Genomic DNA, 128,940 nt, shown 5'->3' with positions numbered 1-128,940 from the left:
CTCTTAGTTCAGTACAAGCTAGTTCTGTTTTGGGTGGAAGCAAATAGTCTGAACCACACATTGCCTGAGTAATAAAATTCTGCAATCAGAAATATGGATGTATTAATTGACAATAAGGCAGCCAATATGTACTAAGAGCGGTGATCAGCTGCCTCAAAATTGTCCATGCCTGAATGCAGCCCAATGATCAGCATCACTAGACAAACTATTGGCTGGCCAATAGTTATAGTACAATTCATACTATTGATTGGATTTACTGTTATTTAATTAGAATGCAGCATAAGAAACAAGACCCTAGCTTACCAGCTGGCAAATGGCTATAGTCCAATCCATACTTTCCATTGGAGTTTGTTATTTAATTAGAATGCAGCATAAGTAGTAAGATCATATACTGCACATGCTACCAGCTAGCCAATAGCTATAGTGCAATCTATACTTTCCATTGGATTCTCTTATTTAATTAGAATGCAGCATAAAAAGACCCTATAGTGGACACACTACCAGCTGGCCAATAGCTATAGTCAAATCCATACTTTTCATTGGATTCTCTGTTATTTAATTAGAATGCAGCATAAGTAAAACCCTACAGTGGACATGCTAGACGTGCTACCGGCTAGTCAATAGCTATAGTACAATCCATACTTTCCATTGGGTTCTCTGTTATTTAAATAGAATGCAGCATAAGTAGTAAGACCCTATAGTCGACGTGCTAGATGTGCTACCGACTGGCCAATAGCTATAGTCCAATCCATACTATCCATTGGATTCTCTGTTATTTAATTAGAATGCAGCATAAGTAAAACCCTATAGTGGACATGCTACCGGCTAGCCAATAGCTTAAGTCTAATCTATACTTTCCACTGGATTCTCTATTTAATTAGAATGCAGCATAAGAAAACCCTATAGCGGATGAAGTCCAGCCTGAAGCCTCTGTGGGAAGTGCTTAAAAGACACAAAATGCTAATTGGTGCTTTAGCCTACCAGTGTCCACTCACTGAGTTATCAGTTCTGGATTACATGGACCACATGAGGGCAACCTATGTCCCAGCATGTCCTACCATCAAGTTTATTCTTGCTCCACGTAATAGTTTGACTGCCATCATAGGAATGCAATAAGGCCTTTAATAAATACATCATTAACATAATTATGTCATATATGGAACCAATTGCACTACACTGATATTTGGCATATATGGAACCAATCGCACTACACTGATATTTGGCATATATGGAACCAATTGCACTACAGTGAACACATATTTGGCATATATGGAACTAATTGCACTACACTGAACACACATTTGGCATATATGGAACTAATTGCACTACACTTAAATATATTTGTTAGCCATTTGCTGGTGTATGTCCACTGAGTAAATCTGTAATGCTGTAATGGGGAAACGATCATAAGTACAATAATTGAACATTTATCAAACATCTTTGGTAAGAACTTTTAATGGTTGGATCTTCCAGCAACTCGTGAGGCTTAACTTACCTAATCATACACTCTGGGGGTTATTTACTAAAGGAACATCCACATTGCACTACAAGTGCACTTGGAAGTGCAGTCGCTGTAGATCCAAGGGGGACATGCAAGGAAAAACAGCATTTTAGCTTGCACATGATTGGATAATAAAATCAGAAGCAGAGCTTCCCCCTCATTTCAGATCTACCCCTCAGATTTACAACAACTACACTTCCTAGTGCACTTTCAGTACAATTTCAAGTGCAAAGTGGATTTGCCATTCGTAAATAACCCCCTATGTCATTTTAGATGAGCACTGCAAGCAACCAAGTGATTTAAGTAGTATATTAATATTAAACCCACTGGTGTTCGTCGGCACAGAGAATCTCAAACATTTATAGATACCTCAGTATAATCTATTGAGATGTTTGGGAGAAGAATCAAAGCCCAGAGTTTGGACTTACAGCCCCAGCAAGCACATAGCAATAGGGAAGATGTTAAAAGTTGCTGAATTTTCCTTTCTATATCAGGTATTTTGCTATTACCACTCACTATGCCTGAAAGATTTTCCAAATCATGTCCTATTACAGCCATAAACATATACTGTATATTAGGGAGGTTTTAGGTAGAAGTCAATGTAGCTGTCAGCACGGGCGTAGGAACCGGGGGGGACGGGGGGGACGCATCCCCCCCAGGAAATAATGCGGGGGGGACATGTATGGTAAAATCCCCCCCAGATGTGACTGCGCTCACTATACTGTGTGCCCGCTGGCGCCGACTCACTGGCTGCCGCGTGCGCTCCTGGCTGGCTCCCTTTCCTCCGGTGCATCTCCTCGCCCCCCCCCCATGGAGGATGATTTGGTTCATTCCATTTCCACCGCCGTGCGCCGCGTGACGTCACGCCGGCGGCCGGAGGTGAGAGAGGGAGGAGGGAGGAGGGAGCGAGAGTGACTGTCGGCGCCAGTCAGAGTACAAGCTGTGACTCACGGTCACGAGGAGCCTGCTGCTGCGCCTGGGCCTGGCCTGCCGTACTAATTCTGATTACAGTAAAAACTGTCTGCAAGAAGACAGAACCTTCATTAAAAGTAAGAAAGTATTGGGGAGGGAGGGAGGGGGGGGGGTGTTGGACTGAGCTGAGGACCTCAATGTTTTTTTTTTTTCTTAAGTCAGAGAAGGCAAGCTCAAAATAACAAACATTTTTTTAAACTGCTATATTTAAAAAATTATGGTCACCTTAGCCTGAGGTGACCATAATTTTTTAAATAAAAAATAGCAGTTTAAAAAAATGTTTGTTATTTTGAGCTTGCCTTCTCTGACTAAAGAAAAAAAAAAAACATTAATTGCAGCCTCACTGTGCCACCAAACGCAGTCACTGTGCCATCACATGCAGCCACTGTGCCATCACATGCACGGGCGTAGGAACCGGGGGGGACGGGGGGGACGCATCCCCCCCAGGAAATAATGCGGGGGGGACATGTATGGTAAAATCCCCCCCAGATGTGACTGCGCTCACTATACTGTGTGCCCGCTGGCGCCGACTCACTGGCTGCCGCGTGCGCTCCTGGCTGGCTCCCTTTCCTCCGGTGCATCTCCTCGCCCCCCCCCCCATGGAGGATGATTTGGTTCATTCCATTTCCACCGCCGTGCGCCGCGTGACGTCACGCCGGCGGCCGGAGGTGAGAGAGGGAGGAGGGAGGAGGGAGCGAGAGTGACTGTCGGCGCCAGTCAGAGTACAAGCTGTGACTCACGGTCACGAGGAGCCTGCTGCTGCGCCTGGGCCTGGCCTGCCGTACTAATTCTGATTACAGTAAAAACTGTCTGCAAGAAGACAGAACCTTCATTAAAAGTAAGAAAGTATTGGGGAGGGAGGGAGGGGGGGGGGTGTTGGACTGAGCTGAGGACCTCAATGTTTTTTTTTTTTCTTAAGTCAGAGAAGGCAAGCTCAAAATAACAAACATTTTTTTAAACTGCTATATTTAAAAAATTATGGTCACCTTAGCCTGAGGTGACCATAATTTTTTAAATAAAAAATAGCAGTTTAAAAAAATGTTTGTTATTTTGAGCTTGCCTTCTCTGACTAAAGAAAAAAAAAAAACATTAATTGCAGCCTCACTGTGCCACCAAACGCAGTCACTGTGCCATCACATGCAGCCACTGTGCCATCACATGCAGCCACTGTGCCCATCAAACGTAGCCACTGTGCCCATCAATTGTCGCCACTGTGCTCATCACACGCAGCCACTGTGCCATCACACGCAGCCACTGTGCCATCACATGCAGCCACTGTGCCTGTCAATTGTCGCCACTGTGCTCATCACACGCAGCCACTGTGCCATCACATGCAGCCACTGTGCCCATCAAACGTAGCCACTGTGCCCATCAATTGTCGCCACTGTGCTCATCACACGCAGCCACTGTGCCCATCAAACGTAGCCACTGTGCCCATCAAACGTAGCCACTGTGCCCATCACACGCAGCCACTGTGCCATCACATGCAGCCACTGTGCCCATCAAATGTAGCCACTGTGCCCATCAATTGTCGCCACTGTGCTCATCACACGCAGCCACTGTGCCATTACATGCAGCCACTGTGCCCATCAAACGTAGCCACTGTGCCCATCAATTGTCGCCAATGTGCTCATCACACACAGCCACTGTGCCCATCAATTGTCGCCACTGTGCCCATCAATTGTCGCCACTGTGCTCATCACACGCAGCCACTGTGCCCATCAAACGTAGCCACTGTGCCCATCAATTGTCGCCACTGTGCCCATCAATTGTCGCCACTGTGCCCATCAAACGCAGCCACTGTGCCCATCAATTGTCACCACTGTGCTCATCACACGCAGCCACTGTGCCCATCAAATGTAGCCACTGTGCCCATCAATTGTCGCCACTGTGCTCATCACACGCAGCCACTGTGCCATCACATGCAGCCACTGTGCCCATCAAACGTAGCCACTGTGCCCATCAATTGTCGCCACTGTGCCCATCACATGCAGCCACTGTGCCACCATTTTTACTGATGCCATGTGGGTTAATTTTTTAAATAAAAAATAGCAGTTTAAAAAAATGTTTGTTATTTTGAGCTTGCCTTCTCTAAAGAAAAAAAAAACATTAATTGCAGCCTCACTGTGCCACCAAACGCAGTCACTGTGCCATCACATGCAGCCACTGTGCCCATCAAAAGCAGCCACTGTGCCCATCAATTGTCGCCACTGTGCCCAAACGCATCCACTGTGCCAATCACACACAGCCACTGTGCCCATCAAACGCAGCCACTGTGCCCATCAATTGTCGCCACTGTGCCACTGTGCCACCATTTTTACTTATGCCATGTGGGTTGATTTTTAGTAATGCCATGTGGGTTAATTTTTACTGATGCCATGTGGGTTGATTTTTAGTAATGCCACGTGGGTTAATTTTTACTGATGCCATGTGGGTTGATTTTTACTGATGCCATGTGGGTTGGTTTTTACTTATGCCATGTGGGTTGATTTTTAGTAATGCCATGTGGGTTGATTTTTGCTAATGCCATGTGGGTTAATTTTTACTGATGCCATGTGGGTTAATTTTTACTAATGCCATGTGGGTTGATTTTTAGTAATGCCATGTGGGTTAATTTTTACTGATGCCATGTGGGTTGGTTTTTACTGATGCCATGTGGGTTAATTTTTACTGATGCCATGTGGGTTAATTTTTACTGATGCCATGTGGGTTGATTTTTACTGATGCCATGTGGGTTGATTTTTACTAATGCCATGTGGGTTGATTTTTACTAATGCTATACCGGTTGATTTTTACTGATGCCATGTGTTTTACTAATGCTATGATGGTTTATTTTTTTATTGCTGCATATTGCTCTTCGCATTACCCTCTCTGGATTGCTTAAGGGCTCTTTCACGCGTCCATTCCGTTCGTCCGTTTTTTGGACGTCCGTTAACGGACCGCAATGCTTCCCTATGGGCTAGCGTCCGTTAGCGGATGAGCATCCGCTAACGTCCGTTAGCATCCGTCTGCGTTCAGTTCCGTTTTTTTGGACGGAAGAAAACCCTATTTTTCTTCCGTCTAATAAACGGAACGGACGAAAAACGGACGTTAACGGATGATCCGTTTATCATCCGTTCCGCTAACATCCGTTTTTCTATGTAAAAAGCCACAAAAAAAACAAAAAAAAATGGATGGAAAAACTGATGCAAAAACTGATGAAAAACTGACGAAAAACTGATGGAAAAACGGATCAACTGATGAAAAAAAAACTGATCTGAAAAACTGAACAGACGTGTGAGGCTGGGTTCACACTACGGTTTTCCCGTCCGTCAGCCGCATACGATTTATATGAAAAACCGTATGCGGCTGAAACGGACGGGAACGTATGGAACCGCACATATGTACGTTTTCCATTGACATTAATGTTAAAGGAAAACGTATGCGGTTGCCATACTGTTTTAAAAACGACCGCAAAACCGTGGTTGAACACGGTTTTGCGTACGTTTAAAAAACGTTTTGCCAGCAAATCGTACGCACCCGGATGCATCTGAGTGCATACGATTTGCAATGCATTCTCTATCTATACGTTTTCCCGTCCGGGCCCGTACGTTTTCAATACTGAAATCGTATGCGGCTGACGGACGGGAAAACCGTAGTGTGAACCCAGCCTGAAAGAGCCCTTAATAGTTTGATCTATTGGCTTGAGATACGAATATACCTGGCGAGTAAAAATGCTGTCCCCCCCAGATTTGTAAGGGTTCCTACACCCATGATCACATGCAGCCACTGTGCCCATCAAACGTAGCCACTGTGCCCATCAATTGTCGCCACTGTGCTCATCACACGCAGCCACTGTGCCATCACACGCAGCCACTGTGCCATCACATGCAGCCACTGTGCCTGTCAATTGTCGCCACTGTGCTCATCACACGCAGCCACTGTGCCATCACATGCAGCCACTGTGCCCATCAAACGTAGCCACTGTGCCCATCAATTGTCGCCACTGTGCTCATCACACGCAGCCACTGTGCCCATCAAACGTAGCCACTGTGCCCATCAAACGTAGCCACTGTGCCCATCACACGCAGCCACTGTGCCATCACATGCAGCCACTGTGCCCATCAAATGTAGCCACTGTGCCCATCAATTGTCGCCACTGTGCTCATCACACGCAGCCACTGTGCCATTACATGCAGCCACTGTGCCCATCAAACGTAGCCACTGTGCCCATCAATTGTCGCCAATGTGCTCATCACACACAGCCACTGTGCCCATCAATTGTCGCCACTGTGCCCATCAATTGTCGCCACTGTGCTCATCACACGCAGCCACTGTGCCCATCAAACGTAGCCACTGTGCCCATCAATTGTCGCCACTGTGCCCATCAATTGTCGCCACTGTGCCCATCAAACGCAGCCACTGTGCCCATCAATTGTCACCACTGTGCTCATCACACGCAGCCACTGTGCCCATCAAATGTAGCCACTGTGCCCATCAATTGTCGCCACTGTGCTCATCACACGCAGCCACTGTGCCATCACATGCAGCCACTGTGCCCATCAAACGTAGCCACTGTGCCCATCAATTGTCGCCACTGTGCCCATCACATGCAGCCACTGTGCCACCATTTTTACTGATGCCATGTGGGTTAATTTTTTAAATAAAAAATAGCAGTTTAAAAAAATGTTTGTTATTTTGAGCTTGCCTTCTCTAAAGAAAAAAAAAACATTAATTGCAGCCTCACTGTGCCACCAAACGCAGTCACTGTGCCATCACATGCAGCCACTGTGCCCATCAAAAGCAGCCACTGTGCCCATCAATTGTCGCCACTGTGCCCAAACGCATCCACTGTGCCAATCACACACAGCCACTGTGCCCATCAAACGCAGCCACTGTGCCCATCAATTGTCGCCACTGTGCCACTGTGCCACCATTTTTACTTATGCCATGTGGGTTGATTTTTAGTAATGCCATGTGGGTTAATTTTTACTGATGCCATGTGGGTTGATTTTTAGTAATGCCACGTGGGTTAATTTTTACTGATGCCATGTGGGTTGATTTTTACTGATGCCATGTGGGTTGGTTTTTACTTATGCCATGTGGGTTGATTTTTAGTAATGCCATGTGGGTTGATTTTTGCTAATGCCATGTGGGTTAATTTTTACTGATGCCATGTGGGTTAATTTTTACTAATGCCATGTGGGTTGATTTTTAGTAATGCCATGTGGGTTAATTTTTACTGATGCCATGTGGGTTGGTTTTTACTGATGCCATGTGGGTTAATTTTTACTGATGCCATGTGGGTTAATTTTTACTGATGCCATGTGGGTTGATTTTTACTGATGCCATGTGGGTTGATTTTTACTAATGCCATGTGGGTTGATTTTTACTAATGCTATACCGGTTGATTTTTACTGATGCCATGTGTTTTACTAATGCTATGATGGTTTATTTTTTTATTGCTGCATATTGCTCTTCGCATTACCCTCTCTGGATTGCTTAAGGGCTCTTTCACGCGTCCATTCCGTTCGTCCGTTTTTTGGACGTCCGTTAACGGACCGCAATGCTTCCCTATGGGCTAGCGTCCGTTAGCGGATGAGCATCCGCTAACGTCCGTTAGCATCCGTCTGCGTTCAGTTCCGTTTTTTTGGACGGAAGAAAACCCTATTTTTCTTCCGTCTAATAAACGGAACGGACGAAAAACGGACGTTAACGGATGATCCGTTTATCATCCGTTCCGCTAACATCCGTTTTTCTATGTAAAAAGCCACAAAAAAAACAAAAAAAAATGGATGGAAAAACTGATGCAAAAACTGATGAAAAACTGACGAAAAACTGATGGAAAAACGGATCAACTGATGAAAAAAAAACTGATCTGAAAAACTGAACAGACGTGTGAGGCTGGGTTCACACTACGGTTTTCCCGTCCGTCAGCCGCATACGATTTATATGAAAAACCGTATGCGGCTGAAACGGACGGGAACGTATGGAACCGCACATATGTACGTTTTCCATTGACATTAATGTTAAAGGAAAACGTATGCGGTTGCCATACTGTTTTAAAAACGACCGCAAAACCGTGGTTGAACACGGTTTTGCGTACGTTTAAAAAACGTTTTGCCAGCAAATCGTACGCACCCGGATGCATCTGAGTGCATACGATTTGCAATGCATTCTCTATCTATACGTTTTCCCGTCCGGGCCCGTACGTTTTCAATACTGAAATCGTATGCGGCTGACGGACGGGAAAACCGTAGTGTGAACCCAGCCTGAAAGAGCCCTTAATAGTTTGATCTATTGGCTTGAGATACGAATATACCTGGCGAGTAAAAATGCTGTCCCCCCCAGATTTGTAAGGGTTCCTACACCCATGGCTGTCAGTAAATTTTTGAACGCCATCACTGCGCACAGAAATTTGGAAAGAATACACAAATCGCCATCTAGATAATGAATAGGATGCTACTAAAAAATACAGCTATTTTCCAGTCTGTTTTTCATTTTATGACCGTCACTCAGTGTCAAATTTAGAAACTAGGTCCTTTACGTTTAAAATGAGATTTCATGATGCAAGTATTCTTGCGATCCCAAGGGCCTACCAAATTACAGCCAGTACTTGGAATGTTATGAATGTGTAAGAGTTATGTGATTACCAATAAAATAGATAAAATGCTAATAAGAAACAAGTGATCACTGTGTATTCATCACACATTGAATAATGTGCTAAGTTACAGAATCCTATCTAGAATTTTGGAACACTGGAGCTCCATCAGATTAAAATTTCAATTATATTAAAGCGGGGGTTCACCCTAAAAACAATTTTCTAACATTACATTGAGCTCAGTGCCGACAATGACAGTATGCCAATTTTTTTTTTTTTTGCTGTACATACCTCAAAGCTATTTTCTTAGCCGGCTTCCGGGTAGTGAATCCCGTGGGAGTGGGCATTCCTATGCAGCAGTTAGTGATTGACGTGATGACAAAAACTACCCACCCCATCGCATAAGGAGTGTCACGAGTTGCCGAAAGAAGCCAAACGTCGGTGCGCAGGCGCCGTATAGCGCTGACTTGACGTTCGGCTACTCGTGACGCTCCTTATGCGACGGGGTGGGTAGTTTTTGTCATCAAGTCAATCACCTGCTGGATAGGAACGCCCACTCCCGCGGGATTTACTACCCGGAAGCCGGCTAAGAAAATAGCTATACGAGGTATGTACAGCAAAAAAAATAAATAAAAAAAATCGGCATACTGCCAATGTTGAGACATTGGGGGTTATTTACGAAAGGCAAATCTACTTTGCACTACAAGCACACTGAAAGTGCATTAGGAAGTGTAGTCACTGTAGATCTGAGGGGGAGATCTGAAATGAGGGGAATCTCTGCTGATTTTATCATCCAATCACGTGCAAGCTAAAATGCTGTTTTTTATTTTCCTTGCATGTCCCCCCCTCGGATCTACAGCGACTGCTCTTCCAAGTGCACTTGTAATGCAAAGTGGATTTGCCTTTAGTAAATAACTCCCATTGTGTTGGTTAACTGGTGGCACTGTGCTAGGTTTTTAGGATCATTTCCAATATGGAAAATGTCTGCATGGAATAGGCACTATCTTCAAGTGTGTGTGTGTGTGTGTGTGTATGTTTTCTCCAGTTTAATTACAAAATCCAAAATATACAGGCAGAATAATTTCCACTTCTACCCAAATAACTCTACTGTGTGGGTATGCAGAAGGCAGGCTTGTCACTTGTGTAAGGGCACATATAAGCTTCTCTAGGGCTGGGACTACTATGATTGGTACTTCGCAAAGCTCTGCAGAAATTGTATGGTACTGTAAAAGAATAAAATAAAAATGTCATAACTTCTGTCTGTCCATGAATGCAGCCTGGCCATCCTTTACAAGTCAAGAAACACTTTCAGTATGTACCATCAACATCCACGCCTTTCACTTGTCATTTACTAATCTGCACACACATATTGCTGTACATTTATATACAAAGATATGCACCTATAGTGATAGGTGTGCAAGAAACCCTGTATTAGTAATGGTTAGGTACCGAGGGGATGGAAATTTGTGACTGATGAAAGGAAGGTCCCAAGAGGCTCTAAGTCCATACCATGGCCACCCTGTGACAGAGGACAGGCTGGGACAAGCCACAGGCTAGGCTTCTGTAAAGGACGAGCCTTACACCTAACAATTTTAACTTAACAAAAAGTGCCATAGCAACGTATTCAGGCCCTCATCTTCCAACTGCAGTTGGAGAATGAAAACAAGAATCACATTTGTTGCTGCAGACACCTCCACTTTCCCTTTGTTAAAACCGCCATGCATGAGGCAATCCATCTTCCCTCTTTACAAGGCAATGTGGCTGATTTGTCTTAACATCAGATACAAATATCAATGCTGTAAAAGAAAAATTTATAATGATCAGGTGTCTGGATACTTCTTTTTTATAAGAGTATGGATTCAAATGACACCATAAATCTCTTCATATTTGGATTCAATTTCACCAGCCATTGCCAGAAGTAAGAAAGCTACATGCATGTTTGGCTATGGACACCATTATAAAAACTAACTGTAAATATATAAATTACTTGTCGTGGAACTTATTATATTAGAATGCAAATCCTGCTACCCTCTGATTGCACCAACTTGCTGGCACAAAGAGTTGGTGTGACCAACCATCCAAGATGGCAAACTAAGCCATGACCAGAGGTCCAAGTGCGATTACATTTTATATACTTCCAGTCTGGGTAATTGACTAACAATAGGTAAGTGGTCTCCAAACTGTGGCCCAGGGGCCAGATGTGACCCTTTGCTTGCCATTATAAGGCGCTTAGGACACATTTCCTCTCACCGACACCGATAAGGCACCATTCTTCCACTGACACCATCAATAGGGCACTATTCCTTCCACTGACACCATTAATGGGGTACTAGTCTACCCACTGACACCAACGATGGGGCACAATTCCTCGCACTGACATCAATGAGGCACTATTCCTTCCACTGACACCGATGGGGCACCATTCTTCACACTGACACCATCAATTAGGCACTATTCCTTCCACTGGCACCAACGATGGGGCACTATTCCTCTCGCTGACACCATAGATGGGGTACCATTTCTCCCACGGACACCAGCAATGGGGCACTATTCCTTCCACTGGCACCAACAATGGGGCACTATTCCACTCACTGACATCATAGATGGGGCACTATTTCTCCCATTGACATTATCGACTGGGCACAATTCCTCCTGCTAAATCCAATGATGGGTCATGGATAACTCCCACCGATGCTGGCACATTTTCTACTCCCACTGGCCACAGTCTGCCCCCCTCAAGCCTGAAAGACAGTAAACTGTCCCTTTATTTAAAAAAAGTTTGGAGACCCCTGCAGTAGGTCATTAACTACTATAATCCTAACTGATGGCTTTATATCAACATAAAGTTCACCTTCATTTTGCATTCTAGGAAGTCAAACTCAGCTGACCATTCTTGGGGTGACCTTTTAAGAAAAGAGGATCAAAACTCAGTGATATATAACCCTATATAAGTTGCAGCACAGTTTAAGGTAACAGTACTTTCAATTAGAAGTTTTACCTACATCAGTTTACCCCTGCTCCCTTAATGTGTTGGCATCATTCTAGCCCATTTATCAACGCAGGCAAAATGCTTCAACAAGGTTCACCCCAAAGATGCACTGCGTTCTAGTGTGCTGAAAAACAGTCCCACATGCTTCAATTTGGGTGTGTGACCTGCAACTGCGAATCAAATCAATTTAAAAGGAAAAGGAACTTTTCCTAAATAAATTTAGTACCATACTGTATATATAAAAAAAGTAGCTAATGCAAATGTTTGGTGTGAACAGTCCCTACAAATTGCTGTAATTACATTGGCAATAAAATTTAAAAAGAAACAAAATAAGGTGAAATTGTTGCAAAGTTTTATCTTTCTAAGTTAACTATAGAAATATAACCTTATACTTATGGTTTGTGGGCTAAAAAGATAAAAATGATGGTGGTGGGCATCTGATGAAGGAGAACGGCACCCCAAAACTCTGCTTCATCGTTTTGTACATCTCACATTTTAAAAGAATCTAAAAGGATTTACACTGCTAAATTGCAATTAAGGCTTGTTGTATGTCATTTGTAATCACAATAGGTCTCTGGAGTGGTTGGGCGATCAGCTTTTATCAGATGTGTTTGATTGGGACTTGCCTTCTCCACTTTGGTCTATACAGACAAGTGATGATACTGTGCAAATCGGGTTAATCTGGGAAAAGTGACATTGTAATACAGATAATGTAAGGTGTGTGTATTGGAAGGGGAACATTCCTGATAATCTAGCTGTGGTTGCATTGCTCAGGCATTCTATTTACAGATAAGACTTATGTTAGTTAAATCCAGAGATATGTATTGTATAAATGTCCCCATGTATTTAGCAGGAGAAAATTGTTCACAATCACTCGGAATTAGACACAGGAGCTCTCATCCCAGCTTGAACTCATAGCTGCCAGAGGGAGATAATGGAGCCGCGGTAGCAGGCCCTAACCCACCGCGGAGGAGGAAGTAGTAGAGGATGCTGGGGATTCTGTATTGGAGCTGTTCCAGAACAACCAGCGTCTCTTGGGCTGTCTCTTCTGGTGCAGAGCTGTCTCCTTCTCACGTTCTCTCTCAGCTCTCTGAAAGTGGTCTTCCTCCTTAAGGTACCAAACGGGGGGCCATCGCTGAGTCTCTAGAATCTGCTGATTCTCTGAACATAAAATAAATAAATAAATGAAGTATACATACAATACACCATCAAATAATTCTCTGTAGCAACCTCTTATACCACCACCCCCTCCCTTTAGAATGTAAGCTCTACGAGCAGGGCCCTCCTGCACCTTTTGTATTGAACTGTTCTGTAATTGTGTTGTCCCCCTATACATTGTAAAGCAATGCGCAAATCTGTTGGCGCTATATAAATCGTTAATATACAGGGCCGTCTTTAATATGGATTGGACCCTGGGCAAACATTTTCTTGGCCCCCCCCCCCCCCCCCCCCCCCGCTCATGCAATTTAGCTCTTCACCCAAACATCTCAAAAAACAAACACACACATAGAATTATCAAAAAAAAAAAGGAAGTTGACAGGCTGCGCCCCCCTGAATATTGCGCCCAGGGAAGCCGTACTGGCTGCCCCCCCCCCCACGCTATGCCACTGCATGCAGCATTTTAAAATTTCAGTGGCCTTGAAATTTACCCAGCTTTTGCACCATGCGACTTACCTGCAGTTCCTGCACTGGCAAGCTTGCTGCGTTTTTAGGTATGTGGGCCATGCATTTAAAAACAGTGCGTTTGCATGACAGTCAACGCAAATGCACTGTGTTTTTAAATGCATGGCCCACATACCTAAAAATGCAGCAAGCTTGCCAGTGAAGGAACTGCAGGTAAGTCGCATGGTGCAAAAGCAGGATGGATTTCAAGGCCACTGAAATTTTTAAATGCTGCATGCACCTTTTTTTCTGTGGGAAACGCAGGCATAGCAGCCCATTCAAATGAATAGGATGCTGTGCCTTTGTGGCCCCCAACCTGCATACATGTGAATCAGGCCTAAAGTATGCCCATCAAGCAGTGTCTGGTCTGGTGGTGGCCCAGGCCATGCAAATAAATCCTTCTGGACACAGCCACAGCCTGGACAGGATTTACTAACTGTCTGGATTAACTACCTATATGGGGAGCAGGAGCCTAGGGAGGAGAAAGACCTACCTTGTCCGGTCCTGGCCATCTCAGCTCGCTCTGATCAGTGGCTGCCTGAGCTGCCTCACTCACAGGAGCACTCTGCTTCGGCTCCCCTGCGCAGTCCGACTCCTACCTCCCCGAGGCCTCCTGCCGTGTAGCGCACACACCATTCACGGCAAGGGGTGGGGTCAGAGCGTCAGTGGAGCTCAAGGCCCTGCCCACTCCTCGCTCCTTGCTAGAGAAAATATTCAGCAGCAGAGACTGCACAGTGCGCCAATGCCAGACCCGGCCGGGTGTCTGCTTCTGTGCGCAGAAAGTGCAGTCAGGCGACGGGCAGACTGCGGCTTAAGGGACAGCTCTGCTTAAATTGGGCCCCTAAAGATTGACAGGGCCCTGGGCAGCTGCCCCTTTTTGCCTTGCGGTAAAGACGGCTATGATAATATATGTATACTTTATGCATTATACATTTCCTTTCTACTGTATCTCTCCACTTGTCCATTTTTGCCATGTCGCAGTGTGAGAGAAGAAGCCTGTGTTCTGAGGTGAACAGGGCAGGAGACAGGAGAGGGGAAAGTCTCTGGATCTGATGCACCCGGCCTCAACTAGTTCTACTGACAAGATGTACAAATAAACCACAAACAAAAAACAAAACCTACAGCACAACCAGCACTGACTGTACACAAGACTCCCATAGACAGGTAGCTACCCAAGAACATGGGGAAACTAAAATCTACCCATCTTTGAACCAGCTGAATGCATGAAGTGAACCTCCAAGGAAATCACAATCTCAAACTGGACACATTTCATGCCATGGATGGCCCCATCAGCAGCACTAAACTTCAACTGAAAAACTGAAGAAGCCAGATGAAAATTTGTCACCAAACATCAAATGCATTCAATCAGCTCTGCTCAACGAATGTATGGCTAGCCTTAGGTTCTTTCCACACGAGCGGACCAATCAGGTCTGCCTGTCAGTTTTTCAGGTAGACCAATCAGACCCTCCATTCTCCTCTAAGGCCCCGTACACACGGTCGGACAAAACCGATGAGAATGGTCCGACGGACCGTTTATCAGTTCACCTCTGAAGTGGCCGTACGGCCTGATATGTGTACACACCGTCAGTCCAAAATCCGATCAGGTCAGAACGCGGTGACGTCAAACACACGACGTGCTGAATAAAATGAAGTTCAATGCTTCCAAGCATGCGTCGACTTGATTCTGAGCATGCGCGGGTTTTGAACCGATGCTTTTCTGTACTAACCATCGGTTTGGTCCGATTAGGCAGCGGTCCATCGGTTCGGTTTAGAAGCATGTTTTAAAATTTTGGACCGAAGAAAAACAGACCGATGGCCTATACACACGGTCGGTTTGGTCTGATGAAAATGAACATCGGTTCATTCTCATCGGACCAAACCGACCGTGTGTACGGGGCCTAAGGAGAAGCGGGTGTAAACGGACATGTGTCGGTTTACACCCGCCAACATCCAATCCACTAAAGACAGATAGGGATCCGTTCCCCATCTATCCATTGGATCAGAACAGATGGCAGTCGGGTGTAAACGGCAGGCAGTGTGTTTACATCCATGTGCCCTTAGAGTAGGCTGTGTCTGCTCTACAGAAGTGGACACGGGCCAGCCATCCAATCCCCCCCTGCTGAACAGGTGGACTCCTGGCAGAGTCTGCCCCGTGAGAAAGGGGCCTTACAGAGATTTTGAAAAGTGAATGAATTAAGGAAATTCTGTTTTATTGAACATTAAAGAGCAAAACAAAAGGAGATTAAGTTTACAGGCAATATATATCGGTAAGATGTTTACCAGGTTAGATGTTCCAAATGACTCACCTGGGGAGACGAGTTTAATTTCTCGGGGGAATTTTCTGCAAACACGGTTGTAGTTTGTAGAGATGTGATGTAAACACCAGGCTGCCAACTGCTGAGCCCCATGGAACTAAAAGATGGTAAAAGAGTAAGGAGGTGGTCAGTGTACATTATTCTGGTGGAGATCTGAGTAGAAGAAGCCATGGGTCTGGGTCAGCTGTATAGTCACACTATGAGAAGCTGGCCTAGAACATGCAGTCATTTACCTGAGCAGCCTCCAGTAACATAAGAGCGTCTCCATCTATGTCCTTGTGATTCAGAGAGGCATCCATCATCATCGACACTGTGTGTTTCTCTGTTACAGAACGATACATAAGATCAGGCCAGAAAATTTAAATACTGACAACGATAAATTGTCTGTTAAAGTATGGCGCCTGTATCTACCCAGAATACAGTGCGTGTTCAAGGTCATGCACTCATTCCTGCACAGCTGTCAAATTTTGATAGTTGGCTGTGTCCATGCAGCCACTGCGTCTGCAACCACTTCCATGGGTTGCCTGCACGCAGCTGGGGGCGGCTGCAGACACCAAAATACATTCATCATGCATGCAGTACAGTTGCCAGCACCTTTTTGAACAAGGCTTAAAGCAGAGCTATAGGCAAAACTTTTTTTTCATTTTGGGTAGAGCAAGGATGGGTTATAACCCGTTAGATTTTCCTTCGCCATCTGTGTCTCATTATGGAGATTTCCCTTCACTTCCTGTTCCATAGCTGAACAGGAAGCGAGAGGCAATCTCTGCAAATTAAGGGAATTCTTTGGGGACCCCCAGGTCACAAGAACTAGTGTCCCCATTGAAAAATTTCCTTACTATTACTTTTCAGGGGACAACCCAGAATTTGGAATTTTCTTACTTTCACTTTTAATGATAACGTTAAACAGGACAAATAGAGAGGGTGAATCTCCTTAATGGGGGAACAGACAGCAATTAAGAACTGACAAGTATTCGCATCCCTCTTCACTCTATCCAAAACTAAAAACTAAAGTTTTACCTTTAGTTATACTTTATCTCAAAGCATTTTTGTTATAGCGTAAAGAAGGGTTAAAACACCTGCCAGGTTCGTAGGCAGGTGCAGTTAGCTAGTCTATCACTAGGTGGCTCTGTGGCAGAACAGTTTCTGGTCACAGCAGACAGTGTCATCAGTTGCCGGGCCCCTTTTCAGTTGAGCCCCTCTTCAGTGTTATGGGTGAGTCAGTGTCCAGTTATAAACAAGGTTGTGAGGAGCCTTAGCAACACTTGGGGCATGGAAGCTAAACACCCCACACCTATGTGGATGTAAACAGTGCGTGTAAGTCCTGAAAAGGGCAGGAGGCCAGGGAGGAGCAGACCTGCACCCAAGAAGAGCTAGCTGAAGACTTTGTCCCTTATGGAGATAGGGCTAGGGCAGATTGCAATGGGCCCTTTAGGCAAGGCCAAGAGTTCCCTGAGTGAGCTTACTTCCCTTGAGGGTCCTTGGAGAAGTTACCCTATGGATGAGGCAACTACAGAGAGCACAGAGATGGCTGCTAAAAGTGCTGCATATTCTTTCATATGACTGTCTACTAAATGTGATTGACTGCGTATTGTCAAGTGACTCCAGAATGTATGTCGAAATTATGTGACTCCAAAATTCCATCAATAAAGTGCAGCAAACTACTTTATTTTTGGACATTCCTTCCTTTGGGGATGTCAAGGTCAGCATCCAGGAATGTCATGTGGAGACCTCTGGCATGGAGTGGGGCACAAGATGGCGGAGGGTTCGGCCTCAGCAGGAGTGGACCGTGTTCTAGCAGGACAGGAGCAGGGGTAGGGACAATTTAAGCCAATCACAAAGGCAGTCTTACAGGTTTTTGTTGCTATACCCACTGTATGTCCTGGAGACACAACAGGAAGAAGAAACCTCCACAAATTAAGTAGAAATCTTCTCTTAGTTGTCACCAGTATGTCCCATCAAAAGACTTCTGCTCACTTCCTGTTCTGGTAACTACTGTATAATTTTTGATACTATGACTTTGGTAATAACAACAGAGGGTGATTCTCCCCAGTGTGCACATAGACAGCAAAAGAAACCTGAGCATTTTTCTGGGTGGAAAATTGTCAGCCAGTGGCTTCATCCAATCAGGTGCAGCCACTGTTTAGATATTCTGACAGCTGGTGGCAATGGCTGTCGGAAGACAATAACCAGACTTGTATCCGCATTGTAAATGTTGGTCATAGACGATTTGTTTTTTGTTTTTGTGCGGCCAGCGGTCTGAGTGAAAAAAACTGATTCCTCCATCCACCTTTTTTTTGTGTGTCCCTGCCAGGGCATTGTATACTGATAGAGGGACCCGCTGAGTGAGGACAGCCACACAATTGAAATTCGTCCAATCCCTGCTGAAATGGACGAATTTTAATCAGAGTATAGCCAGATTTAGCATGGAAGGAGGAATCTGTTAGATTTTTTTAGCCTGCTGGCCAATGTAAAAAAGACTATTTGGGTATAGTCGGCATTGCTGTTGGCCGTTTGCCTTTTACCAAGTCTAAAGATTAATATTTCACACAACCGGTAATGCTGATAAGAAACATATCGTACATTACCACCTCTGTTGAAGGACCTAAAAACAATCATGTGGTTACCGTGTGACCTATGATTCAGAGTTACTGGATGAAAAACAGAAGTCTCGGATTTTAGATCGATTTTGTAAGCAGGTTTTAACTCGCTGCCTCCTGCAGCCTGGCAGAGAGCCCAGAGATTTATTTAAATACATTTATGCCCCTCCCAAGAAGCTTGAAATTACTCATACAGAAGTGTTTACTTTTAATGAACTGAATTAATTACATTTAGAATTGGAAAAAATTAAATTTGGTGCCTTAGCAGCCCATTTAGATGAATCGGCTGCCTTAATGCAACACATATAAACATGCAACATAATGAGCATTAAACACATTGCAATGGACTGCCTAGACTTGAACAGGTCCTTAACGTTACTCATCATAAAGCACAATATTTACCGGTCAGAGCTACTAAATGTGGCAGGCAAAGCCTGTTTCCCAGTATGACGAGGTCCAGTGGGTCAAGATCAGATCCTGCGGTGAACTGCCCAGTGTAGAGATACTCGAGCACTGCACGCATACTGGCCTTAGAGGTATAGGGGAGCACCACCTGCAGATGCACAACAGCCTTGATTAATAAAACAAGAAGCAGTCTACCCAGACCAAAATAGCCATATACACTATATTACCAAGAGTATTGGGACGCCTGCCTTTCCATTAATTTTAATAGCATCCCAGTCTTAATCCGTAGGGTCCAAATAATTTAATGGAGGGGGGATTAGACGCTCACTTCACAGTGGGCATTTGGCGCCTAATTAAGCTCAAAAATCAATCAATCAATGGTGTGGGGTTGTTTTTCAGGGGTTGGGATTGGCGATTGTAAAGTCGAATTTTTAAATAAACATGTTATACCTACCTGCCCTGTGCAGTGGTTTTGCACAGGGCAGCCCGGATTCTCCACTTCTCTGGCCCCTCTTCTGTGCTCCTGGTCCCTCCCTCCTGTCGAGTGCCCCCACAGCAAGCAGCTTGCTATGGGGGCTTGCGAGCAGAGTCACAGCTCCCTGTGTCTATTTAGAGCTCCTGATTGGCTGACCGATTGAAAGCAGTGGGAGCCAATGGTGCTCAGGAGGAGAGTCCTGGATGGCCAAGGCACTAGTGGACATCGCTGGACAGAGATGGGGCTCAGGTAAGTATTGGTGGGTGGGGGGGGGGGGATTGGGGCGGCTGCTACACAGAAGTTTTTTTTTATCTTAATGCCTAGAATCTGACTTTACATCCACTTTAAGGCGTCAGCATACCAAGACATTTTGGACAATTTCATGTTCCTAACTTTGTGAAAACTGTTTGGGGGTGGTCCCCTTCCTGTTCCAACATGACTGCGCACCAGTGCACAAAGCAAGGTCCATAAAGACATGGATTCGTGAGTTTGGGGTGGCGAACTTGGGAAAATATAGACACAAAAAGCGTCTATACGGTAATGCGCTGCCAAAATAATCTTAAACTAAGCAGCCAACACAACAAAAAATAGATCACTTTTTGTCACAAATAGAACATGGAAAAAACAAAAGTGTGGCGCTGATGAAAGTATAGAACAAAGTCCATATGATAGGACAGTTGCAAATAGCAGATAAGAACAAAGTCCATATGATAGGACAGTTGCAAATAGCAGATAAGCCAAAGTCCACAGTAGAACCAGATCTCTGAAGCAGATGAGGGACAACAAAGTATAAGTTCCTTAAACCATGAAGATGGGTAAAGATGTCTGCTTACCAGAAGTTGAGACTTGAATAGGTGTACACCTATCAAGTCATACAGGCTTGTAGGTTACTGAGAACCTGATGTCGTCTGCTGGGGGAAAGGGATGTGGGATCCAATGGTAATTCCTCCTTGATGTTTGTTGATTAGCCGGTAACCATATAGAAGTCTCAGACACGAGAATCGTTGATTGACCAAAGGGAAATTAAAACACACATAGCGTGATACTGTATATGGTTGAAATTTATTTTAAAGGGAATATAAAATTTACACTCACGTGTGACCGGAGGTAATAAAAGCGCTTGTACAATAAAAGGCAGAAAAGGTCAGTGTCTTCTCCCGACGCGTTTCGTTCAATAGAACATCGTCTTGGGGCACTGACCTTCTGCCAACATAAGCCAAATATATAACTGTAGATGTCCCCTACCTTAATTCCATGATCCGTATGGGGACAGGTCGCGCCGCATCTAAATGAGTCTCCACTTCCGGGTTGGAACAAGATGGAGTCACTAGCGTGCGCTTCAAGCCTCGATCTGAAAACGAGGCTTGAAGGGGAATGGGACGCACACTGGGCGGAAAAGCACGCACAAAGACAAGGAGCGGAACGTAATTGCGCTAAACACCAACGTAAGTGACGTGACGTGACTGGCGTTCAGAATATGAAGCGCAATGAAGAAAATATGCGTTTCACCGACAAAGGACGAAAGCTCACGTGGTGTAAAGCCTCCAATAGAGGCACACGGTGAACATGATACAAAACCGCAACGCAAAAAAAATGGGGACATCTAGCGTTTATATAAGGAATGGCACCAAATAACCAGTTGTAAGTCAGTTAGATGTAATAATGGTCACATATGCATGTGAATATTAAAAGCAAAAAACAATAAGAAAATTCATCTAAAAATTCATAAACACATAAAATATCAATCTATCAATGTATAAGAATTAAAGATGAAGTAAAAATAAAATTAAAAATAAGAAGTCTAGAAATGTAAAAAGAGATTTTTTACATGATCATATATGACAACAGTACCATAATAAAAAACAAAGAATGGGGATAATCATGATTTGTTAATAAAATAATTAATATCCCATTCAACATTCAATCCATATGGCATATACGTTTGTAATTCGTATATCCAAAATGTTTCAATCCTCGATACCCCTCTAGTCTTGGCTCCACCTCTCCAGGGGGCCACAAACTTGTCTATAATCAAAAATTGGGTACCAGCAGGATCGCGATTATGTTCTTGTCTGAAATGTCGTGGTACCGTATGTTTTGTACTGCCCCCTAAAATCTTAGCAACATGTTCACCTACGCGAACTGAGAATGCTCTGATAGTACGACCCACATATTGCTTGCCACACGGACAAGTAATCAAGTAGACAATATGTGTGGTGGCACAAGTGCAAAAAGATTTAATCGGGTAAATTTTGCCCGTAATGCGTGACTGAAATTCAACAGATTTCGAACGCCCACAAATGTTATACAAACAAACGTTGCATTTTTTGCACGGATAGTACCCTTTCATATCATGAAAGAACGTTGGTTGGGTGGGTGGGTCAACAACATTAGGAGCAATTTTGTTCCTCAAAGTAGGGGCTCCTCTAAAAATCACCTTCGCCCTATCTGGTAATAACAGACCTAAAGTTTTAACCTGTTTAAGCACATCCCAATGTCTATCAAAGATTTTTTTGATGTCATTGTGTTGAGTTGAGTAGGACGTGAGCATCGAAAATCTGAATGATGTATCGGGCTCACGAGGGACTCTATCATTCAACAAAGAGTTACGGTCAATAAGTGCAACACGATGCAATTCTGCATCGACTGACATAGAGTCATAACCTTTATCTAGAAATCTTTCTTTAAGCATGGAAGCCTGAGCGAGATAAGTTTCGCTGTCAGTACAATTCCTCCGTAATCGGAGGAACTGGCTCTTGGGTACCGATTTAAGCCACGATTTGTGGTGGCAGCTGTCCACCGGAATGAAACTGTTCCTGTCCGTGGGTTTGAAGAAAGTACGGAATTTAAACTGCCTGGACTCAATGGCTATCTCCAGATCTAAAAAGTTAACCTTAGTCGAACTGGAATCAAAAGTGAACTTGATGCCACGATTGTTTAAATTCAGAGAACTAAAAAATTCTCCCAAGGCTTCAGCAGTACCATCCCATAGGAGGAGGACGTCATCTATATATCTGGCCCATAACACCAAGGACGGGTGTCTGTCAGAATAGATGACGTCCTCCTCCCATTTGGCCATGAACAAATTCGCCAGACTGGGGGCAAACTTGGCCCCCATGGCGACACCACGTTTTTGAACAAAATACTTCTGATTGAACCAGAAATAATTTCTAGTTGTGGCAAACTCCAGAAGTTCCAAAATATAGGACTTCTGGTCACTGGTAATTGAAGGATCGAGGCCTAAAAAATAGGAGACAGCCTCCATTCCCAATTGCTGGGGGATACAGGTATAAAGGGACTCCACATCTGCTGTGGCAAGCAGGTAATCACCCTTAAGTTCTATGTCACCAAGCATTTTAATGGTAGAGGTGGTGTCCTTCAGATAGGAGGGGGTACGCTTTACCAGGGGTTGCAAATAACAGTCAATATAGCGGCCAATTCTGGAAGTAATAGAATCAATCCCGCTAATTATTGGTCTTCCGGGAGGCTTATAGGGGTCCTTATGGATTTTAGGCAGGTAATATATTGTTGGAATTCTCGGGGCAACCGGTATCAAAAAAGATCTCTCTTTCTGGTTTAGAATGTGAGAATCAAAACCCTTAGTAACCAGAACTTCCAATTGTTTCTTATAAACATTAGTAGGGTTATTGGGAAGTACTTGATAGGTTGCTGCATCTCCAAGAATACGGTCCATTTCTGCAATATAATTATCCTTATCCAAGATGACTATCCCCCCGCCTTTATCAGCAGGGCGGACTAGAATGTCCTTCTGGTCGCAAAGGGAACGGAGTCCTTCCCTTGGTAAAGGATGATTATAAAAATTTTTTTTAAAGGTAGAGACTTCAAATCTTTAAGGATTAATTCTTTGAAAATATTAACCGAAGAAGAGGAAGGGACTGGAGGATTAAACAAAGAGGGATTGGAAAGTCCTGAATGTACAGTCCCTGAAGTGGCAGCCCTCTCAGTCGAGGGTGTGTTGGATATAAAATGACGCTGAATATTAATCTTGCGTATAAATTTGTTTACATCTATGAATGTATCAAATTTGTTTAGTGGACATGGGGGGGCAAATTTAAGGCCTTTATCTAATACAACAAGCTCGTCCTCAGTGAGTACATGTTTACTTAGATTAAATAGTCCTTGACCAATCAAACTTTTCTTTTTTTTTTTTTTTCTTTCCTTTGGTGTTTCCGGCCTCCCCTGTTACCTCTCTTACGTCTGATGGCCTTTTCAGGCCCTGGGTACCCCTGTGAAAATCCTGATTGTTAGAAGATGTAGGGCCATAATGGCCATAGCTATGCTGAGGTCGCTGATAATCTAATGGGCCATCACGGATATCACGAAGGGGTAAATACCTATTGTCCGTAAGGGTGGGGGGATAATTGTAATATTGGGGGCCTGAACCATACGGAGTCCTATAATCATTAGGTCTCCCTGGAGAGTCATCGTAGTCATGATAGTCCTGTCTATGATGATAGGACCCTGTATCACGATGGTTACTTATAGACCGACCCCTCCTACCACCTCTACTGTGATTGCTACGACCCCTGTTAGGGGGTGTCGCAACTTCAGAGCGTCTACCTTTCAGAATTTGTCTGAATGGCGGCGGAGGTTTAGGAGCTACTTGATGTGATGTAGTGGGTGGTAGATCATTGGCATGATTATCAACTACATCGACTTCAATGGGTGAACCTAGAGCCGTGGAACTAGACAAAATTGACTGCCATTTGAAGACAGTACCAGATTTGTAGTCTCCAGCATCCCTGGTATATTTTTTATGTTTTTTGTTTCTTTGGTCTCTATCCTCCTTTTCAAGGTGAGCCTGAAGGTTGGAAGAAAGGGAATTATATTCTGATGAGTCTTTCAGAGATAAGAGTTTATCCTTAACCTCTTTAATTTCCTTATCCAGTAAGAGTAGCCTGTCCTGCTTCCTGGAGACTAGAAAAGTCAAAAAATTAGTACCTGCTACATTGAAATAGCGGAACCAGGAGTCTAAGTCTGGATCCCCTTGCTGGGGTTGTATTTCCCACCGAAGACTCCTGGGCACCATATTCTCAAGTATGTACTGTTTCAAGAATAGAATATCCCATTGTAGATGTACCTCGGAAACCATAATATTTTTCAATCTGAGGAATAAACCCCCTATTTCAGTATCATTAGTAATAGTAGAGAACACCCCTTCTGTATTAACTTTACGTTGGGCTCTATATTCAAAGATGTCCATAATTGAACAGAGATTGAACGGGTGAGAAAAGAGGCTGCTGCAATAACCGAGATCTAAAATGCAACAAGGGAAAATATAGACACAAAAAGCGTCTATACGGTAATGCGCTGCCAAAATAATCTTAAACTAAGCAGCCAACACAACAAAAAATAGATCACTTTTTGTCACAAATAGAACATGGAAAAAACAAAAGTGTGGCGCTGATGAAAGTATAGAACAAAGTCCATATGATAGGACAGTTGCAAATAGCAGATAAGAACAAAGTCCATATGATAGGACAGTTGCAAATAGCAGATAAGCCAAAGTCCACAGTAGAACCAGATCTCTGAAGCAGATGAGGGACAACAAAGTATAAGTTCCTTAAACCATGAAGATGGGTAAAGATGTCTGCTTACCAGAAGTTGAGACTTGAATAGGTGTACACCTATCAAGTCATACAGGCTTGTAGGTTACTGAGAACCTGATGTCGTCTGCTGGGGGAAAGGGATGTGGGATCCAATGGTAATTCCTCCTTGATGTTTGTTGATTAGCCGGTAACCATATAGAAGTCTCAGACACGAGAATCGTTGATTGACCAAAGGGAAATTAAAACACACATAGCGTGATACTGTATATGGTTGAAATTTATTTTAAAGGGAATATAAAATTTACACTCACGTGTGACCGGAGGTAATAAAAGCGCTTGTACAATTACCTCCGTTCACACGTGAGTGTAAATTTTATATTCCCTTTAAAATAAATTTCAACCATATACAGTATCACGCTATGTGTGTTTTAATTTCCTTTTGGTCAATCAACGATTCTCGTGTCTGAGACTTCTATATGGTTACCGGCTAATCAACAAACATCAAGGAGGAATTACCATTGGATCCCACATCCCTTTCCCCCAGCAGACGACATCAGGTTCTCAGTAACCTACAAGCCTGTATGACTTGATAGGTGTACACCTATTCAAGTCTCAACTTCTGGTAAGCAGACATCTTTACCCATCTTCATGGTTTAAGGAACTTATACTTTGTTGTCCCTCATCTGCTTCAGAGATCTGGTTCTACTGTGGACTTTGGCTTATCTGCTATTTGCAACTGTCCTATCATATGGACTTTGTTCTTATCTGCTATTTGCAACTGTCCTATCATATGGACTTTGTTCTATACTTTCATCAGCGCCACACTTTTGTTTTTTCCATGTTCTATTTGTGACAAAAAGTGATCTATTTTTTGTTGTGTTGGCTGCTTAGTTTAAGATTATTTTGGCAGCGCATTACCGTATAGACGCTTTTTGTGTCTATATTTTCCCTTGTTGCATTTTAGATCTCGGTTATTGCAGCAGCCTCTTTTCTCACCCGTTCAATCTCTGTTCAATTATGGACATCTTTGAATATAGAGCCCAACGTAAAGTTAATACAGAAGGGGTGTTCTCTACTATTACTAATGATACTGAAATAGGGGGTTTATTCCTCAGATTGAAAAATATTATGGTTTCCGAGGTACATCTACAATGGGATATTCTATTCTTGAAACAGTACATACTTGAGAATATGGTGCCCAGGAGTCTTCGGTGGGAAATACAACCCCAGCAAGGGGATCCAGACTTAGACTCCTGGTTCCGCTATTTCAATGTAGCAGGTACTAATTTTTTGACTTTTCTAGTCTCCAGGAAGCAGGACAGGCTACTCTTACTGGATAAGGAAATTAAAGAGGTTAAGGATAAACTCTTATCTCTGAAAGACTCATCAGAATATAATTCCCTTTCTTCCAACCTTCAGGCTCACCTTGAAAAGGAGGATAGAGACCAAAGAAACAAAAAACATAAAAAATATACCAGGGATGCTGGAGACTACAAATCTGGTACTGTCTTCAAATGGCAGTCAATTTTGTCTAGTTCCACGGCTCTAGGTTCACCCATTGAAGTCGATGTAGTTGATAATCATGCCAATGATCTACCACCCACTACATCACATCAAGTAGCTCCTAAACCTCCGCCGCCATTCAGACAAATTCTGAAAGGTAGACGCTCTGAAGTTGCGACACCCCCTAACAGGGGTCGTAGCAATCACAGTAGAGGTGGTAGGAGGGGTCGGTCTATAAGTAACCATCGTGATACAGGGTCCTATCATCATAGACAGGACTATCATGACTACGATGACTCTCCAGGGAGACCTAATGATTATAGGACTCCGTATGGTTCAGGCCCCCAATATTACAATTATCCCCCCACCCTTACGGACAATAGGTATTTACCCCTTCGTGATATCCGTGATGGCCCATTAGATTATCAGCGACCTCAGCATAGCTATGGCCATTATGGCCCTACATCTTCTAACAATCAGGATTTTCACAGGGGTACCCAGGGCCTGAAAAGGCCATCAGACGTAAGAGAGGTAACAGGGGAGGCCGGAAACACCAAAGGAAAGAAAAAAAAAAAAAAAAGAAAAGTTTGATTGGTCAAGGACTATTTAATCTAAGTAAACATGTACTCACTGAGGACGAGCTTGTTGTATTAGATAAAGGCCTTAAATTTGCCCCCCCATGTCCACTAAACAAATTTGATACATTCATAGATGTAAACAAATTTATACGCAAGATTAATATTCAGCGTCATTTTATATCCAACACACCCTCGACTGAGAGGGCTGCCACTTCAGGGACTGTACATTCAGGACTTTCCAATCCCTCTTTGTTTAATCCTCCAGTCCCTTCCTCTTCTTCGGTTAATATTTTCAAAGAATTAATCCTTAAAGATTTGAAGTCTCTACCTTTAAATTTTTTTTTTATAATCATCCTTTACCAAGGGAAGGACTCCGTTCCCTTTGCGACCAGAAGGACATTATAGTCCGCCCTGCTGATAAAGGCGGGGGGATAGTCATCTTGGATAAGGATAATTATATTGCAGAAATGGACCGTATTCTTGGAGATGCAGCAACCTATCAAGTACTTCCCAATAACCCTACTAATGTTTATAAGAAACAATTGGAAGTTCTGGTTACTAAGGGTTTTGATTCTCACATTCTAAACCAGAGAGAGAGATCTTTTTTGATACCGGTTGCCCCGAGAATTCCAACAATATATTACCTGCCTAAAATCCATAAGGACCCCTATAAGCCTCCCGGAAGACCAATAATTAGCGGGATTGATTCTATTACTTCCAGAATTGGCCGCTATATTGACTGTTATTTGCAACCCCTGGTAAAGCGTACCCCCTCCTATCTGAAGGACACCACCTCTACTAGGGTTGTCCAGATACCGATACTAGTATCGGTATCGGGACCGATACCGAGTATTTGCGGGAGTACTCGTACTCGCGCAAATGCTCCCGATACCTAAATAGAATACTTTTTTTGTATTTATCAACATGTTCTATGAAAATTCTTTGAGTTTTTTACTACTGCGTGACAAGCAAATAAAACATTTTTATTCATTTTTACTCATTTTTATTCTTTTATAATGTCTTGAGTTAGAGTTCTTCATAATTCTAAAGAAAATATCCTTGGTCTGTATTGTGGTTTGAAAACTGTCACATGACATTTAAAAAAAGTATCGGTATTCGGTATCGGCGACTACATGAAAAAAAGTATCGGTACTTGTACTCGATCCTAAAAAAGTGGTATCGGGACAACCCTAACCTCTACCATTAAAATGCTTGGTGACATAGAACTTAAGGGTGATTACCTGCTTGCCACAGCAGATGTGGAGTCCCTTTATACCTGTATCCCCCAGCAATTGGGAATGGAGGCTGTCTCCTATTTTTTAGGCCTCGATCCTTCAATTACCAGAAGTCCTATATTTTGGAACTTCTGGAGTTTGCCACAACTAGAAATTATTTCTGGTTCAATCAGAAGTATTTTGTTCAAAAACGTGGTGTCGCCATGGGGGCCAAGTTTGCCCCCAGTCTGGCGAATTTGTTCATGGCCAAATGGGAGGAGGACGTCATCTATTCTGACAGACACCCGTCCTTGGTGTTATGGGCCAGATATATAGATGACGTCCTCCTCCTATGGGATGGTACTGCTGAAGCCTTGGGAGAATTTTTTAGTTCTCTGAATTTAAACAATCGTGGCATCAAGTTCACTTTTGATTCCAGTTCGACTAAGGTTAACTTTTTAGATCTGGAGATAGCCATTGAGTCCAGGCAGTTTAAATTCCGTACTTTCTTCAAACCCACGGACAGGAACAGTTTCATTCCGGTGGACAGCTGCCACCACAAATCGTGGCTTAAATCGGTACCCAAGAGCCAGTTCCTCCGATTACGGAGGAATTGTACTGACAGCGAAACTTATCTCGCTCAGGCTTCCATGCTTAAAGAAAGATTTCTAGATAAAGGTTATGACTCTATGTCAGTCGATGCAGAATTGCATCGTGTTGCACTTATTGACCGTAACTCTTTGTTGAATGATAGAGTCCCTCGTGAGCCCGATACATCATTCAGATTTTCGATGCTCACGTCCTACTCAACTCAACACAATGACATCAAAAAAATCTTTGATAGACATTGGGATGTGCTTAAACAGGTTAAAACTTTAGGTCTGTTATTACCAGATAGGGCGAAGGTGATTTTTAGAGGAGCCCCTACTTTGAGGAACAAAATTGCTCCTAATGTTGTTGACCCACCCACCCAACTAACGTTCTTTCATGATATGAAAGGGTACTATCCGTGCAAAAAATGCAACGTTTGTTTGTATAACATTTGTAGGCGTTCGAAATCTGTTGAATTTCAGTCATGCATTACGGGCAAAATTTACCCGATTAAATCTTTTTGCACTTGTGCCACCACACATATTGTCTACTTGATTACTTGTCCGTGTGGCAAGCAATATGTGGGTCGTACTATCAGAGCATTCTCAGTTCGCGTAGGTGAACATGTTGCTAAGATTTTAGGGGGCAGTACAAAACATACGGTACCACGACATTTCAGACAAGAACATAATCGCGATCCTGCTGGTACCCAATTTTTGATTATAGACAAGTTTGTGGCCCCCTGGAGAGGTGGAGCCAAGACTAGAGGGGTATCGAGGATTGAAACATTTTGGATATACGAATTACAAACGTATATGCCATATGGATTGAATGTTGAATGGGATATTAATTCTTTTATTAACAAATCATGATTATCCCCATTCTTTGTTTTTTATTATGGTACTGTTGTCATATATGATCATGTAAAAAATCTCTTTTTACATTTCTAGACTTCTTATTTTTAATTTTATTTTTACTTCATCTTTAATTCTTATACATTGATAGATTGATATTTTATGTGTTTATGAATTTTTAGATGAATTTTCTTATTGTTTTTTGCTTTTAATATTCACATGCATATGTGACCATTATTACATCTAACTGACTTACAACTGGTTATTTGGTGCCATTCCTTATATAAACGCTAGATGTCCCCATTTTTTTTGCGTTGCGGTTTTGTATCATGTTCACCGTGTGCCTCTATTGGAGGCTTTACACCACGTGAGCTTTCGTCCTTTGTCGGTGAAACGCATATTTTCTTCATTGCGCTTCATATTCTGAACGCCAGTCACGTCACGTCACTTACGTTGGTGTTTAGCGCAATTACGTTCCGCTCCTTGTCTTTGTGCGTGCTTTTCCGCCCAGTGTGCGTCCCATTCCCCTTCAAGCCTCGTTTTCAGATCGAGGCTTGAAGCGCACGCTAGTGACTCCATCTTGTTCCAACCCGGAAGTGGAGACTCATTTAGATGCGGCGCGACCTGTCCCCATACGGATCATGGAATTAAGGTAGGGGACATCTACAGTTATATATTTGGCTTATGTTGGCAGAAGGTCAGTGCCCCAAGACGATGTTCTATTGAACGAAACGCGTCGGGAGAAGACACTGACCTTTTCTGCCTTTTATTGTACAAGGGCTTTTATTACCTCCGGTCACGCGTGAGTGTAAATTTTATATTCCCTTTAAAATAAATTTCAACCATATACAGTATCACGCTATGTGTGTTTTAATTTCCCTTTGGTCAATCAACGATTCTCGTGTCTGAGACTTCTATATGGTTACCGGCTAATCAACAAACATCAAGGAGGAATTACCATTGGATCCCACATCCCTTTCCCCCAGCAGACGACATCAGGTTCTCAGTAACCTACAAGCCTGTATGACTTGATAGGTGTACACCTATTCAAGTCTCAACTTCTGGTAAGCAGACATCTTTACCCATCTTCATGGTTTAAGGAACTTATACTTTGTTGTCCCTCATCTGCTTCAGAGATCTGGTTCTACTGTGGACTTTGGCTTATCTGCTATTTGCAACTGTCCTATCATATGGACTTTGTTCTTATCTGCTATTTGCAACTGTCCTATCATATGGACTTTGTTCTATACTTTCATCAGCGCCACACTTTTGTTTTTTCTGGGGTGGCGAACTTGACTGGCCTGCACAGAGTCCTGATAGAACACCTTTGAGATGAATTAAAGTGAGACTGGAAGCCAGGCCTTTTCATCCATCAGTGCCTGACCTCACAAATGCGCTTCTGGAAGAATGGTCAAACATTCCCATAGATACACTCCTAAACCTTGTGGACAGCCTTCCAAGAAGAGTTGAAGCTTTTATAGCTGCAAAGGGTGGACCAACTCAATATTGAACCCTACGGACTAAGACTGGGATGTCAAAGTTAATGTGCGTGTAAAGGCAGGTGTCCATTACCTTTTGGTAATATAGTGTATATTGTTATTTTTTTTTTACAGTATATCATGTATACAATCACACTGTAGATACAGTAAAGGCCCATTTACAGTAGGCCTATACTAAAATGCTGCCTTAAAGATATGAAAACCTTAACAGCGAACTTTAGGTTATTGTTTTGTTATAACATGCAAAAAATGACTGTTCTTGCCAGATAACTTATGAGTAAATAACTTTTTGTGCCCACTGCCTGTACTAAATTCTTATCACCATTCTCCCCAACTTTTTGGGATGGGAACAAGGGACACCAATTAAAAAAAACAAGTATGTAGGCATAGGCCACGCCCCCTTTAAGGTGAATTATACAAAAAAATGATTTGTTAAACCCACAAGGCTTTCCCATCAATGGCGCTACCTGTAAAGAGTTTGCATGTTCTCCCTGTGCCAACATTTCCAAAGACATGCTGGTAGGCATAGTAAGGTAAGTTGTGCCTCTCGAAATTGGCCCTAGTATGTGTATGTATGAATGTGAGTTAGGGACCTTAAATTATACGCTCCTTGAGGGCAGGGACTGATGTGAATGTACGATAAATATGTAAAGTTCTGTGTAAATTATTAGTGCTATATTAATACCTGTAATAGGCAGGGTGACAATCATCAGTCTCCTTCACAAACTGTAGTAACCCTGCCCTCCCTCATTCCTTTCTCCAGCTCTGACACACCCTTTACCAGACATAAATCAAACATCTTCCAAATAAAAACATCTTCCTCTTGGCATGAATATAATCCACAGCTTTACAGACGCTCACCTCAGCCGTGCCGCTCTCCAAAAAGGGGCCTCCAAACATGGCTGCCATCCAATCACAGCCGGAGATCAGCAGAGGCTTGTGGGCCTTTATACTTCCGTCATCCAACACGAAAGTGACATCTGATGAATGGAAGAAAGGATCAGTAGACAGAAAAGAAGAAAGAAAAAATACCTTCCAAAGTAAGGAGAAAATATTACACAAAACTAAAAAAAAAAAAAAGTCTATTTTTATTAGCCTTAAAGGGGTTGTAAACCTTCGTGTTTTTTTGCATTCTATGCGTTAAGGTAAAAAAACACCTTGCAGTGTCCGGCCCCCCAGACCTCCCACCCCGTGGGCACGATCCCGCGTCACCCTCTCCACGGCTTCTCGGCTCTTCATTGTGTAGCACTACCCCTGCAGGAGCTGCTGGTTATATTTTGGGTGGCACGTTACCTCTCTGTTCTCGCTGTCCAGGGTGAATAGGAGAGTCTGAAGAATTTCAATGTCCACACAATGCACTTTTTCTTGGATTTATTTGGGAGAGCTTTAGAAGAAAAGGATGAGGGGTGGAAGGGTAGGTAGGTTCACGTGCATAATCAAAGTAAGGAAACACTCCTGTTTCCAGCATACAGCTCTCGTCGCCACTCAAGCCAAAGTGGGTATTGCTCACCCGGATAGGTCCCTCTCACTGGCCTAGCAGCCGGGATGGCGCACAAAGTACAGTCTCTGCCACAGACCTTCCTTTCTTGATGAGACACTTTGGTCCGGAATCCCCTGCCACAGGATTCAGTACCCGGATCTCTTTAGCTTTGTTTCTTTAGAACTTTATGTAGCGCCCCTGTACTTTGCAGTACTGGCGCTAGTCAAATTTAAGTATAGATTAGAGTATAGTAAGGCTCTGATCTTGATTGTTAGGTGGCAAATTGCGGTCTCTGTCTCAGCTTGGCTGTACTGTGAGCCCATTCTGCTGTGCTGGGGTGTTCTTCCAACCCCGGTACTGCAGTTGGCAGCAGTGGAGTTGAGGTTTGGTTGCTCTTTCCAGCAGCCAATGACAAGGGTTTGTCCTCGCTGTGCATGCTGGGGAGGGGTATTTATGGGACAGACGCCATTGGTTCTGGGTCTTCTTCGTCCAGTGTGGCACCCACCTTTAGGGTGGCCACATCACGTTATGGCATACCTGGCCGGGGCGTGCGTGCTACACGGTGTTCCTGGTTCCGGGACCATGTTGGCCCGGAGCATCTGAACCAGCGATGGGGATCCAGTGAGCGGCTGGGTTCCCCCTTTTTGAAGATCCCAAGCTGTGTGCTGTTCGGTGGGGGTCTGAGGAGCGCCATTGAGAGGCTGGCGGTCCAATAGGGCTTGGACAAAACCACCGGGGATCAAAGGTAGCCAGACACTGGCCCTTTGTTTGAAACGTTTGGAGACCCCTGTTCTAAGCTAATAAAAGTAACCCTTTGACCTGGGGCTGGATGTGGCCCGTTACTTGCCTTTATCCAGCTTTGGAGCACTATTCCATCCACTGACACCAACTGGGCATAATTCCTGTCAAAATACACTATTTGTGGGGCACTGTTCCTTCCACCAACACCAATGAAGGAGCAAAATTCCTCTCACCAACACAGAGGGGCCACAATTCCTTCTACCGACACCAATAAGGGGGCACAATTCCTTCCAAAGGCGGGGCATTGTTTTGGCTCCTACTGATGCTAGGACATCTACTCCCACTGGCCACAGTCGCCTCCCCTAAAGTCTGAAGAACAGTAAACTCGCCCTTTATTCAGAATGCTTGGAGTCCCCTGCTCTCCGCAGATGCAAGATATTTATAGCTATCCATGAGCATGTGAGTAGCCAATGTATTAGCAAAGAACATGCTTACTGTGGCTTTAAAAAAAAAAAAAAATCACACAAGAAACTCCTGATTGTTTTTCAGAAGTAACATATAGATTGATAGCATAAGCAATCTCGCATGTATGTGTATAATGTATACTTTACGCATCAGCATTTTTGGTAGATGCATATTAACCGGTTGCCGACCGCTGCACGATATACGTCAGCAGAATGACACGGCTGCGCAAAGCAACGTACCTGTACGTCGCCTTTAAATAGCGGCATAGTGGTCGCGTGACCATGGGTCCCGTGGACTCCATGTTCGCCGGGTGCCCGTGATCATGTCACGGAGCGGCAGAAGGCATTTTTTGTTCTGCCTAGCAACATGCCAGATCTACTGCTCCCTGTCATCAGAAGCAGTGATCTCTGTCATGCTGTAGTGAGCCCATCCCCCCACAGTTAGAATCACTCCCTAGGACACACTTAACCTATTGATCTCCCCTAAGTGTTTAACCCCTTCCCTGCCAGTGTCATTTACACAGCAATCAGTGCATTTTTTGTCGCTGTATAAATGACAATGGTCCCAAAATAGCGTAAAAGTATCCGATGTGTCCGCCATAATGTGGCAGTCATGATAAAAATCGCAGATCGCCGCTATTACTGATAAAAAAAAATGCCATAAAACTACCCCCTATTTTTGTAGACGCTATAACTTGTGCGCAAACCAATCAATATACACTTATTGCGATTTTTTTACCAAAAATATGTGCAAGAATACGTATCGGCTTAAACTGAGAAATATGTTATTTTTATATATATATATATATATATATATATATATATATATATATATATATATATATATATATATATATATATATATATATATATATATATATATATTTTTTTTTTTGGGGGGGATATTACTTATAGCAAAATGTAAAAAATGATTGCTTCAAAATTTTAGCTTTTTGTTTATAGCGCAAAAATAAAAACCGCAGAGGTTATCAAATACCACTAAGAGAAAGCTCTATTTGTGGGGGGGGGGGGAAGAACATCAATTTTGTTTGGGTACAGCGTTGCACGACCGCGCAATTGTCAGTTAAAGCGACGCAGTGCCGAATCGCAAAAAGTGCTCTGGTCAGGAAGGGGGTAAAGTTTTCAGGGGCTGAAGGGGTTAATTACTAAAAGTTGTGGACACATTATCTTGCATATATCTGCCTGCAATTGTCAGTTATGAATTTCCCCTGTGGCAGGAACACAAATGCAAATTAGAATTTTAGAGATTTAGGTAAAAGTGTCATGCCTTTGGCCTACAAGGAAATACAGTAATATCTTCTGGACTTGTAATTCAAATATCGTCCACTAGATGTCACTCTTAAGGACTGTTGACGGGCAGTGTTCTATGGTAATGTACATTTCCTGTCGTGTTATTGAAAACGGTCTTCACTTCCTATCACCACTCTTTCATCTTTTTGACTGGACAGTGGGCAGTCCACATGGAGTCAGCTAAGCCTGCACCACATGTTTCCTATGTCCCGATCTCCTAAGGCAGCATTGCTGGTATGATAAAGACTGTATCTATATATGCCTAGTAGACATTTGTTTGTGTTCATAATTCTTATATGTTTATTTTAGGGCTGTGCAAATTAACTTCCACCATTCACCCGGGCTCTCCCGTCCCACCAGCTGGTCGAAGACCCAAAAAAAGCCGATGCTTTGCTCGGGTCTCGGATGTAGTAACATGGATGCAATATCATGACATGACTTCCCAGATTACTGCCATCTTAAAGGTAGCAGTTTTAAAAAATAAAGTATTCAAAAATGCAGATCTTGATGTTTTGAATACTTTGAAGTGCAGAGGAGAGGCTTGGAGTCTTATAGACGCCCGATCTCTCCAAAAAGAGTTCTGTCACTATTACTGTCACAAGGGATGTTTACATTCCTCGTGATAGCAATAACAGTGATGTACAAAATATTGTCAAAAAAATATCGTCAGGAGAGGTGGCCGAAATATCGGTATTGTGTCGGCACCAAAAAAACAAATCTGTCGATCCCTAGAAAGGAGCCAGTGCTACAAAGGAAGCATTGCTCATGTGGCTTCCTGCTCCCTCTATGGCTGCCTTCTTCCTCTGCCGGCACTGGCTCCATGCACTCTGTTGCTTTGGAAAGGCTGTTGATCGCAATCAGGGCTTGCCAACCTGCCATCCCAAAGCATAGGCATGTGCTTCCCTGGTTTGAGGTTGCAGGCCACATCAAAGGGCCTCCAGGACCACACGATGGACAATCTGGTCTACAGCTTGCTTGTGCCATGGATTTGTACACTACTTTGAGCCAACACAGTGGGAAGGAGGGTAGAGTACACATCCCCTCTTGATTCCAGCTTCCCCCAGGGAAAAAGTGTGATTAAATACATTTTTTAAGCCTGTCCATCTGATCTTTATCTCTAAAGATTGTTGTCCAAAATTGTCTTGCGTTGCCCACAAAAGCACAAATCTGCCTGCGATCCTGCAAAAGACATTGGTACTGGGCAACTGCCATTTTATATCAATGCTAACTGTACAAATGTCTATCCCCAACCCACACAGTGCAGCCATAAGGAATATCAAGCTATTCTATGTTCATCAACTCACCAGAGAAGATCCCCTTTGCTAGACACTCCTTGATGCGATTGCTCCTCCTGACATGGAACGCCCTGGTGATTTCTTGGTTCATGAATGCCTCTCTATTCAGAATGTTAGCCACCATCATTCGCAGGTCAAACACCTCCAGCAGTTCTGCAATATGGGCAACTTCCATAAGCTCTGGTTCCCGTTCATCCAGTCGCCCAGTGTATAAATATTTAAGCACTGCTCTGAATGGTCCAGACCTTACTGAGCTGTCCATCTTTACAATAGTCACTTTTCTGGCCCTGTACCCAGGCGGCTCTTCTGGAACTCCACTCCGTATGCTTTCAAAGGCCCTGCTCCATCCTGATAAGTCTCTGTCCCCTTCCCTGCCCAATGTACCATCACTGGCTGAGGTTCTTATTCCACCTCCCTCAGTTTCTCCTGAAGCCTCACAAGCGTCAAAGCTAGAGGCACGTAGAAGGGGGTCCCTGGCTTGGGCAGGTGGGTCTCCATCTTCCATGAGGAAAAGGTCACAGAATTTGGAGGAAGCAGTGGAGAGGTAGATGCGGTGGGCATAGATACGAATCCTTTCTTGGACCACCAGCACCACATCGGCACAAGAAGCCTCCTCCAGAAGGTGCCCAGGATGATCCTCACTTTGTGCTGGGGGATCTGGAACAATAATAACGGGTGGAGGAGGCCGTGGAGGAAGAAAAGGAGCCTGTGGTAGAGGTTTACGGACACTTCGTAAATGTGACTTCCAAAATTGTAAATGGCGGCGGGAGATGAGTGCTGATCGGATGGCATTATCAAAAACCTCCTTGATGCCACACTGGGCAACCACACTAGTTTCATAGTATGGAATGCCCAGCTCTTTTGCTACTTCCCGACCTTTCTCAGGTGGAAGAATCTCCTGAGCGCGGATTGGCCTGTTACAAAGAAAAAACAAATATCAGAAACAGTTGAGCAATAGATTAGTTTAAATAATCAAGAGGCCACACCTTTTCCAGATCAATGTTTAAGAAGCACAGACACCATTGGATTGGCATGAAAGCTAGGCAACTAGTGTATTCAGGAGTATATTCACACCGTAATAGAATAATTTTTTTTGTTAGGGACGTTAGTTTTGGTGAACTTGGTGACTACCAGGGATTTCCCTCAATTTGTAGGGATTTCTTGTTGTGGCTATGAGACAAGAAGTGAAGGAAAATCCCCCAATGGAACAAATATGGCCAAAAAACTTTTGCTTTCAGTTCTACTGAACTGCATTAGAGAAGTAACACAAGAATAGGGATAACATAGCAAGATAATTTTTGACAAGTAAAGTACATTTTTAAGCAAGCCTCCCACTTTACATGGTCTTGCACAGTTGTACATGCTGCTCTCCTGTACTGAAATTGCTTCCTCTGGATACTGGCACTGAGGTAGAAAGCTTGCCCTATTAAAATAATACCAATACTAAATAAATTGCAGACAAAGGGACATAAACACACCTGGCTAAAGGGCGGCGGGCACGATTCACAGCTTCCAAATCGGCGTAGCGCAGGTCCAACTGACATCCAACCAAAATAACAGGGGCACGGGGACAGAAGTGCTTTATTTCTGGGTACCACATAGATTGAACATGCTGGAGGGAATTGGGGTTGGCAATTGAGAAACAGAGAACGACCACATCAGACCTAAGACAAGGGAGATAAATGGAAGTGTATGAGCAGGGGACATTGGCATACAAAAGTAATCCTATTTAAACTGGTATTTCATGTTTGCGTGACCAGTGGTGGGTTGAATCACCTGGCAGCTTTATGTACCCCTTGGAGACTCCTGTAGTTAGATTATCTTAAGTTACCTTGCATTCCACCAATATCCATAAGACCATATTGAAGGTGTTTCTGGATCTACCCAATTATTTGTTTGCCATTTCTAAGAATTCATAAGGGAAGCCAAATGCCATCCTTTGGCCTAGATTCAGCAACATGGTAAAGCTGGAATATCTTATCACTGCACTCAAGAGATTTATTCACTCACCAGCAAACAATCAGTTTTGGTTGAAGATTTTTTATTAAAGTGGTTGTATACCCTCTCACACAACATTGTTTTAAAACTTAGCCCATAACACGGGCAGCTGATCGCTGCCTGTGAAAGTGTACTCACTCCTGTAATTAGCTGTAAAATCATCTTTTTATTTATGACGACGTCACCGCGCTTGCGCACTATTCACACCATTCGCATCTAAAATTTTCAGGGTTTCCGGGACTGATTGTAAGCGAACTTCCCCTCTGTCCGGCACAGAGGAGAAGTCTCGCGTTGATATACTCCTCTTCCTGATACTCTCCCGCTTTTTCATTCATTGCCGTGTATCATTGGTTGCCGAGGTAACGGCTATCAACATCGAGGCTTGGTCACGACGCTACGGCGCATGTTCGAGATTTCGACGAGGGACTCGTAAGGGCGGAAGTGATGTCAGCTATTGATTCAAGAAACAGGAGAAAGAATGGCGCTTTCAGTACCCGGAAAAAGAGGAAACAAAAACGGGTGAAAAAAGGTATTTGCGGGACTCGTTTTGGAAAATGATCTATTTAGTATGCATTGCGATACACATGTGTAACATAACATTTCAAAAACCAAAAAATCGGCCGGGGTTTACTTCCTCTTTAAATAGGAACATTCAAAGAAAAAAAATGAAGGGATAAGATGGGGAAAAGGAACTATCGTATTTATCAGCGTATAACACGCAGAGGCATATAACACGCAGAGGCATATAACATGCAGAGGCGTATAACACGCAGAGGCGTATAACACGCAGAGGCGTATAACACGCACCCTAACTGTAAGAGGGAAGTTTCAGGGAAAAAAACTTTCCACAGCCCCCTGCGAACACCACACAGGCACAGTTTACCCTCTATTTTCAGGGTAAAAAAGTGAGTGTTATATGCAAATAAATACAGTAATTTAGCGCAACAGTTAAATCGGTAGTAAACCTAGCTTGGTAATTTTTACCTACAGGTAAGCCTATAAATAAGGCTTACCTGTAGCTAAAATGAATATCCCCCAAATGTGCATCTTTAGGCGATATTAACCCTGGATGCAGCCGGTGACATCGCCCTGAAGGTCTGGCATACATTTGTGACGAAACCGAGGACGTTATGACTACGGCCAATCAAGTGCTAACCCAGAAGAAATACGGAGAAACAGTACAGCACTGAAGGGCTTTGTTTCAAGGTGAGTATTTCATAATGTGCTAGTATGCAATGCATATTGGCACATTATACCATTGCTTTGCAGGTGGTTTTTTTTTCCCTTTTACAAGCCACAAGACCGCGGTTAAAATATCAGCTGTAGACATCAATGAGGCTCCTTTTGCTGCCAGGCAGATCTGCAGAATCCGCATAATGCACCTAAATTGCCCCTTTGTTGCTAGTTATATATTAATGAGCGGCTTTTAATGTTTTCGCCATGAAAGAATTAATAATAAAGGAAAGAACCAAATGGTACACACATAACACATTTGTAATAAATGAATGTCTGTTGATTTGCAAAAAAAAATCCAAAGCTTGACTTGTCTGCAAAGGGAGGCAGTGAATGCCTGCCATTCCAGCGGGTGGAGAATCTGAATTTTGCTACGAGCAAGCAGTATAGTCTCCTGAAAAGTCCCATCTAGGAGGGTCAATTGTCTGGTCAAGGTTTCCAAGCTGGGGTGTTTGATTTCTCTCACCTGCTTCTGGAAGAAGTTTCCTTAACATAGGGCAGGGAGAGTCAAATGGCCTGCATGAATATGTATCATGCACAAGCCAATCCTTGGAAGGAGGCATTCAGAAGGTAGCTGGGGAGGTATCCTGTAAACCTAAATCCTTCCATTTACATTCTTTAGCATTAAATTCTAAAAAGACATCCCCTAGACAGAGCCAGTGTCGGTGTGCACGGTGCGACTGGTAGCCTCTCTAATACTGCGTGGGACCTGGGCATATTTTTAGTGGCTCCTCCAAGGGTGAGCACTACACAAGCATGAATGTGACAGTCCTACCTTCCATAAGCAAACCGCCGGTCTTTATGATGGTCTCCAAATGTGTCCCAAAGCCTGAGGGACACACTGACATCATCAACCACATCCCGGGAACGTTCCAATACCTAAACAAGAAAACATAAAACATAATAAAAAAAGGATAACCTTTTAGGAAAATTGGCACTTCTACCCAAATTTCTATAGCTGAACATGGTCATGTACACAGCGTATGCTCACCTCCTGGCACACACGATATTGATCTATGGCCCACACAGTTGGCACATGTGTAGCAAGGAGTTGATATTGAGTAAGAGTGGCATTGCATGCTCTTGCACAGATGAGGCGTGTCTTTCCAACAGCGTTGTCTCCAACTACTACACACTTTATCGTCTCAACATTGGGACGCTCATAATCCATATCCGTGTCCAACAGCTGGGATCTAAGGAAGAGTAAAAAGAAAGGAAATACATTGAGCAAAGGGCATGACTTTTTCTTCCAGAGAATGAAGCAGGCACCCACCCTCCCCAGTCAACTCCCCGCCCCCAACTCCACATCGTCCCACCCTAATCCCGCCATTCCTTGGGAAAGAGAAGTAAAGTGATGCCAAATAATGGATGTGGTCAGGGCTTATCTTCTCCCCCCTGTTCACAGCTCACCCTCTCCCCACATCCACAGCTTACCCTCCCCCACACATCCACAGCTAACCCCCCCCCCCCCGACCCCGTTTACAGCTCACCCTCTCCCCTGTCCACAACTCATACCCCCTGTTCACAGCTCACCCTCTCCCCACATTCACAGCTCACCCTCTCCCCCCGTCCACAGCTCATCCTCCCCGCCACCCCATTTACAGCTCACCTCATTCCCCATCCTCCAGGTGGGGCCAGAAGCTGCCTCGGGAATCCCCCATTAAAAAAATGCAGACAGTTGTGGAGTTTGGACCTGGGAAACGCATCAACAGATGTGTTGCAGGTGCCCTGGGTGCCGGCGTTCACACACAGAAGCGGGTGGAGGAAGTGAGCCATATAGAATACTTCCTCTTCTGCATTCTGCGTTAAATGACAGGCTGGAGAAGGCCAAGGATAAACCACATGAGAAAGTAGCAACTGTTATAACAAGGTTGCCAACCTCCCGCGGCATTTGTAACTTGCAAAATTTACTGATGGAGCACATTTTTTACTGACAACCTGAAAAGGATCAGAAGTGTTTCTTTAAATGAGAAAGACTGGAAACTAAAAAAACAAAACACATACTTCCCTATATGGCTAGGGCATCAGTGCGATGCGGCAGTCTGTGAACTGAGCAATCACGGGACTACTGATCACTCAGTTTTCAGGTCTGCTCTGAGCACAAAGCGGTGACTGTCAGTCACTGCTTTGTGCTCTGCTCCTCCAGTGCTCACTGCAGTGCCGGACTGCGGCTGGCTCAGGTTTTTAGTGGCACATTGAGAGGCTGAGCCAACTGATGATCATGTATATGGGTGGATCGCAACAATTTTGGGAAACATCCAGAGACGGCCCGGTGAGGTCAGCCAGAAAATAAGTGCACTCCTGTGACCCACCAGAGTAGAATGGTCAAAAAAAGTATAGAATGTATTTTATCTACTATATGTTTTGTATGCTTGTCCCAGCAGGGTGTGCCAGACAGACATGATTTTGTGTCACTCAGTGGGCATCGGGAACCTGCTGAGGTATGCTGGGAAAGTAATAAGTATCCAAGGCAGTCCCTGTTCTTTCTCTTCTCTCCTAAGTGCATGCACTTTAAAGCCTCGTACACACGATCAGTCCATCCGATGAGAACGGTCTGAAGGACCACTGTCATCGGTTAACCGATGAAGCTGACTGATGGTCCGTCGCGCCTACACACCATTGATTAATTAACAGATCGTGTCAGAACGCGGACACGTAAACCACGTACGACGGCACTATAAAGGGGAAGTTCAAATCCAATGGCGCCACCCTTGGGGCTGCTTTAGCCGATTTTGTGTTAGTAAAAGACGATTTGCGCTTTTCTGTCTGTTACAGCATGATGAATGTGCCATCTCCAAAACTAACGCTAGTTTTACACGAACGAGCGCCCCCGTCCCCTCATTTAGTCTGAGCATGCGTGGATTTTTAACCGATGGTCGTGCGTATTATTGATCGGTTTTGACCTATCGGTTAGGCGTCCATCGGTTAAATTTTAAAGCAAGTTCCTATTTTTTTAACCAAAGTTTAAATAACCTATGGGGCCCACACACGATCGGTTTTGACCGATGAAAACGGTCCTTCAGACCGTTGTCCTCTGGCTATCCTATCATGTGTACAAGGCCTAAGTATGTCAGGTAGGGTGAGGAATAATTAAGTGGGAAGTTATACACAGGAACCTTTCCATGCAGTCCTGCCTTGGGAGTGAAAATTGGGATACAGCTTGAACCTCAACTGACAAGAAGCCAGAGCTTTTCAAGATCTTAGCCAGTGATCTAAAAGGTAACAATGAGAAACTTTAGAGAAAGACCTAAAGAAACTGAGACCTAGAGTATGAAATTCAGTTCACCTCAGATGAAGGTTTCTGGGACTTTACTGTAAATAATTGGCCTTAGAAAATTTGCAATGCTAGTCACAGAAGGACTGAAAAACATTTATGGTTAAATGTTGAACGTGCAGCCACCCTTACATATGTTTTTACGTATCTGTTGAATGAAAATGGCATCAAATACTTTACCATTTTATGGTGAAAATCCCTATTCGGGGTCTCTCACTTAAAGCGGGGGTTCACCCGTACACAACACATTTTCCCCTTAGATTGATGCTCGTTTTGTCTAGGGGAATCGGCTAGTTGTTTTAAAATATGAGCTGTACTTACCGTTTACGAGATGCATCTTCTCCGCCACTTGCGGGTATGGGCTGCGGGACTGGGCGTTCCTATTTTGATTGACAGTCTTCCGAGAGGCTTCCGACGGTCGCATCCATCGCGTCACGATTTTCCGAAAGAAGCCGTACGTCGGTGCGCAGGCGCAGTATAGAGCCGCACCGACTTTCATCTTCTTTTGGCTACTAGTGACGCGATGGATGCGACCGTCGGAAAGCCTCTCGGAAGACTGTCAATCAAGAAGGAACGCCCGCTCCCGAAGACCCGGAAGCGACGGAGAAGATGCATCTCGAAAACGGTAAGTACAGCTCATATTTTAAAACAACTAGCCGATTCCCCTAGACAAAACGAGCATCCATCTAAGGGGAAAAATTGTTTTATGGGTGAACTCCCGCTTTAAGAGATTTTGTCATTTAACCTCCCTGGCGGTATGATTATTTCAGATTTTAGGTGCTGAAAGCGGTACCATTATTTTGCATGGAAATTTGGCGTTTTGTATTGTAGGCCTGTAATTCTTAGAAATAACTCACTTAAATCTGTCCAAACAAGAGTCTAGTAGACATCCCGGGTATGATAAAGTTTGAAAAACAAAATCATAAATAATATAATAAATAACTAATACTTATAACAAATAATAATGTAATTATAATAAAAAGTATTCAATAATGTAATCAAATCAAAATCACTGAAATGTGCTCAGTTGCAGAATTGTCGCTGTCATTACTTTTATTTTTTTATGACGAATTTCCCCACAAATCACTATCGCTCAATTCTGCAAGTGATTCTAATTTATTATCGCTGTTTTCTAGCAGTTTTAAAATCACTTTTGATATAAAGGGACACTTTTGGTTGCTATGGACAATATACAGTTTGCAGGCAGAAAGAACAGTTTTTATTTTATAAAAGTACATGTAGGGCACTAGGGACAAAGGTGGTGTGTATTTTTTACATACAGTACTGTAATCTGTAAGATTACAGTATACTGTGTTTATTTACTTTTTTGAATTTGGCGCCGTTCTCCGCCCCCGTCACAGGGAACGTAGATCCGCGGCACACGGGAACACTGTGAATCGAGCGAGGATGCCGCTCGCTCACACAGCAGGGGGGCATTACAGGATCCAGGGACAAGGTAAGTAACTTGTGCCTGTGGATGCTGCGAGGCAGCCCCGAGTCTGGCTCGGGGATACCGCTTTTGGTATTGAAATCTTACCCCGAGCCAGACTCGGGAATACCGCCAAGGGGGTTAACATCTTTTTGGAACAGGGAGTAGAGCTAAAACCTTATTGGCTGCTAGTCGCACCTCTTATGCCCAACATTTCTCCTGTTCTACCATGACCACATTGCGATTTTTGGTGCATGTCTATCCTCAGAACTATACTTTTTCTGCAGCGCCATGCCTGAAAATTATACACTACATTAGTCAGTCAAAGGAGTGTTACCAGGGAGGAGGCTGCAGCTCCGATTTGTAGAACAGCACAATTTGGATGATAACCAATTAACTTGTCATTTGGAGGGAGTACCCAAAGGAAACCCAGGCAAGCACAGGGAGAACATGCAACCTCCATACAGCTAGTATCCTGCGTGGGATTCAAACCAACAACCCCAGTGCTGCGAGGCACAAGTGCTAACCACTATGCTGCCGCATTCCTTCCCTTTAGTTTTACTAAATGCCACTGAGGATGTTATCAAGATGCCCTTCTTGTTATAAAGCTTGAATAGACTGGATACTTGCAGATAAACCTTACTGGCTAATGTGCTATTCTATGTACAGTTACTCTTCAAGTTTACATTCAGCCTTATTTATCATAGTGTCTGAAGGACAATTTCACCTGACAGGACAACAAACTTGGTCAGACCTTACTGTGTAGGTCCAGTTGGACTGCACCATTTGCTGTGATCTCCAGAAGATTTATGTCCTCCATGCTCAAGTTGCCCACTGACATGAAAGTCTATCTCATATCTATTGTATAAGGCAGACACCTACCACCTGCAGCCAAATTAACATAGGTCTGCTATAAACAGCAGAGGGAGGCCCGCTTCCACCCTCTCTTTATGGGCACCTTTAGGCTACCCTGGACAGACAATCAAACAGATTCAGGGTAATAGTTACAGCTCTCATAATATAGATATTAAAAAATATGGCCAAAAGGAAAATGATAATCCGAACTATTGAGATCTGGTGTTTCCAGTAAGGGGTATTGTTTTTGCTACTAACCTTGTGGCAAGAGATTTCTGTGCACAAAACCAGCTCCAGACTAATTGGGGGGGGGGGGGGGGGCGGTGGGAGACTCTGACCTGCACAAAGTCCTAATCTCAACCCTACTGAACACCTTTTGTATTAGTTGGAACATCAGCCAAAAGCTTATCTAACATCAGTACCTGATCTCACAAATGCTCCTTTAGCTGAATGGGCACAAATCTCCACAGACACACTCCAACATTTTCGCTCATCCAAGTCTTTATGGACCTTGCTTTGTGCACTGGTCCAAATCATTTGATGGAGGGCGGATTATGGTGTGGGGCTGTTTTTCAGAGGTTGGGCTTGACCTTTTAGTTCCAGTGAAGGGAACTCTTAAGACGTCGGCATACCAAGACATTTTGGACAAATTTCATGCTCCCAACTTTGTGGGAACAGTTTGGGGATAGCCCCTTCCTGTTCCAACATGACTGCACACCAGTGCACAAAGCAAGGTCCATAAAGACATGGATTAGCAAGTTTGGGGTGGAGGAACTTGACTGTCCTGCACAGAGTCCCAACTTTAACCCAATAGAACACCTTTGGGATGAATTAGAGCAGAGAATGCAAGCCAGGTCTTCTCATCCATCAGTGCCTGACCTCACAAATGTGCTTCTCGAAGACTGGTCATAAATTCCCATAGACACGCTCCTAAACCTTGTGGACAGCTTTCCGAGAAGAGTTGAAGCCGTTATAGCTGCAAAGTAAGGGCCAAATCAATATTGAACCCAACTAAGGACTGGGATGCCATTAAAGTTCATGTCAAGGCTGGAGTCCCAATACTTTTGACAACAGTGTGTAGCACCTACTCCAATTTTCCGGGAGCCTGATGGTGACTCCCAGGGGTAGGGATGGCCGACATACATTCTCAGGGTGCAGGTTTGTAGGCATGGTAGGTGATGAATAAGAAAGAAATTGGGTTCCAGTCACTTTTATGCTTTAAACAATAGAGACGTTTATTTCTCAGAACAGGAAACATGTGGGAGAGTGGATCGGGCACAGGACACCCTTAATGATCAGCAACAGGCAGATTGGCAGACTCCTTAGACAAAAATAAGCGAGATAAGGCAGACAGCAGTACAGGATAAAAAAGCCTTTAAGCTGAACCAGCTGATTCCCTTGAATAAGTTCTCTCTTGAAGTCCTCCCAACCACTTCATGTCCTCCAGATAAATGAAGAGTCACTTAAAGCTCCATCCCTCTAGAATCGTTTCCAGATCTTCACCAGGCTTTTCTCCGCAAAAAAACTTGAACACCCGGATAGGCCTCGGACAGGCCTAGCAACCGGCAGCCACCTGGATAGGCCTCAGGCCTAGCAGACCGGAACTGTACACACATCCACCCAGGCCTCAGCCCTGGGCAGGAACACTGACCCTGATAACCTGACTTCCTTTCATTAAATAGCTTTTCCCAGCATTCATAGCAGAAAATATGATTGGCTGAAAAAAAATTATGTTTATCCATACGTGAAATGTACTGTAGCTCATCATACTAATATACTAATATCAAAGGCAAGAGTGCCACCTACTGACAAAAGGGAAAAACCACAACTGAATGGAATTAAACAGAAATCATGTAATCACTACAAAATAGCCAGGTTGGCTACCACCCAGCACAACAAAATTTACCTATAGCCCTATTCTAGGGACAAGGGTTCTACAATGCATAAATAAATAAAAATATATATATACACACACACACACACACACACACACATATATACACACATATATACACACACACACAGTTTATACATTCATAAAAAGAACTAGAGCCAAGTTTTAAACAATCAACCCCCCAGTATATAAAGCCAGAGATTTGAAGAAACCCATAAATCCCAACTTCAGGAAACCTGAAGATTCTCCCTTACATTGGGGCTACACCCTCCCTGTAAGGGTTAATTGCTCCTTTAGTCTATTGGGCACAGTAAAGGCATTTTTACTTACCCCATCTTCTGCTCCCCTGGCTTAGGTGATAGATTGTGCGTCGGTGTCCTCACATCCCATGTAGGGCTATGGTTCCTGCATCAGTCCCAATGATGTGAAAGGACCTTATACTTCTGCAGCATAGGAAAGAAGAGGCTGCAAGGACCAGTCTAGCAGTCCAGAGGAGTCTGCAGGAGTGGCTCTCCCTTTTAAAATACTAATCACAAGGTTGTTATGCTGATCCAAAGGCTTTAATAGCTCTGACCTTCCTCTTACTTCACTGGCTGCCTCCTTGTTCCAGGTAAATTTCAGAAGTCAAAGGCAATCTCTACTTCTCTACAATGCCAGTACAGATTTACTTTAAGGAAACAACGGTTCTTATTTAATGCACATTATTGCTTTACTTTAAGTGGGACAAATAAAAAGCCTGCCGCATCTATAACGCGACGATCGGTGCTACAACCCAATTACTGGAAATCAGGACATAACACACTTTGAAGTGCCGTATCTCTAGGGCAAGAAGCCATGTTAAAAATTAATCTTTGATTATTCCTTAACTGCAGTCAGACATCTGTGGAAATCAGGCCGCAGTCATAAGACCCGAGATCAAAGTTCAGTTCTGCACAAAAGGGGCAATTCAGGAAAATGGAATGCAATACAGTAAAGATATAAGATACGGTTATAAATACACAAATACAGGTACACCGCTAATACCCCACAAATGGAAATCAGCCCCAATTCTGCAACCATCAACCGCAGCCACACACAGCTTATACTACACCCAATCCAGGCCTTGTCCCATACATCGCCGCCATGTCGTCATCACTGGTGCATCTTCTCGGTAGGTTTCAAATCGAAAAGGCCGAGGCTATGTGTATAGGTGCCTAGCTATAAATATATATTCTAATACTATGCTGTGCGTGCCTTTTATCTCCATCTATACCCTGAAATGTGTGTATGCCCTCATCTGCGTGGGTTAGTCATGTCCCATGGGTATATGTGTCTTTCTGTAAAGATCCTAGCATGTGCACGAATTTGTGATTTTTTTTTCCTCGCCGACTGGTGCTAAAATTAGCCTCTCCAGTGACGTGTTTAATAGACTGATTTATGGTAATGTATGATTGCATGTGCATCTGCCTGTGCGGTGTGAGCGAGCATGGCTGTGCTGGGTCCCTATGTCACATCGTCAGTGTTCCTCTGTCACAGATGCTGTGCCTGTGTGTGTTGCCTGGATAGAGATCAGTGTGTTCTTCTCAGTGTTGGTGCCTGTGTACCACAGCATGGAGCTGCCTGTGTCATCCTGAGCGTGGATCCCTAGCAGTGATGGTTGCCGGTTGCGATTCCTGGTTTCCAGCACAGAGGTGTGTGTGTGTGTGTGTTTCTAATGACAGGGAGGAATTAATTTTAGCTGGAAGCGAGTCTTCAGCACCGCCTGCAGGTCCTATTGCACAAGTACAAGCGCTGGAGATTGCAGATGCAGCAGCTGCTGAATACGGGCCGATGACGAGGGAGATCACACTGCATTCACCCAAGCCTGAAGCCGAATGTCATTCGAATATTTGGTTGCATGATCATTTGTGTTTGTTTTTACATTCACAGCTTGATTCCTTAAATGTCTTCCAATCTTAAGAGCTCCTTTATACTATTTGCAATGACTTGCATTTTTCTGCTCAATTAAATGCAGGTCACTGCTAGGACACTGACACAATTGAACGTCCCATTCATATGGCAATGCTGGTGTAATGTGCAGTGCACATAAAACGCACGTTACTGGTTGACGACACTTACAATAGACGCACTTACAATAGAGTTGACAAAAAAAAAAAACAAGCTGAAATGTGCATCACGACTGCTGAGAAGCTTATGCCTCGTACACATGATCGTTTTTTTCCGTCGGAATAAACTCAGATGGAATTCTGCTCAAGCTGTCTTGCATACACACGGACACACCAAATTCCGACCGTCAAAAACACAGTGACGTACAACACTACGACGAGACAAGAAAAATGAAGTTCAATGCTTCCGAATTGTTTGAGCATGCGTGTTTTTTTCTCAGTCGGAATTCCATACAAACAGAATTTCCGTCGGAAAAAAAGGGAACATGTTCTCTTTCTAAGTCAGTCGGGATTTCCGACGAAAAAGTTTGATGGGGCATACACACAGTCGGAATATCCGATGAAAAAATTCCGTCTGACTTTTTTCATCGGAAATTCCAACGGTGTTTACGCGGCATAAGGCTTGTCTTAACACCCCCTTATTTAAATCACAACAAAGCCTTGCCCCCCCCCCCCCCCCCCAAGAAGACATATAGACCACTTTAAGTTGAAGGTAGGGCATCTCTGCAGACTGGGATGTAGGGGGGCCTCTGATGTGAGGGGGTTAATAATGATTTCTTTCAGTTTCTGGTTTCCCTTTTTACCCCAGAGTCTGCAGAGTTCCCCCTTAAAGCAGTGTGCCAGACAATAAGCATTTCTAGACAGGGGTCAGGTCAGCCATGGCAGCCGTGTAACAGCACAGAGCCCTTTACTTTATATTACCAGCCCCTTTCTCCAGTATGTGTGAGCATTTCCCCACCTCCATGGGACTACAAATTCCAGCATAGTAGGCTGTGCGCTTATCTCGCTGCTGCTCCCCAGTGCCCCCACACACAGTGTGACTGGAAATTAATGCGTGCTGCACATACACAGGCACTGCCAACTTCTGTGCCCCCACTCCCCCCTTACCAGAGACCAGGGCCGCTGTTGGATATCATGGGGCCCCCTACAGCCTACCTGATGGGGCAAATGGTTGGGGACAGTAAAAAGACATGCATGACGTTTTTACTACCCTCCCAAACACAAGTGTGAGGGCACATTCACACAGGGTACAGGCATCCATGTCTCATGCAGAGACACTTACTGGCACAATGTTGTGTGCATCCTCAAAAAATGCGGCTGCCTGCTTACTCCGCGACCAGTGACTGCACTCACAGGAGTAAGAATATAGAAATAGTCCCACTTGCAGCGCTGCCATTGTCCATTAGCAAAGGTGCTGAAAAGGAGATCCAGCCTATGCTCGGGAGCCCGAAGGGAAGAAAAGACCATCAGACCCTGGTAAGTGCCTTGCTGCCCAGCCACTCACCAGCGCCCCCTTCATATGGCAGCCATGGCACTTGCCATATGATGCCCTAGATACGCCACTGGAGCTTTATGCCGTGTCTATGTACTGCCAACATGTATCTGATTCTTCCTCTAAATTTAATAAAGATGGGATTAAAAATAAAGGTCCCCAAGCGGGCAGCACTATGTTAATTGAACTAGTTGCCTTCTGCATTGTGTATACAGCAAAACCTTGGTTTGAGTAACTTGGTTTGAGAGCATTTTGCCAGACAAGCAACATTTTTAAATACATTTTGACTTGATATACAAGCGATATCTTGATATACAAGTTGCGTCATGTCACAGCTGAGTATAAAATAGAAGAGAGGCACCTCTAAGTGTAGCAATATGGTTACATTTAATGAAGGTACAACATTTAGCAAAATATTGGTACACGTAGAGGCGCCTCTTTTCTTTTATACTCTTGTAGCTCCTGCTGCATTCTTCTTCTAATCCCATTGTGGAGGCTTCCATTTGTAAATGGACATATTATGGTTACACAACCTATCACATTGCTATAATCTTTTTATATGGACTATAAATTGAAAGACCTATAAATCAATGGTTGTGGAACGAATCATTTGAGTTTCCATTATTTCTTATGGGGAAATTTGCTTTGATATACAAGTGCTTTGGATTACAAGCATATTTCTGGAACAAATTATGCTCGCAATCCAAGGTTTTACTGTATTCATTTTGATATCAAAGTGAATTTTTTTTATCAGTGAAAATATATCTTGGCATCTTTAAATGTGTTTTTACAAACTCAAGTATATAAAACCACGTATTCAGTTGCTGCTGTTTCACACCAGTTCATTATTGTAGACAGCTAAACAATAAATCATTTAGCTACAGCTCATTACTTAACATGTGCAGACAGGGTCAAGAAGTTTAGTTGTTGGCAACCGCGGGAGAAGTGCCAACTCTACGGGTTCATCTAAACCTCCTGATTAGACTGGAAAAGATACATGAACTGAAGTGAAATTGACTGAGAAATGATTGTTGGTACCACACTTGGTGGCTACTGTACCACAGAAACTGCTGACAACTTGGATTTTCCCACAATATGGAGGGTACTACTTCTTTGGTTAAAGTGATTCTGTTTCAATGGTTTTTATTCGTTTTTCAAGTAAAGAATATATACGCCAACAAAGAGAGCGGCGAACAATCCTCGCATGCTCTGCACATATTAAGTCGTAAAAAACAAAAGGGGAAAAACAAAACAAAAAAAAAAAAAAAAAGGGGGGGGGAAACAAGCAGATAAAAAAAGGGGGGGGGATACATACATTTTTAAAAAATAAACATAACATAACAAAAGTAAGAGGGGAAATGATACTGGTTAACATAGGAGCAGGCATCCAAGCATAGCGACAATACCACAATGCAACAAATGATTGCTATACTAAATCTAAAACCATTATGGACCCAACTTGTGGGATGGACCCTGAATTGCGGCCCCTCTACATAACATATCTAATACTGAAGGCCAATCTGTGACCGATAGAGATATTGAAGTCCCTCGGAGCCTAAACTCTCCAGCAGGCAACACATTTTACAGATAGTTAAGATAGCCGAGTCACTTTGTAGGATTCAGGTTCGAGCAATCTCACAACGAGAGGATCTGGGCAGCTCAAAATCATAACAAGTAAGATACTTTCAGCATATATTAAACCTAAATGTCCCCGATAGGGGAGCCCTTAGTCCCCAACACTACAGAAAAGGTCTAGTTTAACCCAAAAAAAAGGGGGGGTGGGTTGGGGGGGGGGGAATTCAGAGAATACACTAGGGCGAGGCACTAGAAATAGAAGAAAGAAGAAACAGGAGAAGAGAGAAGGGTGTGTCCATCCAGGAATCTTTGATCAATCAACTGAAAAGGCATCTCTATGTCACAGGGGCCTGTAAGTGAGCCAGGGAGACCACGTTTTTTCAAAAAGGGGTTGTTTGTCATTTAAAACGCTCACTATTTTCTCATTTAACATGATGGTTAAAGTGATTCTAAAGGTTTGATGCATGTTATACGTACCTGCTCTGTGCAATGGTCCCCCCCCCCCCCACTGGCGTTCCTGGCTACTCCTCCCTTCCAAGGTGCTTGCTATGGGGGCACTTATGCAGACTCGTTCCCAAGCCGTGTATGTTTCACACAAAACCCTGCTCAGCTCGGCCCCCCCCCCTTGTAGGGGAGCCCTCCACAACAGTATACACAAAAGCAAAACTGTTAGATTTTAAATGTATTAATATTTTTATGTGATAAATGTTTCTGAATCATTGATTAAACATGGTAGTTTGAGGACAGACAAGGTCAGTTACAGGACACTACATCTGTTGTAGACTACATCTATTCTTGAAGTCCTACGTCAAGACAGTGGGTGGAGATGTTACTTAAATATACAGTGGGTGTTATGTTTATCACTAACCTTTACCAGCTGCCAATATATAAGCATTGACTGTCTTGCTGTCCTGTCTTTGGAAGAATAAACATCATATTATGAAGAAAACCTGAGTCTGTATATTGGGAACGAAGAACGCCTGGGATGAAGGAGACTTTTGACATATCGCATGACGTGTTAAAAATGTCCTCTCCCTCTCGCCCCATTCTACAAAAACCCAAGGCAGAACATGGATATGGGCTCTACCCTTCCATCATTTATGTACATATCTCAAAAGTTAATTCTAAGGAAGGAGAAATTATACAAAAAATGGACACACAGTAATGCAAGGCTTTCTCCCTGGTGTGAAGAGTCAGGACGCTCTCTACGTTGCAGATAAAGGAGCTGTGTGTTAGTGGGCGTCCTGACTCTCCTGTAGTCCAAGGGAGGGGGTGAGCACGACACTCCACACCAGGGAGAAAGTCTTGCATTACTGTGTGGAGTTACAGACAGAACAGGAAGTGAGGATTTCTCAGAAGAAATAAGGACATTTAAAATCAAAATCTAAGGATGAGGTAAGTGAAGGAGGACTGCACTAGGGTAAAGGAAGCCATTTAGGAAAAAAAATGGTACCTTTACAACCCCTTGAAGTGTGTTCTAGGGAGTGATTCTGTGTGGGGGCTGAGCTTACTGTGACATGACACTGATCGCTGCTCCCAGTTACAGGGAGCAGACCTGTATCTGGAGCAGACAGGCATCTCCCTGTTCTACAGCTCCATGACACGATCGCGGGACACCGGCGGACATAGAGTCTGCGGGTCCTGCGGGACACAAGGTAGCAAATTTAAAGGGATGTACCTGTACTCCCATTTGCCTGTCCGTACCATTCTGCCAACATAAAAGTGCGTGCGATGGTCGGCAAGTGGTTGAACAGTCATATAACACATGTACCTTGATAAATGTATATTACGATGTTTGATGCAAGTCCACGCTCTTGCTGTCCAGCAATCATGACAACGGTCAATTCAGCAGTTTCCCCATGACTAAGCTCTGGGGGGGAGGAGTGAAACGCTTCGGGGACTTGGCCTGGTCGGAGTCCAGGCTGAAGTTGCCACTCCGTTCATTGCAGCAGGACACCATAGATGTCCGACTTCCAGGGGTAACCCTTCCTTTCTTGAGCAGTTCAGCTGTCCAACAGAAGCCAATATGACCAGCTTCTGGCGAATGGACATGCTGGAAAAACGAGAATCTGATCAGTGCTTGCAGCCAATGACAGAGCAATGATCAGTGTGTTCTGGCAGGGGGGGGGGGGGGGCGCTCCCCTATAAGAATCAAATAGCTCAGTGGAGGTGATCACCGCACCAACATTGCTTTTGTTAGTATAGCAATCCAAGTTTTTTTTTTTTTCGTTCAGCCTGTCGTGCAGTTTTGGTATCCCAGAATGATGCCGAACTGAGGCCTGATGCCTGGATAGTAAAGGCAGCATCCCTCCAGCATAAAGGACTTATTTTGGTTTCAGGGTCACATTCAGTCACGTAATATTATTTACTATAGGACTATGTGGGCTTCTTCACCCAGCTACATTAGAATGACATGACAGATCATTGTCTCAATAATTGTCATGGGTGACCTGGAAATGTCACAAGTTTTTATAGCAGGGGTAGGTTTACACTCTGCTTGCAGAGGGCCTTTGGCGATATAAGTTCTGTCCCTTCATCTATCCAACAGGGTAAAGTTATGCATTATAACAATGTATTTTAGCTCATGGGTCGGGTGCCAAATCACATCAGTTGATTCACATACAGTAAACCAGGCCTCAGAAAGATGTGCTGCCATTCCCAAGCTGTGTGGGTATATGCAGGGGTCAAGTCCTGGGGAAAAAATTTTTTTTCCGATCCACTGTACCTTAGTAATCCTTTATGTTACTGGCTGCTTCCTGTATATGGATTCATCGAGTTATCGCGGGATTTAGAAAGAACTTTAAGCAAGCTTTTTCTAAATCCCACGATAACTCGTGGCAGACCTCCGCAATGTCTCCTGGGAACAATGACAAAAGCTCCCAGGAGACATTGCGGCATCGAGAAAGTGACGGAATACCCGCACACTACCCGATTATTCCATATACAGGAAGCTGGCAGTAACAAAGCAGGGCTCGACAAATCCCGGTCGCCATGGCGCCATCTGGTGGTGAGCCGTTGGTATTACAAGTTATTACCACCAGATGTGTGAGCTGGCGCCATCTGGTGGTGGCCGTTGGTATTACAAGTTAAGCATTACAAGTTAAACAGCAATTCGAATGTAATTTTTCACTGCCATCTTCTTCCCTCCAATTAGAACCCCCAAACATTATATATATTTTTTATTCCAACACCCTAGAGAATAAAATGGCGATCGTTGCAATACTTTCTGTCACGCCGTATTTGCGCAGCGGTCTTACAAGCGCACTTTTTTGGGAAGAAATTACACTTTTTTTAATTAAAAAATAAGACAACAGTAAAGTTATCCCCATTTTTTTTAATATTATGAAAGATAATGTTACGCCGAGTAAATTGATACCCAACATGTCACGCTTCAAAATTGCGACAAACTTTTACCCTTTAAAATCTCCATAGGCGACGTTTAAAAAATTCTACAGGTTGCATGTTTTGAGTTACAGAGAAGGTCTAGGGCTAAAATTATTGCTCTCGCTCTACCAATCGTGGTGATACCTCACATGTGTGGTTTGAACACCGTTTACATATGCGGGCGCTGCTCACGTATGTGTTCGCTTCTGCGCGCAAGCTCGTCGGGACGGGGCGCGTTTTCTGGCTCCTAGCTTTTTTAGCTGGCTCCTAGATTCCAAGCAAATGTGTCAACCCCTGACAAAGGATTACTAAGGTTCACCTACCTCTGACAGTGACTTGAGCTGGGCATCGCCGCTTAGTGAAGGATTGGCTCGGGCGGCTCGGCTGCTCTAGTCCTTCAAAGGGAACAGAGTTCCTGCTGTGAAAAAAGTGCAGGAACTCTGTTCCCACGCTTTCCCGCAGGACTTATGCCCTGGGTATATGGCAGATCCCTTAACTCCTTGTATATGTTTTTCAAACTGATCACCTAAAACTTTGTAAAAGTAAACTCAAATGACCTGACTACAGTACTAAGTATATGTGTAGCGGTAATGCTTCAGGCAATACGCTCTGAAAGAATTCTTTACCAAACTTTGTTATGCATTACTAATTCCAGGGCCATTCTCCCATTACTGGAGCCTGTGGGCACACAACCTTTGGGAACCCCCCACCCCACTGCCAAGATCACCTGCATCTTTCAAATTTTTCCTACTGAGCCAAAGTCAATATTAAGGCCCCTTATGATGCACAACACTGTCCCTGTTATTAAACTGCTGTCACTAATACACACTGGGACTCGGCCATTTGACATGGGGTGGAGCCAAATCTTGACTTGCTGAGAAGTCGAGGAACTGTTTACAGTACAGTGAGGAACCTAAAGAGTCGCACAAGAAACTGGAATCCATGGTGCCTGTACTACAGCACTGCTGTGCACACATTTCCCATAACACCTTTAGGCCCAGCCTGTGTCCCTATAAATGGATATTTATGCCCAGGAAGTGGGATGGTCTTCCAGATCATATGACTACTGTTATTGTTTGTCACAGTGGTCACATGATTGGGTGCCCGTCCAGCCAGTTCCTGATCATGACTAGAGAGCCGTCTAGAAGAGTTTGATCACTGTGCTGGAAAACCTTGGCAGTCCATGGATGCATATGTGCAGTATGTGGGCTTGAAATCCTAGCCTCTTTGCCACCACACTTATGCATTACGAGGATGGCAAGAGGTTACAAAATGAAAAGGTGCCTGCAGCTCTTTTGGTAAAAGTTTATTGTGGGAAATGGACAAAGGCCAAATAATGTAGGAAAACTACCAGCTATAAATAGGAAGCAGTGGCAACAGGAAAGCGAGGGCAGACGGAATTGCAGGGATCTATGAGACGTGACTGCGTTGCGCATATGAGGTAGCCTCAGGCTGCATATTGTAGAAACAATAGACCTCATTTAAATGAGTTTATGCGTGGGTGAGTCTTGAACAGGTCATTTGGAATGCTGCCTGATGATACAATCCCTTCCAGACTTTATTTTCATCACTGAATACAAGGCTTCCTCTGATTGGCCAAAGTAGAGATGTCATCTGCCCACCTCTCTAACTCAGCCAATTAGAGGAAGCCTTGTATATATGTATTGATTGTGTAGCGCCTGACTTTCATAGCCGGTGTATTGTCACAGTTTGCTGCCTATCCTAGAAGGCCAACTGCGCATGCGGGATGCGTTCCAATTGATTCACGACAGTGCACACCAGTGAAACCTCGGTCGGCATCCAGGCTCTTTCCTCAACATCCCCGTGGATTGGAGGATGTTAAAAAAAGAGCCAGGAGGCTGAGCGAGCAGTCCGAGCGAAGCGAGGACGTGAGGCCGACTGGCCACTTTCCTCTAAATCCACGTCGCCCTGAATGCCGGGTTCGCTGGTGTGTACTGTCGAAAATCCATTGGAACGCACCGTTTGGAACGCATCGCGCATGCGCAGTTGGCCGCCACGTCACTTCCGCAGCATTCTACGATAGGCAGCAAACTGACACTACACCGGTACTGCTGTAAATTTAGAGGGGGTCAGAGAGTTAGTTGCCTCTGACCACGTTTATTTGGCTAAATGTAAGGCCTCTGTTCCAGCTCTGGCTGTACTGTGTGCCCATGCTTGCTGTCTGGGGACTTTCAAGCACCCCCAGATGGTAGGTGGCAGCAGTGGAGTCAGGGTCGTGTGGATACTTCTCGGCAGCCAATCAGGAGGGTTGATCGCCTCACTGTGCATGCGGGGGGGGGGTATTTAGGGGGCAGACGCCATTGGTTTGGCATGTGCACACCATGGCAGTTGCAGATCAAACAGAAGCAACTATCTTGGCTGTAAAAGGGTACAAGGGTTTAATTCTGCTTTTAAGTGGAAGTAAACCCTCCTATCGTTTTCAGACAAGGAAGCTGCCATCTTGGCCTCTGTTTAATCTTCAACTGTCATGGCGCTGTACATGTGATCAGTTATGACGCCAGCCATTGGATGGGGTTGACAGTTTGGTTGAGAGCACAACCAATGTGACAGTTATATTCCCAGGATGGCAGTTTTTGGAAACTTATATCGGTGAGAGGTATGGGACTTTAAATGAGGCACCGTCATGTCAGATACGGACAAGAACTAAAAATTGAAGTTACAGTACAGTTGAACCTCGGATTCCGAGCACAATCTGTTCCAGGAGAATGCTCGTAATCCAAAGTACTCGCATATCAAAGCAAGTTTTCCCATTGAAGTCAATAGAAATGAAAATAATTAGTTCCGCATTGACTTCAAAGGGATGCAATATCGAATGCGGCCAGAGGTAGGGGGGGCGCCAGAGAGCGGCAAAAAAGTTTCCTGCGCCCCCGTACTTCAGGCCAAATGAGGTACTGCAGGCCTATTTTTGGCTCTGCTCGGCTTCTGTGCCCCCTGTACCTCAGGCCAAATTAGGTGCTGCAGGCCTATTTTGCTTGAATTTTGCTTGTCTTGAGAGTCAACACTGGAGTCAGAATTTTTTTTAAAAAGTTGCTCGCAAATAAAAAACGCTCTCAAACCAAGTTACTCTTATACCGGGGTTCCACTGTACATACCGTATTTATCGCTGTATACCACACACTTTTTTGCCCTTAAAATCAGGGCAAAATCGTGGGTGCGCGATATACGCCGATACACGCGCTGTGTTTGAACCACTCCGCTGACATATACCGAGCGCAGTACACTCGGGTATAGTCGGGCAGGCTCGGCTCCACTCGCGGTCACGTCCTGTGCATCCTTTACGCAAGAGGAGCCTGCCCGAGTATATGTCGGCGGAGTGGTTCAAACACGCGCGGGGATTGGCTGAAAAACACAGCGGGGAGGACACCACGATGGCCGCCGGACCGGACAAGGCCGCCGATGGACGCCGGGCAAGACACCGACAACGGGGCATCCAAACTAAGTATTTATTTTTTTTCCAGGAATTTTCCTTCTAGGTTGGGGGTGCGCGCAATACGCCGGGGCGTGTTATATGAAGATAAATACGGTAATTTATTTTAACTTCAACCTTATGTTGTTCTTGTCCGTATCTGACATTTAAAGTCCCATAAATTCCTATTCTTTCTCCTCTTCTATAAATTTAGGAATGGAGGTCACCATGTGTTTTATTGTGTGCGCCGGGTCACATCCAATTCATTGTTTGTTAAATCTATGTGTTTACTTTACGGCTTTAAGGTTGGCACCATATCGGCTTCTACAAATTTGGGAGTGCCTAAAAATATAAGGCTAGGGCAGGTGCAGAACAGGGTGAGATGGTGTATTACTTGATTTTTTTTATTTTTATACAAACGCTTTTATTGGAAAAATAGCAAGAACAAAAAGTGTCCAATAACAAATACACTGACATAGGTATTACTTGATTTTAAACAGTATAGGTACTTATTTTTAAGGGTTTACATAGCTTTACCTGCAAAAGGAGTCGGCCTGAAGTAGTATAGCAGGACTTCATTTTATGACCAAAAAAAGTCCTGGCTTCTCCGTCTTGACCAGTACCCCCAATAGCAAGCCGCTTGCTATTGGAGCACTTGTGCGTGCTTGCTCTCTAGCTCTGCTTAATGTATCTATAAAACAGAGCTGTGATTTGGCCAGTCCCCGCTCTCTCCTCATTGGCTCACTGACTGATTGACAGCAGTGGGAGCCAATGGCTCCCACTGTTGTCTCAGCCAATAAGGAGAGGGAATCCCCAGACAGCCAAGACTCCTTACACATCGCTGGATTGAGCAGGAGCTCAGGTGAGTATTAGAGAAGGCGGTGGGGGGGACAGCACATAGGTTTCTTACCATGCATAGAATCCATGAAGGTAAGAAACCTTCAGCCTCATGCTTACCTGAGTTTAATCTCAATCTAACGCTGTGCCCCAGAGCAACAGCTCTCCCTGTTCTCTCGCTTCTCATATGCTCAGAGCAGAGTTTCGGGGTGCAGAGTTTGACAAGTGGCAACGCCTATCAAACTCCCCCACTGAGTTCAATGGGGCTGCCCTGCAACTGCCTGCAGTGCACATGATTGTGGCATTGTATTGCAGGGCGGAAGTTATCTGGCCTAATCACTGCCAATCAAATGCTCTCTCCAAAAGGATCCCAATGCAGATAGCTCCTCAGAGGGAACCAAAAATGTGAAAGAGCCCTCATTCATTCAGCATTCAGACTGTGTCCCATCTCAAAGGGATAACTACAACCAAGAGCAGGGTGCCCAACCTTTTGAAGAGCGAGGGCCACTTAAGCGACTTGGTAACCGGTCGCGGGCCACAATGAACAGAGCGGGTGGATGGGATGTCCGTGTCCGCTCTGTATATGCCCACTATACTCTTTATTTTGGATTGGAGGTAGGACATGAGTCGATTTATGTCTGCCACTCCTTGGTGATGCATGAAGGGTCGAATTGGGTCAGACTGACTGTGTGAAAGGGGCCCAAGGCTGCTTTCACACTGATGCGCTGCGGTTTTTCCCACACTGCAGGTGCAACGCAGTGTACCCTTGGCTTTCCTACACTTTACAATGTACTTCTATTATATTGTGCAGGTTTGGTACACTTTCAGAAAGCTCACCAAACTCGCAGGTAATAACAGAAGTCTATGGCTCAGTGCAGGTGACCCGCAGGTGCGCTGCTCTGCACCTGCGAATTCGTTTGAAAGGACCCAGTAACCAATGCAGAAGCGATATGCACATATATACACTGATTTTAGTAATAAAATTACCTTTAATAACAGTATTCTATTCTATTCTGATCTATCCCAGAACAGGAGGTCGTGGGCCACATCAGAGGGCTCGGGCCACTGGTTGGGCACCCCTGACCAAGAGCAAAGATTGAAGCTAGAATTCCAAAAGACTTGTTTTAGGTGGACTTATCCTTTAGACAAAGTATAAAGTACTGCAACTCACAGCAGCCAATCTGAAATCTTATTAGCTGGGGTACGTCAAAAGTATTAAAAGCCAATTTTTCATTGGCTGCCATGGGTTGAACATCCCAGCTCTTATCACAACGATGTTATATAACGTCTTGTTTTTGCTGTGTGGGTGATCCAGAACAAGCTCTGATTACAGGTAGAAATTAGATCAGTGGCACATCTTGTAAAAGCTTTTTAATCCAGTTACAGATTGGGTAGTACATATCACTTTTCATCTAAACTGACAATCGTGCCAAAAGCTCCTCTACGTAATATGAATCTGAACTATAAAAAGAACCTGGGTTAGATTGGCTGGGAAAATGGAGCACCACAGCTTTACATTAAGTAGAAATGTGGTGCTACACACTGGCCGAGCTACAAATACAGCACTGTATGGGCAAATGTGCGCAGTGACCCACTACCGTCACATCCCAGCTTCTGACAAAACTTTCTGACTTGTATGTGCATACATCGCTACTCTTTGCACTTCGTTAATAACTAAGAAACTTGGTAATGATGACACCACGAAACATAAAAGTAACCTTTGTAGGTCCTTGTCCCCCTATTCATGCATACGCACGTTACTGCTCATTGTTCCACTTTGAGCATAGTGAACTCCATTCATTTTAACCGCTTGCCGACTGCCTCACACACTTATTCGTCGGCAGAATGGCACGGGCAAAGCAACGTATATATACGTTGATTTGAATCTACCGCCTAGCAAGCGGGCGCCCGTCGCGGTCTCAGTGACTGTGCCCGCTGGACCCGCGGACTCTATGTCCGCTGGTGTTCTGCGATCGTATCACGGAACGGCAGAACAGGGTGATGTCTTTGTACACAAGGCATCTCCCTGTTCTGCCTAGTGACAACACTGATCTGCTCCCTCCCATCGGGAGCAGCGATCAGTGATGTGTCACAGTAAGCCACGCCCCCAGTTAGAATCATTCCCTAGGACACACTTAACCCCTTCCCCACCCCATACTGGTTAACCCCTTCCCTGCCAGTCCCATTTATACAGTAATTAGTGCATTTTTAAAGCACCGATCGTGGTCGCGTAGAGGCTGTTTGGACACACACATTGAGGGTGCAGCACACCAGCGCGCACGGACCCCTTGTAGCAATACATGCGGAGCACAGCGGGGCAAGCACACCTCTTAGGGCGCCACTTAAATGCTGGTCAGCGGCTTTTAACGGTTGACACTGTCAAAGACACTCAGTGCTGGTCAGAGGCACTTTATATTGTGTTATATTTTTTTACCTTTTTTAAATAAATACATATTTTAATATACTACACCATGATGAGCCCCTTGTTTTTGAGGAATTGATGACACCTTGTAAAAGAGAAAAGGAGGCAACACCCACTGACCGACAAAGAAAAGACACCACTTTGGAGCCTAATAATATCTGGGATCTGGTGAGTGTTGATTTTAACCATTGGTGATGGTGGCACATCTTTGTCGGGTGGAAGAGATAGCGGCACTTTCCTGTACACAGCATTACCAACATTGAACCTTGTGTTTGCTGGAACCTATTGTATAAGAGCAAGATTGCCTGTCATTTGGACTATTTTTAAGTGCAGCCAGCACATTGCACATTTGTATGGTTGTTTGATAATTATTTCACTTTTATTGATATTTATTTTATTTTGTTCCAATATTGGTTATTGGACAACTCACGGTGCAGTTGGCATACTGCATATTGTGTTTTTACACACACACACATATAATATTTTTTTTGTAATATCTTTCGTATTGTTTTCACTATTTGGTTGGTCAGTAGCAGCAACAACAGCCATTTTTCTCATAGAAGCACTGTGGCACATGGATTGTATGCTGACACACTGATCTAGATATATGATTTAAGTTTGAAATCACTGTCACATTTGTATGACTCATATATTTCTTATATTTTTTATTGTTTGTATTCAGGTTATTCACACTTAAGATTGGGTACATTGTGGCCCTGATATTTCACTTATGTCCATATTCCCAGAGATTAAATACCTCTGGATAATTAGATCAGCGCAGTAACATTTTTCTTCCTCGAGCACTATTGACCCCCACTAAGGGCACACAGTACTGCAGCAGATCACGGTTCACATTTATTTATTTATTTCCTTTTGCGCCGGTGACACTCACAACCAATTGATTATCCCTACATGCGACAAATGTAGCAAAGAAACTCAGCTTTTTTGAGCTTTGAGCATTTTTAGCGGCTTGTTTCATCGCATGCAAAACTGCACGTTTTTTCTTGCTGAATTTGGGGTTCCAATATTAATGGATGCACAGAACACATTACACCCCCAGACAGAAAATGTTGCAGCTTCTAAATGAAGCTTACAGTGTTATCTTTTCCAATGATACTTAAAAACATAGATATAGAGGTGGCGTAAGATTTTCCAATTTACGTAATTACCACTATGAGGCCCTCCTAGACCAAATGAAATCTTGGGTTTGAAACTTCTTCGGAGAAACTACTGGGTACAATTAGAAAAAAGCTGTGTTGGGTAACAGATTTGCCATCATTGGGGTGGATTCAAGAAGCAATTGCGCCTGTGTAACCATAGGTTACACAGGCGCAATTGCTAACACACAGCTCCTTTATCTGCAACGTAGAGAGCGTCCTGACTCTCCTGTATTCCAGCGGAGGGGGCGAGCATGACACTCCACACCAGGGAGAAAGCCTTGCATTACTGTGTGGAGTTACAGACAGAAGAACAAGAAGTGAGGATTTCTCAGAAGAAATAAGGACATTTAAAAGCAAAATCGAAGGATGAGGTAAGTGAAGGAGGACTGCACTACGGTAAAGGAAGCTATTTATTTATTTTTTTACCTTTACAACCCCTTTAATCTTGGGATTAGGGATGAGCTTCGTATTCGCGTCAAACTCATGTTCGACTCGAACATCGTATGTTCGATCGTTCGTCGAATTACGAACGTTATGGGTCGTTTGTGCCAAATTCGAGTTACGTTTCACAGCCCATAATTCACTGCGGCATTGCTGGCTGATGATTGGCCAAGCATGCACTATGACCCGAAAGCTTGGCCAATCACAGCTTGCAAAAAATGGAGAGCCATAATTGGCTAAAGCCAGGGTGGTTTTGGCCAATTATGGCTCAGGGGGTTTAGTACACGCCCCACACTATAAAAGGCCGCCTGCAGGTCGGCCTTGTGTAGTGTGTTGCGGCGGTTAAGAGAGAACAGAGAGAGTCAGAGAGAGTCATTTTTTGCAGGTAGATAGAGCAGGCAGGCAGGCTAGTCAGTTAAAGTTACAGTGTGTAGAGGATATATATACATCCCAGGTGTATATATATTTATACACTGTATAGTTTAGCTAGATCAGTTCTTCCTAATTTACTGGCAGGTGATTGTGCTAGCTGCAGTATTCTCACATGGTGTATTGCCATACTACAACAGGTCAACTGTGCGCTTTCCTGCCTGTGTGTAACTACAGGTCCCAGCATGCCCAGATACTATGACCAAGGTATGTTTGGCCTCGCAGATCCTGGGAAGCTGGAATCCTTACTACAATATTACTACTCTCAGATTACTTGTACAACACGCAACATAAATGTAAATTAGATCCTTTTACTGCCAGGTGTCCACACCCTCTATTAAATACAATGTGTTTCTTCTCTTTTTACATATATTATTGTGTGAGCATTGCGCAGTCAGCACCCATATCCAGCTTTGTCCAGAATGTCTGTCCAGAATCCGCCAGTCTGCTCCTGTGTGTGACGCAGGCACGCTACAGTAGAACAGTGGTGACTATATTACGCTGGAGGGGGAGGAGGGGGATCTATGGACAGGCATAGGAGGAGTACAACATGAACCGATTTTCTTCAGCTTGATCTTATCAGGAAGCAGCTGGGCAACATTCTGTTACATGCCAAACTTTCAACCTGTTCTCGCTGCCAGTCACTTAATTGTACTGTCCCTGGAAGGCACCATGAGGTCATCTGGTATGTGAACTCATACTGGATCTGAAGAGCTTAGCCCAAGAAATATAAGTCCTTTCCACAAAGCACCAAGCAAGTTGGCATGCTTATCACTCACCTTGTAGTATATTAAATACTCTAATCTAGTAAATCAGAGTTTTATGTATAATGGTTGTATTATACCACCAGGGGCGGACTGACCATTGAGTCACTCGGGCACTGCCCGAGGGCCCCATGCCACTAGGGGGCCCCATCCGGGTTGCCAGGCTCAGTAAAACCAGGGACAGTATGTAAAAATCTGTGTTTTTTTAGATCTGTCCCTGATATGTCCAAAAATGACATGCTTTTAATGTGAATATCCCAAGATTTTAGCTGCCCTGCCTCTGCACTACCTCCTGGCGTAGTGGCCATCTGTAAGCCAGAGGGGCCCCATACTCTTCTATTGCCCGGGGGCCCCATGAGTTGTCAGTCCGCCCCTGTATACCACTCACAGGGTGCCCATAAATGAGACATTACTAAATGGAGGAAAGTGGTCTGGACTGAATGACACACTCCTAGCCACCTCTTCACCAGCACATTCCCCCCACCAACTTTGCAGTCATTGGATGCTAGGACCGCTGGTGTACCAACAAATAATGTCACATGCGTACCCCATACCCAGCATCACAATAGGACCATGCGGCATTGGAAGGTTGGTGGGGGGGGGGGGGCTGTGATGGGGACACCTGATGTAACGAGGCCCTGTGGTGGGGGGACATTCGATGTAAGAGGGCACTAATGGGGATATCCGATGTAAGGTGACACTTTAATTGGGACATTTCAAGAGGGCACTGTGATGGCGAAACCCGTTATAAAAGGGCACTGTGATGGCGAAACCCGATGTAAGGGGGCACTGTGATGTAGACACCCGATGTAAGGGGGCACTGTGATGTGGACACCCGATGTAAGGGGGCACTGTGATGTGGACACCCGATGTAAGGGGGCACTGTGATGTGGACACCCGATGTAAGGGGGCACTGTGATGTGGACACCCGATGTAAGGGGGCACTGTGATGTAGACACCCGATGTAAGGGGGCACTGTGATGTAGACACCCGATGTAAGGGGGCACTGTGATGTAGACACCCGATGTAAGGGGGCACTGTGATGTAGACACCCGATGTAAGGGGGCACTGTGATGTAGACACCCGATGTAAGGGGGCACTGTGATGTAGACACCCGATGTAAGGGGGCACTGTGATGTAGACACCCGATGTAAGGGGGCACTGTGATGTAGACACCCGATGTAAGGGGGCACTGTGATGTAGACACCCGATGTAAGGGGGCACTGTGATGTAGACACCCGATGTAAGGGGGCACTGTGATGTAGACACCCGATGTAAGGGGGCACTGTGATGTAGACACCCGATGTAAGGGGGCACTGTGATGTAGACACCCGATGTAAGGGGGCACTGTAATGTAGACTTTTTAGACTGGCAAGATTTTATTGTGACTAACCTGCATGCTTGTTCCATGTCAGCATCAAAGTACTGAAATTGGAGACAGGGAACTTTTTGGACAGGTAGATGTTTTTTTAGATAAACCTGGAACAGTGATCAGCTTGGTGTAAATCAGAGGTGCTCAACCTTGTGAAGAGTGAGGGCTACTTCGATTTGGTAACCAGTTGCAGGCCACAATGGATCGCCATTGTGACCTCTGATAAAAAAAAAAATCAACTTTGGGGTTCTACTGCCCCAAACCGGATATGTAAACAAGCCCTTACTGTCTTGAGCAGTGGCAGGTGGTGCTCAAAATTTATTTGGGGGGGGCGCAAACAAATAAAAAAAACATCAATTGCAGCCTCACTGTGCCCCTCCAATGCTGCCACTGTATTACCCCCCCCCTGCCCGGCACTTACCCTGTCTCGTGGGGCAGTGAGTGTCTTCTCCCCTCCATGCACATTCTCCACCGACCATAAATTCATGCAATGCATGAATCTATCTATGGTAATGAGTGACAGGAAAGGGGGGGCGGGGCTCCTGCGCCCTTAAGGATGCACCGCCACTGGTCTTGAGCCCCCTATAAAGCTGCTTTCACACTGTTGCGCTGTGATTTACCCACAGCGCCGGTGCAGCACAGGATGTCTCAGATCCTAGATTATAACTGGGGCTTTCCTGTGGGTTAGCTTCACTATGCCATAGACTTCCATTCTATCTTGAAGGCGCGGTGCACTTTCAGAAGGCACACCAAACCCACAGAATATAATGGAAGTCTATGGCTCAGTGCAGCTAACCCACACAACCATCCCAGAGCAGGAGGTCGCGGGCCACATCAGAGGGGGCCACATGTGGAAGAGCACCCCTGATGTAAATGATCAGTAATGCTCCAAGTACATGGGATATCCAATTTTGCTCATTATATACACCATCTCTGATTCTTTTTTTGCAGTGCTGCACAATTGTTATGCTTTACTGCTCTTTTAATGCAAGTCTATGAGAGGCACTAAACCACAGACAGCTCCCTCTAATGGCTAATCTACACATTTCTACACCTGTTGCAATATGGAATATCAATAGAAAACAATATAATTAAATGTAACGACTATAAAAATAAATATTACATAATATGAACATGTGCTCACACGGAAATTAAAGCCGATAAATCGGTAATTAAATCGGTAATTAAGGGGTAAATATTAATAGCAAGGAATGCTTCTTGTTCTGCTCAAGGTGCTGCGTGATAGATCAGTGTGCCTGTGAAGCTTTGGCAGGAGCAGGCAAATGTAATGCAAATCACAAGAGCGGTCATCAAAGCTGAAAACTGTCCCTAATTTCCAGGAACAGACATTGACGGTTTGTTCCAGGTAATTTGTCATTGGAATGGTCCACCACTTTTAGGAATGAAGAAATGTACTCTATGAAACACAAGGGTTCTGCATGTTAGATTCTGGCTGTTGGCCCTTCAATGATATGAACATCTATAATGAACAGTAGAGTGGGAGAGTGGACAGCCAGGACTCGAAGAAAGTCACTATTTGCATAATGAATGCTGGCTATACAATGATAGATTTGCGTTTGAATGTTTAATGACATTTTGTTTGTCATTCTTTGTTGTAATCAAATCAACTAATTTTGGCCGAAAGCCCTTAAAATCCCAGATTACAAGAAGCAGGGGTGTTGCTAGGTCTACAAAAGATCTGGGGCTAGAGCCCATAGCAGCGAAGTAAAGAAAGTCATACGCTTGGGCGGGCATGCACAGGCCTCCCCCTCTCTGTTTAAAGATGCTGCTGCCCTGTACCCCGCCACTGGACCAATGGCGGGACCCTCCATTTCAGGACCATGACAGAGGGGCTGGGCTCAACTCTTGAGCCCAGCCAGGAGGGGAGTCAGGCGGAGGCTGGGGCAGAGCTGAAGCCAGCGCTACCGCGGCTCAGTCTGCCCTTGTTCCGTGCATTGCGGACTGCTCCCAGTGTTAGTTTCATTCCGAGACAATACAGTGTCCCAGAATGAAGGTGTCTAGGACCAGGACATATCTGCTAATTGTGGGACTGCACCCACCCTGTAAGAGACTCGGGGCTATGGGCCCCAGAAGCCCCCCCCTAGCGACGCCACTGACAAGAAGTATTTTTCTTGAACAAAAACCACATTCACAGTTGGAATTTTGTTCATTCGGGAAACATTTTCCATCCTGTTCCTTCCATGGCAACTGCTGATCAAACAGAGGCTAAAATGGCAGCTTGCATGGAGGTAAAGGAGAGGGGGGTTTAGTTCCGCCATACAAACCATGCAAGTACAGGAAAATGCTTGTTGATCTGCCAGAAATGCCCTTTTGTACAGCATTTTTGTGGACCGAGTGGTGTCAGCGCCTTTTGCTAAATTACTCAACCACTCACAGTTTAGATCCCTATAACATAAAAGCGAATCCATCTGTAGTCCACAATAAGAACTAGGAGAACTCTTTCAGATAACACCGGAAGTGTACAGAGGACACAGGACAGCTCAGACTTTTTGGCAGGACCAACGGGTATTTTTTGCAATGCTCAAAAATATAACACTTTGCTTTCAATGATATTCTAAACAGACTAAATGGGAGCAAATAAGGGTTTACATACACTTTAATCATTGAGAGGGAATGCCTAAATAATTTGCTCATAACAAAAATAAAATTAAAAGGAGTTTTCATTTAAAGTGGAGGTTCACCCAAAAAAATGATTTTTAACATTAGATTGAGGCTAATTACGGGAAGCAGAATCGGGTGTTTAGTTTAAAATCAATGCAGTACATACCGTTTTAGAGATAGATGTACTCCGCCGCTTCCGGGTATGGGCTGCGGGACTGGGCGTTCCTATTTGATTGACAGCCTTCCGACCGTCGCATACAGTGCGTCACCAGTTTCCGAAAGTAGCCGAACGTCGGTGCGCAGGCGCGGTACAGAGCCGCACCGACGTTCGGCAACTTGTGACGCGCTGTATGCAACCGTCGGAAGGCTGTCAATCAAATAGGAACGCCCAGTCCCGAAGACCATACCTGGAAGCCACGGAGAACATCGATCTCTAAAACGGTAAGTACTACATTGATTTTAAACAAAACACCCGATTCTGCTTCCCGTAATTATCCTCAATCTAATGTTAAAAATGATTTTTTGGGGTGAACCTCCACTTTAAGCTATCCCTTGTCCCAGAGCTTCTTGTTCTGCTGGTATTTATGCTGTTTGGTGGGTATCTTTGTAGAAAACATTTGTCTTACAGCATTACACCTGACTGAGAGGGCCACCATAACATGGCAATCTGGAGCTTCAGCTCACGTTACAGTATATTGGGCAACTGCAGACGTGAATTCCTCTCTTGGTTACTACCACAAGGGGTTAAATACATTTAAACCATTTCCACTTGAACTGGAAATCCTGTTACACAACATGCTCAGCGAAAGAACAGGTTTTGCACCAGTAACACTATAAACACATGCTCTTATCACTTACTCACAAGCAAACCCAACATTGGGAGGACCGTCAGAGGATAACCATTCATAAATTACTAAAAGCATCCATGGACACTTTAATCCCCATTCACATTTGAGCATTTTCAGGTGCTTTTGACGCTTTTCTTTTTTTGCCACCTTTGTACATATGTTTTTTTTGGGCATTTGAGGGTTTCTGTTTTGAACTGCAATGATATGTATTGCCCCAAGTTCTGATGGAACATTCTTCACTGAACAGTGATGGCAAATTCTGCCCAAACCCTTCCACCTCTGATATTGGATATTGTTCGGGCAGACTAAAAATCTGGTCACCCAATAACAGCACTTTGTGAATGTACTGGGCTTGTGTCACCCAAGGTGACCTGGTGTCTGCATGCATAGCCAGCTATGGATATTAGCTATTATACAATGAACAATTGTGCCCTTACTTGGGCTGGAAAAAAATGCCCTTTTGGTCCCCAAGCAAAAATCTTCATGTGCTAGGCGGATGAGAAATCAGATACACTATGCAGCAGAATACACCATGACAACTCAGGGCAAAATGGCCTATAGAAAATGTTCAACAGCTCAAGGTAGAATGTACCATCACTGTCCAGAGCAACATGCACCATCACAGGGCAGGGCAAAATGTATCAATACTATTTAGGAAAAAATGTGCCATCGCTGTTCAGGGTGGTATGTGCCATTTCTCCTGGTGGCAAAGTCAGCCATCACAGCTCAGGGAAGAAAACGATTGTTCAGGGGAAAAATGTACCATCGCAGCTCAGGGGCGAATGTGCCATCATTGTTCAGGGTGGAAAGCTCCATCACAGCTTTAGCAAATATGTACAACTACGATTTAAGGAAGATGCGCCATCGCAGCTCAGGGAAAGAGTGCGCCATCGCAGCTCAGGGAAAGAGTGCGCCATCGCAGCTCAGGGAAAGCGTGCGCCATCCCAGCTCAGGGAAAGCGTGCGCCATCCCAGCTCAGGGAAAGCGTGCGCCATCCCAGCTCAGGGAAAGCGTGCGCCATCCCAGCTCAGGGAAAGCGTGCGCCATCCCAGCTCAGGGAAAGCGTGCGCCATCCCAGCTCAGGGAAAGCGTGCGCCATCCCAGCTCAGGGAAAGCGTGCGCCATCACAGCTCAGGGAAAGCGTGCGCCATCACAGCTCAGGGAAAGCGTGCGCCATCACAGCTCAGGGAAAGCGTGCGCCATCACAGCTCAGGGAAAGCGTGCGCCATCACAGCTCAGGGAAAGCGTGCGCCATCACAGCTCAGGGGAAGAGTGCGCCATCACAGCTCAGGGGAAGAGTGCGCCATCACAGCTCAGGGGAAGAGTGCGCCATCACAGCTCAGGGGAAGAGTGCGCCATCACAGCTCAGGGGAAGAGTGCGCCATCACAGCTCAGGGGAAGAGTGCGCCATCACAGCTCAGGGGAAGAGTGCGCCATCACAGCTCAGGGGAAGAGTGCGCCATCACAGCTCAGGGGAAGAGTGCGCCATCACAGCTCAGGGGAAGAGTGCGCCATCACAGCTCAGGGGAAGAGTGCGCCATCACAGCTCAGGGGAAGAGTGCGCCATCACAGCTCAGGGGAAGAGTGCGCCATCACAGCTCAGGGGAAGAGTGCGCCATCACAGCTCAGGGGAAGAGTGCGCCATCACAGCTCAGGGGAAGAGTGCGCCATCACAGCTCAGGGGAAGAGTGCGCCATCACAGCTCAGGGGAAGAGTGTGCCATCACAGCTCAGGGTAAAATGTGCCATCACAGCTCAGGGTAAAATGTGCCATCACAGCTCAGGGTAAAATGTGCCATCACAGCTCAGGGTAAAATGTGCCATCACAGCTCAGGGTAAAATGTGCCATTACTAGTCATGGTGGATTATGCCATCACTGCTTGGGGGCAGCAGAATCCACCGACACAGATCAGGGTACATGTATTACAGCTGCTCAGGGCTCATGGAAGGCTGTCCAAGCTTAAGGCACAATGTACTAGTACTGTTCAGGAAAAAATGTACCAGTGCTGCTCAGGGAAAAAATTACCATTACTGGTCATGGTGGATTATGCCATCACTGCTCATGGAAGAATCAACCATCACGGATCAGGGTAAAATAAGTAAAATAGTTGCTCAGGGCAGAACACACCATCACAGCTCAGGGCACAATGTATTAGTACTGCTCAGGGTAAAATGTATCACTGCTGTTCGGGTGAAATGCACAATGGGGGCTAGTTACAAAAGGCAAATCCACTTTGCACTACAAGTGCAAACTACAAGCGCAAAGAGCACTTGAACCTGCACTGAAAGTACACTTGAAAGTGCATTCGCTGTAAATCTGAGGGGTAGATCTGAAATAAGGGGAAGCTCTGCTGAGTTTATCATCCAATCATGTGCAAGCTAAAATTATCTTTTTTATTTTCCTTGCATGTCCCCCTCGGATCGACAGCGACTGCACTTTCAGTGCAATTTCAAGTGCACTTGTAGTGCAAAGTGGATTTGCCTTTAGTAAATAACCCCCTGTTGACCCTGCTCAGTGCAAGTATATAGGGTTATCACAGGTCATCAGAGTCAATATAGTTAGAAGTGCTGCAGGCTACAATACTCACTCATTATACTGGAAGTCTGTTAACTCCATCAGGTCTGTCACCCCTTCCTCCATCCTCGGGGAGTCTGTACAGAGAACATATCGTGAGAAAAAAAAATAATCACCTACAAAAACATGCAATGCATTAAGAAGCTCAGACTGGCTTACCTGTGGGTTCTGAAATGTCCAAGGGATTGGCTGGAGTTAGTAGCCTTGTAGTCAAAAATCTGTGCAGTTTGTATTTGGAGCTCCGCAGATGCTTACAGGTGTGTATGGGCAGCAGACGGAATGACAGGTGGATTGGATCTAGTGTTGTATACAGTCTTCTCTCCTCCTCCTCATACGTCACGCAGGTGCAAGTCCCTCACATTGGACAATGGGTGTGGAGGGTGTGAACAGCCCGTATAGCTAACCTGATCTGCCACAATGCAGGTGAGAGCTCCATGTCTCCGATCAGCTTCTCTCTCAACTCCAATGTGACATTTTGGCATGTGTGTTATTAAAAATGACTACCCTGTAAAATATATTACAGGCAAAAGGTTACTTACTGTTCAATCCATAACAAAACTACAAAGTTCAAATACAGTACACAGGCACTCGTTACAGAATAGTGATTAAGCCTACATCAAAACACAGATCACAGTCTTTACTTTTACTGCATTACATATTGATTGCACATACATTCTCTTTTACTACAGTATCGAACTTTATTTCTACCAAAACAGCGCGTGCTGCCAGCGCCTATCTAACTACAATACGGGTGATTCATAAAGCATGTTCAATACATTTCTGGCAGTGGGGATGCAATTGGAAGTCTTGCTTCAAATAAAAAAATCACTGTAAAAAAAAAAAAAAAATCCACAATCTTCTCAATTCAGGAGTGCTCTCATGCTGTATGGTAATATTGAGTGTTACCACAATCACTCCCTACTGGACCTGCTCTTACCCGATGTGCTGGACCTTAAACCGCATATATAATTTTTTATTTTTTTTTTAACCTGCAAGGCAAAATGCATAATCAGCTAGTATGCACCGCATACTAGCTGATTATGAAATACTTACCTCAAAACGAGGTGAACACTTACCTGGTTCACGCCGAGCGAGATGTCATCTTGCTCCGGCGTGTCTTCCGGGAGTTTCGCCGCTCCAGCGTTGTGATTGGCTGGAGCGGCGATGACATCACTCCCGCACGTGCGCGCGGGAGATTTAAAATCGGCAAGGTCCGGCGGCTGCCGGATCTTTCGCCGTGGATTCCCCCCTGCGCCGCCCGCATTGCGAGGGGAATATCTCCTAAACCGTACAGGTTTAGGAGATATTCTTTATACCTACAGGTAAGCCTTGTTATAGGCTTACCTGTAGGTAAAAGTCAAAAATAAAGGTTTACAACCACTTTAAACTTATAAGAGGTTTAAAGCCAGTGTCCGGTGTCCAAACCCGCCTAAACTATCCTTCCAAGAGACTGTCAAAGCGGCAGTGGAGGTGTTTCCTACCCCGAAGCCACACATACTGTATACACACCCCTTCCATACATGCACCTGTAGAGTACGGAATGCCTTCACCTCTTATGATTGGTTGACCAAAAAAATAAACAAAAACCTTTAAGGCAAAGGCACGATGAGCTAGTATGCATAGCATACTAGCTCATTATGAAATACTTACCTTAGATCAAAGCCTCCCCAGCAGTTCCGGCACACTGCTCTGGCCGGCGACACAGCTCCCAGAGTTTTTTCCGGTTATCGCGGGCGCCGTTGCCGTGATTGGCTGAAACAGCGATGACGTCACTCCCGCGCATGATTCTGCTAACGGCACACCAGCTGAAGCAACGACACGAAATAGCCGTTGCTTCAGTGCGCATGTGCCAATGACGTCAGCACATGCTGATACGGTGGATATCTCCTAAACCAGGGGTGTCAAACTGGCGGCCGTCCAGCTGTTCCGAAACTACAAGTCCCATCATGCCTCTGCCTGTGAGAGTCATGCTTGTAACTGTTAGCCTTGCAATGCCTCGAGGGACTTGTAGTTTTGCAACAGCTGGAGGGCCGCCAGTTTGACACCCCTGTCCTAAACCATGCAGCCTTGATATAACCTTTTTATGTTACGAAGCTTATCCCTAGTCTAGAGATGGAATTACTGTCATCTTCAACCTTAGAGGGGCCAGAACCTCTGCCAACACTTTTGGTAAATATCCTCGGTGATGACGACAATCTGAACGGAAGAGCTCTGCTCTGGAAGTGGTATTCCTTTCCTTCTATCTCTACTGCCAACTTTAGGTATCTCTGGGATTCTTCTCTGATGGGAATGTGAAGAAATGCGTCCCTGAGATCCATGGTCGCCATGAATGTTTCTGGTTGCAGAATGTTCTTGACTGAAAAATGGACTCCATGCGGAATTTTTTGTATTGAATTGTTTGATTCAAGGGCTTGAGATTCAGTATTAATCAAAACTTCCCATAGGGTTTCTTGATGACTAATACGTGAGTAAAAACCCTTTTTTCCTTCTCTGGAACTGGCATAAGGACATTTTGGTCCACCATCTCCCCCAGCAACAGAGGAAGAGCTTTTGCTTTTTCTGGATCTCTGGGGAGTTTTGTTAATAGGAATCTCTCTGGAGGATGGTAATTGAATGCCAGAGTGTAGCCCTTTGCAATTATTTCAAGAATAAACGGATTGGCTGTTGTCTTCTGCCACTGAGGTAGGAAGGTAGCCAATCTTTCCCCTACTGGCACTTGGTTGTCTCCCCGCTTGGTTGCCTGGTTAGCAGCGCCAAAGAGTGGATTACTTTTTGGTTTTCCTTTGTGACCCGTCCAGTTTTTCTTCGGAAACTTTCATTCCCTCTTGGGGATGATCTCTTCCACGAAAAAAAAAAAACGTTTTTGTGGAAATTTGCGTTTTTCAGCAGGAAAGGTCTTATGTGCTGTTCTCTCCAAGGCCTCGTCTAGGCCGGAACCAAAAAGCAAATCTCCTGTGAATGGTAGATTGCACAATCTCGTTTTAGATGCAGCATCACCTGTCCAGGTATTCATCCAAATTGCACGTCGTGCTGCGACAGCTAGTCCGCCTGACCTTGCTGCCAGTTTAACGGACTCTGCGGAAGCATCCGCAATGTAACCTACCGCTTTGGAGAGCACTGGAAGAGTCTTCACAATCTCCTCTCTAGGTGTCCCATTTTTTATATGCTCTTGTAACTGGGTTAACCCAAATTACAGGTTTCTTGCCACACAAGTGGTAGCTAGTACTGGTTTTAGGCTGGCGACACTTCACTTGTCTTCCAGGCTCTTTTTAGGATGATACCACCCTTTTATCCATGGCGTCTTTTAAATGCCCCATGTCTTCAAATGCTAATGAAGAATTTGAGATTTTTGAAAGTGGTGCATCCAATTTTGGATTTTTGTTCCACACCTCCTTTGGATCGTCACTAAAAGGAAATCGCTTTTTGTGACTAGTTATAAAAAAAAAAATTCTCTGGATCTGTCCATTCATTTTTCATGGTATCGGACATCACCTGATGAACTGGGAACACCTTGAAATTCTTCTTCCTCAGACCTTGGTACATTAGGTCATGTTTGGAAGGTTCTTTTTCATGTTCAATTTTCAGAGTTTCATAAATGGCCCCAAGCAAATCATCCACATCCTCTAGCGATAATTTGTAAGTGGGTCCCTTTCTTCACCCCCTCCTCCTGTTCTGGTTCTGAGTCATCGCTGGCCAAAACGCTAGCTGCGCTGCTGCCTGCTCGCTCCCTTACTGACTCATGCGACTTCCGATCTGGGTGAGGCCATGGGAGAGGGACATCCAGAAGGAACTGCTGGAGGTTTAACCTCTGTAATGAACTGTTTGAAATCCTTAAAAGGTGTTAGCCATATCATCCCCCACAGGTCCAAAAATCTTCTGACTGCTTTTGTACCAGTTTGTCAATGCAAATTTGGCACAGCAGCTCTGTGTATTCCAAAGGCATCTTGGCATTACACTTTGCACACCACTTCCTGGCAGTGGGCTTTGGCTCTTTAGGTGGTTTCACCTGCCAAAAGACAAAAAACACAGGGGCCCCATGGCGGAGAGACTACAGCACACTCCACCATACAGTGCACACCCAGTGACACTAGTACCCCTGTAAGCCCCAGCTAAGCTAGTGACCACCACCATCTAGCTGCTGTCCCTTTAAAACAGGTACAAAAGGTCACCCACTGGTGCCTACCTGTATCCTGCTGGTGCTTTCGCCTCCTGGAGCCTGGGCCAATGGAATCTCGTCCTCTTCCAGCATCCTGGCTTGCTATGGCGTCCTTGCTGTTGTCTGCAGCCTCGTCTACGCTATTAGCACCAGCTGGCCGTTTGAATTTCCTGCGCCTTTAAGGGGAAGGACCAGGTCCCCGGCACACGCCGATGACGTCATCCCGCCCCGGAAACTATGCACCGCATCTTCCGGGTCAAGCGGCGTCAGCTCCGGGTACACGCCCCCTCACTGAAGCCACCAAGGGGATGATGAATCGGCACCTATCTCCTCGCCTGGGCACAGAGGAAAAAACAAACCCGGGACACCTCCTGCACGCAGCCTAAGGAGGGTTGCCTGTGGCCATGCGCCGACCTCCTCCTCGCCAATACCCGGCTCCGGTGAGTCCACTGACCCCCTGCCGTTCTGAGGCTCCACTGCAAATCTGAGACAGCGGCCCTGTTTGTGTAACGCTGTCTCCTGCCCTGGTCAGCCCTCGAGAGATGGAGCCCCCCTCAGGTCCTCTGGCAACATGTCTCCTCCGGATGGAGGAAACACTAAGACTGACCAGGGACCTGAGGGACTGCCTCTTAAAGGGAGGAAAATGATGGCAATGTGTTTCCTGATTGTGAGGAGGAGCTCCATCTCTCAAGGGCTGACTGGGAAAAAGCCCTGTATTGAAGTGGTTAATTGATATAATGCTATACTCTGATTAAAAAGTGTTCCTTACATTTTTTGAGCAGTTCGATATATATATATATATATATATATATATATATATATATATATTTCATTTTTAATCTGCTAGTGGCCGAATAGAGGGTTGAAAAAGCGCCCACAGCCAAGGCACTTTGCAGGAGCTTTCCATTTTAATGGGAAGTGGCGCTTTGTGAGCGGTGTATTCACCACTCCTAAAGCGCTGCAAAGAAGCTGCTTGCAGGACTTTGACGCCTTGCCAGCGCAGTGCCTCAGTGTGAAAGCACTCGGGCTTTCACATTGGGATTGCAGATGAGGCTTCTTTCAGGCGCTTTACAGATGCTTTTTTTTAGCCCTAAAGTGCCTGAAAAACCCCCCAGTGTGAAAGGGGTCTAAGAAATGATAGAAATAAAGTCCAAATGTGAAATGAAACAAACTAAAGACCCCTTTCACATTGGGGTGTTTTTCAGGCGCTTCAGCGCAAAAAAAAAGCACATGTAAAGCGCCTGAAAGAAGCCTCATCTGCAATCCCAATGTGAAAGCCCGAGTTCTTTCACACTGAGGTGCCGTGCTGACAAGGCATCAAAAAAAGTCCTGCAAGCAACTTCTTTGCAGTACTTTTGGAGTGGTGAATACACCGCTCCTAAAGCGCCACTTTATATTAAAATCAATGGGAAGCGCATGCAAAACGCCTTGACAGCGGCGCTTAGTGGGCATGTTTAATCCTTTATTCGGCTATTAACGCCAGTAAAGCGCTGCTAGATTTAGCGGACCTTTACCAGCATTTTTTGGGCGCTGGCAGCATGAAAGGAGTCCACACATCCTTTGATGCGGCTTCTATGAAGAGTTCATAACTTCACTTGAACATCCATACTAGGTGAAATAATAGTGAACAAATGAAAGTAAATAATCCACTGATAAGGTAAATCAGGGGTACCCAATCAGTGGCCCGCGGAGCCCTCTGATGTGGCCCGCGACCTCCTGCACTCGGATGGAATAGAATAAAATGTTATTAAAGGCCAGTTTTATTTCTAAAATCACAGGGTATATATACGCATACATGTTCTGCAGTGGTTACTGGGCTGCTTTCAAACTGATCTGCAGGTGCAGAGAACCTGCAGCTTACCTGCACTGAGCCATAGACTTCTGTTATTACCTGCGAGTTTGGTGAGGGTAAACTGCAGCGCATCTGTGTGAAAGCAGCCTTGGGCCCCTTTCACACGGTCAGTCTCACCCAATTGGACCCTCCATTCACCTCTAAGGAGTTGCAGATGTAAACCGACTTGTGTCTTACCTTCAATCCTAAAAAAAAGAAGAAGGAGTATAGTGTGCTGTGTTCGTTCTGCATATACAGAGCAGACACGGACCTGCCATCCACTCACTCCGCCCATTGTGGCCCGCGACCAGTTACCAAGTCGCTTAAGTGGCCCTCTCTCTTCAAAAGGTTGGGCACCCGAGGTAAATGCTTACCAGATGATTTGAACTCATAAGGACGTACGTCTTGTGTTGGCAAACGCCAGAAAATGGGAACATCAACTTTGGAGGCCTTCCGTAAATGAAGCAAACCCACCAACGGCCATTGGGATAGAACTCTCAGTAAGAGGCATTTCATAAGAAAAGGATAGGTACTCCCATGTGTGTATAATTAAAGAAAGGAGAACAAAAAGGCACATAGCGTAACGCCGTAAAAAATAGTATTGAAAATGTAAGAATGTTTAAAACTCACATTTCAGGAGAATAAACAGCGCGTAATAGTACAATTGTGGTGGCAGCGGTGGGATTAACACCACAACTTTACATTTTTAATACAATTTTTTTTACGGAGTTATGCTATGTGCCTTTTTTGTTCTTTAAAACGGATTTCCGCCAATTTTTTTTTATAGTCAGCAGCTACAAATACTACAACTGCTGACTTGATATATGGACACTTACCTGTCCTGGGCGCCCGCAATGTCGGCACCCGAAGCCGAATTCTCTCTTGGCTCTCGGGTGCTGCCACCGCCATCTTCGGTAGAGGAATCAGGAAGTGAAGCCTTGCGCATGCGTGAGTCACACTGCACGATCCACTGGTCCCCTCTGTCTTCTGGGAGCTGTGTGTCTCCCAAAAGACAGCGGGGGGGACCGGGTAGGCGCCGAACGTGACCACGGTAATCTATGCATGGAAGTGGGCGCAAATACGCAAATACGTCTCCCTCCTCCCCCTTGAAAGGATTCCAAAAAGCGGAAGTTCTATTTTTGGGTAAACTCCGCTTTAATTATACACACATGGGAGAACCTGTCCTTTTCTTCATATGAAATGCCTCTACGGAGAGTACCATCCCAATGACCGTAGGTGGATTCGCTTCATTTACAGAAAAGCCTCCAAAACAGTGGCGGCTGGTGCTCAAAATTTTTGGGGGGGGCGCAAACAAATGAAAAAAAAAAAACACAATTGCAGCCTCACTGTGCCCATCAAAGGCAGCCACTGTGCCCATCAAAGGCAGCCACTGTGCCGTGCCATCAATTGTCGCCACTGTGCCATCAATTGTCGCCACTGTGCCATCAATTGTCGCCACTGCCATCAATTGTCGCCACTGTGCCATCAAACGCAGCCACTGTGCCTAGTTTCACCTAGTTTGGATGTTCAAGTGAAGTCATAAACACTTCATAGAAGCCGCTTCAAAGGATGTGTGGTCTTATTTAGTTTGTTTCATTTTACATATGGACTTTATTGCTATCAGTTCTAAGCCCAGGTTCACACTGAGCTGCGGGAATCAAGCCGTGCAAGTTCAGCTGAAGTCGCACGATTTAACTCCCACCTGTCAGTCCCAATTTCGGCCGCAATTACGGAGACATCTGTGCAGTAGATGTCAATGTAAACCGCAGGCCGAAATTGCAAAAAGTAATACAGAAATAACTTTTTGAAATTGGTGCAGCGCCGCAGATGCGGCATCACACTGATTAGGATGGTGCCATTGCCGGCAAATGCCACGGATTTGACATATCAAAACGCACCAGTGTGAACCAGGGCTAAGTGTCACAAGCACTGTGCATTCATTTATTTCTGAATAGCTTTATGTTGTTCACATTGTGCAGTTATCTATTATAAGGTCCCTGTACACTTTATAGTACAAGCGCTGCACTATTCTTATTTTCACTGTATAAAAGTTGGCCACAGGGTCCTTCCCTGTGCCATGGTTATGCAGTAGTGTTTTTCTGTCAGCTTACCTCTCCATGTGTTCAGATTAAGAGGCCAGCCACTCTCACCTGGCTGCATAAGTAATCTTTCCTAGAAGCATGGCTCCACCCCCCAGGCCCTATCAGGGAACTCTATATTAACCTGTGCACTGCAAGCAGTGTTGCCAACCCCCCCCAAGTGAAATTTACTGGCAAGATGCCTAAAAATTACGAACACCACCAATTTTTTACTGCCACTTCAAAAAAGCACCTAAAATTTCTGTTTTCGGTGCTAAACTGTGCAACTTTTAGTATTTAAACTATAAACATGTTGCTGGTGCTATTAGTAATGTGTTTAAGTTAAACAAAAGTCAAAAACTGAATTTCTCTATTTACAATACATGAAGATCAGGTTAATATAACAGCCAGCACAGAGTTCCCCATTACAGTGCAAGGGAGAACTCTGCGAACCCTGATGTAAAGGACGATGCCACAGATCACAATCTAAGGGGGAACTCTGATGTAAGGGGGGGCTCTGCGCTCCCATTTACATCAGAGTTCCCACTTACATCAGGGTCCACAGAGTTCTCCCTTGCACTATAAGAGGAAATCCTGCAGACTCTGATGTAAAGGGGAACATTGGGAACTCTAATGGGGGGGGGGGGGGACTCTGGTGACCAGAGATTACCTTCCGCAGAGTGAATACACTAAGGAAATGGGGGTTACTGATATAAGGGTTAACCTTTATATCAGTGCCCCCTTACATTATTGTGTTCACTCCCCCCCCCCTTACATCAGTGACCCCTCCTCAGACTGACCTCCTCTCAGGTGCATCGTGTAGGACTCAGTCAGGCAACTCCAGCTTGGCGGCTCTGGTTTTATCTGATAGTCTTCGCTACACAGTCCACACACATCTGACTTCTCTCGTGATCCCCAATCTGGCGGCGCTCCCCCTCTTGACTCCTCTACTGGCTCCCCCTCAGAGACTGTAGACATGATAAAAGATGAGACGGTCAGAGACTGCAGACATGGGACAGGAGATGGTCAGAGACTGCAGACATGGGACAGGAGATGGTCAGAAACTGCAGACATGGGACAGGAGATGGTCAGAGACTGCAGACATGGGACAGGAGATGGTCAGAGACTGCAGACATGGGACAAGAGATGGTCAGAGACTGCAGACATGGGACAGGAGATGATCAGAGACTGCAGACATGGGACAAGAGATGGGTAGAGACTGCAGACATGGGACAAGAGATGGTCAGAGACTGCAGACATGGGACAGGAGATTGTCAGAAACTGCAGACATGGGACAAGAGATGGTCAGAGACTGCAGACATGGGACAGGAGATGGTCAGAGACTGCAGACATGGGACAGGAGATTGTCAGAAACTGCAGACATGGTACAAGAGATGTCAGAGATGGTACAGGAGATGGTCATGCAGACAGGATAGAGGAGATGGTTATACAGACAGGATACACTCATGCAGACAGGATACAGGAGATATCAGAGAGACAGCAGACAGAGATTGCATACAATGATTTTGTACAATCTCACCACTGCCATTTTTGTCTGGAAACTACTGCCTGTGCCTGTCTGACAGCACTGTGCACAGTGCTTTCAGACAGGCACAGGCAGCAGGCGATGAGCGGCTTCCCACAGCCAGTGTCCGGATGTTCTTCAGCGGGATCCCCTTGCTGCCTCTCCGGGCCAGGACTATCGCCGCCCGGTGTCCCCACTTCTTCTTATCTGGCCCATCCATGACCACCTCCGCCGACATCTTCCTGCGGTTCCGGGCACGTCACCTCTAGCCGCTGTGAACTATTTAAAAATGGCGCCAGCGGCGCCATCGCGTTACTGCGCGTGCGCCAGCCAGAGCTTCAGAACGACGCATGCGCAGTTGTATCTTTTTTATGGGCGCCGGTGCCCAATAACGGACTTTACGTACACCCCAAAAAAGGGGTTAAATTCACGGACTGTACGTAAATATACGTACGGTTGGCAACACAGACTGCAAGCCAGCTATGCTGAATAATATGTGTTTTGGCTTCCATGTGTGCATTGCTCGGTGGCCTACAGCTGATCCTGCTTACTGATATTGGCTTGTTCTTTACTGTCCTTGTCTGCGTCATATCCTGACCTTTATCATGTTCTTTGACTATACCTATCTGCTTGTTGCCTTGACCTTTTTACTTATCTCCTGACTTTCCTTTGTTATCGCAGTTTGCTGCTTCCTCTCTATCTTCCAGTACTCTACTGTGAATGTGAGCTGGGAGACCTTGGCGGCTGCGACCTGGAGCCAGACTGCAGCAAAGTCCATCCCCACCATCAGGGGCCCTGGTGAACACCCACTGGCTCTTAGATTCTGCGCCCTGGGAATTCTCATGCTCTAGCTCCCAGTGTGATCCATGTTGGCGCTCCAGGGTATCTGCTTTCCTGAAACCACCCAAGGCTCGATCTGCAGCAGTCAGCTGTAGGGTCCACTACCTTGCGGTGCACTCCAGACACAGGTGGCCATTGACCTCCTCTTGAAAATTGAGAAGGTGTTGATGAGCCTTGCGGCTGCGGGCTGTCTGAGCAGTCCTGGGCCGGATGTCACACAGGCACAGTGAGCAGTGAGTGAAGCCACCACCCCCTCCAGTGTTTATGTGTACAAAGGGGAGGTAACCTGCTGCCTGTTCTGCGCTGATGGCTGATCTGAGGTACTGAATGGGATGGAGGGGGGTCTGTGCTGAAGTAGGGTCTGTGCTGAAGGGGGTATGTGCTGAAGGGGGGTCGGTCTGTGCAGAATGGGGAAGTCTGTGCTGAAGGGGGGATCCATCTGTGCTGAATGGAGGGGTCTGTGCAGAATGAGGAGGTCTGTGCTGAAGGGGGGGTCCATTTGTGCTGAATGGAGGGGTCTGTGCTGAAGGGGGGTCCATCTGTGCTGAAGTGGGGCCTGTACATTCTCTAGGCTATATTTATATGGGCATGGAGTGAAGCTGAATTATCTCAAGAGCTATTCCACACTGCCAGCTGGCCACGTTATCAGTAAAGCACCGGTTTACCATAGTTTTAGCTGCGCTATTCGGCCGCTAGCGGAGCGAAGAAAGGGTTAAATGCGACTGTATCGCCGCTGCCGAAGCGCCCCCCCCCCCCCCCCTGAAAAAAATTCAGCGGACGCCCATGTCTGTCATCTGGACTCAGGTGACCTGGCACAATGAATTTACTGTAAGACAATGGGCAGGTTAACCTTGATGTCACTTGTAATATACTCATGCCACAGAGTTTATGGTTTTAAATTATACTGTGACTGTACTAGGGTGACCAAGTGTCCCAGATTGCCCGAGACAGTCCTGCATTTTGTAGGTCTGTCCTGGGCCCCTTAATACCAGGACAATACAGTGTCCCGGAATAAAACGGACACAGCCACCCCCCAGAGGTGATCTTCTGCCCCCAAAAAAGGCCACCAGATTACTGCTTTACTCACTGACAGTACTTGTCCTGGCCGGGAATGTCTCTAGAGGCACAATCCCCACCCTGCTTGTGATTGGAGAAATCGGAAAAGTACTGTCAGTGAGTAAAGTGGCAATGCAGTGGCCTTTATTTGGGGGGGGGGCTGATCAGTGCTTCTGGGTAAAGCGCGCACCCGCTGCCCCATCTGTGCTGTGATTCGTTACAGCACAAGCTGATTTTTAGGAAAAGGGGGTGTCCCTAAATGGCAGTTTGGAAATGTGGTCACCCTAGACTGTGCCAGTTCCTGAAGCATTTTTTTTACACAGATATCATGTCATACAGGTTCAGAGACATTTAAACATTAATAAATGGCTCCCTGAAATCTTACACCTTCCAAAAGAAACCTGTGTCTGGTGACCTACGAGATCCACCAAGGTCAACCAGACTGTTTGTATGATATGCTGGAAATTGCATTTCCTCACAGAATAGGCCCCACAGCCTGCCACAACTGCCTTATGCAATCTGATTCACAGGTATGAACAAATAATCCCTGTGATGCAAATGCATATATGTAATGCTGCGGGGAAGGTAAATAAGGCATTCCTTCTGTGTCTTGCTGCATCTGAGTTATTTGTTCACCTGAGGATGACCGATACAGATCCCAGAGAAGAATATTCTGTGATTATAAACCTCACAAAGATCTTCTGACCACATGACAGCAATGTTTACAAAATATGATTTTTGTTAAAGTGGTACTAAACCCAGGAACCTGCATTCACTATATCTGGTCTCCCACAGCACACAGAACATGGAAATGCAATGATTTTAATAAATATAAACTAAATACCTTTTCTCATCAGCAGTATATAGCAGTCTTGTGACTTCTATCTGTGTCTGGTTAAAGCTTGTAGGAGGGAGTTTTCATTCTACTCTGACTGTCCTATGAGGCTGCTGCATGACTCCTGACCCTCTGTCTGGACCAGTGGCAGCTGGTGCTCAAAATGTTTTGGGGGGTACAAACAAAAAAAGACAATTGCAGCCTCACTGTGCCCATCAAAGGCATCCACTGTGCCCATCAAATGCAGCCACTGTGCCATGCCATCAATTGTCACCACTGTGCCATGCCATCAAACGCAGCCACTGTGCCCATCAATTGTCACCACTGTGCCCATCAATTGTCACCACTGTGCCCACCAATTGTCACCACTGTGCCATGCCAAACGCAGCCACTGTGCCATAAAACGCAGCCACTGTGCCAAGCCATCAATTGTTACCACTGTGTCCACATCAATTGTAGCCACTGTGCCACTGCCCACATCAATTGTCCCCACTGTGCCCACATTAATTGTCCCTACTGTGCCCACACCCACTGGCTCTGATAGGCACTTCTAAAGCCAACCAGCTGCCGTTATTCAGATGGCCGCTAGTTCCTGTTTTCGCCGCTCCGGCGCTGTGATTGGCCGGAGTGGCGATGACGTCACTCCCGCGCATGCGCAAAAACACGGAATTAACCCCTTAAATTCCATTTACAAAAATGGCACCGCTCAGTGCGCCTGCGCCGTTGTCTAGTGCGCGCATGCTCTGTAGACAGCGGTGCTCGTTTCTGTGAAAATATCTCCTTAACCGTGTAGTGATCTACAACCACTTTAAGCATTCATTTATTGAATTGCCCAGAATATTACATGCGTTTAGGAGTGTTCAGCGTTTTTTTCTGCTTGAATGCATCTCTGCTGACCATGGAAGTGATTTTTTTTTCTCCCTTTAAATTTCTAAATGCCTGTGTGCAGCGGCAGTGCGTCCATAAAGGGTGCAGGGGCGCCCCCCCCCCCCCCCCCCTCTCCTGCACCGCTCTAATCCCCATTGATATAGTCGCTGCTGGCACCCCCTATTCAGGTGTCCGGTCCCTTTTCAAGCACCTGAATTACAGTGGTGGGGGTGTTTTTTGGAAGCATCTGATTAGAACTGATTAGTCGGCTCTAATAGGTGCCCAAAAATGTGAGAAGCGGGCGCAACGCTGTGCATTCGCTTCTCACTCAGCTGTATGTTAGCAAAACAAAGGAATTCGCTTTGCTAACATTGAACCCCCTTTCAGCCAATCGGGTGTGCCGGGTCTGTGTTACCTGTCACCTGATTGGCTGAAATGACAGGCGCTGTGATTGGACGCCTACCAGGCGTCCAATCATAGCAGAGGATGAGAGGAAGAGTGGGAGCAAAAAAAAAAAAAACGCAAAGTTGATCAAATACCACCAAAAGAAATCTCTATTTGTGGGAAAAAAGGACATGTTTGGGTACAGTGTCGCATAACCGCGCAATTGTCAGTTAAAGCTGTGCCGTATCGCAAAAAAGGGCCTGGTCATTAAGGGGGGAAATCTTCCGGTTCTTAAGTGGTTAAAATCCCGCTAGCAGGCAGCAAAGCTGGTTTAAAGGCACGCATGCATGCGCCCCCTGCTGACCTGTGCTGTGATTGGACACAGCACCAGTTTGTCAGCAGGTTACAGCCAAAAGCCAATCATTTAGGCTGTATACCTACTGATCAGCTGTGGTCAATCACAGCACAAATCTGTATGTTTGTTTCTCCCTGCCGTTCAGAAATTAAAGCATTTAGAGAAATCCAGCCAGATCAGTGAGTAAAAGCAGCATACATACACTTGCATACAGGCACACAGTTAACCTCTTGATTGCCCTCCTGATTACCCGCATCACCCAGACAGCGCTAGTAGTACAGTGTCAGTGTACAGTAATATCATTGATCACTATTAGTGTCACTAGCAAAGTCAATTCAAGATTTTCCTTTTTTCCTTTTTATTGAACCAGACTAACTATGTAAGTTAGTGCCCCCCCCCCCCCCCCCCCCACAGCCAGGGTCAGTTAGTGCCAGATTGTCTGAAAAACTATCACAGTCACATTATAAGTCACTGATCACCATCATTACTACTATAGTGTCTGTATGGATCAGTATCTCGATCACGGTCAGAACTTTACTAGTGTCCCCAACAGTGTAGTGTCCCCAAAAAGGCAGTTAGCAGGATTAGCCCTGTTCATTGCCAGCACTTGCAACATGTGGCAGAATTAATTTTGGCATAAATTTTTGAAGAAATTTCATTTTGTTGGATAATCGGCAGTTATATTCGCGCAGTGCTAAATAGCAAAAAATGGCCTGGTCATGAAGGGGGTCATATGGTTAAAATCACACTCTTGTTTATATTGTTATAATTTGCCCATTGATAGCCCTACCAAAAGCCAGCACTTTTTTTCAGTTTTGTGCAGGCTTAGAACCTATTTTAGGTTTTATTGCTGCCTTTGTCCTTAATGGAGAAATTCCCCTATCTGTCCTGGAGGCCATTGCCACTGGGACTGGAAGTGTGTGAAAATCCAAAATATTATAAAATAGCCAAAATCCCAAGAGCCATACATGCGCAGTGTGCTCTCTCTCACCTGGCACAATCGCTAAGCTCATTTGGGCCAACAGTGAAGAAAGCGCAGTGCGCTTGCAAAGCCCTCAGGAAAGAATGTTTTATGAGCGAATAGTGTTTTGCAGTTTTTGCATGTAGCAATATGGTTACATTTAATGAAGGTACAACATTTAGCAACTTATTGCTACACTTAGAGGTGCCTCTCTTCTCTTTTATACCCTGTTAAAAAAATGCTTTGATATACAAGTGCTTTGGATTACAAGCATGTTTCTGGAACGAATTATGCTCGCAAACCAAGGTTTTACTGTAAATGGCTTTGTAACCCTTCATAGACCGATACATGTACATTACTTTGTTTCTAATCTGTTCTTGAATTTTGTTAGATTTTGTGATCTGTAAGGCCGGGTACTAACGAGCAAATATGTACGATGAAAGCGGTCCGTCGGACCGTTTTCACCGTACATGTCTGCCCGAGGGCTTCTGTACGATGGCTGTACTAACCATCGTACAGAAGTCCGCGCGTAAACAATACGCGGGGCGTGGCCGCGTCGTCGCCGCGGCGATGACACGGCGACGTGGGCGGGCCTGCCATTTAAATGCTTCCACGCATGCGTCAAACTCATTCGACGCATGCGAGGGACGGCGGGCGCTCGGACAGGCATACACACGGTAGGTCTGTACTGACGACCGTACATGTCCGAGCGGGCAGGATTCCAGCGGACGGTTTTAAAACACGTCCAGGAATATTTGCCTGCTGGAAAAAGGCCCGGCGGGCAAATGTTTGCTGGAAATCTGCCCGCTCGCGCCTACACGCGACCAAACATGTATGCTGAAACTGGTCCGCGGACCAGTTTCAGCATACATGTTTGGTCGTGTGTACGGGGCCTTAGGGTGCTTCACTTTGTCAGACAGCTTGGGCCAGATTCAGAAAGGACTTACGACGGCGTATCTCCAGATACGCCGTCGTAAGTCTAAATGTGCGCCGTCGTATCTATACGCCTGAATTTTTGCAAGATACGACCGACGTAAGTCTCTTACGCCATCGTATCTTGGGTGCATATTTACGCTGGCCGCTAGGGGCGCTTCTGTAGATTTACACGTTGAATATGCAAATGACCTAGATACGCCAATTCACGAACGTACTTGCGCCCGTCACATTCAGCTACGCCGTTTACGTAAGGCTTACGTCCGGCGTAAAGTTACCCCTGCTATATGAGGCGCAGGTAATGCAAAGTATGGACGTCGGAACAAGCGTATATTTTTACGTTGTTTACGTAAGTCGTACGTGAATGGGGCTGGGCGTAGGTTACGTTCACGTCACAGGCATTGAGCCGGCGTATCTTAGGGAGTAAATTTGACGTGATTCTGAGCATGCGCGCGCATGCGCCGTTCGTTCAGCCATGGGGTCACGGTTTACATGGGGTCACGGTTAATTTAAATACAACACGCCCACTACTTGCCTACTTTGAATTACGCAGGCTTACGCCGGCCCATTTACGTTACGCCGGCGCACATATGGGAGCAAGTTCTTTCTGAATACTGTACTTGCCACTCAATGTTACGGCGGCATAGCGCATATGAGATGCGCTACGCCTAGGTAAAGATGCGCCCGTCTCTCTGAATCTGGCCCCTTCTATTTATGTGATTTCTTTAATCAACAGGTCTGGCAGTAATCAAGCCTGGGTGTGGCAAGTGAAATTTAACTCAGCTTTCCAAAAAATTGTGGTTAATCACAGTTTATTCATAATTCAGCATGGGAGGGGGCAATTACTTTTTCACATAGGACCAGGCAGGTTTGAACAGATTTTTCCCCCTAATAAATTAAATAATAATTTAAAAACTGCATCTTGGATTCACTTGGGTTATCTTTGTGTAATATTAAAATTTGTTTGATGATCTGAATCATTTAAGTGTGAGAAATATGCAAAAAAAAATAATAATCAGGAAGGAGGCAAATACTTTTTCACAGCACTTTATGTGCGCATAATTATTTATTTTCTCCCTTTGTTTAGACTTAATCTACGCACCTACAAACACGCATATATGCGTTTCTATGCATAAAAGTGTAAAGCGCATGTTCATAAATGCAGAAACACTTGTATATGCATTTTATTACGGCCGCGTGAATGAAGCCTTAACCTTATGTTACTTCTCTTGGGTAAAGCGAAAAGAAAGAAAAAATTTACTAAAACAGAAAAATACAACGATCAATTCACTGGACGGTCAAGTATGTCATCAACAAAAGAAAAACTTGCAGTATAGTGGAAAATTTCTGTCACTTTAGAGCCTCGGGCATGGGGGTTGTTATCTTAATCACTCAAACCTTTCACAAAACAGGAATTTAACACTATGGAATTTGTAACATCTTCGATCCGCTGAAAATGTTTTACTCAATCTGTTTTTAGTGTTAAAATGTAATTAAATTAAAGTGAGGCATACAGAACAAAGAAAAGGGGAAGGGATACAGGACTGCCCATTTAAAGCGGAGGTTCACCCTAAAAACTATTTTCTAACATTACATTGTGCTCACTTTTGACATTGACAGTACGCTGATTTTTTTAGATTTTTTTGCCATACATACCGTTGTATCACTATTTTCCCCACCGGCTTCCGGGTAGTGGCTCCCGCGGGAGTGGACGTTCCTATGCACAGGCTAAGTGATTGACGTGAGAACAAAAGCTTCCCCCGACGCATAAGGCGCGTCACGAGTTGCCGAAAGAAGCCGAACGTCGGTGCGCAGGCGCCATATAGCGCCGACTCACAGTTCGGCTTCTTTCGGCAACTCGTGACGTGTCTTATGTGCCGGGGGGAAGCTTTTGTCATCACGTCAATCACTTAGCCTGTGCATAGGTACGCTCACTCCCGAGGGAGCCACTACCCGGAAGCCGGCGGGGAAAATAGCGATACAACGGTATGTATGGCAAAAAAAAAACATCAGCGTACTGTCAATGTCGAGAGTGAGCACAATGTAATGTTAGAAAATTGTTTTTAGGGTGAACCTCCGCTTTAAGAAGGTCATAGCATTGTAATTGGTATGATAAAGATAAATCTGGTTTTATCAGTATAAACCACATGTCTTTTGATGTAGTATTTATTCATGAATGATTAACCCCTTCCTTACCGGGCCATTATAAAATGACGCCAGCAGGAACCCTCCCTCCCTCCGGGTGGACGTCATATGAAATCCTTTCTTCCCGGCAATCTATGGCGCGCGCGCCCGTGGCACCGCACTTGGCCCGGTACGCGTGCCCGGCGGCCGCGATTGCCGGCGATCATGGCAGGAGTGTTTTGATATGTGTGTGTAAACACACAGATCCACCTCCTGTCAGAGGTGAGGAGACCGATGTGTGTTCCCAGTACAGGGGAACACACATTGGTCTCCTCCCCTTGTGAGTCCCCCCACAGTAAGAATCACGCCCAGGGAACATATTAACCCCTTCAGCTCCCCCTAGTGTTAACCCCTTCCCTGCCAGTCACATTTACACAGTAATCAGTGCAGTTTTATAGCACTAATCACATGTATGGGCAGCCTATTGTTTTTTTCCTGAATGATCAGTGCCGCTGGCTATAGCCAGCACCACTGATCATTGTATTCTAACGGCAGGGAAGGCTCTTCACCTTCAGAATACAATACCACAGAGAGAGGGATTTTCCCATTCACACTGAATGTGTGTCGATGGGAGAATTGAGAAATGTTCTTTCATTCAACCTGTTTGTTGAATGCAAAAATAAAATGTATACTGTATGCAGTGCCCTAACCCCTTCAGGGTAAAACAAATGTTAATGCCTGAACACAATTTTACAACTTTGACATGTTTTAGTAAAACTGTACATATCATCACAACTACTTTGTGCATCTAGGTGGACTATGTCTTATTTTTTTTCAGGACAAATTGGACTTTCATTTGGACAAATTAGTGTAGTGCCCTCATCCTAGAATAGGGCTTGTGACGGAATTAGAATAATATCCCTGTCAAGCATTCCCTTCTTCCCATAAAAGCAAATCACCCCAATATTCCACGAGGAGGAATATTCCTGATCTGGCACGGTCCGGAAAGCATCAGAAGCTTTGCCTGACAGTTTGCCTGACAATATTGAAACCCACTCTTCTCTAGCTATTCGGTGCAGGTTACATTGTCACTCAAAATCTGCTAGGTAGTTATCAATTTCACAGTCCTTTTCATCAAAAGCTTTAAAAGCGCTAAACAGAATCTTCCTTGTGTCTGCTGTGCTGTACTCACTGTTTGGAGAATGTGCGGCTGCTTGTTGGACTGCTGCCAGTTTTAACTGTAGCTCTGAGTCTCTTATTTGTTTAGCCTCCTTCGCTAACAGGTCCATCACTTTCAGCACCACATCCGCCGTTGGGTTCGGACCGAACCATGCTAGCTTCTCTCTCATTAGCTTGTTGGCTGGTGATTCCTCCTCCTGAATCACTGGTGTCTCCATCTCTTGTACTGCTGGCGTTGCTGCAACCAAGTTCTCCTGGTCTAGCTCCATTAATTCTGCTATGATGAACCGCTTGGTTTTGTTGCTAGCAATCCTTCCACGAACTTCCAGTAGTTCTTCCAGTGTCTGCTTGGAATCCGGGTGTAAAGGAGAGTAGAAGGGAAAATCCCACTGCTGCCACCAGTTGTGACGGAATTAGAATGATATCCCCGTCAACATTCCCTTCTTCCCATAAAAGCAAATCACCCCAATATTCCACGAAGAGGAATATTCCTGGAATCGCCCAATAAGCCACACATGAGTCAGAGCTTACTGCTGGAACAAGACACTTTAATGGCAGCATGCTACCAGGTATATATGCAGTTTACAAGCTAAATCCTCAATCAAAAAACAATGAAATCTCCACCCCCTTTCCACAAAGTCAGGTGATCGTCAGTCTTCCCGCCCAGGGCTGTGGCCTGGGTGGATGTGTGTACAGTTCCTTGCTGTTAGGCCTGAAGCCTGAGGCCTATCCAGGTGGCTTACAGCTGCTAGGCCTGTACAAGGACTATCCGGGTGTTCAAGTTTATGCAGAGGAAAGCCTGCCAAAGATCCGGAAACAATTCTAGAGGGATGGAGTTCTAAGGAAGCACCAGAATGGACTCTTCATGAGCTGGAGGCTATGAAGTGGCTTGGAGGACCATAAGAGAGAACTCATCCAAGAGAATCTGAGATGAAGTAGTGAGTAAAAGTTCAGTTATTAGAGGAGACAGCCGGTCCTATGAAGTACAGATGTGCTTGTTCAGCCTAAGGCTCTTATTTCTGTACTGCTGTCTAGCTTATCTCACCTATTTTTGTCTAAGTCTGAGCCTGCCAATCTGCCTGTGCCCTCTCTCCCACATTTTTCCTGTTTGAGAAATAAACTTCTCTCTTGTTTAAAGCATAAATTGCTTTCTTGTTCATCACCCACCATGCCCACAAACCTGCACCCTGAGAATGTATGTCAGGCATCCCTACCCCCAGTAGTCACCATCAGATTCCCGGAAAATTGGGGTAGGCGTTACAATAGTAAAAAAATAAAAATTGTAGCTGTATATTTCTTGCTACTACCATAACCTACCACCAAAGATCAACCCCAAATAAATGCTCCCGCTCCTGACAATGACAGCGATACAACATATGTGTATGTTAGTTGTTGTTTGTACCCATAGTAGAGCCCAGAAACAATAGTGCGCATTTGGCTTTTTTTTTATCCTTCCTAAAACACAACAGGGTTTGACAAATTTGCTTGGAATCTAGGAGCCAGCTAAAAAAATTAGGAGCCAGAAAACGCTCCCCGTCCCGACGAGCTTGCGCGCAGAAGCGAACACATACGTGAGCAGCGCCCGCATATGTAAACGGTGTTCAAACCAGGGCTCTAGTCCTGCGGGAACGCGTGGGAACGGAGTTCCTGCACTTTTTTCACAGCAGGAACGCAGTTCTTTTTGCAGGACTAGAGCAGCCGAGCCGCCCGAGCCAATCTTTCACTAAGCAGTGATGCCCAGCTCGAGTCACTGTCAAGGGAAGGCGAACCTTAGTAATCCTTTATGTTACTGGCCGCTTCCTGTATATGGATTAATCGGGTAGTGTGCGGGTATTCCGTCACTTCCTCGATGCCGCAATGTCTCCTGGGAGCTTTTGTCATTGTTCCCAGGAGACATTCCAGAGGTCTGCCACGACTTATCGCGGGATTTAGAAAGAACTTGCTTAAAAAAACATGCGGTTTAGTAATTATGCAAATGAGCGTATAATTTTTTTTTTTTGGTGGGGGAGTGGATCTTGGGTGGGAGTTCCCACACTTTTTTCTCCAGGACTTGACCCCTGGTTCAAACCACACATGTCACGTGAGGTATCGCCGCGATTGGTAGAGCGAGAGCAATAATTCTAGCCCTAGACCTACTCTGTAACTCAAAACATGCAACCTGTAGATTTTTTTTAAACGTCGCCTATGAAGATTTTAAAGGGTAAAAGTTTGTCGGCATTCCACGAGCGGACGCAATTTTGAAGCGTGACATGTTGGGTATGAATTTACTCAGCGTAACATTATCTTTCATAATATTAAAAAAAATGGGGATAACTTTACTCTTGTCTTATTTTTTAATTAAAAAAAGTGTAATTTTTTCCCAAAAAAGCTTGTAAGACCGCTGCGCAAATACGGCGTGACAAAAAGTATTGCAACGATCGCCATTTTATTCTCTATGGTGTTAGGATAAAAAATATATATAATGTTTGGGGGTTCTAATTAGAGGGAAGAAGATGGCAGTGAAAATAGTGAAAAATGACATTAGAATTGCTGTTTAACGTGTAATGCTTAACTTGTTTTTTTGTTTTTTTTGCCCACCTTCCAAGCCAAGTCGCCAGGATGCTATTTCTAGTCGCCATGGCGACCTGGCGACTGGGATTTGATGAGCCCTGAAACACAATAATGTTTTTTGACTTTTTACAGTTTTTTTCTCTCTCTGCTAGGAGACACTATATATCTCTCTCCTCCGATCAGAAGGAGAAACACGGGGCGGGCTTCACAGTGAATGATCACTATGATAGTCATCCAGAGGCTATCACAGTGATCAGGTCACTCAGAATCAAGAGTAAGGGGCTCGGGGCTCTCAGTAAAACCCCGGTCTCTGTGCTGGGACAGAGACGCAAATATGCTCCCCACAGAAACAAAAGCCCAGACCAGTGGGGCTGCATGTTGCATATGCTCGCCGCCAAGGGGTTAAGGGCCATACCCGCAGGTCAAATATCAGCCAGTTCAATGGAAACTGGCTAACAGCCAGTCTGGTTCCTTTTGAAGGGGCATGACCGAAAAAAGCTGAGAGCGCTGACCGGTGTGTTCTGGCAGTGGGCCGTCTCCCTGTCAGAAGATAATAGCTCATCGGGGAGATCAGATTGTTAGTACACTGGGTTGAATGGGAAAAAAAATGATAATGTGTACTAGGCTTTACTTTTATGCCTAGTGAGTAGCCACTAGGATAAACAAAGAGCAAATCTCCTCAGTGGGGCCACAGACAGCAATAAAAACCAGACAGGAGCTCTAATCCCTCACCACTCTATCTACCCTTTAACAAATTTTAAAAAGATCCAGATTTGTGACTTTGGGCACTACTGAACAAAAATCTGGCTACCTATGCTACAGAAATCCTCAGGCTACATACAGTGAGTACAAAGCTGGATAGCTTGGATATTTGGAGACACCAGATTATGGTTGACCATAATGCCACGTACACACGATCGGAAATTCCGACAACAAAACGTGGATTTTTTTCCCGACGAAATGTTGGCTCAAACTTGTGTTGCAAACACACGGTCACACAAATGTTGTCGAAAATTCCGACCGTCAAAGACGCGGTCACGTAAAACACTATGATGAGCCGAGAAAAATTAAGTTCAACGATTTCGAGCATGCGTCAAATTGATTTCGAGCATACGTAGGATTTTTGTGCGTTGGAATTGCATACAGAAGATCTGAATTTCCGAATTTCTGAACTTTTGCCGTCGGAAAATTTGAGAACCAGCTCTGAAATTTTTCCTGTCGGAAATTCAGACAGAAAATGTCCGATGGGGCCTACACACGATTGGAATTTCCGACCAAAAACTCACATCAAACTTTTCTTGTCAGTAATTCTGACCGTGTGTACGCGGCATTAGCCTTCAAACCCAATGCATTTTATTGTAGATTTGTTTATACATGTACAACTCAAATAAGAGTGACAGTGCGATTCTGGAACATCATCTAGGATGATAGCATCATCAAGATGAAGGTCCAACATGTGGGACTGTCCAGGCAAATCTGGGACAGTTGGCATCTATGTTGGTTGGGAGCAATCAATTTCTGAGATTAAAGTGTATGACTAACCACGTTTTCTTTAGGTTTATAAAGAGGCAAAGCTCAGAATTAACTTGGGATTTTACTGCTATCTTGGCTTCGTTAAAGAGATTTATCTTCACTTCCAGATCTGATAAGAAATATCTGTGATGATGCCATGAAGGTCCTTGTTCAGCCACTTCTTGTTATAGAGTGACAACTGTCAACTGTGCTCCTGCATGGTCACCCTGACACACAGGCCTCTGGTAAAGACTACTAGTTGCTTTTTCAACACACTTTGCACAAGCATGGTCCACTGTTGTCGCCTTCAGGAAACCCATCCTAAAAAGTGTCACAAAGCCATCTCTTGAGTGCATGTAGCTAAGAAGAGGCCGTCCGAGATAGCAGAACCAACATGCAAGGAAGGATGAATAAAGGTCAAAAGAGTAGCTTATTAAAAATGCCAATTATTTATGATGCACGGTTCTTTAGCAAATTAAATAATTATTTGAGGGTTTACATTACTTTATCTCCAAAACTTCACACTTACTATGAACCTACCTGTACACTTTACCTATAAACGAGACCCTAACCCTAAACTGAACCATTACCAACTGTAGTATGCTGACACAAATTATTATTTATAATATCACACCAAAACCAGAGCTGATGTCACATTAAAAACTATCCACCAAAGATGTGTAGCACCTGTGTACTTTATAGTACCGGTGCTAGTTAAATTTAAGGTTAGATCAGAGTGTAGTGCAGATTGTTAAGTGCAAAGCAGTGTCTCTGTCTCAGCTTGGCTGTGCGGTAGGCTATTCTGTTGCGTTGGGGTGTTCTTCCAGCCCCGATGCTGCAGGTAGCAGCAGTGGAGTCAAGGGTTGGGTGCTCTTTCCCAGCAGCCAATCAGGAGGGTTTGACCTCGCTGTGCATGCTGGGGAGGGGTATTTATGAGACAGATGCCATTAGTTCTGGGTCTTCTTCGTCCAGTGTGGCACCCACCTTTAGGGTGGCCACATCACGGCGCCCTGGCGTTGTGGCCTACCTGGCCGGATCGTGCATGCCGCGCGGTGTTCCTGGTTCCGGGGCTGTAACGGGAGGGCCCGTGGGACCCAGAGGCTCTTGCAGGGTGTGGGGTACTCCTGTTTCAGCTTCACTGATGACTCTTGTGTCTAAAGTCATCCTATGTCCACTAGGGGCATAGGATGACTGAGAAATGATATCTTGGACTACATGAGATGGGGCAGTAATGTAATCCACAATATATTCAAGAATGTCTGGAAGAACTAATTACAGGTTGTTGATTCTGAACCCAACAGGTCAATAGAAGAGTAACTCATTTATGTGGGAACACAGACTGTTAAGGGGGTAATTAAGTCTGCTACTGTCATGTAAACTAACCTTAGCTCTCAAGAATCGGTCATTGTGGGATGCTAATTGACACTGTATTGTGTGAATTTCTATTGATGATAAATGTATATTGTACAGCAGGTGAGAAGAGCTTATCTCGGAGTCACCTTGTCTGGGTAAATGATTAGCTAATTACCTCATGTGGATTGTGTCAGACCTGGTGTCAGAAAGTCTGACTAAAAGATGTGTATTGAGCTCCTTGTTTCATGTTGTGGGTGGAGTTGGGTCATTGTTCATTGTGGTTTCTAACTGTATAAGAGCCTGAGTTTTACCATTAAACTATCTGTTCGTTTGAACCTCAGACAGAGCTGTGTCTCGTTATTGGGGTTCGCCTGCTGGATTGTGGAGTGTTGATAAGCTGTCGTTGGTTGGTGGAATGGAATATCGTAAACGGCGTTAACCCCTGACTGTTACAGGGGCCATGCTGGCCCAAAGCATCTGAACAGCGACTGGGTTCCCACCTTTGAGGATCCCAAGCTGTACTGCTGTTCAGTGGGGAGTCAGTCTGAGGAGCGCCATTGAGAGGCTGGTGGTCCAAAAAGGGCCTGGACAAACCACCAGGGATCAAGGTAGCCGGACATTGAGGGATTGATCACCTGTCAGTCGGTACCTGAGCAACAAGTTGAAGGAGACCCAGGCGTAATTCATTTAAGAATTCAATCCAGAGAGGGCCTGTGGCAGAGGTACTTTTCTGAGGCTCACCGAGGAGGGTCTGTGGCAGAGACTTTTCCTCAAGTTCAAGTACACCAAGGAGGGTCTGTTTGCAGAGACTTCATCCTACAATTGTCCGAGTGATACTCCGGCAGCCAGGTTAGTGAGAGAGACCTGTCCGGGTACACTAAACCCACTCCGGCAGGAGTGGCACAGAAAAGTGTTACGCTTGGGAGCAGGACTGTTTCCCTATCATCACGCCTGACTCTGCTATTCTCCCTTCTTTTTCAGCTTTACTTTCCTCACCACACGTTTATTGTTTTTACCCGGCTGGGTAATAAAAAACACAGCAAAGAGCACCTGTCTGGACATTCCTTTACTGCTACTAAATGCAATACGCATCATTCACCCCTAGGAATTCAGAGGAGCCATGAGGTAATGGGCCGCCCAAACATCCAGCTGCTACTTCGGGGGTAATGCTACAGATGCAACATGCTAAAAATCTGTGCCAACATTTTTGCAGTGAAAACAACTAATCCCTAAAATGAAATGGCATTGTTGTACAGAAAAGATATACTTAAAGACACTGACACCCAACTGTCCATGTTGACAGATAGAGAGGATGACAAAGACGTCTGTGGGTACTTCACATCTCAACAGACACTTTCAGCCCACAGATTTCCAGGAAAAAATACAGCAGAATGGATTATATTCCAAGTATTGTTCTGTTAAGCTAACACTGCCCTGGAATAACTGATGAATACATGAATAAATAAATAGACATGATGCTCACATTTAAGATGAATATCATATACAGTGGGTATAGAAAAGAATGATCACATTTTGTTGCTTTGCAGTCTGACATGAAGACAGGCAGTTTTTGTTTTATCAAGCTGTATGTACTAGTGCAACTTATAAGATCCAAGTGAAAGATATAACACCAACATGTCGGGGAAAAAAATTTGAATCATTGAGTTGGAAAAAGGATCATCCCCCTTATGTCAGTATTTTGTGGGACCACATTTTCCTTTAAAAGAGAAGTATGGGTATTTTTCTATTTCTTAGATTCATAATTACCTAAGTGGATGCAGCATCTGTCCCCCCCCCCCATGCCTCTAACACTGAGAACCAAGCGATCGAACACAGAAGATCGCTCGGTTCTCACAGCTCCATGAGCAGAGAGCTGCTGTCAGTCACAGCTCTCTGCTCTGCTCCCTCCTCACTCACTGGAGCGCTGGCCTGTGGAGGGGGTGGGAGCAGCAGGCTCTGGCTCTCAGGGGTGCCGGTCCAGAGATCTGAGCGGATCCTGAATTTATGGTCGTGATGACGCCCGAACCTGGACGAACTCGGTGACGTCAGCAGAGAGCATACTTCAGCCCACTGTCTGCTGAAAATGGGTCACAGAAGTGCAAAACGAGCTGCACTCTTGTGCTCCACAGGAGAAGTACAGTCAAATGAGCTTTGGCTGCACTTCTCTTTTAATTACTTTTTTTAGTCTGTTGGAATATGTCTCTACTAACTTTGCACAGCTAGACTTTGCAATATTTGCCCCCTCTTCCTTGCAGAACTGCTCAAGTTCAGTTAAATTTGATGGGAAGAAGGTTTACCTTCCAACATGACAATGACCCAAAAGCACACAGCAAACATGAGCACACAGTGGTTTAAGGAGAAAAAAGGTGAATGTCCTTGCATGGCCTAGTCAGAGCCCAGACTTAAATCCCATTGAAAATCTGTGGAATGACTTGAAGACTGCAGTCCACAAACAGTCGCCATCAAGATGAAATGAACTTGAGCAGTTTTATAAATAAGAGTGGACAAATATTGCAAAGTCTAGTTGTGCTAAGTTAGTAGAGACAAATCCCAACAGACTAAAGGCTGTAATTAAAGCAAAGGGTGGTTAAAAAAAATACTGACATAAGTCGGCGATCCTTTTTCTAACTAGTGATAGGCACAGATAAGGCGGCAATGATGGGGACAGTTAAGGCGTCACAGCTGGCTACTGATGGGCCCTGATGGGTGGCACTGATAGTTCTTATAGGTACCACTGATAGATGGCAGTGATGGGCACTGATAGGGGGTACTGGTAGGTGACACTGATGGGCACTAGTAGATGACATTGATGGGCAGCACTGTTGATGAGGCACTGATTGATGACATTGAGAGGTGGCACTGACAGGTGGTACTGTGGACACTGACGAGTGGCACTGGTGGGCACTGGCAGTCGGTACTTTGTGCATTGGCAGGTGGCACAGATGAGCTGGAGGCTGCTCTCCTTGATCGGGACCGATGTCCCTCTGACAGCCTCCTGTGATAGCTTTATTTTTTTCTCCTCACGCTATCAGTGTGAGGGGAAAAAATAGCCTATTACCGGCTCTGTTTACATCACATGATCAGCTGTCCGTGGTAAGGGGTCAGGATTGACCCCTTACTCCTATCTGTGATCCAGCGAGTCTCATAGACTCGCTGATCACAGGGTGCGCATGCAGCTTAAGCGCGGGTGGATGTCTATCCGTCATTCGGCTATAGCGCGGATCTGAAGTGGTTAAAGTGAATGGCTTTGAAGTATTAGGATTGGGCTCTCATAATGAGGGGGTCTCTAGTCTCTGCTACCCCTTAGGCCTAGTACACACGAGAGGATTTATCCGCGGATCCGGTCCAGCGGACCGTTTCCGTGGATAAATCCTCTCGAGGATTTCAGCGGATTTGGATCCGATGGAGTGTACTCACCATAGGATCGAAATCCGCGCCGAAATCCCCTCGTGATGACGTGTCGCGCCGTCACCGCGATGATGACGCGGCGACGAGCGTGACGCTGTCATATAAGGAATTCCACGCATGCGTCGAATCATTACGACGCATGCGGGGGATCCCTTCGGACGGATTGATCCGGTGAGTCTGTACAGACCAGCGGATCAATCCGTTGGGATCGATTCAAGCGGATAGATTTGTAGACATGTCTACAAATTTTTATCTGCTGGAATCGTGAAATTCCCGCGGATAAATATCCGCAGGAATGTACACACCATAGAATCTATCCGCTGAAACCGATCCGCTGAGATTTTTCAGCGGATGGATTCATTCGTGTGTACGGGGCCTTAGTGCTTTTGTGTCAATATTTTGAATCAATTTGTCTTGCCTAATGGCCTGCCCTAAAACTATTACGCCCTTGTATGAGAAAATATGTCCTTCTGTGAACTGTCATCAGTCTTTAGCATCCCTTTTTCACAATCAGAAGTCATTAAACACCTGAAGTGACACATTACCTCAAGGTACATTCTGGTCATGTAATGGGCACATACCATACTCCAGAGAATGTAAGTACCTGCATGTTTTCCACTTCATCTCACATTTGCAGAACGCAAAGGTTAGGGACCCCAATCTACAGTACAGACAGTGATGTGATCAGTTAGATCTGGTTAGGTCTGGTCTAACTACGAATGTGCATAACTCCAAACGATTTGCCCATTAAAAAAAAATATGACAACCACTTGAAGCTGCTGTGACTTTTGTTCTAGCTAAAGAAAGATGTAAACAGCCGAGGGAGGAATGCAAATTTGAAGAACGCCAACTCATCATATAAGGTGCGATAAGTAGAAATAGCCACTGTAGCAAATTTGAAGGATACCTTGCAAAAAAGTATAATTTTGTTAACTGTATTGCTTTTTAAATTATAAATTTTCTACAGTGGATATAAAAAAGAATCACCCCCCTTTAAAATAATCACGCACAGTTTTTGTTTTATCGCGCTGTATTTACTAGTGCAACTTATAACATCCAAGTTTAAGATAAAACACTAAGGCCCCGTACACACGAGAGGATTTATCCGCGGATACGGTCCACCGGACCGTTTCCGCGGATAAATCCTCTCGAGGATTTGCGAGGATTTTGATCCGATGGAGTGTACTCACCATCGGATCGAAATCCGCGCCAAAATCCCATCGCGATGACGTGTCGCGCCGTCGCCGCGATGATGACGCGGCGACGTGCGCGACGCTGTCATATAAGGAATTCCACGCATGCGTCGAATCATTACGACACATGCGGGGGATTGATTCGGACGGATTGATCCGGTGAGTCTGTACAGACCAGCGGATCAATCCGTTGGGATGGATTCAAGCGGATAGATTTGAAAGCATGTCTTCAAATTTTTATCCGCTGGAAATCCATCCCAGGGGATAAAAATCAGCGGAAACAGATCCGCTGGATTGTACACACCAGGGGATCTATTCGCTGGAGCCGGTCCGCGGATCAATTCCAGCGGATGGATCCTCTCGTGTGTACGGGGCCTAACATGTCAGAATAAAAATAAAAATAAAAAAACAGAATTGCTGAGTTATGCCTCGTACACACGTATGGGATTTCCGACGGGAAAAGTTCCCGTCGGAAATCCCGAGGGAAAAGCCGAGAACCTGCTTGGTTCAGTCTTTTCCCTACACACGACCGGTTTTCCCGACAGGAAAACTGCGATGGAGCTTTGGCCGGGAATCCCGGCCGTGTGTATGCTCCATCACAGTTTTTCCCATAGGAAAACTGCCAAAAACCGTAGAAAAACCCGTCTGAAAAACTGCGAGGAGCATACACACGGCCGGGATTCATGGCCAAAAGCTCTCATCGCAGTTTTCACGATGGGAAAACTGATCATGTCTACGAGTCTTAAGAAAAATGATCATCTCCCTTATGTTAGTATTTTGTTGGACCACATTTTGCTTTAATTACATTCTTTAGTCTGTTGGGATAGGTCTATACTAACTTTGCACATCTAGGGCTAGATTCAGGTAGCTTTGCGCATTGTTACGGCGGTGCAGCGTATCGTATTTACGCTGCGCCACCGTATGTTAGAGAGGCAAGTGCTGTATTCACAAAGCACTTGCCTCCTAACTTACGGCGGCATAGCGTAAATGGGGCCGGCGTAAGCACGCCTAATTCAAATGAGGATGAGGGGGGCGTGTTTTATTAAAATTAATGGTGACCCCGCGTATTTTACGTTTTTTACTAACGGCGCATGCTTGAAATTCCGCCGCAAATCGTCATTGCTTTCGTCCAGCCCTATTCGCGGACGACTTACGCAAACTACGTAAAAAATTCAAAATTCGAAGCGGGAACGACGTCCATACTTAACAATGGCTGCGCCTCCTAATAGCAGGAGTAACCTTACGCCGAAAAAGCCTTACGTAAACAACGTAACTAAATTGCACCAGGCGTACGTACGTTTGTGAATCGGCGTATCTAGGTCATTTGCATATTCTACGCCGAAAACAACGGAAGCGCCCCTAGCGGCCAGCGTAAAATTGCACACAATTATATGCTGCCGTATTCAAGTTACGTTGGCGGAGAAAGCCTATTTTTTCAACGAATCTGCCTTTGAGAATCGGCGTAAAGATGCGACGGCGCAGATTTGAAATTACGGCGGCGTATCTGGAGATACGCCGCCGTATGTTGTTGCTGAATCTAGCCCCTAGACTTTGCAATATTTGCCCACTCTTCTTTGCAGAACTGCTCAAGTTCAATTAAATTGGATGATGACCATTTGTAGACTGCAGTCTTCATGTCATTCCACGGATATTTATTTTTCAATGGTTTTTATTGAAAGTTTTCAAAACATTTTTAACATTTAGGTTTAAACTGTATATCATATCTCAGTATTATTATACAGTGAGCCTTTCTAGAAAAGTAAATTATTATCTTCTAATATGAACCTACCTGTACACTTTACCTATAAACGAAACCCTAAACTGAACCATTACCAACTGTATTATGCTGACACAAATTATTATTATTATTATTATTATTATAATAAATATATGATATAAATATATAATTATAATAATATAATTATGTAGCGCCTGGTTACTTCAAAGTACCGGTGCTATTTAAATTTAGAGTAAGATCAGAGTGTAGTTAGACTCTGATCTGGTTAAAATGTTCAAATTGGGTCTCTATCTCAGCTTGCCTGCACTGTGAGCTCATTCTGTACTGGGGTGTTCTTCCCACCCCAGGGCAGTAGGTGGCAGCAGTGGAGTCAAGGTTTGGGTGCTCTTCCCCAGCAGCCAATCAGGAGGATTGACCCTTGCTGTGCATGCTGGGGGAGGGTATTTATGGGGCAGACACCATTTGTCTTCTTCTTCAAGTGCAGCATCCACCTTTAGGGTGTCTGCACCACGGCGCCCCGACACTATGGCCTACCTGGCCGGGGGGTACGTGCCACGTGGTGTTCCTGGTTCCGGGACCATATGGGTCTGGAACATTTAAGTCGTGGTAGGGAGCCTAGTGGTTGACTGGATTACCAACTCTGAAGATCCCAAGCGGTATAGCTGTTCGGTGGGGAGCACATCTGAGGAAAGCCAATGAGAGGCTGGCGATCCAATAGGGTCTCGATAATCCACCGGTGATCGATGTATCTGGACACTGGGAGGCTGGTCACCTGTTAGTCGGTACCTGAAGGGAATTAGAAGGAGATCTAGGCGTAATTTCACTAAGGAGGTACATCTCCGTAACTACAATCAGAAGGGCCTGTGGCAGAGGTTTCTTACTGAATTCATCCTAGGAGGGTCTGTGGCACAGACTTCCTCTCAAAGGTTCGAGCGATACTCTGGCTGCCAGGTCGGTGAGAGAGGCATGTCCAGGTATGCTATTCCACTCAGGTAGGAGGGACGCAAAGAAGTGTTACACGTAGGAGCAGGACTGTTTCCCTATTACTACGCCTGAATTTGCTATTCTTCTTTTTCCTTCAATTTTACCTTCTTCACCACAAGTTTTTTGTTTTTACCCGGCTGGGTAATAAAGAGCACAGCAAGAGACACCTGTTGCGGACATTCCTTTACTTCTGCTATATGCACCATACACCCCTAGGAACAGGGCCGGCCTTAGGTGTTCAGGCGCCCTGTGCGAGCTAATCCTTCGGCGCCCCCCCCCCCCCACCCAAGCATTTTCACCCCCCGCCCCCTGGTCACCTAAACATACACAAATAGGAAAAACCCCAACATGCCTGCCCCCCCCCCCTATCCCTCACTATCCACAATGCCTAGGTACACCTTCCCTCAGCACCTACTGTGCCTGTAGCCCCCTTTATTACAGAAATACTACATGAGATGGTCAGAGACTGCAGACATGGTACAGGAGATGGTCAGAGACTGCAGACATGGTACAGGAGAGGGTCAGAGACTGCAGACATTGTACAGGAGAGGGTCAGAGACTGCAGACATTGTACAGGAGAGGGTCAGAGACTGCAGACATTGTACAGGAGAGGGTCAGAGACTGCAGACATTGTACAGGAGAGGGTCAGAGACTGCAGACATTGTACAGGAGAGGGTCAGAGACTACAGACATTGTACAGGAGAGGGTCAGAGACTGCAGACATTGTACAGGAGAGGGTCAGAGATTGTAGATATAACATAAGAGAAGGTCAGACTGTGGTCATAACACAGGAGATGGTCAGAGACTGCAGACATTATACAAGTGTGTCCAAGCAGTGACCAGTGTGGAAAAACATTGATCACTGCAAACAAAAGTTTAAAAGCTATAACTTTAAAGCGGAGCTCCACCCTCCACCTCCACTCATCGGAAGCCTCCCCCCCTCCGGTGTCACATTTGACACCTTTTAGGGGGGAGGGGGTGCAGATACCTGTCTAAAGACAGCTATTTGCACCCACTTCCAGTCACACAGTCTGCGGGCAGGACGTCAGATCCCGTCCCCCCCCGTTGTGTTCTGGGAAACACACAGCTCCCAGAACACAGTGGGAACCATTCAGCATGGCACAGCGCGACTCGTGCATGCGCCGTAGGGAACCGGGCAGTGAAGCCGGAGCGCTTCACTTTCTGGTTCCCTCAGCGTGGATGACGTGGGGGCAGCAATGACGAGCGATCACTCGTGCTCTGCTGCGGACGGCGCTGGACTCCAGGACAGGTAAGTGTCCTAATATTAAAAGTCAGCAGCTGCAGTATTTGTAGCTGCTGGCTTTTAATATTTTTTTTCAGGGAGCATTCGCTGTAAGTGCAAGAAAAAAAAAACATTATTTCTAACAGTCATTTCTCAAGCACAGGAGGACAGTAAATGGTTAACAGGTCTGTGAAGCTCCCAGCCTGACCAGCTAATTACTTCAAAGATAACAAGGAAAGTTCGATAAATGATAAACTCCAGCACACATAGCTATAGAAACAGCTTAGGTTTGAAGCGTCTTGCAGAAGTCTAATCTTCAATCACTGTGCTGTGTGCAGTGTAAATAAAAACACAGATAAGAAGCAGTGTGAGAAGACACAGAGGGGAAGTCATCCCTCCATCATTGTCTAATCTACACACAGGACACAGAACACACGGATCATTAGACTTCTGCATTACCAGTGAGAGTGACATGATGATCATACCTTCTACATTCTCAGGTATGTCGGATCCTCTGCATCCCTCACTATCATCTTCTCCTGGTCAAATGTGGCGGGCTGGGCAATCTGATTGGCCAAGGGGGTGGTGATAGGCGGAGCAACTTAGAAGTCACGCCCTCCCACTCAGAAGAGCAGCGCTATTGGCTGCCTGACACACTGGTCTGTCCCTCTCCCTCCAGCATGTGAAAGCCGTGGAAGGGAGAGGGGGGGAAGCTGCACACCACTCTGCACTAAAAACCCGCACTGAGCACCTTGCTGTCCGGGGCCCCTCTATCCTCTGCCAGGAGACTGGGGAGCGACAATGAGGAAGAGGTGACTAGCATTCTGCGAGCTGTGCTGGCCGCACGGCGCCCCCTGTTGGCCATGGCGCCCTGTGCAGCTGCACACCTCGCACAACGCAAAGGCCGGCCCTGCCTAGGAATTCCCTAGGAATTCGGAGAGCCACGAGGTAAATGTTCCACCCAAAACAACCAGCAGCTCCTCCGGGGGCAGTGCTACAATTATATAAATATAATTATTTATAATATCACACCAAAACCAGAGCCGATATCACATTAAAAACTATCTGCCAAAGATGCAACATGCCAAAAATCTGAACCAACATTTTTGCAGTGAAGACAACTAATCCCTAAAATGAAATGACATTGTTGTACAGAAAAGATATACTTAAAGTCGCTGACACCCAACTGTCCATGTTGAGAGAATGAGAGGGTGACAAAGACGTCTGTGGGTACTTCACATCTCAACAGACACTTGTAGCCCACAGATTTCCAGGAAAAAATACAGCAGAATGGATTATATTCCAATATTGTTCTGTTAAGCTAACACTGCCCTGGAATAACTGATGAATAAATAAATACATATAGCTAGATTCACAAGGAGTTAGGCCGGCTTATCAGTAGATAAGCCGACCTAACTCAGAATCTACGCCGACTTATGTTTAAGTGTATTCTCAAACAGAGATACGCTTAAACATATCTAAGATAGGACGGCTTGCGCCGTCCTATCTTAGGTTGCAATATTGAGGCTGGCCGCTAGGTGGCGCTTCCATTGCGGTCGGCGTAGAATATGTAAATTAGTAGATACGCCGATTCACGAACGTACACCCGGCTGCCGCAGTACATTTACGCCGTTTCCGTAAGGCATTATCAGGCCTAAAGTTATTCCATCTAATAGATGGAATAGTAATGTTAAAGTATGGCCACTGTTCCCGCTTCTAAATTCCAAATTTTTACGTCATTTGCATAAGTCGCCTGTGAATAGGGATTTACGTAGTTTACGTCCACGTCGAAATCAATAGGCCCGTGCGGCGTACTTAGCCGCAATGCACACTGGGAAATGTAGGCGCCCGCGCATGCGCAGTTGAAAAAAAAGTAAAAAACGTAAGGTCAAGCGGCAAGCCCCATTAACATAAAACACGTCCCCTTAGACACATTTGAATTAGGCGCCCTTACGCCCGCCCGCTTTAGGCTACGCCGCCGTAACTTAGCAGGCAAGTACTTTGAGAATCAAGTACTTGCCTAGCTAACTTACGGCGGCGTAGCCTAAACACGCTAAGCTACGCCGCCGCAAGTTTATTCCACTCTACCTGAATCTACCTAAGAGACATGATGCTCACATTTAAGATGAATACTATATACAGTGGGTATAGAAAAGAATAACTGCACTTGCTTTGCAGTCTGACATGAAGACAGACACAGTTTTTGTTTAATTGCGCTGTATGTACTAGTGCAACTTATGACATCCAAGTGAAAGATATAACACCAACATGTCAGAAAAAAAAACAGAATCATTGAGTTGGAAAAAGGATCATCCCCCTTATGTCAGTATTTTGTTGGACCACATATTCTCCTTTAAAAGAGAAGTATGGGTATTTTTCTATTTTTTCATAATAGATCATTCCTAATAACCTAGGTGGATGCAGCATCGGTCCGATGCTGCATCTGCCCCCCCCCCCCCCCCCCCGTGCATCTGAAAACTGAGAACCATGTGATCGAACACTGACGATCGCTCGTTTCTCACAGCTTTCTGCTCCCTCCAATCTTCTGGCCTGCACATCTGTTACTGTGTATTGCTCTAATACAGAAAAAGATACAGTGATAACACAACCTAATAACATTTCTGTAGTCTAAAAGATAACTATGAATATCCCCTGGTTTTCACTATTCTCCATACAGGAGGAAGGGGGAAGACCAAGAGCATAGGCAATACCAGAAAAAGCAAAGGAAAATAATGAAAGTAAGAAGAAAAGAATATCAGAGGGGGAAGTGCACTTCCAAAGATCTCACAAGGGGTCAGACAAGTATTTAATCCAGGTTTCCCAGATCTCAAGTAGGGCTTGTTTGTCCTGTAGGATCGCAGGAATGCGTTCATTTACCACGATCCATGACAACTAGTTTTTTACCAGGTCAAAGGTGATCGTGGGCATCTTCCATGATCTGTCTGCTGTATAGATAAAGGCTACAAGTTTCCCTGCCTGTTTAGGTGTGCCTTCTACCGGGTGTCCCAGAAGAGCTTGCTGCAGTGATTTAATTAAATTCATCTGTGTAAGTGAGAAGATGAAGTTATAGAGGCCGATCCAAAAAATGTTCACCTTGGGGCAGGACCACCATATATGGGTCACCGTGCCTTCCAAACCACACCCTTAAAAACAGTAGGAAGAGGCCCCTGGGACAAACAAAGCTATTCTCGTCTGCACCATGTGCCATCTGAGCAATACCTTGTAGTTTGCTTCGATCAATAAGGTATTTATATATGATTTTGTCGCACACTGTGACATTGTGGACCATTCATCTAGAGCAGGGGTCTCCAAACTTTTTACTTCGAGGGCCACATTCTATATTTTACACATATTCGTGGGCCGGAAACATAATTTATAAATAAATCCACAGAAGAAGAATAGAATATAATTTGACTTACTGCTGACAGCAGGATTGGATGGTGCTCCTATATTCTTTGCTGGCACCTAAACGCTGGAGCATCATGCAGCGGGGCTAAACTTCCAGCGTGCATGAGGCTTTACATCCGTGTCACCATCATCTGTGTCCCCATCAGTCTTCCCATTCATCTGTGTCCCCATTTATCTGTGTCCCCATCATCTGTGTCCCCATCAGTCTCCCCATCCATCAGTCTCCCCATCCATCAGTCTCCCCATCCATCTGTGTCCCCATCCATCTGTGTCCCCATCCACCTGTGTCCCCATCAGTCTCCCCATTCATCTGTGTCCCCATCTGTGTCCCCATCCATCTGTGTCCCCATTCATCTGTGTCCCCATCAGTGTCCCCATCCATCTGTGTCCCCATCCACCTGTGTCCCCATCAGTCTCCCCATTCATCTGTGTCCCCATCTGTGTCCCCATCCATCTGTGTCCCCATTCATCTGTGTCCCCATCAGTGTCCCCATCCATCTGTGTCCCCATCCACCTGTGTCCTCATCCACCTGTGTCCCCATCATCTGTGTCCCCATCATCTGTGTCCCCATCAGTCTCCCCATCCATCTGTGTCACCATCATCTGTGTCCCCATCTGTGTCCCCATCCATCTGTGTCCCCATCCACCTGTGTCCCCATCATCTGTGTCACCATCAGTCTCCCCATCCATCTGTGTCACCATCATCTGTGTCCCCATCAGTCTCCCCATTCATCTGTGTCCCCATCAGTGTCCCCATTCATCTGTGTCCCCATCAGTGTCCCCATCCACCTGTGTCCCAATCCACCTGTGTCCCCATCATCTGTGTCCCCATCATCTGTGTCCCCATCAGTCTCCCCATCCATCTGTGTCACCATCATCTGTGTCCCCATCAGTCTCCCCATTCATCTGTGTCCCTATCAGTCTCCCCATTCATCTGTGTCCCTATCAGTCTCCCCATCCATCTGTGTCACCATCATCTGTGTCCCCATCAGTCTTCCTATTCATCTGTGTCCCCATTCATCTGTGTCCCCATCAGTCTTCCCATTCATCTGTGTCCCCATTCATCTGTGTCCCCATCAGTCTTCCCATTCATTTGTGTCCCCATTCATCTGTGTCCCCATCAGTCTCCCCATCCATCTGTCTCCCCATCCATCTGTGTCCCCATCAGTCTCCCCATTCATCTGTGTCCCCATCAGTCTCCCCATCCATCTGTGTCCCCATCCATCTGTGTCCCCATTCATCTGTGTCCCCATCAGTTTCCCCATCCACCTGCGTCCCCATTCATCTGTGTCCCCATCATCTGTGTCCCCATTCATCTGTGTCCCCATTCATCTGTGACCCCATCATCTGTGTCCCCATTTATCTGTGTCCCCATCCATCTGTGTCCCCATCCATCTGTGTCCCCATTCATCTGTGTCCCCATTCATCTGTGTCCCCATCCATCTGTGTCCCCATCAGTCTTCCCATTCATCTGTGTCCCCATTCATCTGTGTCCCCATCATCTGTGTCCCCATTCATCTGTGTCCCCATCAGTCTCCGCATTCATCTGTGTCCCCATCAGTCTCCCCATTCATCTGTGTCCCCATCAGTCTCCCCATTCATCTGTGTCCCCATCAGTCTCCCCATTCATCTGTGTCCCCATCAGTCTCCGCATTCATCTGTGTCCCCATCAGTCTCCCCATTCATCTGTGTCCCCATTCTTCTGTGTCCCCATCACTCATTAGGCTATCCCCACAAATTGGTGTCCCCATTAGAGCCCCCCCCATCATTTATCCGAGTCTCCCTGCACATTTGTGTCCCCATCACAGCCCACCCCGCCTGCATATTTGTGTCACCATTAGAGCCATCAGCCCCCCTCCTCACATGTTTGTGTCCCCATAAGAGCCACCAGCACCCCCACATTTGTGTCCCCATCAAACCCCACAGATATTTGTGTCCCCATCAAAATCATCAGCCCCCCACATTTGTGTCCCCATCAGACCCCACAGATATTTGTGTCCCCATCAGAGTCATCACCCCCCCCCATATATATATATTTATGTCCCATCAGTCATCAGCCCCCCCACATTTATGTCCCCATCAGTCATCAGCCCCCCCCCCCACATGTATGTCCCCATCAGAGTCATAAGCGCCCCAAAATGTGTGTCCCCATCAGTCTACAACCCCCCCTCCACGTGTGTCCCCAGCAGAGTCATCAGCCCCCCAAAATTTGTGTCCAAATCGGTCTGAAGACCCCCTCCACGTGTGTCCCCATCAGAGTCATCAGCCCCCAGATGTTTGTGCCCCATCAGCGCCATTCAACCCACCCCCACTCAAGTGTATCAGCCCCCCTCCTTGCATGTGTCCAGCGCGTCTCCACTCTCCGCCACTGGCTGTGCAGACCTGCTGCATCTCCCGACTCCCGCCCCGCTGGTATTGCACACTCGTTACTGGTTAACAGCGAGGCGGGAGGCGGGAGCAGGGAGGCGGCAACCGGTCTGCCCTAAACACCTTATTGGCTGCTGGGATGCCGTGGTCCCAGCAGCCAACACACACAGTGAGATGCCGGGAGGGATTGCGGGACCTGCGCTGCATATTGCCTGGGGCGAATATGCAGCGCAGATTCCACAACTAACAGGTGGACTAAGGAGTCACGCTGCGGGCCGGAAGAAATGGCCTGGCGGGCCGGATGTGGCCCGCGGGCCGTAGTTTGGAGACCCCTGATCTAGAGTGAATGTCTCCCCTATGTCTTGTTACTACTTCATATAGAACAATTTTTCTGGAGTAGAGGTCAATATACTATAGCTTTTGGAGATGAAGCCAATGTGCTTATCAAAGGATCTGCATAAATACTCCATTGAGGTGGACGTGGTTATATCAGATCCCCGTTGTAAGGTTTTCAGAAAATGTGCACATAATGAAACATTTCTGAGTTTGGAAGAAGGTATTTCTCTAGAAGGGTTCCTTGTGATAGAATCCCCCTATGATCACAGAGGTCAGCAATACATATCAGACCCTTGTTTGTCCACCAAGCAAGGGTATGGGGATTGAGACCTGGGGATTCCACCGATTTTTAATGGGGGTTTAATCTGGACTCTGACTTCACTAGGCCATGCAAGGACATTCACCTTTTTCTCCTTCAACCACTGTATGGTCATTTTTGTTGTGTGCTTTGGGTCATTGTCATTTTGAAAGGTAAACCTTTTTTCCATTAAAGGCTGTAATTAAGGCAAAATGTGGTTCAACAAAATACAGGCGCAAGGGGGTGATCCTTTTCCCAACTCAGGGATTCTGTTTTTATTTATTTTTCCTGACATGTTGGTGTTATATCTTTCACTTGGATGTTATAAGTTGCACTACCCTGTTTCCCCGAAAATAAGCCCTACCCCGAAAATAAGACCTATCGCTATTTTTGGGGATGGCTGTAATATAAGCCCTACCCCAAAAATAAACCCTAGTTAAAGTCATCGTAAAAAAAGTGTGATTTTTGTAGCCAAAATTAATATAAGACCCGGTCTTATTTTCGGGGAAACACGGTAGTAAATACAGCTGGTAAAAGAAAAACTGTGTCAGTCTTCATTATTTTAAGGGAGTGATTCTTTTTTATACCCACTGTATAATTAAATAATAAACAACCAATCATCTTTTACTAATAAAATTGCACATTTTGTAAAAAAAAAACTAAATATGGCCATGTCAAAAGGCCATTAAACCTATCTTATTGTCCCACATAGTGGCTACACTAGCCAATATAATAGATGGGTAACCACCTAACAGCCACGGATGGATTTATGCTATTCATGAATCTATCCAGTATTCATATAGTGGGGTTTAGAGGATAGAGGCAGTGGTGCCCCTAATGGACGGTCTGCCACAGCTCTAAACCACAAACAGGATGCAATATTTCACAGTTCAATTATTATTTGGACAATGCAGGCATGAATTTAATAAGTTGCCCAAACAATACTACCTGAGACTAGTGTTGCTCACGAATATTCGCATTGCGAATATTCGACTCGAATATAGCATATTCGAGAAATCGCGCTATATTTCGAAATTCGCGGTGAATATTCGCAATTCCGAATATTCGATTTTTTACAATTTTTTTTTTGAATCAGATCACATCCTAGATATCTCCATCGACGTCTAAAAGCATTGCTGGTATCATTAGAGACCCTGGGCCGAGTAGCTGAAGCGTTCATTGAATTTTCCAGAAAGATCGCAATGCGATTATTCGGCAAACACAATATCGCGCGATTATTTTCCTCGCCCCGATCTTCCGCATCAGAGCGATTTTTACAGTTTCATTTTTAAAACAGATCACATCCTAGTGATCTCCATAGACGTCTGAAAGCATTGCTGGTATGATTAGAGCCATTGGGCCGAGTAGCTGAAGCGATTATTTTATATTGCCGAATATTCGCAATGCGAATATTCGGCAATAGGAATATTGCGCGATTATTTGCTCCGCCCTTTTGCATCAGAGCCAATCAGAGTTCTCCTTCCACACTCGTCACAGGTTAGCAACCAATAGGAACCTGCCTGCATGGACATTATATAAGCTCACTCCCAGCACCATTTCATTGCAGATTCAGAAGCTGGCTATAGAGTGTGGAGGCTGTTTCTGTGTTCCTGGTTTCCTGTGTCTTTGTTCTTGATTGATTTAGATCATCACCAGCATTGCTATTTAGTGATTCCAGTGGATCTTTTCCAGTATATCAACTGCTTTTTTCAAAGCAATAGACCCAAGAGCTTTTTTCAAAGCTACGTTTTGTGCTGTTTTGTGCTGTTTTTTTCATTTGTGTTACTGTTTGATCCTGCAATCCTCCCTGTTCAGTTATATTTGCAAGAGATTTCAGAACACATATTGATCTGAGCTTTATAAAAGAGCTTTTCTAAAAGCTAAGTTTTGTTCATCTTGTGTTACTGTTAGATCTTGCAGGTTCGCTGTTCAGTGATATTTGATAGGCATCTCAGTTCAAATTTTGTTTAGTTTTCCCTAAAGAGCTTTTATAAAAGCTAAGTTTTGTGTTCAGTTTAGTTAAATTTTGTGTAGTAAGTGTACACACTGTTAGTGTACATTTATTTCATCTAGCTTAGCTTAGTGTGTGTTTAGTGTCTGTGTTTTGTGTTTAAAAAAAAAAAAAAAAAAAAAAAGTTAGTGTTTGTTTAGTGCTTTTTTTTTTTTTCTTTAATTTTGTAGTCCTTGTCTGGTGTACTACTTTTCTTATAGTTTAGTAGCTGTCTGTGTACGTCTTTGTCTGCGTGCCTGTCTTGTAAAAAAAACACAAAAACACATTTTGTTCACATTTTCCCCCCCAATAAAGTTTAACCCCCCCACACACATATCAGCAATAATGAGCGGCATCCGTGGCCGTGGCAGCAGGGGTAGGGGAGTTACTCCCAGTGCTGGATCGCTGCCAGCACGGGGTACCTCTCGTGCCCCTACTAGTGGTAGAGGATCGGGTGCAAGGGGAGTACGCCTGATCCGGGAGTTCTTCCCATCGGGCAGCCGCCCGATATTGCCATCTCAGGCTCAAGTAGTGGTGGACTACATGGGGCACAGCAGTGCCACTGAGTCGTCGGTCCCGACTCACAGTAGTACCACCATTACACCGGTGCCTGTACTACCCCCCCCCAGCCCCCAAGAGTCCAGCATCTTACTGTTCGACAGCGACAGTGAGAGGGATCTCTTGGGGGAGGCCATGCATCAGGCAGACCTCCAGCTCTGTCCTGATGGTCAGGACCTTTTTGAAGGGATGGATGAGGAGGATGGGATACCTGCTGGCAGTATCCCAGAGACATCCCTTCAAACTGGTGCTGCTGTTTTGGTGCAGGAAACAGCAGCACCTAGTCAGACCCAGGCGTGGGTGAGGGGACAGCGGAGCCAGGCTAGAGGCTCCATGTCACGTGGTTCCCTCAGACCAACACATCTCAGCCCTTGGTCTGACATCTCTGGGGGCGAAGAGGGTGACCCATCATGGTTGCCATCTGACGCGTCGGCTCACTACGTCAGTGACGACGGGGAAGGTAGGCACCCTGGTGAAACGGTGCGCCAGGTCACCACCAGGGAGACCATCGTCAGGGTCTCCACTGGTGATGGCAGCAGGAGGTGTCAGGAGGAGGAGCAGCAGCAGCAGCAGCAGCAGCAGGCAGCTCCACCTGTGCGCACCGAATCCCAGCAGGTGCAAGTAAGCGTCACCCCATCTGACAGGAGGGCGGTGCTGAAGTCACCTGTCTGGAATTTCTTTACCCTGGTGGCAGACAACCCTACCGTGGCCATCTGCCGGATTTGTAAAGTGAGGGTGAAGAGAGGGAAGTGTTTGGCTCGGGTGGGTACCACAGCCCTGAACCAGCACCTGAGGATAAACCACTGGGCGTTGTATGAAGAGATGAAGCGTGGTGGTGGTAGCAGCGCCACCACCACACGTGAGCAGGGTACAGCAGCCCCTGCCACATCTTCATCTGTTTCCAGCAGGTCATGCCCCCCCGCTCCCTCTAGTAGAGGTACTGGTACCGGCAGCCAGACCTCTACTTCCACAGCACCCTCCACGTCTGTGTCCCGCACTGCCGTCCGGCGCCAGGCGTCGATTTCAGACGCCTTTGACCGCACCACTCCCTTCCCCCCTGGAGACCGACGTGTGCGTTCCCTCAATGGGCTCCTGGCAAGGGTTATTGCCCAACATCTGCTGCCCTTCAACATAGTTGACAGCAACCCCTTCAGGCAGATGTTGGAGCAGGCCCAACCCCAATGGCGTGTCCCCAGCCGCCATTTCTTTGCCAGGACTGGTGTCCCTGCCCTACACCAGCACATTGTGCAGAATGTAACCCTGTCGCTGGATCACGCTGTCAGCGACAGGGTTCATCTGACAATGGATGGCTGGACCAGCAGGCATGGGCAGGGACGCTACATCAGCTTCACGGCCCATTGGGTTTCCCTCCGAGGCGTCGGTGAGGGATCGTCGGCAACCGATCTTGTGGTGCCGCCCCGGGGTGTCCAGGGGAGAACTGCTGGTCTCCCTCAAGCCACTGTCTCCGCAGCTGCTGAGCCTCCCAGCAAGCGCCCCCGTAGCTACTCAAGTGTGGGGCACGTGCGCTGTCAGGCCGTGCTCCAGCTTGTTAGTTTAGGGGACCGGAGACACACTGCAGAAGAAGTGCTGAAAGCACTTCAAGCTCAGGTCCAGAAGTGGCTGACACCCCGAAGGCTCCAGCCAGGTATGGTTGTCTGCGATAACGGCAGCAACCTACTCGCCGCCCTCCATGCTGGCAGTCTGACGCACGTGCCCTGTCTGGCACATGTCCTCAACCTGGTGGTGCAGAAGTTCCTGCGCACTTATCCAGGGTTGAGTGACATTGTGGCAAAGGCGCGTAGGATTGCCAGCCACTTCAGGCGCTCCCCAACCGCTACCGCGTCCCTGTCCAAATTGCAGCGGAAGTACAATCTGCCCCTTCACAGGCTGATTGTGGACAGTGTGACGCGGTGGAACTCCACCCTCCACATGCTGAAGAGGTTGTGGGAGCAGCAAAGGGCGGTGAGGGAGTACCTGATGGAACTAGGCACTCAGAGGGCTTCACCACAACTCCCTTTCATCGCCTGTGCGGAGTGGGGGCAGATAAACCAGGTCTGCCAAGTGTTGTCCTCCTTCGAGCAGGCGACCAAGATGGTCAGCAGTGAGCAAATTGGCCTCAATAGCGTGCTGCCAATACTGTTCATGCTGGAGAGGACACTAGATCGCCTGCTCGAGGCTGGGGAGAGTGCCTTGGTGGAGCAGGAGGAGTCAGCAATGCTCCACCGAGACCAGGGCCAGGACGAGGAGGAGGAGGAGGAGGATGATGATGAAGAGGAGGAGGAGGTGGTTGCTGGTGTCGTCCCGGAGTCAGGGCCTGGTCAGGAGGGAGAGCCGGTGTTGGGGGCACCGATAGTCCGGGGGTTGGGCATGTCTGAGTTTGACCAGCAGCGCCTCAGGGAAGAAGAGTCGCACCTCATTCACCTGGCCAGCATTGAGGAGTCACAGCGGGCTGTGCTCTTCCCCATGGCTGCCCACATGCTGAGATGCCTCAGGAGGGACCCCCGGGTTAAGACCATCAAGACGAGGGATGATTTCTGGATGGCCACCCTTTTGGATCCCAGGTGCAAGGGGAAACTGGAGCAGTTCATCCCAGCCAGCCGGAGGCAGCACCGGATGGAGGAACTGCAGGCAGCCATTGTCAGACGGTTGGAGCAGGCAACTCCCCGGCCTCCAGTTGTCCCCCCTCATCTCACCCAGCAGGTGGCTGCACCCAGCTGCAGCCGAGCAGGGGACCTAATGGAAGAGATGAGGATGTTCTTCCAAACCGAGCGACCCAGTACCACCACCAGCAGCAGCAGCAGCAGTCACCACCAGCGGCTGGCCCACATGGTGGCAGACTACATGGCGTCCGTCGGTGCTTCTGACAGTATGAGCACCGACGACCCCATGGAGTACTGGGTTGCCAGATTGGACACCTGCCGCGAGCTCGCTCAGTATGCGCTGGAGTTATTGTCTTGCCCCCCCTCCAGCGTACTATCTGAGCGGACATTCAGCGCGGCAGGTGGGGTGGTCACGGACAAGAGGACCCGTCTGTCCACAGAGTCCGTGGACAGACTCACATTCATAAAGATGAATGAGTCCTGGATCGGCGGTGACTTTCTGGCACCCGTCGTCGGTTCAGGGCGCTGAAGGGTCCCTTGCCATGCATTCCCTGATGAAGCCCCGGACCTGATGTATTTACAGTGCTGAATATAACTATTTCAACATCAGAGAAAATCAATGTTAATATTTGGTACAGTAGGCTTTCTTTGCAATTACAGCGGTCAAACATTTCTTGTAGTTTTACACCAGCTTTGCACACACTGGAGGAGGGATTTTGGCCCACTCCTCCACACAGATCTTCTCTACATCAGTCATGTTTCTGGGCTATCGCTGAGAAACACGGAGTTTGAGCTCCCTCCAAAGATTCTCTATTGGGTTTAGGTCTGGAGACTGGCTAGGCCACGCCAGAACCTTGATATGCTCCTTACAGAGCCAATCCTTGGTTATCCTGGCTGTGTGCTTTGGGTCATTCTCATGTTGGAAGACCCAGCCTCGACCCATCTTCAAAGCTCTAACTCAGGGAAGGAGGTTGTTGCCCAAAATCTTGCAATACATGGCCCCGGTCATCCTCTCCTTAATACAGTGCAGTCACCCTGTCCCATGTGCAGAAAAACACCACCAAAGCATGATGCTACCACCCCCATGCTTCACATTAGGGATGGCGTTCTTGGCATGGTACTCATCATTATTCTTCCTCCGAACACGGTTAGTGAAATTATGATCAAAAAATTATATTATAGTCTCATCTGACCACATGATTTTCTCCCATGACTCCTTTGGATCAGTCAAGACAATTATGTCAGCAGTTATTTCACACCCTATATACTCTTATTAAGACTGCTGTACATCATGGCAACTCCTGCCCATGTGATATGACTCTGTATCAACTACTACTGTTAATACTACTGCTGCTTCTGCTGCTGCTGCCCAGTCAATACACCTATGTCAGCAGTTATTTGACACTCTATATACTCCTATTCCTACTGCTGTTCATGATGGCACCTCCTGCCCATGTGATATGACTCTGTATCAACTACTACTGTTAATACTACTGCTGCTTCTGCTGCTGCTGCCCAGTCAAGACACCTATGTCAGCAGTTATTTGACACTCTATATACTCCTATTCCTACTGCTGTTCATGATGGCACCTCCTGCCCATGTGATATGACTCTGTATCAACTACTACTGTTAATACTACTGCTGCTTCTGCTGCTGCTGCCCAGTCAAGACACCTATGTCAGCAGTTATTTGACACTCTATATACTCCTATTCCTACTGCTGTTCATCATGGCACCTCCTGCCCATGTGATATGACTCTGTATCAACTACTACTGTTAATACTACTACTGCTGCTTCTGCTGCTGCTGCTGCCCAGTCAAGACACCTATGTCAGCAGTTATTTGACACTCTATATACTCCTATTCCTACTGCTGTTCATGATGGCACCTCCTGCCCATGTGATATGACTCTGTATCAACTACTACTGTTAATACTACTGCTGCTTCTGCTGCTGCTGCCCAGTCAAGACACCTATGTCAGCAGTTATTTGACACTCTATATACTCCTATTCCTACTGCTGTTCATCATGGCACCTCCTGCCCATGTGATATGACTCTGTATCAACTACTACTGTTAATACTACTGCTGCTGCTTCTGCTGCTGCTGCTGCCCAGTCAAGACACCTATGTCAGCAGTTATTTGACACTCTATATACTCCTATTCCTACTGCTGTTCATGATGGCACCTCCTGCCCATGTGATATGACTCTGTATCAACTACTACTGTTAATACTACTGCTGCTTCTGCTGCTGCTGCCCAGTCAAGACACCTATGTCAGCAGTTATTTGACACTCTATATACTCCTATTCCTACTGCTGTTCATGATGGCACCTCCTGCCCATGTGATATGACTCTGTATCAACTACTACTGTTAATACTACTGCTGCTTCTGCTGCTGCTGCCCAGTCAAGACACCTATGTCAGCAGTTATTTGACACTCTATATACTCCTATTCCTACTGCTGTTCATGATGGCACCTCCTGCCCATGTGATATGACTCTGTATCAACTACTACTGTTAATACTACTGCTGCTTCTGCTGCTGCTGCCCAGTCAAGACACCTATGTCAGCAGTTATTTGACACTCTATATACTCCTATTCCTACTGCTGTTCATCATGGCACCTCCTGCCCATGTGATATGACTCTGTATCAACTACTACTGTTAATACTACTGCTGCTGCTTCTGCTGCTGCTGCTGCCCAGTCAAGACACCTATGTCAGCAGTTATTTGACACTCTATATACTCCTATTCCTACTGCTGTTCATGATGGCACCTCCTGCCCATGTGATATGACTCTGTATCAACTACTACTGTTAATACTACTGCTGCTTCTGCTGCTGCTGCCCAGTCAAGACACCTATGTCAGCAGTTATTTGACACTCTATATACTCCTATTCCTACTGCTGTTCATCATGGCACCTCCTGCCCATGTGATATGACTCTGTATCAACTACTACTGTTAATACTACTGCTGCTGCTTCTGCTGCTGCTGCTGCCCAGTCAAGACACCTATGTCAGCAGTTATTTGACACTCTATATACTCCTATTCCTACTGCTGTTCATGATGGCACCTCCTGCCCATGTGATATGACTCTGTATCAACTACTACTGTTAATACTACTGCTGCTTCTGCTGCTGCTGCCCAGTCAAGACACCTATGTCAGCAGTTATTTGACACTCTATATACTCCTATTCCTACTGCTGTTCATGATGGCACCTCCTGCCCATGTGATATGACTCTGTATCAACTACTACTGTTAATACTACTGCTGCTTCTGCTGCTGCTGCCCAGTCAAGACACCTATGTCAGCAGTTATTTGACACTCTATATACTCCTATTCCTACTGCTGTTCATCATGGCACCTCCTGCCCATGTGATATGACTCTGTATCAACTACTACTGTTAATACTACTGCTGCTTCTGCTGCTGCTGCCCAGTCAAGACACCTATGTCAGCAGTTATTTGACACTCTATATACTCCTATTCCTACTGCTGTTCATGATGGCACCTCCTGCCCATGTGATATGACTCTGTATCAACTACTACTGTTAATACTACTGCTGCTTCTGCTGCTGCTGCCCAGTCAAGACACCTATGTCAGCAGTTATTTGACACTCTATATACTCCTATTCCTACTGCTGTTCATCATGGCACCTCCTGCCCATGTGATATGACTCTGTATCAACTACTACTGTTAATACTACTGCTGCTGCTTCTGCTGCTGCTGCTGCCCAGTCAAGACACCTATGTCAGCAGTTATTTGACACTCTATATACTCCTATTCCTACTGCTGTTCATGATGGCACCTCCTGCCCATGTGATATGACTCTGTATCAACTACTACTGTTAATACTACTGCTGCTTCTGCTGCTGCTGCCCAGTCAAGACACCTATGTCAGCAGTTATTTGACACTCTATATACTCCTATTCCTACTGCTGTTCATGATGGCACCTCCTGCCCATGTGATATGACTCTGTATCAACTACTACTGTTAATACTACTGCTGCTTCTGCTGCTGCTGCCCAGTCAAGACACCTATGTCAGCAGTTATTTGACACTCTATATACTCCTATTCCTACTGCTGTTCATCATGGCACCTCCTGCCCATGTGATATGACTCTGTATCAACTACTACTGTTAATACTACTGCTGCTTCTGCTGCTGCTGCCCAGTCAAGACACCTATGTCAGCAGTTATTTGACACTCTATATACTCCTATTCCTACTGCTGTTCATCATGGCACCTCCTGCCCATGTGATATGACTCTGTATCAACTACTACTGTTAATACTACTGCTGCTGCTTCTGCTGCTGCTGCTGCCCAGTCAAGACACCTATGTCAGCAGTTATTTGACACTCTATATACTCCTATTCCTACTGCTGTTCATGATGGCACCTCCTGCCCATGTGATATGACTCTGTATCAACTACTACTGTTAATACTACTGCTGCTTCTGCTGCTGCTGCCCAGTCAAGACACCTATGTCAGCAGTTATTTGACACTCTATATACTCCTATTCCTACTGCTGTTCATGATGGCACCTCCTGCCCATGTGATATGACTCTGTATCAACTACTACTGTTAATACTACTGCTGCTTCTGCTGCTGCTGCCCAGTCAAGACACCTATGTCAGCAGTTATTTGACACTCTATATACTCCTATTCCTACTGCTGTTCATCATGGCACCTCCTGCCCATGTGATATGACTCTGTATCAACTACTACTGTTAATACTACTGCTGCTTCTGCTGCTGCTGCCCAGTCAAGACACCTATGTCAGCAGTTATTTGACACTCTATATACTCCTATTCCTACTGCTGTTCATGATGGCACCTCCTGCCCATGTGATATGACTCTGTATCAACTACTACTGTTAATACTACTGCTGCTTCTGCTGCTGCTGCCCAGTCAAGACACCTATGTCAGCAGTTATTTGACACTCTATATACTCCTATTCCTACTGCTGTTCATGATGGCACCTCCTGCCCATGTGATATGACTCTGTATCAACTACTACTGTTAATACTACTGCTGCTTCTGCTGCTGCTGCCCAGTCAAGACACCTATGTCAGCAGTTATTTGACACTCTATATACTCCTATTCCTACTGCTGTTCATCATGGCACCTCCTGCCCATGTGATATGACTCTGTATCAACTACTACTGTTAATACTACTGCTGCTTCTGCTGCTGCTGCCCAGTCAATACACCTATGTCAGCAGTTATTTGACACTCTATATACTCCTATTCCTACTGCTGTTCATGATGGCACCTCCTGCCCATGTGATATGACTCTGTATCAACTACTACTGTTAATACTACTGCTGCTTCTGCTGCTGCTGCCCAGTCAAGACACCTATGTCAGCAGTTATTTGACACTCTATATACTCCTATTCCTACTGCTGTTCATGATGGCACCTCCTGCCCATGTGATATGACTCTGTATCAACTACTACTGTTAATACTGCTACTGCTGCTTCTGCTGCCCAGTCAAGACACCTATGTCAGCAGTTATTTCACACCCTATATACTCTTATTAAGACTGCTGTACATCATGGCACCTCCTGCCCATGTGATATGACTCTGTATCAACTACTACTGTTAATACTACTACTGCTGCTTCTGCTGCCCAGTCAAGACACCTATGTCAGCAGTTATTTCACACCCTATATACTCTTATTAAGACTGCTGTACATCATGGCACCTCCTGCCCATGTGATATGACTCTGTATCAACTACTACTGTTAATACTACTACTGCTGCTTCTGCTGCCCAGTCAAGACACCTATGTCAGCAGTTATTTCACACCCTATATACTCTTATTAAGACTGCTGTTCATCATGGCACCTCTTGCCCGAGTGATTTGACACTGTATTGTCAATGTCTACTACTACTATTACAGCTCAGTCAAGACACCTGTGTCCCAATTTTTTGGTACACTATTGACTATTATGACCACTACTAATGCTGTAAAGTATTCCCCAAGTGTTTTTATGCTATGTATTACTATTACCACTACTGCTTGTAAATCGTGCCTGTGTGATACTTAGTGGGAATGCTTTAATAAGCATTCCTAGTATGGATACCCGTAAATGTATTAATCTTAATTAGTGTGAATGCTTTAATAAACATTTCCAGTATTGATATCCGTAAATTTAGTAATCTTATTATTCCTTACGTTTTTTGGTTCAGCGTAACTTCGGCATACTTTCAGCTATTGAGACCATTCAACTGTAAAAATGTTCGTCTCTTTCAGCAAATGATGGGACTTGTTCAAGTTTTTTCCTACTTTTTACACTTTTATAAATTTTTAGCTTTTAAGACCCTTTTTTTAACATTGAAGTCAATGAGAACATCCTTTTCCCCTTTGAATTCACATGCCCTGCCAAAAGTTTCAGCTACTTCATACTTTCACTTACAGACACTGAAAAAACTGTAAAGCGGTCACAAAATATTTAGCTATCCGGCTATGACTTTTCAGATAGTTAGCGTTTACAATTTTTTGGTGAAAACGCAATTTACGTTTTGCGAATTTTTCACAAAAATGCGATAGGTTATAATGTAATCCTATGGAGGGGATTTAGAGTCTGTCATGTGACCTTAACATTCTAGATCTTTGTAATTAAAAATATCTTTACAAAAAGGGGAAACAAATTGGTCTCACGCCCACAAGATCTACTTTTCATACACAATTTTTAGATCAAAACGTAGCTATGCTTGTCTGGTTTATGGCAATGTGATCAAGTCTGCGATACGTATTTTAGTTTTAGTTATTGGAGCAACAGCCAGAAATTATGTCTCATAGACTCTCATGTTAAATTATCTAAAAAATGTTGCTGCAGAACTCACAAAGACGCTCTTTTCTAAATCGCAGACATGGCCACATTTTTAAGTTTATCTACATAAATTTCATATCGATGCGTTTACAAGGGCCGTGTATTTCAAACGGTGTAGTCGTTGTATCAATTGCATGTACGTTTGAGGATTTATTAAGCTTTGTTTGGAGGCTTAAATCATGTATTAGATCTGTGAATTAAAAGCGTTTGTAATGTTATTTCTTTCTATAAATCACTTTCCTGACCTCAGTGCAATATTCCTCCTCACTGACCTGGGGAGGAGGGGAAACCTATTGAGGGGGGAGGGGCGACCAGGAAGTCAGCATACGCTATACTTTGCAGATAGAGAAAGAAGCTGTGTGTCCTAAAGATAGTGTAGTGGTTATGGTGAATGTCTTTGGCAAGGGGCTCACCAATTAAGCTATTCAGCATTCCCACTCGCATTTTCCTCAGGAAATGCATTGTCTAGTTATATTATATTTTAATACTCCTGCTGCTGCCTCCATGCTGAGTAAAGCTTCATGACCTCTCTGGCACAGCGGATCCACCAACAGCCTCCGCTACAAGCTACCAGACCGGATCTAAACAGCAAGTGTAACTATAACAATGAACCTTATGTTAAACACTGTTTTGCGGCATTTATACTGCAACCATTGGGCTGTCTGCAAGAGCTCATCTGCATTCTCTCTCTTTCTTGCTCTCCCTCTCTCTCTCTTTGTATATATATATATATTGTTGCTTTTGTTATGTTCATTTTTCAACTGTTTATTTTGTGTTCGTCGTGTCTGTGTCGTGTGCTTTAGTTTGTCCTAGGTTACTGTTAAATAAAATAATAGTATAAAATGTTTTTGCTTATTATGAAGTTAAATGTGTTGATGTTGATTTGTTTGATGTTAAGTTAGATGTGTTGAAAAACCTACAAATCTATCTCAAAAAGAAATGAAACATTTCCAAAAAATAATATTTATTAATAAAAACATAATTTCAGATATAACTCTGATTGAGCTTCTGAAGGCGCTCCAGCTTCTCAATATTTTTTAATTGCTGCTGCTCCAGCAGCACATTTTGCTGAATAAGATAGCGGATCTGGCGCTGATTTGCCTGGATCCTCTGGTGGGTTGTCTTTATCAGCGCGGTCTGCCTCCTCATCTTTCCTGATACTGTTAGGATATAATAAAAAAAAAAATTGGATTTAAAATAACGTTACCAAATAAATAAAATTTTTTTTTTGCTTATTAATCAATCATTATCATGTGTATACACTTGTTATGTGTCTAACACATCCCGGGAGTGCAGAATTATTAGGCAAATGAGTATTTGGACCACATCATCCTCTTTATGCATGTTGTCTTACTCCAAGTTGTATAGGCTCGAAAGCCTACTACAGATTAGGCATATTAGGTAATGTACAACTCTGTAATGAGAAGGTGTGTGGTCTAATGACATCAACACTCTATATCAGGTGTGCATAATTATTAGTCAATTTCCTTTTCTTTGTCAAAATGGGCCAAAAGAAGGATTTGACAGACTCTGAAAAGTCCAAAATAGAGAGATATCTAGCAGAGGGATGCAGCACTCTTAAAGTTGCAAAGCTTCTGAAGCGTGATCATCAAACAAAAGAAGCGTGTGGAAAAACAAAGGTGCAAAATAACTGCCCATGAACTGAGAAAAGTTAAGCGTGCAGCTGCCAAGATGCCACTTGCCACAAGATTGGCCATATTTCAGAGCTGCAACATCACTGGGGTGCCCAAAAGCACAAGGTGTGCAATACCCAGAGACATGGCCAAGGTAAGAAAGGCTGAAAGACGATGACCACTGAACAAGACACACAAGCTGCAACGTCAAGACTGTACCAATAAATATCTCAAGAAAGATTTTTCTAAGGTTTTATGGACTGCTGAAATGAGAGTGAGTCTTGATGGGCCAGATGGAAGAGCCGTGGCTGGATTGGTAAAGTGCAGGGAGCTCCAGTCCGACTCAGACGCCAGCAAGGTGGTGGTGGAGTACTGGTTTGGGGTGGTATCATCAAAGATGAGCTTGTGGGGCCTTTTCGGATTGAGGATGGAGTCAAGCTGAACTCCCAGTCCTACTGCCAGATTATGGAAGAGACCTTCTTCAAGCAGTGGTACAGGAAAAAGTCACCATCCTTCAAGAAAAACATGATTTTCATGCAGGACAATGCTCCATCACACGTGTCAAAGTACTCCACAGCGTGGCTGGCAAGAAAGGGTATTAAATAAAAAAAAGTAATGACATGGCCTCCTTGTTCACCTGATCTGAACCCCATTGAGAACCTGTGGTCCATCATCAAATGTGGGATTTACAAGGAGGGAAAACAGTACACCTCTCTGAACAGTGTCTGGGAGGCTGTGGTTGCTGCTGCACGCAATGTTGATGGTGAACAGATCAAAACACTGACAGAATCCATGGATGTCAGGCTTTCGAGTGTCCTTGCAAATAAAGGTGGCTATATTGGTCACTGATTTGTTTTTGTTTTGTTTTTAAATGTCAGAAATGTGTATTTGTGAATGTTGAGATGTTATATTGGTTTCACTGTTAAAAATAAATCATTGAAAAGGGTATCTATTTATTTTTTGGTTAAGTTGCCTAATAATTCTGCACAGTAATAGTAGTCACCTGCACACACAGATATCCCCCGAAAATAACTAACACTAAAAACAAACTAAAAACTACTTCCAAAAAAATTCAGCTTTGATATTAATGAGTTTTTGGGGTTCATTGAGAACATGGTTGTTGTTCAATAATAAAATGAATCCTCAAAAAATACAACTTGCCTAATAATTATGCACTACCTGTATACTTCTAGCATCAATACCATATTATGGTTCTACAATCTGACAGGTGCGCTTTATATGTTGTCCATTTTTATATCTACATTTTGTTGTTGAAATGTTATTAATCATTGTGCACATATTTACCTTCCTGAGCGAGGCTCACAGGACCGCTCTCTTCCTCCTGCTCTTCCGCTTGAGAAGTTGGGGTGGTGGGGGGGGGAATCTCCTCAGCTTGCTCCTCAGCAGGAGCTGGGGTTGGGGAGTGGGAGGGCCCTGGCTGCTCCTCTTCATCCATCTCCTCCTCTGCCGCATCCTCCTCTGCCGCATCCTCCTCCTCCTCCTCATCGGCCTGGCGCCTTCTGCGCTTGGCGCGGATAACTGGCATTGGAGCTTCTATAATAACACAATGTTCATATATTATAAAAATGTTTTCTAATGACGTATGCAAATTCTGTGTACTCTGCTGTATTGTATATGAATACAAATTGATTTATATAGACAGTTAACCAATGGGACAATGTTATATTAAAGGGTCTTGTGGGCACTACAGGGGACTGAGCGTGAGCTGGGATGCAACCATGTTAAAATGAGCTGTTTTTGTCTACTTTGTTTTGTTCAGACCATCTCATGTTAAAAAAAGGGCCTGATGGAGCACACGGGATTACTATAACAACCCCACTCCTAACACAGGAATTTAGTGGTAATCTATATATATAAAACTCAACGTGTGTGTGTGCATAAATGTATGTATGTATGTATGTATGTATGTATGTATGTTCCAGCATCACGTACAAACGGCTAAAGATATTTATATGAAACTTGGCACACAGGTTACTTATATGTCAGCCACAAACATAGGATAGGTGGTTTAAACCTTACCCACCCCCACTTGCCATGGTCGGGGTTTTTCTTTAAAGTCCCATGCAAAGCAATGGGAAAATTATGTTCCCACATAACTTCTGTGTTCCTGTCTGCTGCCCCATGTCTTTTTTCAACAGTACTATGAATACCTTGGCCGGTGGTGATATATGTTAGCACAACATGGCATCTTGGTTAACAACATCTGACCTTACATGAATTACATATGACCTTACATAACTGTCACCAAAGGAGCTGCGGTGGCTCCACGCGATTGCCACTGCACTGACAACTGATTCACCTCTGCAGCTAGGGGTTCGGATCCCGCTCTCGGCTACCTGTGAATTGAGTTTGGTGGTCTCAGCCCCGCCACTGGTGGGTGTGCTATGCGAGGTTGGGTTGGGAGGACCCCCTCACACCCGCCATTGCCAACCGGGGCATGGAGAAAGGTGGCAGATTGCCTCTGGGGGAGGCCTCCCAACTCCTGCAGGCCGGCTCCTCTCTCTTTCGAGTTCACGCACAAAATACACTTTTTTAAAAAAAAACATAACTGTCAACAATAACTTACCTGGATGATATTTAGCCCGAAGACGTCTGACATTACCCATTTGGCGCCTCTTTAGATCAGACCACTTCTTAACAATGGCCTTGTGGTCATGATGGCCGCCAAAGTCAGCGATTAGGGCGCTGACCACAGCCCTTTTCTGTGGCTGCCGCCGCAGGTCATCGTATCCTGTTTCCAGGAACTTCTGCAAGATGAAGAACAAAGTATATTGTAATACTTCTGTTGACAGCCTTATGGATATATGACGTAAATGTATGCTATTCAACAATTGGAAGCATTCTCGCCTTATTAATCAATGACAGGGGTAACATGAAAGATTTTATATCCTGCCATTTCGGTCGCCACCTTTTTTGCATAAATATAGCAGCCATTATCATTTGCATAATTATGAATATATTATTAACAACACAGGATACACGTATAGGGGAGATATGCGTTGCTAACTCTTTTCCCTGTCAGGAGCCTAACGCCCCGGGGGGTCAGAGACGGGACCTTTTTCGGAGGACCACTGACGTATGTACCAGTCGCAGTTTTTTGTGATGTCACTCTTTAGGTGTGTGCACATTTTTCACTGCATCCGGGTGGAGTTTTTGGGTTGTGTTTTGCACGCCACAGGCTTTTCAACAGGAAAAAAACAGCTGGAGGCAGAATGGTTGCAAAACACTACGT

At 45.2% G+C, this 128,940-nt stretch overlaps 1 protein-coding gene across 5 annotated transcripts; it reads right to left on the bottom strand.

Moving 5' to 3' along the window:
* Positions 1-12,377: 12,377 nt before the first annotated feature.
* RHOBTB2 (Rho related BTB domain containing 2) lies at positions 12,378-73,080 on the bottom strand. 5 transcript variants are annotated; one of them, XM_040346172.1, is made up of 11 exons: positions 72,711-73,080; positions 72,565-72,628; positions 40,819-41,020; positions 40,603-40,706; positions 38,075-38,260; positions 36,606-37,510; positions 32,167-32,285; positions 19,019-19,169; positions 16,253-16,341; positions 16,011-16,116; positions 12,378-13,203 (listed from the first exon to the last, which is right to left on the bottom strand). In XM_040346172.1, exons 2-11 carry the CDS (start codon positions 72,615-72,617, stop codon positions 12,998-13,000), a joined length of 2,121 nt encoding a protein of 706 aa, XP_040202106.1. In that variant the 5' UTR covers positions 72,618-72,628; positions 72,711-73,080; the 3' UTR covers positions 12,378-12,997. The 5 variants fall into 5 exon arrangements, with proteins under 5 accessions (XP_040202106.1, XP_040202107.1, XP_040202109.1 ...); XM_040346173.1 differs by lacking the exons at positions 72,565-72,628; positions 72,711-73,080 and adding an exon at positions 48,393-49,071; XM_040346175.1 differs by lacking the exons at positions 72,565-72,628; positions 72,711-73,080 and adding an exon at positions 48,356-49,070.
* Between the last annotated feature and the right edge of the window lie 55,860 nt (positions 73,081-128,940).

This window comes from Rana temporaria, chromosome 3 (assembly GCF_905171775.1).
Source record: "Rana temporaria chromosome 3, aRanTem1.1, whole genome shotgun sequence".
In the NCBI taxonomy this organism is placed as follows: Eukaryota; Metazoa; Chordata; class Amphibia; order Anura; family Ranidae; genus Rana; species Rana temporaria.
The sequence above is the reverse complement of the archived record's forward strand: the minus strand, read 5'-3'. Positions and strand labels throughout refer to the sequence as shown.

Coding starts and splice junctions, on each gene's coding strand:
- RHOBTB2 (XM_040346172.1), bottom strand. CDS start 72,617: ATGGAGGAAGGGGTGACAGACCTGATGGAGTTAACAGACTTCCAGTAT. Junction 16,342..19,018: donor ACATTTAGTAGCTCTGACCG/GTAAATATTGTG, acceptor GTTCTGTAACAG/AGAAACACACAGTGTCGATG. Junction 13,204..16,010: donor AATTAAACTCGTCTCCCCAG/GTGAGTCATTTG, acceptor TTTTATGTTCAG/AGAATCAGCAGATTCTAGAG.